This window comes from Salmo trutta, chromosome 39 (genome assembly GCF_901001165.1).
Source record: "Salmo trutta chromosome 39, fSalTru1.1, whole genome shotgun sequence".
Taxonomy (NCBI): Eukaryota; Metazoa; Chordata; class Actinopteri; order Salmoniformes; family Salmonidae; genus Salmo; species Salmo trutta.
Window position 1 is genome coordinate 19,673,467 of NC_042995.1, and position 121,896 is coordinate 19,795,362.

General features: G+C 43.8%; 5 protein-coding genes across 6 annotated transcripts; 2 read left to right on the top strand and 3 right to left on the bottom strand.

Moving 5' to 3' along the window:
• The first annotated feature begins 19,490 nt into the window (after window positions 1-19,490).
• aox6 (aldehyde oxidase 6) lies at window positions 19,491-34,314 on the top strand. Its single transcript, XM_029741613.1, has 31 exons — window positions 19,491-19,791; window positions 20,068-20,125; window positions 20,689-20,785; window positions 21,271-21,379; window positions 21,457-21,645; window positions 21,741-21,821; window positions 22,916-22,999; window positions 23,327-23,564; window positions 23,664-23,815; window positions 24,084-24,177; window positions 24,289-24,398; window positions 24,544-24,728; window positions 24,902-25,064; window positions 25,179-25,268; window positions 26,053-26,222; window positions 28,232-28,358; window positions 29,684-29,903; window positions 30,018-30,142; window positions 30,273-30,406; window positions 30,548-30,635; window positions 30,745-30,831; window positions 30,965-31,156; window positions 31,491-31,718; window positions 31,812-31,907; window positions 32,066-32,194; window positions 32,358-32,432; window positions 32,546-32,598; window positions 32,831-32,945; window positions 33,096-33,350; window positions 33,498-33,665; window positions 33,947-34,314. The coding sequence occupies exons 1-31, from the start codon at window positions 19,738-19,740 to the stop codon at window positions 33,998-34,000; spliced, it is 4,020 nt and encodes a 1,339-aa protein (XP_029597473.1). The 5' UTR covers window positions 19,491-19,737; the 3' UTR covers window positions 34,001-34,314.
• A 1,798-nt stretch (window positions 34,315-36,112) lies between these two features.
• On the bottom strand, window positions 36,113-41,923 carry LOC115179644 (aldehyde oxidase 1-like). The gene is made up of 11 exons (XM_029741291.1): window positions 41,887-41,923; window positions 40,230-40,326; window positions 39,920-40,021; window positions 39,689-39,816; window positions 39,464-39,525; window positions 39,226-39,327; window positions 38,009-38,101; window positions 37,773-37,924; window positions 37,121-37,214; window positions 36,861-36,973; window positions 36,113-36,528 (listed from the first exon to the last, which is right to left on the bottom strand). The coding sequence occupies exons 7-11, from the start codon at window positions 38,091-38,093 to the stop codon at window positions 36,358-36,360; spliced, it is 615 nt and encodes a 204-aa protein (XP_029597151.1). The 5' UTR covers window positions 38,094-38,101; window positions 39,226-39,327; window positions 39,464-39,525; window positions 39,689-39,816; window positions 39,920-40,021; window positions 40,230-40,326; window positions 41,887-41,923; the 3' UTR covers window positions 36,113-36,357.
• Window positions 41,924-45,972: 4,049 nt separating this feature from the next.
• Window positions 45,973-55,893, top strand: LOC115179871 (basic leucine zipper and W2 domain-containing protein 1-A-like). 2 transcript variants are annotated; one of them, XM_029741756.1, is made up of 12 exons: window positions 45,973-46,109; window positions 46,825-46,898; window positions 47,006-47,182; window positions 47,421-47,515; window positions 47,662-47,727; window positions 47,878-48,013; window positions 48,311-48,420; window positions 52,278-52,448; window positions 53,659-53,805; window positions 54,437-54,575; window positions 54,885-55,007; window positions 55,130-55,893. In XM_029741756.1, exons 2-12 carry the CDS (start codon window positions 46,835-46,837, stop codon window positions 55,159-55,161), a joined length of 1,260 nt encoding a protein of 419 aa, XP_029597616.1. In that variant the 5' UTR covers window positions 45,973-46,109; window positions 46,825-46,834; the 3' UTR covers window positions 55,162-55,893. The 2 variants fall into 2 exon arrangements, with proteins under 2 accessions (XP_029597616.1, XP_029597617.1); XM_029741757.1 differs by lacking the exons at window positions 45,973-46,109; window positions 46,825-46,898; window positions 47,421-47,515 and having other exon boundaries at window positions 47,105-47,182.
• A 320-nt stretch (window positions 55,894-56,213) lies between these two features.
• LOC115179872 (transcription factor 15-like) lies at window positions 56,214-58,879 on the bottom strand. The gene is made up of 2 exons (XM_029741758.1): window positions 58,320-58,879; window positions 56,214-58,093 (listed from the first exon to the last, which is right to left on the bottom strand). Exons 1-2 carry the CDS (start codon window positions 58,818-58,820, stop codon window positions 58,061-58,063), a joined length of 534 nt encoding a protein of 177 aa, XP_029597618.1. The 5' UTR covers window positions 58,821-58,879; the 3' UTR covers window positions 56,214-58,060.
• A 7,877-nt stretch (window positions 58,880-66,756) lies between these two features.
• Window positions 66,757-121,132, bottom strand: LOC115179271 (von Willebrand factor D and EGF domain-containing protein-like). Its single transcript, XM_029740649.1, is given in 34 exon segments — window positions 66,757-67,240; window positions 67,458-67,555; window positions 69,256-69,351; window positions 70,488-70,583; window positions 71,109-71,204; window positions 71,449-71,544; window positions 72,708-72,803; window positions 73,430-73,525; window positions 73,868-73,963; window positions 74,645-74,954; window positions 75,037-75,350; window positions 75,465-75,620; window positions 81,032-81,205; window positions 83,199-83,468; window positions 85,575-85,712; window positions 88,785-89,010; window positions 89,664-89,917; window positions 92,029-92,143; window positions 93,101-93,205; window positions 93,925-94,086; window positions 95,496-95,632; window positions 96,706-96,949; window positions 97,217-97,495; window positions 97,620-98,079; window positions 98,353-98,555; window positions 99,149-99,307; window positions 104,287-104,434; window positions 106,217-106,290; window positions 106,943-107,172; window positions 109,558-109,614; window positions 109,717-109,782; window positions 109,985-110,213; window positions 110,800-110,984; window positions 121,024-121,132. Coding segments are annotated over 34 exon segments (5,586 nt in total). The 5' UTR covers window positions 121,124-121,132; the 3' UTR covers window positions 66,757-67,219.
• Between the last annotated feature and the right edge of the window lie 764 nt (window positions 121,133-121,896).

The window sequence follows — 121,896 nt, forward strand, 5'->3', positions numbered from 1 at the left end:
ACCATACTGCAAGGAGGAGGGAAATTGCTCATTCACAGGGACAGCTGGCTCGAAATCATGAAAAGAATGGTCAATCAGGTTGGCTGATGGAATGTGTCGAGATATCGTAATATCTCCATGGATCGGATTTTGTACCAAGAGGTTTCTAAACGTCTTTTTCCCAAGGGGTGCTTTCGACAGATACCCCTCGTGAAGGACTGCGTTGCAGCTAGCGTTAGGGGAAGACAGTGTGGTCAGTGGAGAAGGCACTGTGGCCTGTGACCATACCTGGTTGGTTTTCCAATCCATCAATGGGAGTAACCGATCTATCAAGTCTGCTCCAAGTAGCAGGGTTACAGTTTCGAGGCTGGTAACATACACAGGGTGAACGAGCGATACGTCCTGGAAGTGTAGTTTCAGCATGACTCTCAATGTGAGAGGCGAGGTAGTCTGAGTGACCCCTCGAAGTTTAGTGTCGCATCGTTCCACTTTTAACCAACGTTTAGTTGGCTTCAAAGCCCTTTTGAGATCATCAAACAATGTTTGAGAGATGAGTGATATTGTCGCACCCGAATCCATTAGCGCATGACAAGTTAAGCAGTCCTCCAGGACTGTTTCTAGGTATGGCCGTTTAGATTCGTGGTTGGACATATTCCCCACAAAGTGGAGTGGTCGTTCGCAACGACGTGATGTGCCATGTCTGTTCAAGGTGGAAGCAGATTGACTTTTCCGATTTTGAGTGGGCTTGGCTTTAACGAAGCGTTTGACCTTTTTCTTCGCAACTTTTGTATCAGAGTCTATAGACAAAGCCCGGGGGTTGTTTCTTGATCAAGCGGGCCCTGGATAGGGTCTTGAATGAGAGCGGGAGAAATTTGAACTTTAACGTCCTTGCTATGGGTGTTAATTCCTGCGGACCTGGTGTCCGGTAATTCCCCGTCTAGTCCTTGTGACTTATCTTTTACCCTTTTCTCAAATTGTTCTCGCTTAAGTTCTTCCCGTAGTGGGACTTCTGGAGAACATTGGTCTACGTTTTGGTCGTCCTTCAACCCTTTGTTACCCTTGTGCTCTGACACTTTTTGTGGGTTGGGTGCAGGAACGTAGCGAACGGGTCGATTGTAGCGGTAGTCATGTTGATGGCTACGTACTTTACAGTTATTTAGACCGCGGAGGTTATTGGAATCATGGTTTCGTGGTAGAAACTGTTGTTTTGCGTCATCTCTCGACGCTCCAATACCTGATAATGCACCCTCTAACTGGAGTGAGTGCTCCTGGTTAAACTTCAAAACTGAGTGGTCAGGGCTCTTAGCGTTGTGAACTTTTGATGCCTCAAAAGCTGTGCTTGCAAGCTCTCTGAGTTGTAAGATAGGCAAGCCAACGTGGGCGGCAGGGCCCAAGTAGGTAATGAAGGTGGGATACATGTTCGACAGAAACATTTGTTTGAATGGTAAAAGCTCTTCCATTCCTGTTTCTGTGAGTAGGCCAAAGTAAGCTGAACGAAGCCTATGATAGTAAGCTTGTGGGTGTTCGTTCCGAGCTTGTTTGACGGTGTTAGCCAGTGAGCTATCGTGTTTGCGAGTCGCAGAACCACTGAATTCTAATTTCAAAGCTGTGGCAAGTTTAGCGTAGTCATTTAGCACGTGTTGCTGTTGTAGACGAATGAACCTTGTCACGTGTCTATTTGACGTTCGCTTCAACAGGTAAACCCTGTCAGAACCCGTAGCGTTCGGGTAGCCATCCAACGCGTCCTCTATGTCAGCTAGGAACGTCTCAGTATCGTTTGGCTGACCTGGAACGGGGTCAAAGGTGGGGAAATTCTTGACGAGTTTGTCAAGGTATTCCGCGCCAAGCGGGCGGAGAGGGTTGGCTTCATCCTGTGGAGAGATTGGGGCCGAAAGGCCAAGAGAGGAAGCCAAGCCTTGTTGTTGTTGGCCAAGAGGCGCCATATTACTCAGTGCCGAAGGGCCAAGAGGAGAAGACTGAGGGACACATGAGGGAGGCAAGGTCTGAAACCTATTGTCTTCACTCCTGTGAGTACAGGGCTCTGGTTGCTTGGATGGGTAGTCGCGCTGTAGAGCGTGACCATTCTGGATTTCCTCCAGATGGTACCTAATGGTGGAATTCTGCTGCATTGCAGAGTCCACTTGAGCGCTTAGAGTACCGATTTTGGACACGTGAGTGTCACACCTGCTCCTTTCGGTCTCAAACTTATCTGTCATGGTTTGCAGATAGAGGTCTTGAGTACGGAGCGAGAGATTCAGTGATGAGATTTCCTCTGCTTGCTTAGAAATTAATATTTCCATCCTCATCACCTGAATTCTCTCATCATTCATTTGGTCAGCGACTTCAATAAGTTCTGCTGATTTATCATCCAACTTTGTCATTGTGTTCATTAACTGATCGTCTTTGGTCTGCAGCGCTTTGAGGAGCACCGTGTTATTTTGAGTAACATTCAACAAAACAGCATGCGTGTTGTCAAGTTGAGCGCTCCTGTTTGTAGATAACTCTTCAGATTTATCTAGTTTGGCGTGGAGATCATCGTATTTAGTTTTGGCTAAATCGAGTTGTTCCTGTAGCATATGATTTTGTTCCTGTAGAAAACGATTTTGTTGAAGAGCTTGTGCTTGTTCATCGTCATACGTTTTTGCAATTACATTTAATTGTTCAGTTTTCGAACGCAGTTCCATAGCTAGCAGAATTTTTCCCTTGTCTGCCTTGGTCATTGGTTTCCCGGTTCTCTCCACCTGTCCCTTTATGTCTACCGTTACCTGCTCGTGCTTCAGCTGTGCACTGCGGTATTGGACAGATGGCAATCTCGGATGGCAAGACATCAGAGCTAGACTGGAGAGAACCTTTATGAGGCCTGCGCCCGATGGTTGATTTTGGAAAACATTGTTGTCTGCTTTTCCACTAATGGCATAATTAGGGTTGTTATCGCTGCTGAGGTCAGAGATCAATCCATTTACGGGTGGAGGTTCACTAATTAGCGGGCGAGTGGGGACCACCCCCTCTGATAGCCTGCACATTATTAGAACATTTGAAAGGAAAAAATGTTTTTCCTAATTTTCCAACATTTTGGAATGTGGGGTGTGGGGAGCTGCAAAGACAATTTTAATCTATTTATAGACGTTAATGAACCATCAGTACTGTACAGTACTGTGGAAGTTGGGCGTGAATGAATTTGCAAAAGCAAATTGAATTAATCAATGCCAACGATTAGTCCTACCTGGGTAGGCTATCTGGGTATTAAACTTGAATTACCTGAGAGGTTGCTTCATCCAGGTTAATATGCAAAGTTTAAGTTGTCTCATTTAATTGGAAGAACCTAGAAAGGTATGTTCGACAATTTAACTTATTAAATTGAATGAGACGATAATCCATACAATCTCCATTGATTGGATATCATAAGTGTAAACCGTAGGTCAAATGTTGGGACCCTTCACCACTAGGGTACGCTCCTCCCTGGGGCTGAGCGTCAGTAAAGGGGTTTTACTGACTGTGCTTTGCTAAAGCAGATTTTACTGATTAATCTATTTATGATATATCAAACCTGTATAGGCTATCTGGGAATTAACTTTCAATTAACCTGAGAGCCTTGCTTCATCTAAGTTAAGTTTGGAAAAAGTTAATCATGTCTCATTATGGACGCCCAATCAATTTTGGATATTTTTAAAAAGATCCACTTGAAAAGGTAAATCTGGCAATTTCACTTGTTAGTTAAATTGAATGAGACGTCATATCCAGTCAATTGCGATTGTCTGGATATGTTACCGTGCTCCACGTTTGAATTTCACAAAGGATTGGTAGCGTAATGTGCCCTAATGGGCTAACAGGCAGGGTGGCCTGTTGAACAATGGATCATAAAAGTCAGCTGAGGATGCACACCTACAGAGTTCATTAATATTACAATTGACAATTGAACGCTCACTCATTCGGGAACAATTGCAATCAATATATATTTACGCTCAGTGTCGTCGGGATCCTTGTTGAAGAGTTCTGTTCTGATGGAGAGTTCTCTCTCTCTCTCTCGGTTAGAATGGATCTTTCAGAGCGACATTCATTAATGTCGTTATAGAATGGATGTTTCGTTGGTCTTCGCGTTCGATGATATAATTTACTTAGCTGCAGACTAATAATTAATATCAAAGACTTGTTCTTATTCTGTCGATATCGATAGTCTAAAAGTTAACCACGTGGTATGGTTCACTTTCAGTAGAGTACTTGGATGGTAAAACCTACTGGCCATGGAGTGCAGGCCTGGTCTTAAGAAAGTAAATCAGGGTGGGGTTTTTTATAGTGACCCTTGAACAGGCTTGTCAAATGACGCCTGGTCCTGTCTGTGTCCCTTGGGGGGCGTGCCGACGGCTGAGTGAAGCTTGGTACAGAAATCCAATTCTATCACATTAACATCAGTACATAGCATATCAATGTATTACAAATAGCTTTATCCTTATTAATACATTTTATACAACCATTATGATGCAAGTCTCATCGCTGAGGCTATTATATAAACAGTTTTATGGTAATATGGCTATATTGTCTCTTCTGAGTATCACAAAATTGTACCAAGCGGACCAGTTCGTAGCTGGACTTTTCACCAATCTTCCATACCTTCTCCAGAACATAAAATGTTGTTCGGTTTTCCAATTCTATGAGTTGGAAGAATTTCCTTTGTCTCTCTATGAAACATGTGGTAGGAGATTCTCCTCTTAGAATTTTTACAACCCTTTCACACAGGGCCTGGGTGGGGGTGCAAGGTTGGGGGATGGTACAAAGGGGAGGGGGTCAACTGTCCTCCCTGTACTCAGAGGCCAACGTCATGACAGGTTCATAGAGGGTCATAGAGGTGAGCATTACTGGACAAACAATAACTGAGACTTCCTCCTTCATAAACAATTACATGACAATAGACAGCCATTTGATGAAGCATATTTCGAAGGGGGACAGAAGCATGATATAATTATATTCCAAAACACTTTTACGAGTTTTAACATAGTACACAAGCTGTAACAACTGAAGTCTGAGAGAAGGAGTATGATCTATGGCCAGTTCTGTGTCGAATTCCCCACAACAACTCAACAGATTATGAAGAGCAGAGGGAGAGAGAGAGGGGGGGGGAGACTTAATGTCATCTGTCTGTGGAGGCTCAGTCAGACTGAATCCAAACCCTTGCTGTCTCTCTGGAGTGTGGGTTAACACAAAGAGAAGAAAGACCACTTTTATGTGGAGCTACTGTCTGCTTTGACAGCCACGGTAGGTTACATATGCAAGAGAAGTGAGGAAAGACTGTTAAAGTGAGGAAAGACAAAGACTCTCACGGCTTTCTGACGAAGCCTGATCTTGCCCGTGCACTTCAGAGCAAACTATGGCATAACAGTGTTCCACGTGCAGAAACAAAAAAATCACTAAAGAGGTCACACTCATGTTTATTTATTTTATTTTGATTTAACCTTCATTTAACTAGGCAAGTCAGTTAAGAACAAATTCTTATTTTACAATGACGGCCTACCAGGGCCAACCCCTCCCCTAACCCTGAAGACGCTGGGCCAATTGTGTGCCGCTCTATGGGACTTCCGATCACGGCCGATTGTGATACAGCCCCGGATCGAACCAGGATCTGTTGAACATCACAGTAGGCTCTGGTGGTAATCACTCTTATTAATATTCTCATCTATAATTCTGTTGAAGACAAGATGAATGGGCATTGTTCCGAATCAGAGTTCAGACGCAGGGTAAATCGCTGCTGGTGTATTTCTTGTTTCTCTGTTGATCCTCTCTGAGAAGCAGCAGTTGTGGGGAGTTTAGTTTGCTGGGGAGATGGAGTAGCATCGTTTGCGTCAGAGAGACAGACAGACAGACAGACAGACAGACAGACAGACAGACAGACAGACAGACAGACAGACAGACAGACAGACAGACAGACAGATAGTATGAGAGAGAGAGAGAGAGAGAGAGAGAGCGAAACAGCCAGAGAGAGAGAGATTGACAGAGAAAGAGAGAGAGAGAGAGAGAGAGAGCGTGAGACAGCCAGAGAGAGAGAGGGACAGAGAGAGACAGCCAGGAAGAGAGAGAGAGAGACAGGGCCTCATTTGCATGCTATCCGGAGCTATAAAAATTTCGCATTATCATTTTCATTATTAGCGTAGCAGAGACAGAGATGGGAATGGAGACGGGGACGATCCTTCACAGAGCCTTTAATTAGGTGGTAGTGGTGAAGGCTGCAAATCCTCTTCTCAGAGGCAACAAATAAAGACATGTGAGACGGGAGAGCGAGAAAAACAAGCTTAAAAGTGACTGAAGAATCAGTGATGAAGTCCATGTGATCTCCAAGTCAATGTGTACTCTTCTCTGTTGTGACAGTTTTGTCTTGTGATGTATCAGATATACAATTGCACATGCTTTACAGACCTGACCCAACAAGTATCTTAGCATGAGTTCTATTGTCAGATTTATCGTCTAAGGGGTGTCAAACTCAATTCCAGGAAGACCGTGTGTATGCTGTTTTTTATTATTTGCTTTCAGTTTGGGTCCAATTAAGACCTACACAACCAGGTGAGGGGAGTTCCTAATTAATCAATTACCTTAGCTGATCAATCATATACAAGGGAGGAGCGAAAACCCTCAGACACACAGCCCTTGAGGACTGGAGTTTGACATGTGTTCTAGGCCAATGTCATCTGGTTGAAATGTGCTGATACCACATTTCATGTTTTTGTAGTATGGCCCCTTTAGCCATATGTGACTGGTGCATTTTAGAGGTTTTAGTTATGCAGGATCTGCCGTTTTACAGAAAACGGAAACAAGAGAGACCTCGTTTGAGTACCAAATGGCACCCTATTCCCTATATAGTGAGACTGTGCCCCATTGGGCTCTGGACAAAAGTGGGAATAGGGTGCCATATGGGACTCAGTCCTCCTCTGCAGCTGTTATTCTCTGACATCTAGGTATTCCCTGGTTAGTGTCAGTTCAGGTTATCATTTTCCTATGTAGCCACTACATTTAAGCAGTATGAGCAGCACCAAGGTCTAATAGCACAAGGCAACATTCATGAATCTGACTCAAACTGATGCCATGCTGCCTCAAGACACTCATTTTGTGCATACATGTATCGTGATATGCATAGTAGTTTCTGATCTTTGATTCACTGCCACAAATTCACCCATCAATCTTGCTGCATATGGGAGTAGATGCAGTAAGAGTCCTGAGGAGAGGAGAGTCTCTTAACTCTACTTCACAAGATGCCATCAATCTTCTCACAACACAGGCATTACTAAGTCATTTCAGGACCCATTCTGTAAAGGGCAGGCTGAGTTAAATAAGGTAAGAGAGAGAGAGAGGGAGATCCGTTGTCAACACTTTCTCTTTCCCCCCCAACAGTCCTGTCACGTCATGAGTGTATATCATGTGATGATTGTTTGGGATTGGGTTGATTTTTCCCTGAGCTCAGCTGAAATCATGCAGAAAAACTCTAACTCAATCTCCTAGTTTGTTTTATGCTTGATGAGTTACAGAACACGGTAGTAGTGTTTCATAATTGCTTTTGTGTACAAGATATGTGGTCCAAATGGTATCCAATATCAAGGCACAAGGCGAGACCCAATTGCAGACACAGGAGGCAGATGGTTGGAGTCTTACAACGTTTATGAATCCAAGAGAATGGTTGTGGACAGGCAAAAAGGTCAAACCCAGATCAGAGTACAGGAGGTACAGCGTGACAGACAGGCCCGTGGTCAAGGCAGGCAGAATGGTCAGGCAGGCAGGTACAAAGTCCAGAAACAGGCAGAATGCAAAAAGCAGGAGAACGGGAAAACCACTGGTTGACTTGGAAACATACAAGACAAACTGGCACTGAGAGACAGGAAACACGGGATAATTACACTGGGGAAAACAAGCGACACCTGGAGGGGGTGGAGATAATAACGAGGACAGGTGAAACTGATCAGGGTGTGACAATCCAATATCTGTCTAGGTCAGCTGTTGGGTGAGTGTATTGTAAATGGAATGGGCCAGAGGAAAGCTTTCTCTCAGAACGTCCCCGGTCATGAAAGTTCATATCCTAAAAAGCTCTCTTTTTCTCCTCTTACGGATATCATGTTTAGAGGCAGGTGGATCATACTTCGCAATGAGAGCAGGAAGGCGTCAGTACAATGCCCCTTCTCAGTCTCAGTGCTCCCAGCATTAACTAGTCATTTGGCAGGAATGTGAGATGTGAGCGTAGAGCAGAGCTATCTCCTTGGCTCCCTGTCAACAGCAGGGATAGACCAATCCCACCACACACACACACACAATCCAGGTGGAGCCTGGTGAAAGCACTGTCTGTTCTGTACCCTCCAGAGGAATTCACTGCATGGGTAAAAGAGATAAAAAGAGATACACTGATACTCAGAATCCTACAGTGGTTTACGGGGCTTTGTACTTCATCAAAGGGGTATACTACAAAGCAGGATCAATGAGGAATAATCAGGAATAACTATAGATTTTCTGGTTCATTAAGAAAGCTACGTTTAGATATGTTGAGTCAATTAGACCATGCCCATTTCAAGCTTATTTTTTTTTTTAAATCAAAGTTATTTCAGAATATTTAGTTAACAGGCTAATTCATTGATCCTGCATTGGTGTATACCTCACCGGTTGTTTCACTTCATCCACCGCAGACATATTGTAATATTGCAATGATCTGACCCTTGAGTTAGTTATACCTCAGGTGTTTAAGTGTTCAACTCTTCCCAGTTTAGACAATACAGTGTCCTGAGCTGTTTTGGTTCTGCACATTCTAAGGAATGGTAATCATGGGTTGATTATTGAGCTCATCTCTTTAATGTTTTTTTTAACAGAATGATAGAGCAGTTTGTTCATCTAGGTCTAGGTCAGCTGTTGGGTGAGCGCATTGTAAATGGAATGGGCCGGAGGAAAGCCTTCTCTCATATCCTAGACCTAGATCCATGCCCACCATAATGCAGCTGCACTTGCAAAAGCTCTCTACTGTCACAAGTGTAGAGAGGAGTAGGCAGGAGGCAGTCGCAGGTTTAGAACTACTGAATTTATTAAAGCGCTATATAAAAGCGGGACAAAACCCAAAGTGCAAAATAACAAAGTACTCAGGAAATAGTAGGATAGATTCCTCTCAGGAAAACAAGCAACATTTACAATGACCGACAAAGACAAATGAGAGAGGGAGTGTATATAGTGATAGAGTGGGGATTGGAACCAGGTGTGTGTAATGATGACGAGACAAGTCCAGGGTTGATGAGTGAAGGACGTTTGCCAGCAGCAGGTTCGGCAGCAGCTAGAATGCCTGAACTGGCCAGGAGGGGGAGCGAAGGCTGGTGTGACAGTACCTTGCCCAAGGCAGAAACGCAGCCCACTCCCCCGGCTGGTCCTGACCTTTAACTACGAAGGTACCTACCCAGTTCCTGATTTACCCTTTCCACCTGCCCATTAGATTGGGGACGGTACCCGGAGGTGAGGCTGACTGTCGCCCCCAGTCGTTCCATGAAGGCCTTCCAGACACGGGAGGTGAACTAAGGACTACGGTCAGACACGATGTCCTCTGGGATCCCGTAGTGCCAGAAGATGTGAGAGAAGAGAGCCTCCACGGTCTGCATGGCCTTAGGGAGACCAGGCAGAGGAATCAAACGACAGGCTTTGGAAAACCGGTCCACAACAACTAGGATGGTGGTGTGCCCCTACGAGGGGGGAAGGTTTGTGACAAAGTCCACGGAGAGATAGGACCAGGGTCATTGTGGAACCGGCAGCGGGTGGAATTTGCCATAGGGGAGGTGTCTCTGTGTCTTGCTCTGTGCGCAGGTGGAGCAGGAAGAGATGTAAACCCGGACATCTTGGGCCAAGGTGGGCCACCAGTACTTGGCAGAGAGACATTCGATAGTATGGCCTATACCCAGGTGCCCTGACACAGGTGCTGTGTGTGCCCAGGCGAGGAGACGGTCCTGCACATCAGAGGGGACGTAGGTACGCCCCTCGGGACAGTGAGCAGCCACAATGCAGAACAGGGGAACAATGGGTGTCACTTTCTCCCTCCGATCCTCTGTGTCATACACCCGGGACAACACATCAGCCTTGACGTTCTTAGATCCCGACCGGTAGGAGAGGGTACAATCAAACCAGGCAAAGAATAGAGCCCACCTGGCCTGATGCGGGTTCAGCCTCCTCGCTGCTCGAATATACTCTAGGTTCCGGTGGTCTGTCCAAACAAGGAATGGGTGTTGAGCACCCTCCAGCCAGTGCTGCCATGTTTTCAGCTCCTTCTTGACGGCCAGCAACTCACGATCCCCCACGTCATAATTCCGCTCCACGGGAGACAGCTTCCATGAGTAGAAGGCGCATGGATGGAGTTTAGGTGGCGATCCAGTGCATTGGGAGAGAACAGTCCCTACTCCAACCTTGGAGGCATCCACCTCCATGATGAAGGGCAGAGACAGGTCAGGATGAGCTAGAACAGGTGTGTTTGTAAAACGTTCCTTGAGCGCATGGAAGGCTTCGTTGGCCTCATCAGTCCAACACAGCTGTCTGGAACCTCCCTTCAGGAGGGAGGTGAGAGGGCCCACCCCTGTGCTGAAACCCCTAATGAAGCACCTGAAATAGTTGACAAAACCTAGGAAGCGAGGCACTGCCTTTATGTTGGATGGAACAGGCCACGACCATACTGCACTGACCCTCTGCCCTTCCATCTCCACTCCCGTGGTGGATATCCGATGGCCCAGGAAGGAGACCTCCCTGTCAGCCTCTCCAAAATGGTGATGCCCTGTCAGACTCTCCAAAACGGACCTGACATGAGAGAAATGTTGCTGGCGTGTAGTGGAGTACACCAAGATGTCGTTTATGTACACCCCTACACAGCGACCCAACATGTCTCTAAACACCTCGTTAATGAAGGATTGAAACACCAAGGGTGCATTTGTCATGCCGTAGGGAATTACCCTGTATTCATAGTGCCCGGTGCTGGAGGCGGTCTTCCATTCGTCCCCCTCTCTGATGCGCACCAGGTTGTAGGCACTGCGTGAATCCAATTTGGTAAAGTACTGAGCACCGTGCATCTGTTCGATCACAGTGGGTATGAGAGGCAGGGGTTAACTGAATTTAACAGTTGCCTTATTCAGTGTCCGGTAATCGATACAGGTGTCCCAGGGGGGGTCTGACTCCATGCAGTAGGAGCAGAGACCCTGTTGATGGCGGCATTGACATTCCTCTGGGGGAAGTTGCGTCGTGCCCACCTCCATGGGCTCAGTCTTGCTGGAGGTTCCTAGGAGAGACCCGAACCCCCGGGATGGGTGACGACGGGCACGCAGGAGATTATCCAGGTGGATGGCCGTGGCAATGAGCTGGTCCAGTGTGAGGTCCTCATCGCGACAGGCCAGCTCGGTCTGGACGTCAGCATGTAGCCTGCTGCGGAAAATCGTCAACAGGACCCTGGTCGTTCCAGCCAGTGGACGCAGCCATCGTCCAGAAATCCAGAGCGTACTCAGATCCTGTCCTGGACCCCTGACGTAGACGTAAGAGACGCTCACCTCCCTCTCAGGAGAGGAGGAGAGGAGGAAGGTGTCAATACAATACCCCTCTCAGTCTCAGTGGTCCCAGCATTAACTAGTCATTTGGCAGGAATGTAAGATGTGAGCGCAGAGCAGAGCTACCCCCTTGGCTCCCTGTCAACAGCAGGGATGATTGTTGAGCTTAGGTCAATCTTTTTTAATATATTTTTCTACATAATGAGAGCAGTTCGTTCCTCATGAAAGAGTTCCAACCCCTTTTGTCCTCAGAACAACCTGAATTCGTGGGGGCATGGACTTCACAAGGTGTCGAAAGCGTTCCACAGGGATGCTGGCCCATGTTGACCGCATTGCTTCCCACAGTTGTGTCAAATTGACTGGATGTCCTTTGGGTGGTGGACAAGTCTTGATACACACTGGAAACTGTTGAGCGTGAAAAGCCCAGTAGCGTTGCAGTTCTTGACACACTCAAACCGGTGCACCTGGGACCTACTACCATATCCTGTTCAAAGGTAGTTAAATCTTTTGTCTTTCCCATTTACCCTCTGAATGGCACACATAAACAATCCATTTCTCAATTGTCTGAAGGCTTCTTTAACCTGTCTCCTCCCCTCCATCTACACTGATTGAAGTGGATTTAACAAGTGACCTCAATAATGGATCATAGCTTCCACCTAGATTCACCTGGTCAGTCTGTCATGGAAAGAGCAGGTGTTTCTAATATTTTGTACACTCAGTGTAATATACTGTCTGGTCCATATGTATTTGGACAGTGACACAATTTGCATCATTTTGCTCTGTGGTGGCGTTCAATTCTTGGGCCAACTCTTTTCTCTGTATACATAAATGATGTCGCTCTTGCTGCTGGTGAATCTCTGATCCACCTCTACGCAGACGACACCATTCTGTATACTTCTGGCCCTTCTTTGGACACTGTGTTAACAACCCTCCAGACGAGCTTCAATGCCATTCAACTCTCCTTCCGTGGTCTCCAACTGCTCCTAAACACAAGTAAAACTAAATGCATGCTCTTCAACCGATCGCTGCCTGCACCTGCCCGCCCATCCAGCATAACTTCTCTGGACGGTTCTAACTACAAATACCTAGGTGTCTGGTTAGACAGTAAACTCTCCTTCCAGACTCACATCAATCATCTCCAATCCAAAGTGAAATCTAGAATTGGCTTCCTATTTCGCAACAAAGCATCCTTCACTCATGCTGCCAAACATACCCTCGTAAAACTGACCATCCTACCAATCCTCGACTTCGGCGATGTCATTTACAAAATAGCCTCCAATACCCTACTCAACAAGCTGGATGCAGTCTATCACAGTGCCATCCGTTTTGTCACCAAAGCCCCATATACAACCCACCACTGCGACCTGTATGCTCTCGTTGGCTGGCCTTCACTTCATAATCGTCGCCAAACACATTGGCTCCAGGTCATCTACAAGACCCTGCTAGGTAAAGTCCCCCCTTATCTCCGCTCACTGGTCACCATAGCAGCACCCACCTGTAGCACGCGCTCCAGCAGGTATATCTCTCTGGTCACCCCTAAAGCCAACTCCTCCTTTGGTCGTCTCTCCTTCCAGTTCTCAGCTGCCAATGACTGGAACGAACTACAAAAATCTCTAAAACTGGAAACACTTATCTCCCTCACTAGCTTTAAGCACCAGCTGTCAGAGCAGCTCACAGATCTCTGCACCTGTACATAGCCCATCTTTAATTTAGCCCAAACTACTACCTCTTCCCCTACTGTATTTATTTATTTTATTTATTTTGCTCCTTTGCACCATATTATTTATATTTTAACTTTTAACTTTCTTCAAACTACAAATCTACCATTCCAGTGTTTTTCTTGCCATACTTTATTTACTTTGCCACCATGGCATTTTTTTGCCTTTACCTCCCTTATCTCACATCATTTGCTCACATTGTATATAGTCTTATTTTTTTCTACTGCATCATTGATTGTATGTTGTTTTACTCCATGTGTAACTCTGTGTTTTTGTATGTTGTCGAACTGCTTTGCTTTATCTTGGCCAGGTCGCAATTGTAAATGAGAACTTGTTCTCAACTTGCCTACCTGGTTAAACCAAAACCGGGAGGGACTACCTGAACTTGTCCAATAAGAAACGCTTGTTTTCGCTTTCCATTGCAAAGCGTTTTGCTACGGCGTGCCCTAATGAACACGACCCTGGATAGCTACTGTACCTACTGCAGCTGGAGCCAATCCGACCCTGCAGGCCAGCCCTAACCACAGCTCACAGGACCAGGCTGTGCAAGCACCTGCAGCCCCACATCAAACAGCAACACTCATAGGACGGCCCATGAGAAGGACCTGAGAACTGGGAAAGCCTCGGGGCAACGTCTGGACTAGATTACGAGATGACTCTGGTCCTATAGGTCTAATGGGCTTTGCTACTGGTCCCCCCTGTTATTCACTTCACCCTCTGATCATGTAGCTTCCAGGCTTTCCCAAGGTGAGATGTTACTTCTCAAGACCAAAGGCTCGGGTTGGGCAGGTAGAACAAGAGCCGCAGCTCTGTAAAGGGCTCTGAGTAGAACTGCGGTATGTAGCAGTATGATAGGCTTTGTGTGTTCCAAACTTTGTATGTTCCAAATATGATCCAGGAACAGATTGTCAATGTGAAGGAATTGTGTGTACGTACTGTATATCAAAAGTTGTCTCACATGGAACTGATACTGTATGTACAGCTTTAGCAGCTGGGTTCTTCTTGAATGCTTTGATACTCTGGACTGCGAGGTTTATTGAGTTTCTTTGTAGTTTTGATCTTTTCATGGTATATTAAATCTTCAAAGAAATATCCATGCAGGCTTTCCTCTTATTTTTACATCATAAACTCCTGAGCTCTTTGAATAAATCTAGAAAAAGGCCTGTGATTGAGAAATATTTACCAGTCTCTCTCTTTCTCTGTCTTGTCTGATCAGGTTCTCAAAGCACTAGTACATTTTATCTCCATCCTCCTCTCGCTCTCTCTCCGTCTCCGACTGTGTAAGCGGTCTCTTGCCTGCATGTGAGATTACACTGTGTACAGTGCACATCCTCAGGGCACTTCAGTTCTTATTTAACATGCTCGTACACTGGCTGGCTGCTGACATTAAGCTGTTCTCCTCTGATCTAAATTAATTACAAATGGTCCCTGGCAGTGACCGTTTTGCCTCTTGCTACTTTCTCTCACTTTGCAATATCTTCATTCCCTTTCTGACTCAATAACTCAGGGTAGACTTTCTGTTTGCAGCCTTGAATACTAGACTTCATAACTGAGAATACGAGGGACAGTTTGAGAGAACGAGCAAGAGCGAGCGAGTAGTAGAGCACTGCTCAAAGACTCTGTGATTGTAAATGCCACGACTGAGGCCTCTGTTTTGTGTCACTGTTTGCATGTTTTGAAAATAAAGTTAATTCTAACAGCCTTCGCCCCAGCTGAAGCTTTATAAGTTAGATTTGAGTGAGGGCAGGAAAGGGAATGCTCTCTAGTTAGCCACATGCAAGAGCTTTAATTAGTAAGTATTGCAGATCTGAGGTGCCTTCAGTTCGAGTGAATGTTTTCTACGTTACGTAACGATTTGGACTGAATGACACGTTTCCCCAAAATGCTCTTGTCCTTTCTTGAACAGATTTGAGGTACATTTGCTCCATTTGGTGAATGTGGCAGGTGTGGCTTGAAACAATGAGTGATGTCTTTAAAGGGCAGCAGTGCATTTTGAACCCCCAACCCAACACCTCCCTGTTTTTCAACTGGTCACTCAGTACAGCACAGCTTCATTTTTAAAACATGTTCCACTATGTGTTTGCGTACTGAACGCAGCCCAGATCTGTGTCTTGTTGGATGTGCAGCTGTTTCACCCTGGGAGAGAAGCTAAGACCATACATACATAAATATGTGGTGGAATGGGAAGCAGATGGGGATTTGGAAGGAGTGATGAGGTAATGGAAGGAGGAAACAACTATGCCAGGGTGATAGATTGTAACGTTTCCGCGACACTGACCCACAGGGGCATGACTACAGTACAGGGACCTTTTCACGCTATGCCATACACTTGAACAACACTGCCATCCTGAGAGAAAAAGAAACCGTACATATAGCTTTTAAGTTAGAAAAGTAGATGTTTGAACTGAGGTTGAGAGCGACACAATGGACACAGTGGGCATGAGCAGTACTAATCCCAGTATGCCTACAGTGAGGGAAAAAAGTATTTGATCCCATGCTGATTTTGTACGCTTGCCCACTGACAAAGAAATTATCAGTCTATAATTTTAATGGTAGGTTTATTTGAACAGTGAGAGACAGAATAACAACAAAACAATCCAGAAAAACGCATGTCAAAAATGTTATAAATGGATTTGCATTTTAATGAGGGAAATAAGTATTTGACCCCCTCTCAATCAGAAAGATTTCTGGCTCCCAGGTGTCTTTCACACAGGTAACGAGCTGAGATTAGAAGCACACTCTTAAAGGGAGTGCTCCTAATCGCAGCTTGTTACCTGTATAAAAGACACCGTCCACAGAAGCAATCAATCAATCAGATCCCAAACTCTCCACCATTGCCAAGACCAAAGAGCTCTCCAAGGATGTCAGGGACAAGATTGTAGACCTACACAAGGCTGGAATGGGCTACAAGACCATCGCCAAGCAGCTTGGTGAGAAGGTGACAACAGTTGGTGCGATTATTCGCAAATGGAAGAAACACAAAAGAACTGTCAATCTCCCTCGGCCTGGGGCTCCATGCAAGATCTCACCTCGTGGAGTTGCAATGATCATGAGAACGGTGAGGAATCAGCCCAGAACTACATGGGAGGATCTTGTCAATGATCTCAAGGCAGCTGGGACCATAGTCACCAAGAAAACAATTGGTAACACACTACGCCATGAAGGACTGAAATCCTGCAGCGCCCGCAAGGTCCCCCTGCTCACGAAAGCACATACACATGCCCATCTGAAGTTTGCCAATGAACATCTGAACGATTCAGAGGACAACTGGGTGAAAGTGTTGTGGTCAGATGAGACCAAAATGGAGCTCTTTGGCATCAACTCAACTCGCCGTGTTTGGAGGAGGAGGAATGCTGCCTATGACCCCAAGAACACCATCCCCACCATCAAACATGGAGGTGGAAACATTATGCTTTGGGGGTGTTTTTCTGCTAAGGGAACAGGACAACTTCACCGCATCAAAGGGACGATGGACGGGGCCATGTACCGTCAAATCTTGGGTGAGAACCTCCTTCCCTCAGCCAGGGCATTGAAAATGGGTCGTGGATGGGTATTCCAGCATGACAACGACCCAAAACACACGGCCAAGGCAACAAAGGAGTGTCTCAAGAAGAAGCACATTAAGGTCCTGGAGTGGCCTAGACAGTCTCCAGACCTTAATCCCATAGAAAATCTGTGGAGGGGGCTGAAGGTTCGAGTTGCCAAACGTCAGCCTCGAAATCTTAATGACTTGGAGAAGATCTGCAAAGAGGAGTGGGACAAAATCCCTCCTGAGAAGTGTGCAAACCTGGTGGCCAACTACAAGAAACGTCTGACCTCTGTGATTGCCAACAAGGGTTTTGCCACCAAGTACTAAGTCATGTTTTGCAGAGGGGTCAAATACTTATTTCCCTCATTAAAATGCAAATCATTTTATAACATTTTTGACATGCGTTTTTCAGGATTTTTTTGTTGTTATTCTGTCTCTCACTGTTCAAATAAACCTACCATTAAAATTATAGACTGATAATTTCTTTGTCAGTGGGCAAACGTACAAAATCAGCAGGGGATCAAATACTTTTTCCCCTCACTGTATGTATGCTAGGCTAATCCCAGTCATCCCAGAGGAGAGCAGCCTTCCACAGCCTTACAGCGCCATGCATTAGCAGCACTGTGATGAGCGCACCAGGAGGCACGCTGCCCATGTTCATTCCCCAGCAGGGGGCCAGCAGGGAGCCAGTTGCAGTCTGGGGCTCATCCATAAACATGAAGCGTAGTCCCACTGAGTATCCATGGTGGTGCCCCACCACCACTACTCACTCAGCACCCTGAAGTGTCTACCCTGTCCTTCACCACTTAACATTGCTTTAATGGTTATTTTGATCTAAGTCTCCCCTTCATTTAAATCATGTTTCCCCTTCATTTCAATTCCAGAGTTTGGCTGAATAGTAACACCACTGGGTTAAATTCCCGAGTCTGGATTCCTGAGAGGGGTTGCTTCTTAAGTGAGGGAAAGAAATGAAGGAAAGAAGTTTTCAAGTCAAATTCAGAGTCGTGTTCTTCACTCAACCTCTTGGTGAAGTCAGACTGAATTAGAAACAAGCTGTGAACTTCAATCCGTCTGACTGTGCTCTAGTCGTCTGAGCATTATGTAATTGTGTTCTGCAGTCCTGATCCTATCTTCAAAGTTTACTGTTGAAACAGCATGTAAGACACCAAAACCAGCAGCACGGCTGAAATCACTCAGATCTCCTAGCTGAGTAACCAAAGACAGAAGCTAGACTGTACTGTATGTACACTGATGTTGTTTTAGGTAGGGTACACCCAGTATCATAATAAAGGAATAATATCAATGTGAACCCCTTAGGGGAAAAGGGAAAAGCACACTGATGTGGTACCTACCATACCATAACATTATTCTATCTCCCTATTCACACAAACAACCCAGAAGAAGCTCCTATTCAGCTGACATGCTAATTGTATGGTTTGGGGCTTATCTACAGTAACCCCTGGTACACAAAGTCATGAACTCGATGGGGTCACTTTAATGAATTAATAGATTCATTCATTAATACTAATTTCTGTGTCTTGTCATACAGAATTATTAGACACCATTTTCTTGTGAAAGTGCTCTCAGTGCATTCCTCATTCTCAGTCCACTGGGACAGACCTGTCCTACAGAGCAGCAGAGAAGAGAGGGACCTGGCAACGGAACAACAGCCCACAGACAGGAAGCACAGTCTAGGTCAGCCTGTCTGACTGACTGGGAGACAATGTGCTGCTGAAGAGATACAGAGAGACACAGAGAGAGACAGAGAGAGAGAGACAGAGAGAGAGAGACAGAGAGAGAGACAGAGAGAGAGAGAGCCAGAGAGGGAGAGACAGAGAGAGAGAGAGAGAGAGAACAAGGTGACCTGCCAACACCCAAAAAGGCTATCTATCAGTCTTCCTCTGAGAGTGTGGAATTTAGTGCACATGGGCAGAATACATTTAACCCTAACCATGCCTCTATGAAATCAAAACAACCCTCCACAAACATCATGATATTGGAAATGATTTATTCTACTTATTTTACTGCCCATCACATTATGATTTGGCACAGTCTCAGAAAGAAAATTGCTCAAAGGGCAATTGTTGTATATGTATGTTCCCTGTAGCTCAGTTGGTAGAGCATGGCGTTTGCAACACCAGGGTTGTGGGTTCGATTCCCACGGGGGGCCAGCACAGAAAAAAAAAAAAAAAAAAGAAAATGTATGAAATTCTATGAAATGTATGCATTCACTACTGTAAGTCGCTCTGGATAAGAGTGTCTGCTAAATGACTAATGTAAATTATAAATGTCAGCTTTCTATATATATATATACATATGTTATTTCTATTTATTTTACCTTTATTTAACTAGGCAAGTCAGTTAAGAACAAAATCTTATGTGCAATGTCGGCCTAGGAACAGTGGGTTAACTGCCTTGTTCAGGGCCAAACCGACAGATTTGTACCTTGTTAGCTCGATCAATCAATGTGGTAGCCTAACAACTGATTAACAATGATTTCGTTGAGAGGATTTAGGTAGGTTAGGTTGTAGTGCCACCCTCTGGTTAGAAGTGCATAGTTTCATTCTCTTTGGTCGAAATTATGCGAAGAAAACAACATTTAATAGGTTATTTTTCCATTTAGGGCACGTTACGATACCAAGATGTCATTCATTGAAATGTATTAATCCTGTATCGGCATTTTATCGGTTAGTGTTGATTGAAGTAAGAGGGTTCAACTTTGTTGTTACACAACATTGACATTGGGAGGTGGAGTCAATTTACAGTAGGCTATGCACTCCAAATGTACTTTCTCCTCTGACTATCGTATCGATTTCAAATCAGTCATTATCAACTGGTTTAACGGGACTGTTGTATATCAACCACTAGGTGAAAGGTTCTATAAAACGGCAAGGAAAGCAGCTGAATTCGCTTTCGTCAAGGAGGCGTGTGAGGTGTTTGAGTAGTCGCAGAAACCGTTAACACTGGACTCTAATAAGTAAATGAGAGGAAAATGAGCGAGAATAAAGAAACCGACTGCTTGTGTTTCTATGTCAACGGTAAAAAGGTAAATCATTTACTGTGTTATTGTATTGTGCATTAGCTGTACGTTGGTTTAAGTTGTAGCACTTTGCGATTATTTTGCACGTTGCCTAACTTTATCCAACTACGTACTGTTCCTGTACAAAACTGCATGGCTGCTAATGTTGTTGATCAATGATTACTTCCCGTCGTCTGTGTTTGTACCAAATATACTGGATGTAGGCTTCAGGCCTACTGTCTCAGAATGACCGAAAAACTAATGCCATGTGTTTTACACGATTTCTCTCCTGCTTTCAAACAGGTGACCGAAAACAATGCAGACCCAGAGACTATGTTACTGTCTTACCTCCGAGAGAGGTGTATCCTTTCCTTGCTGAAAATGTATAGATGAGAAGTGAAGCGCCCACATCGAATTAATTATTTACATTGAAATGAATAATATAGTGTACTATTTGTGTTGTTGTCATTGTGGTTAGCCAACTGATTGCACAATCAGTAACTTATAAAAGTTCATACTTTATGGGTAGCCTAGGGTGGTGCACTGATTTTCTAAGTGTGTTTTGTTTACCACAGAAGCCAGTCCAGAGTTTGAGGTGTGACAATAATGTTATAAGGCCTATCAGAGAGAGTTCCATGGTGCGTGTCACTGTGAGTGTGCACTTTCCTTACATTAGGATTGTCTGTATAATATATCCGTTGAAATCGTTTAATGTTATGGTATGTGGAAATATGGATACTGATAGATTGTCTAGCCCAAGCAGAGTGTCTCCTCAGCTGGTAACGTTGTGTGGGTTGAATTTCTGCATTGATCACATACTGAAAATGTATCCGTCGATCACTCACTGTACTGTAAATCCCTTTGGATAAAAATGTCTGCTGAGTGGCATATACTATTATATTCCTTGACGGTGCCTGACTCCAGTGAGGTTGACTGGTACCAAGTACGGATGTGGAGGAGGAGGATGTGGAGCCTGTACTGTCATGGTGTCTCGCTACCAGCCTGGCACCAAGACCATCCTGTATCCTTTCATCCCTCAATAAATGATTGACTGATTTTTATGAACTTTACACTGTTGATGAATACTATAATTGGCATACTGAGACAGTAACTTTTAAGTATGCCTTTTCTGTGGGGTGGCAGGGTAGCCTAGTGGCTAGAGCGTTGGGCCAGTAACTGAAAGGTTGCTGGATTGAATCCCCGAGCTGACAAGGTGTAAATCTGTCGTTCTGCCTCTGAACAAGTTAACCCACCCACTGTTCCCTGGTAGGCCGTCATTGTAAATAAGAATTTGTATGAAGTGCATAGCGTGTCTGTATAGTTGTGGCAGAAGGTGCTCTTTGGATACAATTTGCATGAAAAAAAACTGATGCATGGACAAATCCAACATTTATCTTCCAGTGTCTTCAAAGCCCTACTTATGATGTTCTCTATAAAACGTGGACGATATATTACGTTCATTGAAAATGTAAATGCCACTTAGGCCAGTTTACCTTCACCTACTAGCCATTTCTCTGCCAACGCCTGCCTGCTGCCAGTCTGCCAGCTTCAGGGGGCAGCCGTCACCACGGTGGAGGGCATTGGCAACACCAAGACCAGGGTGCACCCAGTACAGGTAGGCCCTACGATGGATGGCTGAAGCTCTCATTCAGTGTGGCTGACTGGATTATATGCTTGTGTGTGTGCTTGCAGGAGCGTATAGCCAAGGCCCACGGGTCTCAGTGTGGGTTCTGTACTCCAGGCATGGTGATGTCCATGTACACTTTACTGAGGAACAAACCGCAGCCCAACATGGAGGACATCACAGTGGCACTTGGAGGCAATTTGTGCCGGTGCACAGGATATCGTCCCATTGTTGATGGCTGCAAGACTTTTAGTCCGGTATAAATTATATTGCACATAACAGACACACGCATTGCATTTGTATTTACTGTCTGTAAAGTGAATGTATAATCCATCCTGTTATCCATCTGTAGGAATCAAACTGTTGTCAAGCCAATGGTAATGGTGCCGGATGTTGTCTGAATGGAGATTCGTCTCCGGAGAGATCAGAGAATGTGAGTGACTCTTTCTATTCAGGCCATACGCATTTTATGAAATGTTTAACAGATTTTCCTTTTTTGAGAAGTGAGGCAACTGAGCGAATAAACATAAATAAAGTACAACCTCTTGTTAAAGTACTATATTAACCTTAGTTCAACACCTAGTGACCTAATCAAGAGATTCTTGCCTGACTTTAAGGCTTAAAGAGGCATGGTTCAGCCATAGCCCGACAGGAAGTATTTTGATCTCTTTACTGGAAGCTTGAGGACATTTTATTTTTGCTCTAAATCGTGCAACTTTAAAAAAATATATAGATATATATTTGTGTGAAGAGGGGCAGCCATTAAAGGGGCAGCCATTAATATGCAGTTGCTACATCCATTTTTGGACTTGAATCATGTGTACCCATTCATTCTTGAAAATATAACTTATAAATGATTCATGGGCTTAGTTCAACTGTCGTACCACATCAGAGCCCAAAATATAAGCTTGTTTTACTCCAATGTTTGTAAACAAAGTAATGTAAAGAAACACTATATACCCTCAACATGGTTAAAAACTATAATTTGGATGGATGGTCAGTCCTTGCATCCATTGCTCTGTCTATGCATTTGAGTGTTTCTCTAGCCCTATCCCTCAGCTTTTTACAGAAATGGGGGAAGCTGCTTTTTAATGTTTCAACTGCTGATTGCTCCTTTAAACACTACATTTAATTTGTATGGCTTAGCTGTATAATATAATTTAGTCATTGTTTTGTCGAGTGGCGCAGCGGTCTTAGGCAGTGCATCTCAGTGCTAGAGGCGTCACTACAGACCCTGGTTCGATTCCAGGCTGTATCACAACCGGCTGTGATTGGGAGGCGCACAATTGGCCCAGCATCGTTAGGGTTTGGCCGGGGTAGGCCGTCATTGTAAATAAGAATTTGTTCTTAACTGACTTGCCTAGTTAAAGGTTCAATATAAACAAATGTTACCACCTCACTAATGACATTGTAAAGTTATAGTTCACAATTCCATGACATTGCTGCATTTAATCCGATTTAACACACTTGTTTTATAAAAAGCGAGACGTGTTTGTTGTCATACATGACATTGACTGTGTCTTCCAGGAGCTTCCACCACAGCTGTTTGACCAGGAGGACCTCCTCCCTCTGGACCCCACCCAAGATCTCATCTTCCCACCAGAACTCATAGTAAGGCAGCGGGACTAGTGGCCACTCAATGTACTAGTGGTCAAATAGTGAATTACACAGTTTGATATGCTCTCATCATATACTGTATGTCACTGTGTAGCAGTCAAAAAGTACCATTCTTCAGTCTAAAATAGTTGAATTAACAACCTTTACACAAGACAGAATTATTAATTGACACCAAATCGGCAAAATACTGTTCTTTTGCTATAAGAGTTGAATGCCTCATAGGTCTTAGTCTTTAATGTCGTTAAAAACTGTCTATATCCTCATTAGTCTATAACCTAGCGATATTTATATCCTGACAATCCTCCGCTATCCTCCACTCAGCTGATGGCAGAGACAGAGCCCCAGGTTAGTCAGCTGTTCCGTGGGGAAAGGATGGTGTGGGTCTCCCCTGTGTCTCTGGAGGAACTGATCCAGCTGAAGACCAGCCACCCTCAGGCACCGCTGGTCATGGGCAACACCAACATCGGCCCAGACATCAAGTTCAAAGGTGCCTGGCATCCCATAATAATATCACCCACCAGAGTCCAGGAGCTGTTCGAGGTTACCAAGACTCCGCAAGGTTAGCTCTCTTGTTCTTATTCTCTCTCTCTCGGTTTCGGTCTCAGTCTCTCTCGGTCTCTCTCTTAGAACTGTTCATGTTTGTCTGTTGTGTCTGTAGGTGTGTGTATCGGGGCTGGCTGCAGTCTGTCTGTGGTTAAGGCCCTGTTGGAGGGGCTGGTCCAGGAGATTCCTGAGGAGAAGACGGAGATATACAGATCCCTCCTACAGCAGCTGGGGAACCTGGGAGGACAGCAGATACGCAACGTTGCCGTGCGTATGAATCATCTGTTTCTGTCATTCACTAACAGCTTTGTAGCTTGGTCCCAGATTGTAGCCTGGTTTGTCCGGTCTTGCCAGCACCTTTGGTCATTGTTGGCTATATAGCACAAACAGGTCTGGAACCAGGATAACAGCTGTGCTGCACATTACTGTCCAAATCTCTACGTCTTAACTACCCTCAGGGGATCACTGGGTAACATGTATTTTTGCATTTGTTTGACTGTTAAACATATTTATGGTGTGTTTCTGTGTGTGTTAGTCCATAGGAGGCAATATTGTCAGTGCATATCCCAATTCAGACCTGAACCCTGTGTTCGCTGCTGGGAACTGCACACTTAATGTGGTGTCAAAGAGTGAGTTGTCAGTAGTGACCATTTTCATTCATTTCATTTATTCTGTGTCTAATTTAACCATGTTTTGTATTGAATTATTACAAATCATTGTGTTAATTGGTTCTATACCAGGGGGAAGACAAGAAATCCTGCTTAATAAAGATTTCTTTGTGGGGTTTGGAAAAACATCTCTAAAACCGGATGAGATTGTCCTGTCTGTGTTCATACCAGTATCTAGACAGGTATAGTAAGAAGCCACTTGGGAATGGAGAACCTCTTGAGAATCTCATGCATTTGACCTCACCAGGAAGAACTCCTGGCCATAAGGTGAGTTGAATCCTGTGACTGCATGAACAACAACGTCTTTCCAATCTAATGTGTTTGCAGGGAGAGTTCATGCGAGCGTTCCGCCAGGCCCCTCGTAAGGAGAACGCCCTGGCCACAGTGACCACTGGGATGAGGGTCATGTTCACAGAGGGTTCCAGTGTGGTCAAGGAGCTTAGTATCTACTACGGCGGTGTAGGGCCATGCACTGTCAGCGCCACCAAAACATGTGCTGCAGTCATCGGAAGGTACAGAGGGAATTTTTAACACAGTTAGCAGGATTTGGTTAATGGGCTAAACTTGTTTGTAATTCATATGTTTCCTTGTTACTCTCCTCAGTAATGTTCTTGTGTTACATTATCTGTGTTTTACATCCTTGCTTGTTTTGTACCCCCCCACGTCCAAACACACACCCCTCCAGGAAGTGGGATGAGCAGACGCTGAGTGAAGCCTACACCCAACTCTTAGATGAGATATCCCTGTCTCCCTCCCACCCCGGTGGGCAGGTTGAGTTCCGCAGGTCCTTAACTCTCAGCCTCCTCTTCAAGTTCAATCTGCAGATGCTGCACAAGCTCTGGGAGATGGTATGGACCGGGTCACTCTTCGCCCAATTGGCAGCCTACTTGGCAAACTTGAAATTTGGAACTTGGATTTGCTAATGTTTCTCGAAATATAGATATGTTTTTGGCATTGTACAGAATGTGATCCAGGAGGACCTATCAGAAGAGATGAGCAGTGGAATACGTCCACTACCTAAACAGCTACAGCCCAGCCTACAAGAGTTCCAGGTCTGTTTGATTTTATTTTAGTCGGTTGAAGACGAATTTAGCGATTTCACCTACCCCAACCAGTGACTATTCCTCATTGTGCAGTACGTGTGATCTGACAACATGAACAAATGCTCCACAAATCATCCTTTTAGAAACGTGATGCAGGTCTTTAAGTGTTGTACACGTGCCATTGTCATTCTGAACGTTATATTCCATTTTGTTTTGCCACTCGAGCAATACCTCGCCGTCCGTTCTAGCGGCAGGCTTCACGGCGAATGGAACAGCTGGATAGGGGAAACGGCTCGAGTCGTACCATTTCATGTGTGCAACACCTAAAGAACCTGCATCATTATACTGGGACATTTCTAAAAGGAAGTTTTTGGTTGTTTTTGGAGCATTTGTTCATGTTTTTTCAGAGCCCCCATACTGCATAACGAGGGTGAGGAAGTGAAGCGCTGGTTGGAGTAAATTGTAAAAAAGAATAAAGAAAATCATAACAAAAAAAGTGTCTGGACCCTAATATAGCATGCAATTTACATTGAAAATGTTCATTTGTTTGTAAAAATGCAAACTTATTTTTTAAGAACAAATTCTTATTAACAATCATGGTTTGATCATGTTACCCCTTCCTTAATCTGTTAACCCAGGACTAAAATCTCACGTCATTTAGTCAGTTCACGAAAGATTACCCCCTGCCTACAAACCAACATTTCCTCTGAGGACAATAAAGTTGGGTTGATTGGTGTGGAAACAAACATGGTTACATTTCAGGCTGTCATAAAAACATGTGTTTTGGTCTCAGGCTGTGGTGAAAGGCCAGAGTGGCGACGACCCAGTAGGTCGGCCGATCATGCACCGTTCAGCCATCAGCCAGGCTACTGGAGAAGCTGTTTACTGTGATGACATCCCCAAGATGGACGGAGAGCTCCACATAGTCCTGGTCACTAGCACCAGACCGCACGCTAAGATCCTGTAAGTCCTGGAGAACATTGCAAAGTATTCATGGATAAGTTTCCTCACAAACCACTTTCTTAGTTCATAACATACTGAGCTCTATTTTAACAAACCTAAAGCAATGGTAAATCTAAGCACTGGCGGAAGCACTATAGGTCGGGGGGGGGGGGGAGGGGTCAGAAATATTTGTGCTATTTTCACAGCCGGAATTGTGAGCGCATTAGCTAGTGGTGGCACGATGAATAAACAAGTTGTAGGTGTGACGAGGGCTTGGCCACTCACTGGCCAATCAAGGGCGTTCCATGGCTTAATACTGCATGCTTTTGTCAAGTTCTGTTGGTTATTGGCGGTCTGTGTGTTATCATCAACTCTAATTCGGCTGGGGGAACGGAATATTCTCATCCTAGTCCCCCTTTTATTAAAAAATAAATACATTTGGAACTCATTCGGGGTCTCAACTTATTGTTGAGAGTTAGAACAATAGAATGAACAAGGTGCAATTAAAAAATTTGGTTGTGCATAAGCAGTTACACAATTAGTCCATGTCAGCTCATTTTTTTTCTTCCAGCAGCCAGCTATCTAAACTTGTAAGCGTGGTCAAATTACCGACCTGTGTGGTCCATTGATCATCAGTTATCATATTAAAAAAAGTAGGCCTTTCCTGTGGGGTGGCAGGTAGCCTAGTGGTTAGAGCGTTGGGCCAGTAACAGAAAGGTTGCTGGATCGAATCCCCGATCTGACAAGGTAAAAATCTGTCGTTCTGCCCCTGAGCAAGGCAGTTAACCCACTGTTCCCCGGGTGCCAAAGATGTGGATATTGATTAAGGCAACCCTCCGCACCTCTCTGATTCAGAGGTTGGGTTAAATGCGGAAGATGCCTTAACTTATCTCATTTGCACTCGCTGTACTTTTTGTTTTCGTTTGTTCTACTGTATTATTGACTGTATGTTTTGTTTATTCCATATGTAACTCTGTTGTGTCGAATTGCTATGCTTTATCTTGGCCAGGTCGCAGTTGCAAATGAGAACTTGTTCTCAACTAGCCTACCTGGTTAAATAAACGTTAAATAAAATAAAAATTCAGTTGTACAACTGACTAGGTATCCTCTTTCCCCTTTAACAGGCCGAAATTGCCAAAGAGCATGTGCTTGACAATTTGCGCTGGCTTAATGCTATCCGAAAATGGAGCCCACTGTGTAGCTCCGGGGTAGCCAAATAGATTCAGCTGCGGGACAGTTTTTTGGGGGTCGGAGTTGGAGGTCAGTGGGGCCGGGATGTAATTATAATAATTTGTACTATGCAAAATGACCACAAGCCAATAAGAGATTGCATTAACTTCATACCTTGATTACATTGAGACACGATCACGTCTCTTTTTATTTGAGGGATTACTAAATCATTTTTCTAAATTAAAATCATTGTTTGTTTTCCTAAACTTTGGAGGGCCAAAAATAATCTCTTGCAGGACGGTTTTGGCCCACGGGCCACCTGTTGTACACCCCTGGTGTAGATCATACAGTGAGCAGAGTCCCAATCATTCATATAATCACCAATACTGCCTCTCATTTAATGAGGAATCTTAAGATGTTCATTTGGCTGCACTGTGCTGAATCAATATCCCTAATAAATATTGAATGATAAAAATCCAATAGAATCATCTATCCACAGCCAACAGTAATAATGGGTTTTATCCAGGTTGTATAGAATACAAAGTATAGACCTTACTCACACATTCACAATTCATTGGACAGGAAGTGGGCTTCATAGACACACCAGTGTAGAGCAACTAGCTATCGTTAACCAGCATGGTGCGTCATGTGGGCCTCAATAGGTTGTTATCCTCATTGTTAAATGGGTATACACCACCATAGATCCTTACCTGAATGTCATTCACTGTAAATGAGTAATGGCCATATAAACACAATGCCATGTATAATCCTAACCTGTATGAAATGAGAGGTAGTATTGGTTAGTATGTGAATGACTGTCTCTCTACACACTGTATTTTTTTTCCTCCCCCTCCTAACAGAGACATAGATATCAGTGAAGCTCTCCAGGTTCCAGGTGTGGTGGATGTCATCACTTCTAAAGACATCCCAGGGAAGAAGTTCAGGACGTTTACAGGCATAGACGAGGACATTCTGGCTCAGAATGAGGTATTGTAGTGCTTTATCGAAGAGACACAACCAGAATCACACGTGTCGTGTCATGTCATATCATATGATATCATCAAAGGCTTGTCCAGTGTGTTGTCACACCGGAACTGAGTAGCCATGCTGTTTATTCACCTCACAATGTAGACTATACTGTGTATATACAAAAGTATGTGGACACCCCTTCAAATTAGTGGATTCTGCTATTTCAGCCACACCCGTTGCTGACAGGTGTGTAAAATCGAGCACACAGCCATGTAATCTCCATAGATTAACATTAGGCAGTAGAATGGCCTTACTGAAGAGCTCAGTGACTTTCAAAGTGGCCCTGTCATAGGATGTCACCTTTCCAACAAGTCAGTTCTTCAAATTTCTGCCCTGCAAGACCTGCCCCGGTCAACTGTTGGTGCTGTTATTGTGAAGTGGAACGTCTAGGAGCAACAATGGCTCAGCCGCGAAGTGTTAGGCCACACAAGCTCACAGAACGGGACCGCCGAGTGCTATAGCGCATATCGTGTAAAAATCATCTGTCCTTGGTTGCAACACTCACTACCGAGTTCCAACTGCCTCTGGAAGCATCGTCGCCAGGAGCTTCATGAAATGGGTTTCCATGGCCGAGTAGCCGCACACAAGCCTAGGATCACCATGCGCAATGCCAAGCGTTGGCTGGAGTGGTGTAAAGCTCGCCGCCATTGGACTCTGGCGCAGTGGAAACACATTCTCTGGAGTGATGAATCACGCTTCACAATTTGACAGTCTGACGGACGAATTTGGGTATGGTGGATGCCAGGAGAATACTACCTGCCCGAAGGCAAAAGTGCTAACTGTAAAGTTTGGTGGAGGAGGAATAACGGCCTTGGGATGTTTTTCATGGTTTGGGCTAAGCCTCTTAGCTACAGCATACAATGACATTCTAAATAATTCTGTGCTTCCAACTTTGTGGCAACCGTTTGGGGAAGGCCCTTTCCTGTTTCAGCATGACAATGCCCCTGTGCACAAAGCAAGGTCTACATGGAAATGGTTTGACTGGCCTGCACAGATCCCTGACCTCATCGAAAACCTTTGGTATAAATTGGAACGCCGACTGCGAGCCAGGCCTAATCGCCCAACATCAGTGCCTGACCTCACTAATGCTCTTTTGGCTAAATGGAAGCAAGTCCCCCAACTCCATATTAATGCCCATGATTTTGGAATGAGATGTTCGACGAGCAGGTGTCCACATACGTTTGGTCATGTATGAAGGCAATTCTTACACAGATGCATGACTGTTAGTTAATACGATGTTCACAAATGTTATTGCCAGGTTTATGTACGTCTCTCTTCCTCAGGTGTCATGCGTGGGTCACATGGTGTGTGCAGTGGTGGCTGACACCAGGAAGCAGGCTAAGAGAGGGGCGGCTCTAGTGAAGATCGGCTATGAGGATCTGCCAGGCCCAGTGTTCACTGTTGAGGAGGCTATTGAGAAACAGTCCTTCTTTCTGCCCCAGAGGATGATCGAGCGAGGCAACGTGGATGAGGCTTTTGATAAGGTTGACCATGTTTATGAAGGTACAGTATGTCTCAGTTTCGTATGCGTACTAGGTGTGTCAACCTGGTTCCTATCTTGAGTGTTTGTACCAGTTAAGTTTATGTACTGAGCTGTGCTGTGCTCTTTCATCTCAGGGGAGATCCGGCTTGGTGGTCAGGAGCATTTCTACATGGAAACACAGAGCATGGTTGTTGTGCCTTCTGGTGAAGAGAGGGAGCTCAAAGTTTATCTCTCCTGTCAACACCCAACCTATACCCAGGTACAGTCAACTCTACTCCCTCAATCTCCATCCCTGAGGATAGGAAAATATCAAATAGATATAAAAATGTTAGTGTAATTAATTACTCCTAATTGCCAAATGAAATGTTTCTTGTCTGTCTTTTCTGTAGGAATCCATCGCAGAGACTCTTGGGATTCCCTCCAACCGAGTGTCCTGCCATGTGAAGAGGGTTGGCGGAGCGTTTGGAGGGAAAGTGACCAAAACGTCTATCATAGCCTGCATCACTTCTGTGGCTGCATGGAAGTAAGTAGAATACTTCTAAAATAACCTACTTGATCCAATGATACATTACATATTTAACCCAAATGCAATGGTAATCTATAAATCCAAAACATAATTGATGTGTTTGTTTGAATCCCGGCCTGTTCTGATCTGTCTACCCAGGACTGGTCGGGCTGTGCGTTGTGTTCTGGAGAGAGGAGAGGACATGCTGATTACTGGGGCCCGCCACCCTGTCCTGGGCAAACACAAGGTGCTTCCCCTCTTAAGGATTTGTGATGTGACTGACTCACAAAGGGAGGCATTAGAGGGATCTCTAAATGGTACTGTAGATTTGACTGATGGTGTGTTAATGTCTCCAGGTGGGCTTTATGAACGATGGGAGAATAATGGCTGCTGATCTACATTATTACGCCAACTCTGGAAACACTGCAGATGAGTCTTTGTTGGTGAGTCACTCTTCCTCTGCCTTTCACCGTTCAATCCTTAACCCCAAGTCGTCCTTGACACCTAATACCAGATGCCGTCTCTATGCTTGTCATAGGCAGTGTCTGAGCTCTTTGCCCCCCTCCCTTTCTCCAGGTAATAGAGAAGATTCTCCTTCACCTGGACAATGCGTACAACGTGCCCAACCTTCGCGGTCGCTCGGTGGCGTGTAAAACCAACCTGCCCTCCAACACGGCGTTCCGAGGCTTCGGTGTGCCCCAGAGCATGTTGGTCACTGAGAATATGATCAATGACGTGGCCATGAAGTTGGGCTGCAACGCTGAAGAGGTCAGGGGTCAAGTGTTAGGGGTCCGGGAGGGTAATGGGGACAGGGAGGAAAGCCATATAAATAGAATCTGGCTAATTAAGTGTCTATAATAATAGTGGGTGGTACCAGAGCCTTCTAGAGGAAAATCGAATTGATATAAACAAAAATCTCTGTGTGTAGTCTCGTGACAGATTTGCATAAATTAAGTCTGTTCAAAAACTGATGACGTCGGAGATTATTAAGATAGCTGAATATGCTATAAAGTCAATATGCAATAAATCCCTTATAGATTTCATAAAGTACTGTATACACTTCATAACACAGTTCTCTTAATAATTTCTCTTTCTTGAGCAGATCCGTGAGATAAACATGTACAAGGAGGTGTCCCTGACACATTACAAGTTTGAGTTTGATCCTAAGAACCTCCTGCGTTGCTGGGACGAATGCAAGGAGAAGTCTGACTACGGCAGCAGACGCAAATCCATCGCCCAGTTTAACCAGCAGAACCGCTGGAAGAAGAGAGGCATGGCCACGATACCCATTAAGTATGGCATCGCATTCTCAGACGGCTTCCTGAACCAGGTTAGCTTTGCCTTTGCACTGTCAAATGAGTCAATCAAATTATACATAATGAATCAATAAAAGAAAGATATTTTCTGTGTGTGTGTCTGACAGGCTGCATCGCTGGTACACATCTACAAGGATGGTTCTGTTCTAGTCAGTCATGGTGGAACCGAGATGGGCCAGGGAATTCACACTAAAATGCAACAGGTACTTACAGTATAGGTACTTACACTTAGCTCGACTAGTTGGAGTGAGACAATGATTGTAGTACACATTCTGTACTAACTATAACTATTCCATAAATGTGTACTGCTTCTACTTGGCTGTATGCATTTTTTACATTCAATCAATGAATCTATCGCCAGGTGGCGAGTAGAGAGCTGCACATCCCCGCTTCTCTCATCCACATCACAGAGACCAACACCAGCGCTGTGCCCAACACCTGCCCCTCCGCCGCCTCCTTTGGCACGGATGCCAATGGCATGGCCGTGAAGGTACAGTATTACCTGGGATCTCCCCGGCTAGCCTGATACCAGATCAGTTGGTGCTCCAACACCTGATGTGGATATTTTCCTGTTGGCGTGTTTAGTATGGATATTCAACCAATCGATCAGTCATATTCAACCGGTCTGTCGTGCGTTTTGTCTTGTACCTTAGGATGCCTGTGAGACCCTGTACCAAAGACTAGAACCTGTCAGGAAACAGAACCCAGAAGGCACATGGCAGACCTGGGTATTTCATATCCACTTCCCATGACAAAATGATTTAAGTACAACAGAGGGATATAAATCAGTTCATGAATAGCGACATGGTTCTAAATGACCTGTTTGTGTTCTGGAAAATAGGTGAAGTCAGCATTCATCCAAAAGATCAGTCTGTCAGCTACTGGATACTACAGGTAATGAGATTCAGCATGCAGACCTAACGCGTAGGAGTGTATAGAAGCCTTTCATATTGTATTTTATTTCACTATTGCAGATACAAACCATTGACCTTTAGGACTGTAGGGCCTATGTGAAAAATATTGCCACTCTTAACTAATGTGGAAAGATACAAACATGTATATATTTACAGTAGATAGCATTGTGGGTATAAATAATGTTTAACATAAACTGCTGACGTTTGCATAGGGGCCATGACCTCCACATGGACTGGGAGAAGCAGGAGGGCCAGCCGTATGCCTACTACACCTACGGTGCCTGCTGCAGTGAGGTGGAGGTCGACTGTCTCACGGGAGACTACAGGGTAAACTCACTTACACAACCAGTATCTCCTACATGCTTTTACTGTTACACACTTTATCTTAGGTACTAGTCAGATGGTCAAATTAAGACATTCACTATTTCATACTATTAAATATGCACAATTTGACATTTGTTTTCTGCCCGTGTCTAGACGGTGAGGACAGACATCGTTATGGATATTGGAAGGAGCATCAACCCCTCCGTAGACATTGGCCAGATTGAGGGCGCTTTCATCCAGGGTTTGGGTCTGTACACCATGGAGGAGCTGAAGTTCTCTCCCTCGGGAGTGTTGTACACACGTGGCCCGTCCCAGTACAAGATCCCTGCTGTCTGTGACATACCACTTCAGTTCAACGTCTACCTGCTTTCAGGCTCTGACAACCCACATGCCATCTACTCATCTAAGGTGAGAGAAGGGGGTGTGTGTGTGACCAGGAAAAACTATAGTTAAACTAGTTATAGCCTTTAAACAAGACCTTTGGCGTCTACAGTAGTCCGTAAAGAATGTTCTGTCGAGTTAATTTGACGATAAAGTAAATATTCTTCTCTACAGGGAATCGGAGAGCCAGTGCTGTTCCTGGGTAGCTCTGTGTTCTTCGCCATTAAAGACGCGGTGGCAGCAGCCCGGGTAGAGGCTGGTATGGTGGGACCCTTTACCCTGGACAGCCCTGCTACCCCAGAGAGGACCTGTCTGGCCTGTAACACCCCCTTTACTCAGAAGGTAAGGCGACGCCACCAGCCAGTCTCAATTCACTCCCTACCCCAACCCATAATGCTTGACCCTAACCCATCAATGTTTGCCAATTTGAATATGGAGTTTTCATACTGCTTCCATCTTACAGATCTGCAAACATAAAGGAGTTAGGAACAGGAAGGGTAGGGAGTGAAATGGAACCGGCAAGTCGCCAGTTCAATGTACTGTACCTTATTCACATGGCAGCCATGACTGTTTGAAATCCAACTTACTGCTCAGGAGTAATGGCAGCCATTGTTCTTTTCCAGATTCCAGCCAGCAAACAAGGATCATTCCAACCATGGGCTTTGAATATTCCCTGAATTAAAATAACATTCTGATTTGTCAGAGGTATTGATCACTGCCATAAGGAATACTACCTAATCATAGAATGTTACTAACATAGAAATTCTATATTTAGCTGAATAAGGATCAATAACACTGTATGATTGCAATACTTTAAATATCAAATTACAGAATAAGCCTATGCTTTTGCTGCCAACCTATACTTTGCTTAAAAAACAAAAGTTTGTCTCAAATTAAATTTGATGTAAAAGGTAGGGTTGTCCAATTGTGAATCCATCCAATGCCATGTATGCCTTTCACTTTCAATAAATTGCATGTTTCTCAACTTGAATACATGCTTCAAAAATGTATACTTTATTAGTCAGACAAAAGAATGCTTTACAGCACAGAATTAAACTAATGCTCAAAGTTCAGTTCTATTTTTAGGTGAATCTGGGTTCTGTATGTTGACTGCTCTTGGCCGTAGGTCACAGATGCAGGATGTTAAAGTTTTAACAAACAGCCCAAAACATACACGACCGAACAACACCAGATGGTGTATTTATCTTAACCTTGGTTCCTAGGACAAAAGTGAAAGTTCAAGCAACAGAGTCAAGCACATATTCTAGATACATTTCCAAGTCATCCAGAAAACACACAATCTGCAAGAAACCCACCAATACCGAACAATACATAAAGATGAGGTGAAGGATTAATAGTTGGAAGCCAAGCCCAGGTCTGACGAGGCTACCAAGTCATATTCAGTTGACTCGTATGTTGATACTCCATGGTTTGAATGTTCCTTTCTTTGGAGATGGAGATGCTGTTAAACGAATGTTGTTGGCGAAAGGGTATTGGAGAGACCAAAACAGTAGACATGGGCCAGTTAGTGGACTCAGAATAAGCCTAGTCCTGAACTAAAAAGCACTTTTTCAATGGAGAATTTCCATCAAACTGCTTTTTAGTCTAGAACTAGACTTGATCTGTGTCTTCCGAAATGAAGTAAAGTTACCATCTTAGTGAACTGGTCCTCACAGGCCATGCGTATCCTCTCAGTAGTAGCAGGGGAGCTTAGAGGGAAGCTGTCCCCTAACCCCCTCTCTCTACGGGCTGCAGCAACTGCCTCCTTTATGGCAAGAAGATGGTGCTGGCCAAGAACACTGGAGGCTCGCCTATACCCTGTAACAACTTGGTCTACCATCAATTACCACTTAGGAAGTGAATCCGCAGGAACCTTGAGTGAAAGCATTTTGTGTTTTACACGATGAACTTGACAATTTGGCATGGTGCAAATCATTGTCCAAAATATTATCTGTATTTAGGCCTAACTGATGCCTTTATTGATGTGTCAAGTGATATGTTTGTCTTGCCTTGGACATGTAGATGGCATGTGGGTTCTGTGCGTTGGCTAGCAGGTGGACATCAGAGGGCAGGAATCTTGTACTGGAATGGACCCCTGGTCATCAGAACCCCCTCAGGAGAGAACTGCAGCTCCTCTATGGTGTACTGACCTATGCCCTGAACATATATACATATTGTACAAATTGCAATCTGTAATATATTGTACAAATTACAATTTGTTACATATCATACAAATTGTCAATTGAAAAAAATCATACCATATGGCCTTCCCTGTGGCTCAGTTGGTAGAGCATGGTGTTTGCAACGCCAGCATGGTGTGTGCAATGCCAGGGTTGTGGGTTCGATTCCCACGGGGGGCCAGTACAAAAAAAAATGCATGAAATGAAATGAAATGGATGCATTCATTACTGTAAGTCGCTCTGGATAAGAGCATCTGCTAAATGACAAAAAAATATATATATATATTATAAAATAAAAATGGATTATGGACATCCACAAATTAATAAATACGAAACGTAACATATCTGTAATGCGTGTATATGGGAGGCGAAGTCAAGTGCAGGAGAGCGAAGTATAATAAACAGGTGCACTTTAATACCGGTACCAAATGACAGCACATAACACATACAAGTGCCAAAACACGGTCTAAAACAAAAGTCCATGTAACAAATAATAATCACTCACAAATACAACATGGGGAACAGAGGGTTAAATAATAAACAAGTGATTGGTGTGATAAGACAAAGACAGAACAAATGCGAAATGAAAAGTGGATCGGCGGTGGCTAGAAAGCCGGTGACGTCGAACGCCGCCCGAACAAGGAGAGGGACTGACTTTGGCGGAAGTCGTGACAATATCATACTAATTTGAGTGTCCCAGATTCACATTTACTATGTTTCGTCTACCCTGGAGTCCAGGTTGAAATTCCAGATGATTCGGGCCACATTATTTGAAAATACTCAAATACACTGAAAATAACTATTTAAATAATCAAATACACATGTATTTGAACCCAGGTCTGTAAAGTGTGTTGTCAGTCTACACACTGTCCAACAAGCTTCTGGCATGTGTGTCCAACCTTGACCAGTGTGGGTCCCACTCCTCCGTAGTAGATGTTGAGAGACTCCACTTTGTTACTGCCCTTCCTGAAGACCACCTTCATCCCAGCGTTGACTATGGAGAAGGCAAACTCCCTCCTCTGGGCCTGACAAAAGGCAGACAAACTCCTAACTCTCAAAGTAAAAAAGAAATACTGTACTACAGTCAACATAATACAGTCAAAAGACAATACAGCCAATAATCAAGTCATCCTCAATACAGTCAACAGACCAGTCAACAGATCATTTCTCCAACCTGAAAACCTCTCAACAGATTATTCATGTTCACTTACCAATTAACCAAATCCTCAGTACCCAAATGCTTTTGTGCTGACATCACATTCACAACAGAAAGAGGTTGGAGTTATGAGTTAAACCAAGGTCATCATCAATATCCAGAGTGGTATTTGTATGAGCGAGTAAAGCAGTTATTCCTCACTGGTTTGGAGTAGGGGATGTCAATGGACAGGAGGACTTCATCTGGTCTAAGCGCTGTCTTGCCAAAGCCAGTGAAGAGTTCTTCATTCAGAGTGATCTCCCTTGTCCCATTTTCTACAGCAAAAAGACAGTTTCATACTATGAATCTAGGCATCACTCAATCAACCATGTCCTTCCCATTTAGGTCATGTGATATTGAATGATCACGAACTTAAAGAAAAAGATCAAATCAAGGAGAATCAATGCTTTGGCCAACAGTACCTTTAGACTGGACCTGTAGCGTGCAGTCCAAGGCAGCTAGAACACTATTGAGATCATACTTTGGGTTGGCACTGAGGATATTGACTCCAATGGTCTGTAGACACGGGACATCATAAAACCGATCAAATAAAACACATCAATAAGGCTTTCAGGCAAGAGTAATGCAGTGGTCTAATGTCATACGACTGGCCTATTGCACGACAGTGGCCCAGCGACACCCTTTTCACACTACATAGCCAAGCCAAGCTGTACTGTCTGTGCTTGCCTGGTTACGCATTGACCATAGTTGCTGGAACCATGCTAAAAGGGTGAGAAGAAATATCTGAGCCACCACAGTTAAGTTTGTTGGGTACATACAGGTGTGCTATCTTAATTTGATCATTCTGTTGTCACAGAGAATTTTCCTGTGCAGAAGGAAATACAAATGTTAGTGTATTCAAGGTTTAAAAAGGCTTCTAAAGTTAGTCATTTAAAATGTCAGACTTGATTTACCCTAACTAAAAATGTATCAGCCAATACAAACATGTCCATTAATTATAATCCACATTATAATTAAAGTGTCCTGTTGCTGCAGGATTACTTTCCTGCTGTGAGAAACTGGTCAAATTATGATAGAACATCTGTATCTGTAGGTAACAGTTATAGGGCTTACAGCCATGTTGCGGATCTGTTTCCCTGCTAGACACTGTAGGGTCTGAAGCAGAGCCTGGTACCCCCTGGTTCTCTCTGCCTCCATCTCCCTCGCAGCCCTTTCCATCTCCTCCTTCAGACTGGACAGGGTGCAGACAGCCCCCACACTCACACCTGCATGGACACGAACACAAGTAGACGACGAAAAGCTGAACAGTTATTTAAATGAACAGACAATAAATACACATCTAAACCTACCATCCTTCCCCCACGTCACAGTATGTAAATCTGAAACGCTCCCGGCGTAGATGACGAGAGAATGATGGACTCCTTTCACTTGCATTTTTGGTCCTGTTCAAAATAAATACATGCATAAAAGATACAATGTGGCTTAGTAGTCATCAGGATGAATATTTTTTGTTCCGTATACAACGTATGGGTCTAAATTCAGCAAAAAAAGAAACGTCCTCTCACTGTCAACTGCGTTTATTTTCAGCAAACTTAAACATGTGTAAATATTTGTATGAACATAACAAGACCCTGGGCATGAGCAGGGACCCTGGGGATCTTTCTTTTGGTGTTTTTCAGAGTCAGTAGAAAGGCCTCTTTTTAGTGTCCTAAGTTTTCATAACTGTGACCTTAATTGAAAAAGCTACTTTGCCCCTTAGAGCCATGTAGTTACATGCTGTGATTACCTTTACATGAAGTAGTGTTAAGGTATTCTTTTGGTTAACCCTATCAGTCCCGAAACCCCAGCAAAAATCTGCTTTTCATTTATCGGACTTTCATTTATCTGCATGTCCAGCCCTTATATTTGGCCTGACAATTAAATGTTTTACCATTTTATCTTTACAACAACCAGGGCTACAAGTAGAGTAGTACACAAAACAATTTGACATAAACAGTTGCATTCATGACTTTTATTGACATAAAATAAGGTCTGCCAAAGCAAAAACCTGATAAAAAATGAATTTATATGAATGCAGAAATTGTTTGCTCACTGGGAAATTAATATCCAACTAATTAGTGACAACTGTTTGGAGTTTGTGACAGCAACTATGTGAGCTTATTACAGTATTTTAGACACTATGTCACAATAGACACAAAACGTGCATATTTGTGAGTCTCAGCTTTTAATAGTTTGTAGCTGAAACCATTCGAACTCCACAGACATTTATGTAAAAGACCCAGTCCAGCGCCCCTTCGGGATCCGTCCTTGTCTCACAAACACCACTCTAGCTCAGCCCCCATTAATCACAAAGACTAACGGATGCACAACAAATATAAAAAGCCAAAGGTTCACCCCAGAAGTCTGTAGCTCAAACACACAATGTTTAAAAGGTGTTAAAAGTCCAAAACACGCCAGCGTTACGGTGGGACTCGTTGGGTTAAGGGGACTATACCATTCCCTAATGCACCTTGCGCAAGTATAAGGTTGGAATTCATTAGGTTAAAATGTAAAGTATTTAACTCACATCCCTATCCATGTGTTGCTTAGTTCCATTCTCTATACAGCACTTTCCCCCTTATTCTCCATTCTGGCCATTCTGGCAACATCCCTCTCCATTCTCTGATACCTAGTGATATGTAACATGCATTTTACAGAACATGTGTCAAAGTAATATAAAGAGAAAACATGTGCATTTTGGTTAAGAGACATGTGCTTTGAATCAAACAACTAGCTTGTGGAAATGGGTTAAAGGCATTACTCACATCACAGAAAGTTTTGAATCCATCAACGATCAGCCTGTAGCCAGTACAGCGGCAGAGGTTTCCTTTGAGAATGTGGTCAAAAAACTGTCAATAGTGTTTGAAAATAGCTAGCTCCTACAACTAATGTTTTTGTAGAAACCTTTGGACTACTCAATATTATAAAAATAACAATAATAGTAAATAGCCTATGTTTTATATTTGATCTATAAAATATATAGAAATTACCTCCTAGAAGCCTCTCTGATGTCATCCATGGTGGGATGCGGTTTGTTCCTCAGCAAAGTGTACATGGACATCACCATGCCTGGAGTACAGAACCCACACTGAGACCCGTGGGCCTTGGCTATACGCTCCTTGAAGAACATAGACATATCAGCTTTCCTTACAATGAATGGAGAGCTCCACTTGTAGGATTTAGGATCACAAAACCCTATATAACCCTATAGTTGCACCTACCTGAACCAGATGCAGTTTGGTTTTGGTGCTGCCGATACCCTCCACTGTTACCACAGCAGCCCCATGCAGATGGGCTGCAGACAGGCGTTAACAGTGTAGTGGCTAGGATCAGAGGTCAAGGATATTACAAGCAGTGCCGTCTCGAATGGAATAGAATAGTGTGACGCAAACTGAAGAAGATTCCAGTCATTTTAAAAAACTGGGTTTCTCAGTCATGATATTTTGTGGCGGTGTTATTTAGTAAAATATTAAATTAAATGGTTTGCTTCCCACATATAGTTGTGAGGGCAGTATTAGAACGAAAGGATACAGAACTCTGTTGTGGAGTTGGTCATATCTGGACACCATGACCGTGCAGGCCCCACAGCCACCCCCTCCACAACCATACTTAGTCCCAGTTAAAAGCACTATATAGAGAAGAGATACATGTAGATGATTTTGGCTAAGCATTTTGAAATGACTCACTGCTACTCAACCCTGCACCTTAGAGGCTGCTGCCCTATATACATAGACATGGCATCACTGGCCACTTTTATAATGGAACACTAGTCACTTTAATAAGGTTTACTTACTGCTTTACTCATCTCATATGTATATACTGTATTCTATTCTACTGTATTTAGTCAATGTCACTCCATCATTGCTCGTCCTAATATTTATAGATTTCTTAATTCCATTCTTTTACTTTTAGATTTGTGTGTATTGTTGTGAATTGTTAGATACTACTGCACTGTTGGACCTAGGAACACAAGCATTTTGCTACACCCGCAATAACATATACTAAATATGTGTATGTGACCAATAAAATTACATTTGATGAACATAGACATTATGTGCTGTTATTTACATAAAAAAGGTGTTGTTATTTTGTTGAGGAAAAGTACCTTTCCTTCTGAGGAATTTGAGGAGCACCTCCTCTGGATTGGCATTCCTCTCTAAGATCTGAAATATGTACATCCGTCAAAACACACACACACACACACACACACACACACACACACACACACACACACACACTCTATTCTAAGACAACCAAGCCTCTGTCTGTGAGAAAACAGTAACAAGGCGTATCTACATCAGGAGACAGGAAAGTCCCTGGAGAGTCAAAATGATATCACGGGTGGCTTGAGAATGTCATACTCTCTGCATCTAATCTATAGTATTATCTGTGACTATAATCAGGATATTGGTGTATCAGTCTGCTGACAATCATGCGCTTTACATAAAAGTGAACATTTTGAGGTGGGAGGACTGGAGGAATATGCATCAATATATTGAATACTGCATAATAAAATATTTCAGATGCAGAAAAACTGTAGATTATACAAAATTATACATTTTAGAAAGCAGCCTTTTGTTTAATATTTTCTTACAGTGTTGAAGTGATATGATTTCCTCATACTAACCATAGAAATAATAGAAAGTATCACAAACACAATATATATTTACCAGACAACTCCATTGCGTAAATGACAATTACTATTCAATTTCAATTCAAATCAAATCAAATTGTATTTGTCACATACACATGGTTAGCAGATGTTAATGCGAGTGTAGCGAAATGCTTGTGCTTCTAGTTCCGACCATGCAGTAATATCTAACAAGTCATCTAACAATTTCACAACAACTACCTTATACACACAAGTGTAAAGGAATGAATAAGAATATGTACATAAAAATAGATGAATGAGCGGCATAGGCAAGATGCAGTAGATGGTATAGAGTACAGTATATACATATGAGATGAGTAATGTAGGGTATGTAAACATTATATAAAGTGGCATTGTTTAAAGTGGCTAGTGATACATTAATTACATCAATTTTTCATTAGTGGCTAGAGATGAGTCAGTATGTTGGCAGCAGCCACTCAAAGTTAGTGATGGCTGTTTAACAGTCTGATGGCCTTGAGATAGAAGCTGTTTTTCAGTCTCTCGGTCCCAGTTTTGATGCACCTGTACTGACCTCACCTTCTGGATGATAGCGGGGTGAACAGGCAGTGGCACGGGTGGTTGTTGTCCTTGATGATCTTTTTGGCCTTCCTGTGACATTGGGTGGTGTAGGTGTCCTGGAGGGCAGGTAGTTTGCCCTCGGTGATGCGTTGTGCAGACCTCACCACCCTCTGGAGAGCCTTACGGTTGTGGGCGGAGCAGTTTCCGTACCAGGCAGTGATATAGCCCGACAGGATGCTCTCGAATGTGCATCTGTAAAAGTTTGTGAGTGTTTTTGGTGACAAGCCAAATTTCTTCAGCCTCCTGAGGTTGAAGAGGCGCTGCTGCTCCTTCTTCACCACCCTGTCTGTGTGGGTGGACCATTTCAGTTTGTCCGTGATGTGTATGCCGAGGAACTTAAAACTTTCCACCTTCTCCACTACTGTCCCGTCGATGTGGATAGGGGGCTGCTCCCTCTGCTGTTTCCTGAAGTCCACAATCATCTCTTTTGTTTTGTTGACATTGAGTGTGAGGTTATTTTCCTGACGCCACACTCCGAGGGCCCTCACCTCCTCCCTGTAGGCCGTCTCGTCGTTGTTGGTAATCAAGGCTACCACTGTAGTGTCATCTGCAAACTTGATGATTGAGTTGGAGGCGTGCATGGCCACGCAGTCATGGGTGAACAGGGAGTACAGGAGAGGGCTGAGAACGCACCCTTGCAGGGCCCCAGTGTTGAGGGGTAGCGGGGTGGAGATGTTGTTTCCTACCCTCACCACCTGGGGGCGGCCCGTCAGGATGTCTAGAACCCAGTTGCACAGGGCGGGGTTGAGACCCAGGGTCTCAAGCTTAATGACGAGTTTGGAGGGTACTATGGTGTTAAATGCTGAGCTGTAGTCGATGAGCAGCTTTCTTACATATGTATTCCTCTTGTCCAGATGGGTTAGGGCAGTGTGCAGTGTGATTGCATCGTCTGTGGACCTATTGGGGCGGTAAGAAAATTGGAGTGGGTCTAGGGTGTCAGGTAGGGTGGAGGTGATATGGTCCTTGACTAGTTTCTCAAAGCACTTCATGATGACGGAAGGGAGTGCTACGGGGCGATAGTCATTTAGCTCAGTTACCTCAGCTTTCTTGGGAACAGGAACAATGGTGGCCCTCTTGAAGCATGTGGGAACAGCAGACTGGGATAAGGATTGATTGAATATGTCCGTAAACACACCAGCCAGCTGGTCTGCGCATGCTCTGAGGACGCGGCTGGGGATGCCGTCTGGGCCAGCAGCCTTGCGATGGTTAACATGTTTAAATGTTTTACTCACGTTAGCTGCGGTGAAGGAGAGCCCACAGGTTTTGATAGCGGGCCGTGTCAGTGGCACTGTATTGTCCTGTCAATTGAGCTGCTTAGCAAAAGGAAAATATACTGTCCTCTGCAGTTTGAAAATGTAGCCTAATGTTATTCCAAAAGACCAGTACAGTATAAATGGTCAAACCAACATCTAATGGAGAGTAAATAAAGTGTTGATCCAATATGATTAAGCAGTCTGGCTTTTTTTTACACAGGCAGCCCCATTCGGATCTTTTGCTCCATTATTGGCAAAAGATCTGATTTAAAAAATATATATATTTAACCTTTATTTAACTAGACAAGTCAGTTAAGAAAAAAAGATTATTTACAATGACGGCTGGTCAAACCCGGACGACGCTGGGCCAATTGGGACTCCCAATCACAGCCAGTTGTGATACAGCCTGTATTCGAACCAGGGTATCTGTAGTGACGCCTCAAGCACTGAGACAGAGTGCCTTAGAACACTGCACCACTCGGGAGCCCATTTCAATAGTCAAAAGGCCAATAATAGGGCAAAATATCAAAATTGGGCTACCTGTGTGAACACAGCCATAGTCACATATTAGATTATTTCTTCTTTGCCCATTTACAATTGTGCTATTTTGTTAGTTGTTTTGTGTGACTTATTTTTTTACTTATTGTGTACATAATGTTGCTGCTATGCTTATGACCAAAAATAACTTCTGGACATCAGAACAGAGATTACTCACCGTGGACTGGAAGAAACTTTTTCCTTTAACAAATCCGACAAGAAGGATATCCTGCTTTCACTGGAACAGGCCCAGATCCACGCCTTTTGTGTGAAGAAAAGACGCAGGAAAAGGGACCGCAGATCGGGCAGCCTTCTGAGAATCCGTAGGCGAGCGAGTAAACTCCCACTGCCATCCGTTCTTCGTGATAACGTGCAATCATTGGAAAATAAAATTGATGATCTATGATTAAGATTATCCTACCAACGGGACATCAAAAACTGTAACATCTTATGTTTCACCGAGACGTGGCTGAACGACGATACAGACAATATAGAGCTAGCAGGGATTTTCCATCCACAGGCAGAACAGAGGGGTGAGGGTGTCTATTTGTCAATAACAGCTGGTGCGCGATGTCTAATATTAAAGAAGTCTCGAGGTATTGCTCGCCTGAGGTAGAGTACCTGTAGACCACACTATCTACCAAGAGAGTTCTCATCGATATTATTCGTAGCAGTCTATTTACCACCACAGAACGAAGCTGGAACTAAGACCGCTCTCAACTAACTCTATAAGGCCATAAGCAAAGAAAACAATGCACCCAGAAGCAGCGCTCCTAGTGGCCGGGGACTTTAATGCAGGCAAACTTAAATCAGTTTTACCACATTTTTACCAGCATGTCACATGTGCAACCAGAGAAAAAAAATCCTAGACCACCTTTACTCCACACACAGAGACGCATACAAAGCTCTCCCCCACCCTCCATTTGGCACATCTGACCATAATTCTAGCCTCCTGATTCCTGCTTACAAGCAAAAACTAAAGCAGGAAATACCAGTGACCCGCTCAATACGGAAGTGGTCAGATGATGCGGATGCTACACTATAGGACTGTTTGGCTAGCACAGACTGGAATATGTTCCGGGATTCATCCAATGGCATTGAGGAGTACACCACCTCAGCCATCGGCTTCATCAATAATGGCATTGACGATGTCGTCCCCACAGTGACTGTACGTACATATCCCAACCAGAAGCCATGGATTACAGGCAACATCCGCATCGAGCTAAAGGCTAGAGCTGCCGCTTTCAAGGAGCGGGAGACTAATCCAGACACTTATAAGAAATCCCACTATGCTCTCAGACGAACCATCAAACAAGCAAAGTGTCAATGCAGGATTAAGATTGAATCCTACTACACTGGCTCTAATGCTTGTCGGACGTGGCAGGGCTTGAAAACTATTACGGACTACAAACAAAACCCAGACGCGAGCTGCCCAGTGACGCGAGCCTACCAGATGAGCTAAATGCCTTTTATGCTCGCTTCGAGGCAAGCAACACTGAAGCATGCACGTGAGCACCAGCTGTTCTCGATGACTGTGTGATAACGCTCTCGGTAACCGATGTGAACAAAACCTTTAAACAGGTCAACATTCACAAATCCGCTGGGCCAGACTGATTACCAGGACGTGTACTCAAAGCATGCGTGGACCAACTGTCAAGTGTCTTCACAAACATTTTCAACCTCTCCCTGACCGAGTCTGTAATACCTACATGTTCCAAGCAGACCACCATAATCCCTCCCTTTTGTACACTGCTGCTACTCGCTGTTTATTATCTATGCATAGTCAATTCACCCCCACCTACATGTACAAATTACCTCAACTAACCTGTACCCCCGCACACTGTGCCCTGTGTATATAGCCTCTTTATTCTTATTGGTTTACTTTTTATTATTACTTTTTTATTTTAGTATACTTGGTAAATATTTTCTTAACTCTTCTTGAACTGCACTGTTGGTTAAGGGCTTGTAAGTAAGCATTTCACGGTAAAGTCTACACTTGTATCCGCGCATGTGACAAATAAAGTTTAATTTGATATGACATAGAAAATCAATTCAGAGCAACTGTTGGGGGAGGACATGATTGACGTTTACTCAAAAGCAGCCATCTGAAACTCGGAACTATCATTTGTGGCAGTTTAAATACCTTTGGAATTGACCAATGTCACATGGCTTGAGCTTGACAATCATTTACACACATTATCAAGAAAGTTATATCATGACAAAGAAACATTACATTTACACTATAGAGCCGTATTTAAACACGCATGCGTACTTGCGAAAACCGGTCACTGGTTGGTTCCGGAAAGAGTATTTTTGTTAGGTCGATAGAACTGAAATCGGGTGTTTGAATTTGTTCTTTCTCTAACCGTTTTTTTATCTGCATAAATTTCGGTAGGTGACCTGCATACTTTGCACATTCGGTTGACAATTTAATCTACACGTGTCTGTTTAAACTAACATTGGCTAGCTAGAGTTCTTTTTCAGGCATTGTTCGCTAGCAAGCACAACTTGGCTAACGTTACCTAGCAAACTAAATAGCTAACAACGTTAGCTATCATGTCGGGAGAACTGACTTTGTTAGATATGGCACGTTGAAACACATGTTTTAAGTAACTACCCACTGTAGAGACACCTAGTTGCCATATCGACGTCCTTTGGTTCAAGTTTTGTTAGCATTACAGGAAAGGGTGGCTTGTTAGCTGCTATGGGAGTTTCGCAGGTGCCACACGAACAAGCAAGGCCTGGCTGAACAGGCGCATGGGGGAAGGTCCCCGTGCTCACAATAAAGCCTACCATCTTGGATGGCAACTAAGCAGGCTAGCAAGCTAACTTAACCTAACTACATTTTGATTGTAACTTAGCTTTGTCATGATGAATATAAAATAATGTCAACTTTGCCAGTTATCGAAATTACCAGGTGTGGCTTGCTGAAAGATATCCAGAACAAGGCATAGCATAGCTCTGACTGGCTCGCATGGGCCTAACGTTACATAAATCCTGTTGGGCAGAGCACGTTTCCAACTAGCTATACATGGCCTGCTAATGTTTACTAGTTATCTTGACCGTGCTCAATCACAGACGTTAATGTTAAACATTTCTCATCCAGAGTGTCTTTTATGAATAATCAAAAGCAGCAAAAGCCAACGCTAACCGGCCAGCGTTTCAAAACGAGGAAAAGAGGTAAGTTGGGCATCTTCATTGTCGACCAATTGACCACTACTTTTTTGGGTTCACCTAGTTATGTCAAAATGCTACCAGTGGTGAAATTCTGGCATGTTTTTCAACAGATGAAAAGGAGAGATTTGACCCTACTCAGTTTCAAGAAAGTATCGTACAAGGCTTGAATCAAACTGGCTCTGATTTGGAAGCTGTTGCAAAATTCCTTGATGCCTCTGGCGCCAAGCTTGACTACCGCCGGTATGCAGAGACACTCTTTGACATCCTGGTGGCTGGCGGAATGCTTGGTGAGTACAGATCTTTAAGTAGTGTTGAAAGTCAGTCACTTTCAGGGATCCCGTGCCTCCTTGCAAAGTCCCACCCATCTGACCTTCTTCTACAATGTGTTTTGAGAAGGAAAGAGGATTCAAGGAAAGTTTGAGGAAGTGGAGTGTTGGAAGTCAGTTTCCATACTGTTTGGAAAGCTGCTGTTGTCCAGATCAGCACACTGACATTTTCTCTTTCTCCCCCTTCACCTGTCTGCAGCCCCAGGAGGTAGTATATCTGACGACCTGACCCGCACAGAGTTCTGCCTCTTCACGGCACAAGAGGACCTTGAGACAATGCAAGCATATGCTCAGGTAAGAGGATGTGGAAATAATTTATTAGGGGAAAGTATCTATATCCAATTATAGATATACATCTGTCAAGAAGCTCTACCCAGCTAATCAATGCTGTATAATGAATTTACCACAATTTCACATCTTCCTTTGTTTTGGACTTGTAGGTTTTTAACAAGCTGATCCGGCGTTACAAGTACCTGGAGAAAGGGTTTGAGGAGGAGATCAAGAAGGTGAGACAGTTGGTTTGAACTCTTGCTTGGCAGTTGGCACTGATGGAAGTTACACATAATGGAACCTGCATGTTGAATGGGATATTTTATTTCCACAACAAAGAACTAAAACATTTATCCTGCAGGCTCATTATTTTATCTACTCCACAGTTGCTGCTGTTTTTAAAAGGGTTCACCGAATCAGAACGCAACAAGCTGGCCATGCTCACTGGCATTCTGTTGGCCAATGGAAACATATCAGCCGCTGTCATTGGAAGTCTCTTCAACGAGAACGTGGTCAAAGAGGGTGAGTATCTGCCAGCCCACCACTGTCTTTACCTGTCCAATAAGAGCTGCTTGTTTTTCATTTTGACAAATGTTTGGTTACGGTGGGCCCTAATGAACATGACCCTATTCACTGGATAGCCACCTTTTTGTTAAATGGTCTCTGAAATGGACACAGTATTCAGTCAAACAACTTAAAACATTTTATGAACCCAATGTCTCTGAAATGAACGTTTTTAGTTCATACAAAATAGTGATTTGAGTGCTGTTCATTGCAGGGTACCTGCTACTTTGACTGTTGCTTTATGACTGTTTGCAGGGGTATCTGCAGCCTTTGCTGTGAAACTGTTCAAGTCCTGGATCTATGAAAGGGACATCAACGCTGTTGCTGTCGCTCTCCGCAAAGTTGGCATGGACAACAGGCTGATGGTAAAGCTACAATTCCTTACTTGATTTTTATTAGATTTTTTTCCCCCCTCCAAGGATACCAATACATATAGAAGAGTATGTGGCGCTTTCCTCAACAGAGATTAAAGGGATGGTTCTCCAAAGTGACATGCGTTTCCTTACAACATTTAATGGAGCCGGAGAGGATGTCTGCTGTTTAATTGGCTCTTAACCAACCGTTTTTTTATTTTTGCGTTTAACTCATTTTGTACATAATGTTGCAACTACCGTCTCTTATGACCGAAATGAGATTCTGGACATCAGAACAGCGATTACTCACCTGGAATTGGACAAATAATTTTTCTTTAATGAGTTGGACGAGAGGGATTTACTCCAGACACCCGAACAGGCCCTGATCCCCGTCGTTCACAACAGGAGAAAGAGAAAGATTTTGCGGAAGGAGATCGGGGGTGCCTTGTGAGGATTAGGCGACGAGTGGCTAATCTGCCTTTGCCATCCGTACTGTTAGCCAACGTACAATCACTGGAAAATAAATGGGACGAACTAAAAGCATGTATATCCTACCAACGGGACATTAACTGTCATCTTATGTTTCACCGAGTCGTGTGGCTGAACGACGACATGAATAACATACAGCTGGCGGGTTATACACTCTATCGGCAGGATAGAACAGCAGTCTGGTAAGACAAGGGGTAGCGGTCTATGTATATTTGTAGGAAGGAAGTCTCAAGGTTTTGCTCGCCTGAGGTAGAGTATTTCATGATAAGCTGTAGACCACACGATCTACCTAGAGTTTTCATGTGTATTTTGTTGATAGCTGTCTACATACCACCACAGATCGATGCTGCACTAAGACCTCACTCAATGAGCTGTATACCACCATAAGCAAACAGGAAACCGCTCATCCAGGGGCGGCGCTCCTAGTGGCCGGGAACTTTAAATGCATGGGAAACTTAAATCAGTTTTACCTAATTTCTATCAGCATATTAAATGTGCAACCAGAGGGGGGGGGACTCTAGACCACCGTTATTCCACAAAGCTCTCCCTCGCCTTCCTTCCTGATTCCTGCTTACAAGCAAAAATTATAGCAGGAAGTACCAGTGACTCGGTCAATAAAAAAAAAAGTGTCAGATGACGCAGATGCTAAACTACAGGACTGTTTTTTTTGTTAGCACAGACTGGAATGTGTTCCGAGATTCTTTCGATGGCATTGAGGAGTACACCACATCAGTCACTGGCTTCATCAATAAGTGCATCGATGACGTCGTCCCCACAGTGATTGTACGTACATACCCCAACTAGAAGCCATGAATTACAGGCAACATCCACACCTGGTTAAAGGGTAGAGCTACCGCTTTCAAGGAGTGGGACTCTAACCCGGAAGCTTATAAGAAATCCCGCTATGCCCTCCGAACCATCAAACAGGCAAAGCGTCAATACAGGATTAAGATCGAATCGTACTACACCGGCTCTGACGCTCGTTGGATGTGGCAGGGCATGCAAACTATTACAGACTACAAAGGGAAGCACAGCTGAGAGGCTTGTCACTGGGCAGGTATCAGATGAGCTAAATAACTTCTATGCTCGCTTCGAGGCAAGTAACACTGAAACATGCATGAGAGCATCAGCTGTTGCGGACGACTGTGTGATCACGCTCTCCGCAGCCGTTGTAAGACTTTTAAACAGGTCAACATTCACAAGGCCGCAGGGCCAGACGGATTACCAGGACGTGTACTCTGAGCATGCGCTGACCAACTCAAGTCTTCACTGACACTTTCAACTTCTCCCTGTCAGTCTGTAGTACCAACATGTTTCAAGCAGGCCACCATTGTCTCTGTGCCCAAGAACACTAAGGTAACTTGCCTAAATGACTAGAGACCCGTAGCACTCACATCTTTAGCCATGAAGTGCTTCGAAAGGCTGGTCATGGCTCACATCAACACCATTATCCCAGAAACCCTAGACCCACTCAAATTTGCATACTGCCCCAACAGATCCACAGATGATGCAATCTCTATTGCACTCCACACTGCCCTTTCACACCTGGACAAAAGGGACACCTATGCGAGAATGCAAATCATTGACTACAGCTCAGCGTTCAACACCGTAGTGCCCTCAAAGCTCATCACTAAGCTAAGGACCCTGGGACTAAACACCTCCCTCTGCAACTGGATCCTGGACTTCCTGACGCGTTTCCCCAGGTGGTAAGGGTAGGTAACAACACGTCCTCCACAATGATCCTCAACACAGGGACCCCTCAGGGATGTGTGCCCAGTCACCTCCTGTACTCCCTGTTCACTCATGATTGCACGACTCCAACACCATTAAGTTTGCCATTGACACAACAGTGGTAGGCCTGAACAGCGACGAGACAGCCTATAGGGAGGTCAGAGACTTGCCTGTGTGGTGCAAGGACAACCTCTCCCTCAGCGTGATCAAGACTAAGGAGATGATTGTGGACTACAGGAAAAGGAGGACTGAGCACACCCCCATTCTCATTGACCGGGCTGTAGTGGAGCAGGTTGAGAGCTTAAAGTTCCTTGGTGTCCATATCACCAACAAACTAACATGGTCCAAGCACACCAAGACAGTCGTGAAGAGGGCACGACAAAACCTATTCCCCCTCAGGAGACTGAAAAGATTTGGCATGGGTGTTCATATCCTCAAAAGGTTCTACAGCTGCACCATCGAGAGCATCCTGACGGTTGCATCACTGCCTGGTATGGCAACTGCCCGGCCTCCGACTGCAAGGCACTACAGAGGGTAGTGCATACGACCCAGGCTTTTAAACAGCTTCTACCCCCAAGCCATAAGACATCTAATCAAATGACTACCCAGACTATTTGCGTTGTGTGTGTGTCCCCTTCTACGCTGCTGCTACTCTCTTATCTATGCATAGTCACTTTAACTCTACCTACATATTACCTCGACTAACAGGTGCCCCTGCACATTGACTCTGTACCGGTACCCCCTGTATATAGCCTAGCTATTGTTATTTTACTGCTGCTCTTTAGTTATTTCAAACTTTAAAAAAAAGTGTTTTACTTATTTTCTTAACTATTGTTGGTTAAGGGCTTGTAAGTAAGCATTTCACTATAAGGTCTACACCTGTTGTATTCGGCGCATGTGACAAATAAAGTTTGATTTGATTACCATGTAAGCCCCGTGTCATACTAATTCCACGGAAGGCCGAGTGTCTGCGGGTTTTCGCTCGTCCCTTGTACTTGATTGACTCAAGCTCACTAATTAGTAAGGCACTCCCCTCACCTGCTTGTCTAGGTCTTAATTGAAAGGAAAAACCAGCAGGCACTAGGCCCTCCATGGAAATAGTTTGATACACCTGCTATAAGCGGTCTATGGACAAGGCATGACAGCAATCCATGCTTTGGTTGTATCCCTGGCACTGTTTCCATATGTTAACATTTTAGCATTTGTGGCACAAATCCCATTAGTCATGTGACCGATATTAACATTTCACACCACTTTCAAATCCTGAGTGACTTTGTTGAGCTTCACAGTCAATTTTAGATGCTTTTGGATGATTTGGACATGACGTGTGAAATGCCCTTCGCTCCCATGACTTTAATGGGATTTGTGCCACAAATGCTGAAATGTTAGCATGTTGAAATTGTGAGAGGGATACTAAACCAAAGCATGGATATCTGTTGTACCTTATCCATAGACTGCTTACAGGGTAAGGAAGCAAGTATAATTTAGTAATTTGGGTGAACTATCCCTTGAAGACTAGTTGTAGTCTAAAAAGCATGTTCAATGGAGATTGTCTGTTGAACCAGCCCTAAGAGTTTTTATATAGGCCTTTTAGATTTAAAACAAAATCTTGAATTGGAACTAATTACTTGTATTAATATCTGTCACAGGAGCTCTTTCCTGCCAACAAGCGGAGCTGTGAGCATTTTTCTAAGTACTTCACCGATGCGGGACTGAAGGAGCTGTCAGACTTCGCCAGGAACCAGGAGGCCATCGGGTCCCGTAAGGAGCTGCAGAAAGAGCTCCAGGAGATGATGGCCCGCGGGGACAACTTCAAAGATGTGAGGGCCGGCTTCTCTATTCTTATACAGTGGGCTCAAAGTATTGGGACAGTGACACATTTGTGTTTTTTGTCTCTACTGCATGCAGAACTTGGTATTTGAAATGATACAATGACCGGTTAAAGTGCAGACTGTCAACTGAGACTGAGGACCAAAAGTATTGGGACAAATTCACTTGTGTATTAAAGTAGTCAACAATTTAGTATTTGGTCCCATATTCCTAGCATGCAATGATTGTAGCGTATTACTCAAGAAGCCTAGAGGCTGTAATCGCTACCAAAGGTGCTTCAACAAAGTACTGAGTAAAGGGTTAAAAGTTTTTGCTTTGTCATTATGGAATGTTGTGTGTAGATGAGGAAAAACGTTTTAAATCCATTTTAGAATAAGGCTGTAATGTAACAAAGTGGAAAAGTCAAGGGGTCCAAATGCACTTTACAGTTCATGTAAGGAAATAAGTCAATTGAAATACATTTTAGGCTTTTTTTATGGATTTCACATGACCATGGGTGGCCCTGGGAGGGCATCAGCCCACCCACTTGGGAGCCAGACCCAGCCAATCAGAATGAGTTTTCTTCCACAAAAGGACTTTATTATAGACAGAAACACTCCGGGTGGCTGGTCTCTACTGATCCTGCAGGCAAAGAACATGGTTGTGGAGGAGGATCTGGGCTCGCGTGGTTACACATGGTCTGCAGTTCTGAGGCTGGAAGTACCTGCAAAATTCTTTAAAATGGCTTATGGTAGAGAAATAAACGTTAAATCCTCTGGCAACAGCTCTGGTGGACATTCCTCTAGTCAGCAGAGGAATTGCACGCTCCCTCAACTTGAGACATCTGTGACATTGTGTTGTGTGACAACTGCACATTTTAGTGGCCTTTTGTCCTCAGCACAAGGTGCACCTGTGTAATAAGCATGCTGTTTAATCAGCTTCTTGATATGCCACACCTGTCGGGTAGATGGATTATGTTGGCAAAGGAGAAATGCTCACTTACAGGGAAGTAAACAAATTAAAATAAACTTTTTGTGCATACAGTATGGAGATTTTTTGTTAAAAAAAATTCCACTCATGAAACATTGGGCCAACACCTTACATGTTGCGTTTTATATTTTTGTTCTGTGTGTGCGTGCGTGCATACATGCGTGCGTGCGTGCATGCATGCATACACGATAGCTGGGCATTGTTCATTGACATATTCCCTGCTGTGTTTAGATAATTGCCTACGTCAGGGAGGAGATGAAGAAGACCAGCATCTCTGAACAACTGATGATCGGCATCGTGTGGTCCAGTGTCATGAGCTGTGTGGAATGGAACAAGAAGGAAGAGCTGGTCTGCGAACAATCTATCAAACACTTGAAGGTAAATGCTTTGTAACTGTAGACTTCTGCGTTCTTGAACAGGTCTCTTGCCAAAGATTTCTCAATGAGACAAACCTAGATGAAGGTTAAATTAGTTGCTGCTAAGTTAACTTCAGATGAGTGTTTTGTGGAACTGTATTGGAAGAGGGTGGGGCGGTACTAATATGGGCCAGATTGGAGTGGGATTAGGTTTTAGTTCAACCACCTTTTGCCCCCCCCCCCCCCCCCCCCCCGTATAGCGGTTAAGAGTGTTGGGCAAGTAACCGAAATGTCGCCGGTTGAAATTCACACGCCGACTAGGTGAAAGTACTGTCAATGTGCCCTTAAGCAAGGCACTTAACCCTAATTGCTGTGGATAAGAGCATCGGTTAAATGACTCAAATGTAAATGTAGGTGCTTATATTGCTGCTGTGCTTGCCCCTAACATCTTGTCATTGCAAATAAGAATCTGTTCTTAATTGACTTGCCTATTTAGTAAATTTTAAGATTGGATACATGGAAACTAATTGGTCCTCTTTCCACCACAGCATTAGTCCTCTCCTGAAGGTGTTCACCTCCCAAGGAGGCGCTGAGATCATCTAGTCTCTAACCCTCCTGTACCCTAACCCTGTGTCTTTCTCTCTTCCCCACAGCAATACAGTCCTCTCCTGAAGGCATTCACCTCCCAGGGAGCCTCTGAGATCATCCTGCTGGTGAAGATCCAGGAGTACTGCTATGACAACATCCACTTCATGAAGGCCTTCCAGAAGATTGTGGTGCTCCTCTACAAAGGTGTGGGCCCTGGTTGAAAGTTGTGCACTCTAAAGGGACTAGGGTGCCATTTGGGACGGACTGTGTGTGGGGGCAGGGCACAATGGCTCTCATGTGACATGTCATTTTTGTACGTTCATTAGGTACCAAACGGAATAAAATAGACTGAAACGGGGACAGACTTCCCCAGACTTGTCTAATAAGAAACATTAAATTTTGTTTTCCATTGAGGCTTTATGGTGTGCCCTAATGAACCCTGGTCCCCTGGCTTTTATGACCTTTGACCTAACATTCTTATGTTCCTTGTTCTCGCCCCCTCTCCCAACACAGCTAATGTTTTGAGTGAAGAGGCCATTCTTAAGTGGTACACAGAGGCCCACGTTGCTAAAGGAAAGAGTGTTTTCCTCGAGCAGATGAAGAAATTTGTTGAGTGGCTGAAGCATGCAGAGGAAGGTAAAGAGAACACGTTTTCATAGTAAATAGTCACCTTTTTGAAAAACACAAGTTCTCTTTAATATTAATGTTGATGTGAATTGTAATGTTCTGATTTGAGTCGACTCTTTTCTGTCTTCCAGAGTCTGAGTCCGAGGAGGAGGAAGAGAACTGAGAACTCAAGCCTCCGGATGTGCATTTTAAACAGCACAGTAGGAGCAGTAGAATGTTACTGAAGTGCTAGTCTCTCCCAGTCCTGTTTTTCTATTTTACCTTCTGGTTTCTTTCACCCCTCTCCAACTTCAACATTTACATTTAATTCAAGAGCTGTGACGTCAACATTACACTCCTTATTAGATTTTATTTGAAACTTACCCTTAATAGTTCACATATAGTGAATTAAAACCTCAATCATAAAATGAACAAATTTAAGTGTTGATTTGTTTGGGAAGATGCAGAAATGAGCCCCCTCTATTAGTATTTCATTCTACTTGATGATTAAGATACTCTATTGATGTTGCTGCATCCAGTCTAAAGTCTGATAAACCATGATATAGCAGGATCTGTTAATATTGCAGAAGTGCGCCGCCTTGCCGTGTGACTTAAAGGCACCCTAAAATGACATGAAGTCATTGCCTTCTCGCCAAAGGATTTACCTGTAGTCCTATCCTCATGTTAGCTCCTTTCCTTACCTTGGCCTTTTGGACAAACCTGTAATGAACAGTTGAATTGGTGATCAGATGAACGTTGTGCAGTGACTGTCATCTTGGTAGAACCACCTTTTGACCTGACTGACATCCTCTCTGGAAGATGAATTGCCAGCTAAGTAATTAATATTGGTTACTACTTTCTTGAATCTGATTAAACCAATTTACTTTTTTTTAAGAAATAAAGATGACTAATTCATATTGTTTTGCTTATTTATGGTATACATTGTATGTTTGGTGTGTAGCAATGCAATCAATTACTATACTTTAACATGGCTGCCTGCTGTGCTAATACATCTCTACCTGAGGTCCCAAATTCAAACACAGCTTAATGTTATTACTGGGTAAACCTCATGAGTGTACTATACAATCCACAGTAAATGGTCTTGTCTTGAGTGATTTAAATAAATATATATATATATATATATATATATATATATATATATATATACACACAAGGCTGTGTTTACACAGGCAGCACAATTCTGATCTTTTGGCTAATTATTGACAAGAGCTGATCTGATTGATCAAGTTAGTTTAAAAAGATCAGAATTGTGCTGCCTGTGTAAACTTGGCCTAAAGGTCTTTTACATGCACATTCAAGCTGTCAGTCCAATATTATTTTGAAAGTAGTTTAATGATTGTTTACAAGTCAAATAATATATATTTTTTACTTATTGTACAAAAATACATTTTTTTTTTTTCTTAAACAGCTTGTCATTGTTTATGTGCAGAGGACAATTGTCTTCCATAAGTTAGGAGAAATTCAAGTATGTTTACAACAATGCTACACATTACAATAGACTTGGAGGTAGGCCTATAATTCTATTAGGTTATATACATTCAGAGGTCTTCATTGAGGTAAAAGTGTATTGCAATCAGTGTGCAACAAGTTATTTGTTTTGGATAATTCATAAATAAGATAAATTTTTTATCTTGCGTGATTTTAAAGTAATTTAATTCATACCCAAATCAATGTGTAAAATAATATTGTGTTAAGCTTCAAGGTGTAGAAGGTCCAGTGCAGTCAATTCTGTTCGTCTTTTAAATTCTATTGTGCTGATGAAACTAACACTGTAAAAGTATGAAAACATTTGATCAGTGTTTTCCTGATAGTTGCTGGTTGAAAATACAATCTACACAGGACCTTCTGATCAGCAGGTTTGCATAGGCGGGAGTTTTGACTTTCCATGGTGATGTCACCATGCGGTTAATTGGCTAATACACCATGACCTATAAGAGTTCCAAACTTCTCTGCCAATAACGGCTAGTTTTCAGTTTACCCTTCCGACTCAGACCACTCCCAGACAGTCCTAGCAAAATTCTAGCTTGAGAAAGTTTTGTGCTAAAAAGCAATTTTTTCCAATTTTAATGGAAATCTATTACAGTAAGGTACTTTGTTAAGTAGAAATGATTTGATGGTGATATAAAAACAGCTGCACTGGGCCTTAAAAGGTGCAACCAGTACTGCACAGACACACATGCAGAACTATTGTGTGTTTGTGAATTGTGAAAAGGCTTGTGCAATACATGCAAGTAAACATTTCTCAACATACGGTATAACATTGAGCTCCCAAAAGCAGTGTTTACATATATGTATGTTATGTTTTCTTCTGTTCCACACCATGTTACATTTGACATGGAATATGATTTGATGTTGTGGTAAAGTTTGTAAATGCCAAGTGGGGTTGCTTCTGCTGTACTAGTGGGTTGAGGCCTACATATAACTTTAATTCATCATATTTGAATTCAAGCACATTTTATATTTGTTTTGCCTCCCCATTTAGATTTCAAGACTCACATGAAAGCAGTGGCTTATACTCATTTGCTAAGTGAACTATCCTGGTTAAAATTAAATACAATTTTACAGCTACCAAAGCATATTTGGGGCTATTGAATTGAGTTTGAATACATAATAATCAAGCAAGGCACCCTCTACTCAGTTGGCAAAAGATGAGTCAGTCAGGAGACAAGCCAACCAGTCCACTACTCTACTGACAGCAGCCGCTGCATGGCCTAGGCTTGGGTTACAACCATGTGACTGGCTGCATGGGGGAGGCGAGACTGCGTTTTTAGGAGCGCGACACTAGGGCTTACTATTTCTGATACCGAAATAGCCCACAGTCAGGTGGAACCTTACACATTGTGCTCGAGTTACAATTTGACCAAAACACAGTGGATAAGACGCACGTGTAAGGAACGGAAAGTGCATTTCAGTGGGGGGTTTTTTTGTCCTAAGATTTAGCAAAAATATGTACAAAGTTATATCGTTTTTTTTTTTTTACACTCGTAGGTACATGTAAACATCTGTGTGACTTGGTATGCTTCCTTGTTGCATCCTTGTCTTGACAGTAGTGCGTGCCCATGTCAAATGGCTGTGGGCTTTTCTCCATCTCTGAGCTGTGAGGGTAGAGAAATTGTAGTAGTTTACATTGAAATAAAACCGTTGAAATACTATTGATTGGGATGGCTGTTATGGAATTGCTCTAATGTTAAATAAAGTACTGGCCCGTTATCTAAATGTAGCCAAATCCCATCCATTTTATTTTGTGGAGATTACGTGCAGTCTTCCATGATAGCCCACAGCCTGTCAACCAATATATACTGATTTATTTTGAGGACTCACCGTTTTCCTCTGGTTACTGAGACAGAAAGTGCATATGGGCCTTAGCGGGGGGCTGCTGCTACTGCTGTTGGTGCTGCTCTGCAGGATGCTGTGGTACCTGAGACAGGGCTGTCCGTCCAAACACTCGTCCCCCAGCAGCAGCACGTTGGCAAGGTGGGAGATGTAGCTGGACGCCAGGCGCAGCGTCTCGATCTTGGACAGTTTCCTGTCTGCCGGTTCTGTGGGGATGAGGGTGCGCAGCGCGGTGAACGCCGTGTTCACGCTGTGGGTCCTGTCCCGTTCCCGCGCGTTGGCTGCCTGTCTCTGTTTGCTAACGCCGGGCAGACGCCTGCTGCACCCCCTCTCCCTCTGCCTGGCTCCCTCCCGGCACCCTCCCTGAGGGCTACAGCCACCGCCCGTCGACTTGTTGTCGGAGCTCTCCTCGCTTCCGCTATCCAGCTCGTCCAGGTCGGAGGGGAAACCGTCCGGCGCGGCACCCTGTTCGCTCCCTGTGGACTTCATGGTGGACCTGACTGGGTGTCTAAGGCGGGGGACTGAGCTGGGGTCTGCAACTGTGTCTTTTTCATGGCGCAGCCGACTGCTGCCAACCACTTTATAAAAGCAGAGTGAAAATAGCACCTGGGACCAGCTGCCGCCGTGTGATCCGGTGACTGGGGGTGGGGGATCCTGCGCTAACTGGGCTCACGCCATTCCCTTGGCAGAGCAGCATGCCATTTCTTGAATAACGGATCCGTTCTGGGCCCGGTCACCATGCATGCGGCCTCTGGAAAAGGAAAGACAGGTGGAGGCTAGAGAGGAGAGGCCACCTGTCGTGGTTCTTTGGGTGCTAGAGGTTTATATATATAACCCCCCCCCCCTCCCCCCACAGAGAGCCAGCACACTCCCACTTTGCTCCTAACCCCTGCCCCTTGACCCCTAACCCTTCCATGTTTGCAGATCTGTAAGGTGGACGCAATATGGTGGAAGCTTGACCATTACACTGCTTATACTTATCCAGCCCCTTCAGGGAGGGGTCAGGGTGTGACAGTGCAGATGCACTACATTAACCTTCTCCCACTCTCAGCCCAGGTAAAGACATGGTCATGCTGTGACTCTCTACTCCCGCCTTCATCACAAACCATCATTTTCTCATCTCCTGTTTCCTGGAAGTCTTTCGTCTTCTCCCGCTGACTCAAACGCCGGTCCCACTACCGGAAGCCTCAACAGCGTACACACATTCGCACAAACTTCTATTGCACGCAAAGGTGCAAAGGTCCCGAAATGATGATAATGCAAATCTGGACATAGTAAAAACATTCATCCGGTTTACGTTAGACCACTGTGTCAGTCAAATGACTGGTATTTAAAACACGTGGCACAGTTTCACGTTCGGATGTGTGTTCCTAGAAATCCTGTCAGTATGATTTGGTGAAGCGTTTCGGGGGAAGTGCTACTTCGTTACAGCATGTCAACAACTCTCAGAACTCAAATTCAAACTCAGTTTAAACCCCAGCGAAGGAATTACTACTTGGTCTTAGAGTCATGACACCAGCTTTAGCGCCCGCCGACCAGGACCGTGAGTGAATAGTCCAGGTGTACCGGTCACCCTCCAGCTGTTCCTCCAACCCATGGCAGTCTCCCCATAACCTGTGCCGTCTTTAGCCTTGATATAAATATCTGTAAATGCACAAGTCACTTATATAGTGTTACTTCAGTAAACTTTAACATCATCATACCAAGATTTTCGTCATGATACCAACAATAGTTTGTGTTCCCGAGAGCAATGTAAGTTGTGTGAAAATAGAATTCTAATCACAGCAATTTCATATCAATACGTTTGAATGATTTCAAAGGGCCAACTGAGCTAATCAATGCAGCCATAAATTGTGGAATTGAAAATATAAAAAATTGGGGGAGTTGATTTGTATGTGTATTGTCAAGTTGTTGTTTTGGTATTTCAGGTCTACACGATGGGTTATATAGCAATAGACTGCATGTCATCACTAGATGGCAATGTAGCACTGGTGTGGAACTACAGTACTACGAGACATTTTGACAGAAGTACTTTTGACAGCCTTTCTTTGTGTAGGTGGGCACGGGCATATATGCACAGGAATGGTGCTGTGTCAGCCGTGTGTGGGCTGTGTGTGTGTGACAGCACATTGGTTGACATACTAGTGACAAGTGCGTGACATGTTTGACGCAGCAGCTCTGTCACTAACACTGTTGACAGAGGGAGAGCTCAGAGGCAAACTGCTCCTGAGAGAGAGAGAGGGGGAACAGAGAGAGGAGAGGGATAGGGGAGAGAACCACAGGAGGTGGGAGAGAGGAGAGCGAGAGAGGAGGAAAGAGGAGAAAGAGAGGGAGAGGAGAGGAGAGGAGGGGGCTGAGAGATTCAAGGAACAAGGTGCAGGCCTACATGGTTGTCTGTCGGTGCTAAAAGAGAAGTGTGGTTAGGTGTAGTTTAGCTTTTTCTTTCATTTAGTAGGGTCATTAGCAACAGCTGCTTCTCCCCTTTGCTTCTGGACCATTATGCAACACTAGGAAACTTTGCACCTCCCAAATCACTTTGATTATTGGTAACTATGAAGGGTTTAGAGAGATCAGACAGTGAGAGGGGGGACTGACAGAGTGAAAAGAGAGAGAATAAAATAAAATACATTTGTATTTGTCACATGCGTCGTAAACAACATGTGCGGACTAACAGTGAAATTGTAATTTACGGATCATTTTCCAACAATGCAGAGTTAAACATAAAAAATAGAAGTAGTGGCACAAGGAATAAATACACATCGAATAACGAATAACAATAACGAGTAAAAATAACATGGCTATTTACAGGCTGTACCAGTACTGAGTCGATGTGAAGGGGTAAGAGGTAATTGAGGTAGCTATGTATATATAGGTATAGTGACTAGGCGGGGTAAAGTGACTAGGCAACAGGATAGATAACAGACAGTAGCAGCAGCGCATGTGTTAAGTGTGAAAGTCTGTGTGTGTGTGTTTGTGTGTGAGTGAGTGTGGTGTCAGTATGCATGTGTGCGCATGTTAAGAGAGAGAGAGTGTGTGTGTGTGTGTGTGTGTGTGTGTGTGTGTGTGTGTGTGTGTGTGTGTGTGTGTGTGTGTGTGTGTGTGTGTGTGTGTGTGTGTGTGTGTGCTTGCTTTGACGGATGTACATATTTCAGATCTTAGAGAGGAATGCTGATCCAGAGGAGGTGCTCCTCAAATTCCTCAGAAGGAAAGGCACTTCTCCTCAACAAAATAACAACACCTTTTTTATGTAAATAACAGCACATAATGTCTATGTTCATCAAATGTAATTTTATTGGTCACATACACATATTTAGCATATGTTATTGCGGGTGTAGCAAAATGCTTGTGTGTGTGTTGGGGTTTCAGTGTAAGTATGTGTGAGTGTGTGGGTAGTCCAGTTTGTGTGCATAGAGTCAGTGCAACAGAGTTAGTGCGAAAAAGGGTCAATGCAGATAGTCCAGGTAGCGATTTGATTAGCTATTTAGCAGTCTTGTTTAGCAGTCTTATGGCTTGGGGTAGAAGCTGTTCACGGTGCTGTTGGTTCCAGACTTGGTGCACTGGTATTGCTTGCTGTGCAGTTGCAGAGCGAACACACTATGGCTGGAGTGGCTGGAGTCTTTGACAATTTTTTGGGGCCTTCCTCTGACACCACCTGGTGTAGAGGTCCTGGATGGCAGGAAGCTTGGCCCCAGTGATGTACTGGGCCGTACGCACCACCCTCTGTAGCGCCTTTGCAGTCGGGTGGCTTGCAGTTGCCGTACCAAGTGGTGATGCAGCCAGTCAAGATGCTCTCAGTGGTGCAGCTGTAGAACTGTTGAGGATCTGACAGAGACAGTCAGACAGAGACAGTCAGATAGACACAGTCAGACAGAGACAGTCAGACAGACACAGTCAGACAGACACAGTCAGACAGACACAGTCAGACAGAGACAGTCAGATAGACACAGTCAGACAGAGACAGTCAGACAGACACAGTCAGACAGAGACAGTCAGACAGACACAGTCAGACAGAGACAGTCAGACAGAGACAATCAGACACAATCAGACAGAGACAGTCAGACAGAGACAGTCAGACAGAGACAGTCAGACAGAGACAGTCAGACAGACACAGTCAGACAGACACAGTCAGACAGAGACAGTCAGACAGAGACAATCAGACACAATCAGACAGAGACAGTCAGACAGAGACAGTCAGACAGACACAGTCAGACAGAGACAGACACAATCAGACAGACAGAGACAGTCAGACAGACACAGTCAGACAGAGACAGTCAGAGAGAGACAGTCAGACAGAGACAGTCAGACAGACAGTCAGAGAGAGACAGTCAGAGAGAGACAGTCAGACAGACACAGTCAGACAGAGACAGTCAGACAGAGACAGTCAGAGAGAGACAGTCAGACAGACACAGTCAGAGAGAGACAGTCAGACAGAGACAGTCAGACAGAGACATTCAGAGAGAGACAGTCAGAGAGAGACAGTCAGAGAGAGACAGTCAGACAGAGACAGTCAGACAGAGACAGTCAGACAGACACAGTCAGACAGAGACAGTCAGACAGACACAGTCAGACAGAGACAGTCAGACAGAGACAGTCAGACAGAGACAGTCAGACAGACACAGTCAGACAGAGACAGTCAGAGAGAGACAGTCAGACAGAGACAGTCAGACAGACACAGTCAGACAGACACAGTCAGACAGAGACAGTCAGACAGAGACAGTCAGACAGAGACAGAAAGGGAAGTTCTGACTAAATTTGTTGGAGAGGAAGATACGTTGTCATTTCTGTGACAAAATGAACAGTGTTTTTATTTAATGCAAGCAATTCTGTTATTCCAAAATAAATACATTTCCATAAACTAATATCTTTCAGGATCTTGTGAGGGATAAACAGCAGAGAATACAACAGTAATTTCCATCACAAAGTTTGTTTCGCTTCTCAAAGTTTTAACTGTGAGAGACCATCGCTGAGGGTGGATCTCAGGCTTTCCCGTGATATTTATCATCCAGGAGTTAGTGAGGTTGCTACAGAATTATTCGGAACACTATTTCAAAAGCAGAGGCTGCTTGTTTGGGTTCAACTAGAATTAGCTGCCAGTATGCAGAGTACGGGGGATTAGAACAAAGATACGCAAACATCAACTGACTTGCAAAAAGACTAATCCTACTGAGCTCAAACAGGGCAACTAAGACTCATTTTAATGAGATTTGAAAACCAACGACAAAAGGCTGCTGGAGCAGAATAGCCTGTCGTAATTGGCTCATAGTTGATGCAGTTTGGTGGTGGTTTTATCTGTTTAATCCCCATTTCCTCCTCATCCTCCACCTCCAGTGACTCACATAGTGAATGTCTGTGGCCCCTGGGCTAGGTGAGGCATCCCTCTAACCCCTGTCCCCCTAACTCCCTCACTGCATCATTACCAGGGGCCTCATTTATAAATGGTTTGGTATGCACAGATTTGATCATAAATTGTTCATGGATATTACAAAAGGTGTACCACAGGGGTCAGTACTGGGACCTGCTCTCTTTACTATTTATGTAAATAATAATGGTATATCTGTTAAAACTTGTATTATTCATCTGTATGCAAACAAGACTGTCATGTACGTCATTGCCCCAACTGTTGACCAGGCTTTGTTAGAGCTGCACAAAGCAAAAGGGGACCATCGCGCTCTTCCAGAAGCGTGGCTGGTGTGTGAAACCCATGAAATCAGACAAACAAAAGGTGTGATGGGACCGCATTCAAAAAGATGTTGCATAAAGCTTACTTAATGTGTAAAAGTAAGCTTTATGGGACATATTTTTGAGTGCGGACCCATCACACCTTTTGTGTGTTAGAGCTGCAATCTGACCTTGTTACCTTACAGAAAGCCTTGGTTGGCTTAAAACTTGTACTTATTGCAGGAAGGACTAAATATATGTTGTTCTCTAGTTCTCACAAGAATGTTTCAGATGGACTACATATTTATTCATTGGACGGTTTGACAAAGACTTAATGCTTAAAAAACATACGGATGACCTAGTTAAAAAGCTAAGATTTAAAGTGGGCTCCTTTTTTATAAATACAATTGAAGACAGAAGTTTACGTACACTTAGGTTGGAGTCATTAAAACTCGTTTTTCAACCACTCGACAAATTTCATGTTAACAAACTATAGTTTTGGCAAGTCGGTTAGGACATCTACTTTGTGCATGACACAAGTAATTTTTCCAACAATTGTTTACAGACAGATTATTTCACTTATTTCATTATTTCACTATATCACAATTCCATTGGGTCAGAAGTTTACATACAGTAAGTTGACTGTGCCTTTAAAAAGCTTGGAAAATTCCAGAAAATTATGTCATGGCTTTAGAAGCTTCTGATAGGCTAATTGACATCATTTGAGTCATTTGGAGGTGTACCTGTGGATGTATTTCAAGGCCTACCTTCAAACTCAGTGCCTCTTTGCTTGACATCATGGGAAAATCAAAAGAAATCAACCAAGACCTCAGAAAACAATTGTAGACCTCCACAAGTCTGGTTCATCCTTGGGAGCAATTTCCAAACGCCTGAAGGTACCACGTTCATCTGTACAAACAATAGGACGCAAGTATAAACACCATGGGACCACGCTGCCATCATACCGCTCAGGAAGGAGACGTGTTCTGTCTCCTAGAGATGAACGTACTTTGGTGCGAAAAGTGCAAATCAATCCCAGAACAACGGCAAAGGACCCTGTGAAGATGCTGGAGGAAACAGGTACAAAAGTATCTATATCCACAGTAAAACGAGTACTATATCGACATAACCTGAAAGGCCGCTCAGCAAGGAAGAAGCCACTGCTCCAAAACCACCATAAAAAGCCAGACAACGGTTTGCCACTGCACATGGGGACAAACATCATACTTTTTGAAGAAATGTCCTCTGGTCTGATGAAACAAAAATAGAACTGTCTGGCCATAATGACCATCGTTATATTTGGAGGAAAAAGGGGGAGGCTTGCAAGCCGAAGAACACCATCCCAACTGTGAAGCACGGGGGTGGCAGCATCATGTTGTGGGGGTGCTTTGCTGCAGGAGGGACAGGTGCACTTCACAAAATAGATGGCATCATGAGGGAGGAAAATGATGTGGATATATTGAAGCAACATCTCAAGGCATCAGTCAGGAAGTTAAAGCTTGGTTGCAAATGGGTCTTCCAAATGGACAATGACCCCAAGCATATTTCAAAATGGCTTAAGGACAACAAAGCCAAGGTATTGGAGTGGCCAACACAAAGCCCTGACCTCAATCCTATAGAAAATTTGTGGGCAGAACTGAAAAAGTGTGTGCGAGCAAGGAGGCCTACAAACCTGACTCAGTTACACCAGCTCTGTCAGGAGGAATGGGCCAAAATTGTGGGAAGCTTGTGGAAGTCTACCCGAAATGTTTGACCCAAGCTAAACAATTTAAAGGCAATGCTAAATACTAATTGAGTGTATGTAAACTTCTGACCCACTGGGAATGTGATGAAAGAAATAAAAGCTGAAATAAATCATTCCCTCTACTATTATTCTGACATTTCACATTCTTAAAATAAAGTGGTGATCCTAACTGACCTAAGACAGGGAATGTTTACTAGGATATAAATATCAGGAATTGTGAAAACTGAGTTTAAATGTATTTGGCTAAGGTGTATGTAAACTTCCGACTTCAACTGTAGATCTTGCCTCTCCCTAAATAGCAGGAAGCAGGATGTATTGTCAACCTTCTTGCTAGTTCTTGATTATGGGGACACCGTTTACCAGATTGCAGCAGTCACTACTCTACTCTCTTTTGGATGCCGTCTACCATAGGGACATTTGTTTTATCACTGGTGACAGTTTTAATACTCATCACTGCATCCTTTATCAAAAGGTTGGCTGGTCCTCATTGAAGTCCCATAGATCAATTCATTACTCCCTATTTGTTCACAAATCCCTACTACACAAGCTTTCAACTTACCTAACTTTGTTGTTAAAGTATAAAAATAAAAAAAACACGAGAGACCAAACCATGGTTGGTTAACTCTTGAGATTTCTCAGGGCTCCACCGAATTAGGTAAATCAGCTTTTAGTTTTAATGCACCTCATTACTGGAACCAACTGCAAAATACACTGGAATTGGATGCTCTGATGCCGCATAGGGAAAATGTAAATATTGATTGGGGAACGATTTGCTGTGGAATATGGCTGTTTTCTTGATTGTTTGTTGTGCTGTATTTTAGTTTGTTTTTCTGATTTCCATTTGATTTGGTCTATTGTATGTGCAGATTGTTTGTGCAGGGCTCCTTTGCGAAAGAGACCCTGATCTCAATGGTGACCTGTTTAAATAAAGCTCAAATGAAAAATATAGACATTACACAAACCACATTTCTTCTCACATTTTAAGAAATGAATTGTATGCAGAATGAGAATCAAGACTATGTATTGTACATAACAAATGGACTTTAATATCATACATTGCCTGGGTTTGATTTGTGAGTAATACAAAACCTATTTGATGATATGTACAACAGCTTAAAATTATAAAACATCAAACAACCAAATAAATAACAATTCCAAGTGAGTTTTTAGTTTGATCGTAAACTGCCAACTTGGTGAGTTTGTTCCACAGTATACAGGACTGTTTTGTGCTTTGTTTTAATCTTGTAAAAAAGCCAGACTTTAATAGATAAAATACAGTATTATTGGTTCTAAGAAAAACAATTATACAAATGTTATACATATATTGGTCATGTACAGATCATAATCTTTGGAATTGTGACTATTATTTTGAAGAAACAAAAGCCATGGGCATTGAGAATCCAAATATTCAGTGTGGTGGTACCATTAGGAGTATCATTGTCTTGTTTCAGCCCAGCATCTTCAGTACATAGTTCACAGTCCTGCATCAGCCTCGTGGAATTGGGAGCTGAAAAAACACCATACATATTTTGGCCACACTTATTCCACCGTGCATTCATACAGTCTTGAAATGGACCAGCCAATGCAAAAGAGTGGAAAAGCCCCCATCAACAAGATATTCCTGACTTTCAAGCCTAAACTTGGTGCTCAGCTTTCAAATTATATCCCCAATTTCCTCTCTTGATTCCAGTCACAGTAAGTGTTGGGGTGATGTATCTACTTACCTTATGGGAACACAGGACCCCTGAATATCCTTTCCTGCAGGCACAGACATTAGGGCGGATACAACGGCTCCCGTAAAGACACGTCTGTTCACAGAGTGCTGTAGAAATGACAGAGAAATCACAACGTGGCATTGAGAGAGAGAAAGAGAGAGAGAGAGAGGCAGCAGGTGAGGGACAAGTCCTATATCAGCCTAGCATCCTAATAATGACATCGTCATAATGACAGAACTGACACTAATCTCTCTCCACTCATATTACCACCCTGAGGATTCTGGGTAAGTCCCAGAGAGGGGCCAAAATGGAGCCATGACAACACAGTTACCATAATCATCCCATCAAACCTCTGAATCATTACCATGCATAACTAAATGCGAATACTGGGACTGAGTCTGCCTTTGAATTTAAGGCAGGAATGACTTTATTATACACTTGAATACCCCTGTGTGGACTGAATTTTATAGATTTTATTACGCCGTATACTTGGGAGATTTACTTACAGCTATTAGTGGTTTGATAGAAAGAAATAAATAGGGCTGAGGCAGTGTAAACAGATAAACAGAAATGATGAATCATCTTTACGGACGGTGACTTCACTATAAAGGGAGTTAAGTACTTCCGTTCCTCTCATGACTCCCGAGTCATTCTTCAAAGTCATGTATTGGCTGCTTAATGCTGGGATGCTGAACAAGCTCATGCAGGAACTACTAGTGAACCTCTGATGAGATGTAGCTGTTAGTGTTTGTGTGTGTAACAAACACACAGCGCATTTGTTTACGTGGTTGTGGTTCTTGTTGTTGCTGCTGCTGCTATGACCAGATGATAAAAGTTGTTAACGGAGAGCTTCTTAAGTAAGCATGGTGGGGGTGAGAGTGAGCTGACGAGGGACGTTTTAGAGACATATGAAACTGGCAATAAACGTCAATAAAAGAGAACTATTGTAAAATATACTGTGTCCATAAAAATGTATATAGTGTGTATAACCTGGAAGTAGAAGCCGAAGGGTTGTTGTCCACTAGTTTACTCCAATTAGGGGAGGGGTGGTAGGGTCAGGGGAACATAATAAAGGAAATAAAATACAATTTAAATAAATATATGGGGGATTGGAAATGATGCAGACAATTACATTGATGGAAGCCACAATCGATCTGCATTATTAAAGCTGATCTACCCCCTTAGAAAAGAAATAAATAAATAAAGATGTTTATCAGCGGTAACTCCGGGGGAATAACCACCGTCTAAATCGGTATCTCATTGGTATCACAAACCAGCCCAGGACTGTCTAGAGCTGGTCTCAGGAGTCACCAGAGGAGGCTGGTGGGAGGAGCTATAGGAGGACGGGCTCATTGTAATGGCTGGAATGGATTAAATGGAACAGTGTCAAACACATCAAACATAAGGAAACCTCAGGTTTGACCTCTAGCCATTAAAATGAGCCTGTCCTCCTATAGCTCCCCCCCACCAGCCTCCTCTGGTCTACACCTAACAATGTAATTGTCGTAGAGACTTGGCCTACGCCAGACACACATAACAGGGGAAGGAGACAGAACATTGATCACAGAGAGAGTTCCACTCTCCACAGAAGAACTAGGGTGGTGGGATGCAATTAACAGATGATTTCAGATAGTTAACCTAAACACACCATTCTCTTCAGAGAGGAAGTAAGTGTGTGTGTGTGTGTGTGTGTGTGTGTGTGTGTGTGTGTGTGTGTGTGTGTGTGTGTGTGTGTGTGTGTGTGTGTGTGTGTGTGTGTGTGCGCGCGTGCGTGCACGAGCAGGCTCGCGTATGTAGGCATACTTACGGACTTGGCATAGCATGCCCTGCCAGCCTGGAGGACAGTGGCAAGCGTTATGGCCAACACACTCTCCTCCATTCAGACACTTCTGTAGACAAGCGGCTGAGGAGCGACAACACAACGTCAATCAATTCACTGCTGATGAATGAGTTAGCTATGGCTTATGAATGTTCTAAATGTATTGTTATGAATGTGTTATGAAGTCCTTATGTAGGAACCATTGAAATAAATAGAGTGTTACCAGAAAATCTTTTGGTATGTTATAATTGTGTCCATATTGTGCTATAAACAGCCTTGTACAAAGCGCTTTACAAGCTGGTAACATTCTATGTGACTACCTGCTGCTATTAAATGCTTGTTTGTGAGGGCATGACACAGCATGCCGTCGGTGAACCACTACACATCCCAAACGCCATGATTAATTGTTTCCGTACGCACATGCCTCCACAGCTAGCGTGGAGGCATCTGTTTACAGGTAGCGGTCCTACGTGAGCCTACTTCTGTTTATCGCACCGCTTTCCTCTCCATCCAGATGGACAGGCACACACATCTGGACCCACGCACCGCCCGCCGTTCACACACATGGGCTCACATACGCCTGCGTAAGGGAGGGAGGGAGGGTGGGATGGAGCGGGAGAGACTAGAACTTACCATCTCAGTCATGCATATTGACCAGGAATAACTATCCACAGTATCTCACACGGCAGAGAGAGATTTTCGACTGACCGATGCATTTACTGTACCTGATAGGCGTCATCAATGCAGTGGAGAGGACAGCCAGTTCTACCATGAGCACATTGCCGAAGCTATCGCGGCACTAATAACCCATTAGCAGCAGGTTGGTAATGTATAGCTAAATTAAAACCTTAACGTAAAAACCCCTGCATGCATCACTACTCTTAGTCAATAGCACTCCATAGCATCAATTTGACTAAACCCAGTCTCCACATGAAGCTCTGAAATGTTGGTTCCTGCTCCCTCGGGCGGAGCCTCTTACTGGGTGCATCCATCAAATGCTCCCCTCATCCATATGGCTCAATTTACCCGCCAATATGCTGTACATTAACAAGGCTCTGGAATTAACTGGCTCCACTGTGTTGAGGGCACTTTGTCAGACTGACACGCATATGGTGGTGGGTAATAGATGACGAGGAGGAGGAGGAGGAGGAGGAGGGGTAGAGGACGAAGAGAGGAGAGGGAGGCCATGGAGGAGAAGGAGGTGGCGTGGCTTTGCTCACTTTTTTCACCGCGCCACCCGGTGTATCCCTCGGCGTAGGAGCAGACGCTGTTCCTCATGCATACGCCCCCGTTCTTACAGGGAGGGCGGCAGACAGCTGGGAAACAGCAAGAGATTGAAAGAGAGGGGAGAGATGGAGAAAGAGAGCGATAAAGAGAGGCGGGGAGCGATGGAGGTAAGAGAGAGTGGGGGGAGAGAGAGAGAGAGAGCGAGAGGCAGGGAGCGATGGAGGGGAGAGAGAGAGAGAGTGGGGGGGAGAGAGAGAGTGGGGGGGAAGAAAGAGAAAGAGAGAGAGAGAGAGAGAGAGAGAGGTGGGAGAGAAAGAGATGTACCTGTCAATCTATTGTCTATTGGATTAGTTTTCCTTTCATCCAACAAGTAAATACACAAGTCAAAACTCCCACAGCAGGCCCATGACTCTGTGCGTCGTCAGGACAGTATGTGGACAAGGACATGGGCAGACTGAATGGTGTGTGTGTGGCTCATCTGGTAAGGGTGTGATGCTAGCAATGCCAAGGTTGTGGAGACCACACACTAAAAATGTATGCAACCACTTTACTGTAAGTCACGTTGGATAAAAGTGTCTCCTAAGTGCAACAATTAAATGAAGAGTGTAATTTACCGTTTTGACACTGGGCGCCGTAGAAGCCCTGGGGACAGCCACAGGTGTTCAGACGAAGACAAGTCCCTCCGTTCAGACACGTAGGGGAGCACACAGCTGGAGGACAGACACTCAGAACGGTCAACCAATCAACTGACCAATCAATCAATCCATCAAATGTGTTTATAAAGGCCTTCATACATCGACAGTTGTCACACAGTGCTTTACAGTAGCCCAACCTAGACCCCAAAGAGCAAGCAGAAGGACAGAAGAACACACCAGGAAGGGTAGCTGCTGCATGCGCAACAGCTAATGGGGAGACTAATAAACTAAAAGAAAGTGCCCAGGACCAGAGCTGTACCTGTCTCACAGGAGGGTCCGGTCCAGCCAGGCAGACAGGAACACTCGTCAGGAGACACACACTCTCCTCATTTGTGACAGTGGTGGTTACACACCACTGCGGAACAGATAGGTGGGATAGCGTGAGCAACACAGAGATACCATATAATTGTAAGGTTCTACCTGGATTTTTGTGAAAACTGAGTTGTTGACGTAGCATTGTTCTGGAATGTTCTACACCTATATAGTATACCCTAATTCATGTTGTTAAGTTACAAAGAATACAAGATCATTTTTTTCTTCTTCACACCATTCAAAACAATGAGGGTTCGGAACTTTACAGCTAATTATCTCAGAATCATATTTTGGCAGATAAAACCATATAATTCCAATGTCTCGATATCACTAGAGTGGTTCATGTCATAAACGTTTCTAACTCTAGCAATACAGTCCCATTTCATTCTGTGGTGAGGAGGGACACAGCCTTGGCAGTAACGCCATTGGTTTGCCAAGTCCAATCCAATTTCAATGTGAGTAACCTGACAAAGATCCATCTTGGAATAAAAGACTAATTAAGGGTTGCAAATCAAATCAAATGTTATTTGTCACGTGCGCCAAATACAACAGGTGTAGACCTTACCGTGAAATGCTTACTTACAAGCCCTTAACCAACAATGCAGTTCAAGAAAGAGTTAAGAAAATATTTACTAAATAAACTAAAGTAATTTTTTTTATAGAAAAGTAACACAATAAAATAACAATAACGAGGCTATATACAGGGGGTACCGGTACTGAGTCAATGTGCGGGGGTACAGGTTAGTTGAGGTAATTTGTAGGTAGGGGTAAAGTGACTATGCATAGATAATAAACAGTGAGTAGCAGCAGTGTAAAAACAAAGGGCGGGGGCTGTCAATGTAAACAGTCCGGGTGGCCACTTCATTAATTGTTCAGCAGTCTTATGGCTTGGGGGTAGAAGCTGTTAAGGAGCCTTTTGGACCTCGACAGTACCGCTTTCCGTGTAGTAGCAGAGGGAACAGTCTATGACTTGGGTGACTGGAGTCTTTTGCAATTTTTTGGGGGCCTTCCTCTGACACCGCCTGGTATATAGGTCATGGATGGCAGGAAGCTTGGCCCCAGTGGTGTACTGGGCTGTACGCACTACCCTCTGTATGTGGTGGAGCAGTCCTACTGCGTGGGTCCTACTTCATTTCAACAATGTGTGAGTGATGGCATATTCAATTTGCATGATGAATGATTTGTGATGATGTGTGTTGAACTCACTGGTCTCACATCTGGGGCCCACAAATCCGTAGGGACAGGAGCAGGTGCCGGGTCCCACGCACGTTCCTCCGTGCTCACAGGGCAGACTGCACAGAGCTGTGGGTGGGGATGTTATGAATGTGTTATGCATGGGTTATGAACGTGTTATGCATAGGTTATGAATGTGCTATGAAGTTCTTATGTAGGTACCCTTCAAATAAAGTGTTCATGGGAAAATAATCATGAAAATAAGCAGCCGGGCTTTGCCCTCACATTTCTACATCCGTCAGCTTGGACTAGGAACCAGTGTCTCACTACAGCTTGGTTTAACCTCATCTCCATTGCATTGGTGGGGTGGACTGTGATTCTGAGCTGTAGGTGGCAGTAGTGTTTCAAGCCTCTGTCAGTAATGTCCCAAACCAGCTCAAGGAGGGAGGCCTTATCAAATGCCCACAACTGCTTCATTAGATCTGCACTCGCTCCACGCAACACACCCAAATGTACAGTACCGGACATGTACCGGACTTCCCTCAGCAGTGCCTCCCCGTCTTTGAGTGATGAGCTTGCGTTCTCTGTGTGACGACAAGCTCCTGTCTGTGGTCTGACACGGAGACAGTTCTGATTGGCCCCTAACGAGAACAGATAAGCCGCGGCCCACGTCACCCTATTCCCTACGTTACGCACTACGTTTGACCGGATCCCTGTGGGCAAATGTGCCATTTGGGACGCAGACGTATAATTACCTGTCTCACACGTCACCCCGTGGTAGCATTTCAGGCACTCACACGCCCCCGGGGCGACGCACTGGCCTCCGTTCCTACACTCAGGTTTACAGATCGCTGAGGAGAAGATTGTAAAGACGTCAAACGATATGGAAGGCCTGTCAGGTTAAGCAATGCACGGGAATCAAAAACAACAATATCAGGATGATGATGTGGTATTTTGAGAGACTAAGAGAGAGAGAGAGAGAGAGAGAGAGAGAGAGAGAGAGAGAGAGAGAGAGAGAGAGAGAGAGAGAGAGAGAGAGAGAGAGAGAGAGAGGGGAGAAGAGGGAGGGAGAAGGGAGAGAGAAAGCAAGAGAGAGAGAGAAAAAGTGATAGGGGAGAAGAGGGAGGGAGAAAGAGAGAGAGAGCGAGAGAGAGAGAGAGAGAGAGAGAGAGAAAGAGAAGAGAGAGTTTTACCTGTTTGACAGTTGGTCCCGGCGAAGCCTGGTTTACAACGGCATGTGTTGGGAGCAGCACACTCAATGTTCCTGCCACACGCATGCCTGCACACAGCTATAGATAACAGGCAGGCAGGCGACACACACACACACACACACACACACACACACACACACACACACACACACACACACACACACACACACACACACACACACACACACACACACACACACACACACACACACAGGCAGCACCATAGGCCAATTACAAGCTGCTTCCATCTATTCCAACTCCAACCTCCCTTACTGCATCTGCACAGAAACATCTATCGACTCAACCCAACCCACGCTGCTCTGGTACAGAGAGCACTCAGCTAGTCAGCTTGAAAAACGACCATCATTAGGAGGCCTTTTGGAGAGGCTAGAGAAAGGCATCACTTTCATTCATAGAAAAGGATTGATGCACAGGTGGTACTCAATACAGCCAGTTAATAGCAATGGTAATGGACCAGTGATAATAGATAATAGATAATAGATAATAGATAGAGTTTCTCAAAGCAGTAGCTCTTTCTCAAGCAGTGATACAGTGATAACAGATAGTGTTTCTCAAAGCAGTAGCTCTTTCTCAAGCAGTGATACAGTGGTACAGTAGCTCTTTCTCCAGAAGAGGAATCAACCTTGGGCCTACTTAACAAGCCTCTTCAATTTTTGCACCTCTCATGTTCCTTTTTGTCTTATAATCACATTGTTCCATAATCTTTTGTTTTTATATGAATAAATACAATAAAAATACCTCTGCATGTTTGTCTGTCTCCGGTGTATCCCAGGGGACACTTTCCACAGTGGAAGCCCCCGTCCCTGGTGGGTTCACAGGGGACCCCTGGGAAATAGGGCATGTCAGCGCAGGTCAGAGGCCGCTCCCGCTCCACTGCCACAGTATCACTGATCCTGGTCCCACGGTGGAAGTGGGGAGACGTGGCCCTGTGGAGGGGGGGAGTAAGGGGGGTGGGTGTGGTGGTACTTTTGGGCAGAAGTGGTGAGGGTGAGGGAGAGCAGGGGTTCCTGTGGGTGGTCAGGTAGGTCAGAGGGGTTCGAGCCAGGCCCCGTCAGTGCTCCGTCGGCGAAGAACTCGGACTCGGAAAGGGAGTAGGTAAGGGAGGATAGGGCTGCGGTCAGCGGGGCCACATCTTTAGGGAGGGTCCAGGGCTTGGTCAGGGTGGGCATCACTACCACATCTATGAGCTTCCCCTGGCTTGTCTGCCTGGACTCTGTGTTGGCTGAGGAATGGGGTGGAGTCACCTTGGATTGGGGTGGTGTAACCTTGGGGTAGGTGGAGTATGGAGGAGTAACCTTGGAAGAGGTGGCACTCCGCACGACAGCTACAAACTCTCTGGTTGTCACCTTGAGTGTGGTAGTGCTGGCATTGGTACCTGTTTTGGCACGAGTCCTAGTGAGGACACTGATGGAATGATGACTGCCTGTGGTAAGGCTGTGGGAACCTTCAGGTGACATAGGGGTGTGTCTAGGAAATTGGGGCGTGGCCGGCTCTCTCCACCCAGTGATTGCCCCTCGGGCGGGCGAGAGGGGAGGGTACGGGGGGCTCTGATAGGCTCACCTGGAGACTGGCGAGGAGAGGGAGGAGAGACGTTTGACTGTGTGCCTGGGGGGCAAGGTGGGAAGGTGGAGTTGGGACACTTTACTGTTGCTGTGGTGGTAGGGTTTGCTGCTCTTGGCTAATGTCAGTTGCTGCTGGGTCAGGTGAGGGTTACCTGAGGAGAGATAATGATGTGACACAAAAAAACTCTATACCTACTGTATAAGGTTACACTCTTAGCAAAAAGGATTCCAAAGGGTTCTTTGCCTGTCCCCATCCAGGTAGAACCCTTTTTGGTTCCAGGTAGAACTTTTTTGGGTTCCATGTAGAACCCTCTGCAGAAAGGGTTCTACATGGAACCAAATGGGTTCTACCTGGTCCTTCAATGGGTTCTCCTTTGGGGAAAGCTGAAGAACCCTTTTAGGTTCTAGATAGCACCTTTTTTTAAGAGTGTAGGGTTAGGGTTGTGGTTGAGGGTTAGGATTGAAGTGGAATGTAGACAAGCTGGACTCTCCAAATAAAAGTATTACAGCAGTATAAAATGTCATTACATCATGAGACACAGTGCAAAACAAAACACAGATGATGATCTGTTCTAATTAACTTCTCTAAGGTAGGGGGCAGTATTCAGAAATTCAGATGAATAACGTGCCCAAATTAAACTGCCTGCTTCTCGGGCCCAGAAGGTAGGATATGCATATTAGTAGATTTGGATAGAAAACACTCTGAAGTTTCTAAAACTGTTTGAATGATGTCTGTGAGTATAACAGAACTCATATGGCAGGCAAAAACCTGAGAAAAAATCCAACCAGGAAGTGACATGTAGTTTTTCTATCTAATCCATATCGAAACTACAGTGTCTGTGGGGTCATTTTGCACTTCCTAAGGCTTCCATTGGCTGTCAACAGTCTTTAGAAACTTGTTTCATGGGTCTCCTGTTACTGGGCAGAGAATAGGAGCTCAGTCAATCAGTGGACTGCCTGGGACCAGTGAGTTGTTTACTGTGCGGGCACGCTGGCGCACCACTCTCCCACTTTTTCCTCTGTAATGAATATGCTATTGTCCGGTTGGAATATTATCAAAATTTTATGTTAAAAAGACCCTAAGGATTGATTGTAAACATCGTTTGACATGTTTCTACGAACGTTACTGGAACTATTTGACTTTTCGTCTCTGGTTTTACGCTCACGCGTTATGCCTTTGGATTAATGATCTGAACGCGCAAACAAAAGGAGGTATTTGGATATAAATATGGAGTTTTTAGAACAAAAAGAACATTTCTTGTGGAAGTGGGAGTCCTGGGAGTGCATTCCGACGAAGATCAGCAAAGGTAAGGGAAGATTTATAATACTAATTCTGAGTTTAGTTGACTCCAGAACTTGGCGGGTAACTGTATAGCTTGCTTTGATGGCTGAGCTCTGTACTCAGCCATCAGCCATAGTTATTGAAAGAATATTGGAAAATGTGCTTTCGCCGTAAAGCTATTTTAAAATCTGGCACAGATGCATTAAGGAGAAGTGTATCTATAATTCTTTCAATAACTGTTGTAAAGTTTATCAACGTTTATGATGAGTATTTTTGTAAATTGATGTGCTCATTCACCGGGAGTTTTGGTGGGAATACATTTTCTGAACATCACGCGCCAAATGTAAAATGGGGTTTATGGATATAAATATGAACTTTATCGAACAAAACATACATGTATTTTGTAACATTGAGTCCTGGGAGTGTCATCTGATGAAGATCAAAGGTGAGTGATTCATTTTAGCTGTATTTCAGTTTTTTGTGACGCCTCTCCTTGCTTGGAAAATGGCTGTGTGGTTTTTCTTTTTTAGGCGCTGTCCTAACATAATCTAATGTTATGCTTTCTCCGTAAAGCCTTTTTGAAATCGGATACTGTGGTTGGATTAAGGAGGATCTTATCTTTAAAATGGTGTATAATACTTGTGTGTTTGAGAAATTTGAATTATGAGATTTGTGTTGTTTTGAATTTGCCGCCCTGCTATTTCACTGGCTGTTGATAGTTTGTACCGCGGGTGGGACGGTCACGTCCCACATACCCAAGAGAGGTTAACAGTTGCTATAAACACTGATGTTGACACAGAACATGGTTGGAACAGAATCAAGACCACCATTGGACACCTCATGGGAACAATAAAGTTATTCAAATTGAAATTGAAATTAATAAAAGTGTTATGGGTGTGGGGTCTAGACAAATATTACCCGACACCAGTTTTAATGACATCTTGAGAGACGCCACCCAACACTTCATTGATTTATTGTCCCCTACTGAGACCTACTGGAAACATCGCCTGTTTTGAAACCTCACAAAAGATGCCCAAATCACTTCATAGAGGAATCTGATACACAGTGAGGGAATTATAAACCACACATGAACGCATGCACACACACGCACATACTGAAGCAGCTGGACTGAAACAGGAACTGACTGTGTAGAAAGTCATGACAGCAGGGGTTGGGTATTAAACACTAATGTGATTTAGAAAGGTGGCGGCACAAATTATGAGATGCACTAAAAGGATTTATTTAGTACAATTAAGAGAAATGTCATCACAGTGGCTGGGTGAAGAAACAAAAGACATAAACACTGCCCAAAAATATTGAAACACTCTAAACTAGTCTGTGCTCTTCAAAACAGCCCGGCATAGGTCCCATCCACTCAATAGTAGGACTGACTATACTTTAACTCAGAATAAATATGTTTTATTTTTTCACATCCTCATGAAAGATGAATCCATGAGAAAAGCATATTCCACTGACATGAATTGATCATCTGGAAGTGCCTGCTGTTGACTTGGACAGTAGACACACAGGGACAGAGAGTCCAAAGAAGAAGGGACAAATACGGAGGATATAAAACAGAACTAAACTGAGAGGAGAAGATGGAGTGCAAAGCTCTCCACATTTCACTGATCTACAAGAAAACGTGATGATTAGCATATTAAGCTTATTAATAGGGCAGCCTGGCCTCAGAGCCATACGAAGCATACTATTTGTATTTTTATGGACCTCCAATACGTATGATATGTTCTAATGGTCTAGTTCAGGGTTCCCCAACTGGCGGCCCGCGGGCCGAATCCAGCTGAATTTGGCCAGCGGGTGGTTTTATTTGGCCCCCCAAGTTTTCTGAGAAAAAAATAATGAAGTTACATTTTATTTATATTTTTATTGCTGGACATACAGTTGAAGTCGGAAGTTTACATACACTTAGGTTGGAGTCATTAAAACTCGTTTTTCAACCACTCCACACATTTCTTGTTAACAAACTGTAGTTTTGGCAAGTCGGTTAGGGGTTGAGGTTGAATCTGTTTACAGACAGATTATTTCACTTATAATTCACTGTATCACAATTCCAGTGGGTCAGAAGTGTAGACCTCCACAAGTCTGGTTCATCCTTGGGAGAAATGTCCAAACTCCTGAAGGTACCACGTTCATCTGTACAAACAATAGTGTGCAAGTATAAACACCATGGGTCCACGCAGCCGTCATACTGCCCAGGAATGAGACGCGTTCCGTCTCCTAGAGATGAATGTACTTTGGTGCAAATCAATCCCAGAACAACAGCAAAGGAAGAAGATGCTAGAGGAAACAGGTACAAAAGTATCTATATCCACAGTAAAACGAGTCCTATATCGACATAACCTGAAAGGCCGCTCAGCAAGGAAGAAGCCACTGCTCCAAAACCACCATAAAAAGCCAGACAACGGTTTGCAACTGCACATGGGGACAAACATCATACTTTTTGAAGAAATGTCCTTTGGTCTGATGAAACAAAAATAGAACTGTTTGGCCATAATGATCATTGTTAAGTTTGGAGGAAAAAGGTGGGAGGCTTGCAAGCCGAAGAACACCATCCCAACCCTGAAGCACGGGGGTGGCAGCATCATGTTGTGGGGGTGCTTTGCTGCAGGAGGGACTGGTGCACTTCACAAAATAGATGGCATCATGAGGAAGAAGAATTATGTGGATATATTGAAGCAACATCTCAAGACATCAGTCAGGAAGTTAAAGCTTGGTCGCAAATGGGTCTTCCAAATGGACAATGACCCCAAGCATACTTCCAAAGTTGTGGCAAAATGGCTTAAGGACAACAAAGTCAAGGTATTGGAGTGGCCATAACAAAGCCCTGACCTCAATCCCTAAAAAAATTGTGGGCAGAACTGAAAAAGTGTGTGTGAGCAAGGAGGCCTACAAACCTGACTCAGTTACACCAGCTCTGTCAGGAGGAATGGGCCAAAATTCACCCAACCCACTTATTGTGGGAAGCCTGTGGAAGGCTACCCAAAACGTTTGACCCAAGTTAAACAATTTAAAGGCAATGCTACAAAATACTAATTGAGTGTATGTAAACTTCTGACCCACTGGGAGTGTGATGAAAGAAACAAAAGCTGAAATAAATCATTCTACTATTATTCTGACATTTCACATTCTTAAAATAAAGTGGTGATCCTAACTGACCTAAGACAGGTGATTGTTAACTAGGATTAAATGTCAGGAATTGTGAAAAACTGAGTTTAAATGTATTTGGCTAAGGTGTATGTAAACTACCGACTTCAACTGTAATAGACTATAAAAACACCACGAAATCAGCTCCAAGTGATTTTAATTTAAGAAATCTGTTCCCAAGTATTCCCACGCATAATAGAGAGAGACGTAATCGTATACAAATATAAGCAAGGCTTGAAATTAAATATTTTTTTGGAACTCTTGTGGTCAATTTGCAGTCTATGTTCCGGCCCCCAACCATCCACTCAAGGAAAAATCGTCCTGCGGCCTAATCTAGTTGATGATCCCTGTTCTAGTTACTTTAGACAGAAACTAAATTAGGGAGGTTGGTCAGGGAAGACGGGTGGGCATATACCGCGACCGTCTAGCAATCCAAAGGTTGCATGTTTGAGTCGTGTCGGGGACAACTGTAGCATTTTAGCTAACAGCAAAAAAGCTGTAAAAACTAAAATATATATTTGTGTCCTCTGAAGGGGGGGTTAATACAAATTTTGTAATTCTCCTTGGTTGCTAGGATGCAACAAGCAAACTGGTCTCAGAAAAATACGTGTAATACTATACGTCCATCAAGAAGTATGATAACTCATCCAATTCGTATGCTATTGTACGACTGGGTAAGACGTTTGATGCTATACGTCCCCTAATTCGTCCGCTATTGTATAACCGCTATTCCATTCACAATGTAACCTAATATAATGAAATATACCACACTAAAAGCATGGATCATGTTTGCATACCAAATCTTACGAATTGCCCTGAGACCAGGTTGAATAGGGAGGTAACAGCACAGAGGCACTTCAGGACCATTCACACCACGTCAGATTGTTTTCAAATAGTTTTCCAACAGTGACAGTAGAATAACTACTAAAAAGCCAATGTGTGATGCATGTACTAACATATTTAGATAGCCTGGTGCCAGATCTGTTTTTTGTCTTGCCGATTCCTATGGTCCTTGGCATAGGTAACAACAGGTATTGGCTGTACAGCACATACAGATCTGGGACCAGGCTAGTAACTACGGCCAGGGAGATGGTGTAACACTTCAAGCCGACGTCTTACCTCGAGCTGTTTTGGTGCAGGTGCGTCCGTTGCCATTGAGGGGCGGTGGGCAGCGCCCGCAGACATAGCCCGCGTAGGGTGGACGTCGGTCGATGCACTGGACCCCCAGGAAGCACGGTCGGCTGGCACACGTACCTGTCACGTTGTTGTTGTTCCCTGCATGGGATGATAGCTCTGGGCCCGGAACACATAATCACTGTTATCAGCCCCAGGACATGTACATATTTATCAATTCATTCCCTTCCCCCTAGCCTTCACATGAACAGCGATGATCACCCTTTGTTTATGCTCAGTGGGATGCTGTAATCAGTTGTCACTGCCTCTGCATCAACCACACCATGCAGTCTTCATCTGCATATTTCATGATTAGTCATAATTCAAATAAACACAGCCCCGTAGATGAAAACAGCTCACAAAAACCACTGACGTACAGTTGCCTACAGGGGTGATATATTCAACACTGCCTGACAAATTTTATGTGGGAGGACCCGCAGTTAAATCCAAAGCTGCTACAGTTGCTAATTGCTCAAATGTCTTTGATTAAAATGCAAAGTCTTGGAAGACCAATTATATAAAGGCACTTTATAACTAAATTAGGGCTGTGGGGAAACTCTTAGTTGGCACTTCGTGTTTTGATGACAGGCGGCTCATTACGGTGCTTCAGGATGAAAGTCTCCTGAGCAATTGATTGATACGCCACCAAGGTCAGAAACCCCTTGGAGCGAGAGGTGTGTGTGAGACCCCGACTGTGTCCCGTCTTCACCTCCAGACCCGCCCTCACCCCCAATCCAGCTGCATCAGCTTCTCTTTACCCATAGGCCTTCACTCCACTCCTGGGCTCCCCTCTAACCCCCACCCACAAAGAAGAGGGATGAAAATGCCAATTGCCCTATTAGTCTTAAACAAAGATATGTCCTTTAGAACTGAAACCGCTGGTATCATTGGCACTTTCTAGGTGGATTCTTTTAAGTTTGTCCCATAACTTTGTCCTTTGTTTCCTCACCTTGCACAGGCACCACATCAAACCACCACATCATCAAAAGTGTATTATGGCTAGACTATGCTGCATTATATTGGTATTGTACATTTATCAGCATATCTCTATTCTATGACAGATCTATGGAAGAGAGCAGACTGAGACCGAATGACTGTCATTGTAGTGCAGTTAGAAGCTTTGAAACGTGACACTGGCAACCCTTCCCTTTTTCCTATTTGCGTGCCACACAGCGATTCTTCTCCTCTCTCTCGCTAATAAAGCGTTTCGTCTTTGCGGTGACAAAAGATGAAAAAGAATGGACCATCTGTCTTTTATTAAGAAGTGATTTATCAGCGTTATGACTCCACATATTAAGGCTTATCGCCTGTGAATTTTGTCTCATTTTCGACTAGGGCAGCAGAATCCACTCAGACAATGGGTGGTTTTATCGGAACTGCAGGGCCGACGGGAGATGACATATGTTGCTGTGTGCCTTTCAATCCCATCTCCAGCCCTTTAGTGTGATGATGATGACAGGCAATTTTGCAAGGCCGCTAACTGGGCTGGCTATAGCTGCCAATGCCAATGAGGTACTCAGTCGTGGAGTAATGTGACACCCCTGATGGTCTATTATAGGAGCCCTGGTGTTAAGCAGCCTTTTGTAGGCGATCTGAAGAGGATTAGACAGAGGCTATGGGAAATACGGGGTATGGTAGTATGTGCCAGGTGCACCTGTTTGTGTCAAGAACTGCAATGCTGCTGGATTTTTCACGCTCAACAGTTTCCCATGTGCATCAAGGATGGTCCACCAACCAAAAAAACTTCCATCCAACTTGACAAACGTGGGAAGGCATTGGAGTCCCTGTGGAACGCTTTCGACACCTTGTAGAGTCCATGCCTTCCCTGTGGCTCAGTTGGTAGAGCATGGTGTTTGCAACGCCAGAATGGTGTGTGCAATGCCAGGGTTGTGGGTTTGATTCCCACAGGGGGCCAGTACAAAAAAAAAATGCATGAAATTGTATGAAATGTATGCATTCACTACTGTAAGTTGCTCTGGATAAGAGTGTCTGCTAAATGACTCAAATGTAATGTATGTCCTGACGAACTGACACTGTTCTGTGGGAAAAAGGGGGGGGTGCAATTGAATATTAGGAAGGTGTTCCTAATATTTGGTATACTCAGAGTACTTGCCAGTTTTTTGTCCTTTCTTAGACGGTGTATGTACAACTGGGGCCTTGGCAGCTGCCCTGTTGGTCTCTGGAAGTCCAGGCATGTTGGTTTGTGGGAGTCCAGGCTTATTGGTCGGTGGGATTCCAGGTCTGCCAGAGTCCATCCTGGGTTGAGTGTGTTGGTCTGGTCTGTTGTTGGGTGAGGTCTTAGAGGTGGTAGTGGTGGTGGTAGTGGTGGTAGGGACAGTGGTGGGTCCAATGCTGGGGACATTGGGGATCGATCGTACAGGTGCTGTTGTGTAGAGACAGATGAGGACACATGGTGAGAGTAAGAGGTGGGCTTCATAGCACCTCAGTGCTTGTATGATGCTGGGAGAGAGATAGATAGACACTTCAGGTTCAGAGCCAGAAGTTTGTCTTATGGTGTCACACAACCAATACTGTTTTTATGATACATTTCATAGAATCTTGAGTTCTCAAACTCTATTCAAGTATGTTGGTCCACAGTTTATCAGCTCTTTTTTTTTTACAACACTTTTCATCCCACACCTACACAGCTAGAAATCACAGCTCCTCAGTAGATCTGCGAGCAGCAGAATCGTAAAAAAAAATAAAAAACGTAGAAAGGAAAGCAGAGCAGGAGGAGAGAGAGAGAGACGGTGTGATTGATGACGGCAGAGCGGAGCAATGGCAAGTGAAATAAACCTGGCAGTGTAACTCCTGCCGAGGCAGCATGGCACTATAATAAACAAAGCAGAGGACCACTCAGCCGAAACTCATTGCTCAGAGGGAGAAAAAGATTAGAGAGAGGGAAAGGCTAAGATGCTTGGAAAAGAAAAGCAGGGAGGTTGGTGGAAACATGGCATGGCTTTTTGGGAGCAAAATGGTGACTAAGTGTGTGTGTGTGTGTGTGTGTGTGTGTGTGTACAGTGGTTCTTCCTTTAAAAGTTGTGGCGTACTGCAGCACAGCTTGCGGGGTCAGTTGAGTGTCAGTCATAGTTGCCAGAATGACGCAATTTATCACAATCTGCCACAATCTACCTCAAACGGTTGCGGCACAAAACTCAACACTTTTAAAGGAAGAAACACTGCATATGTGCAGGTTTGCCTGCACTCCTGCAGAATTCAAGTGGTTTACCCTGGACTACAGAAACAAACGTCTGCTGAATGAAAATTGCATTTCCCCCTAGGTTCAGTTATATGTGTGTTTTATGGATGGTGCTCCAGCTTAGCCTCTGTTCCCACTAGCTCTGTTCCCCTCGCCCTGTGGCCCAGGCGGTAGATCACTCTGTATTCAACTAGGCCGTGCTCCTTCCATGCTCTCCCCCCTCACCGCTCCTCACTTCTCCTCACCTCAGCTTTAGGATCGGGCAGTACTGTTGATCACTCTGTATTTAACCAGGCCATGCTCTGTGCTCCCTGCTCACCCAGGCCCAACACCTCACCTCACCTTACATTACCTTGCCTCACCTCAGCTCTGTGGCCCAGGCGATAGATCACTCTGTATTCCACCAGGTCATGCTCCTCTTCCATCTCCCTGCTGCTAGCCCGGCCCCTTAGCTCATCACTGTGTTCAGCCATGCTCCTTCCTCCCAGCCCTACTCTCTGCTCCCTCCTCTGCACCCTTCCAGGTTCTCACACTTCACCTCTAATGGCCTTTGTCAGTTAGCTGTCAACAGAGAGAGGCACACCTGAGGTGCTGCGGAAGCACTCTGAGCCTGGGGCCAGGTGGCAGGATACACTCTGCTCTGCTCTCCCTCAGAGGGGAAGTGCTTCACCAATTAACTCAGCTCAACACCCCCCTGTAAAACCTCAAAAAATGAAGAAAAGAAAACACACACAAAAATAATTTATGGGGGAGAGAAGGGTCGAGCCATCACCTGCCCTCTGGTTTCCATTGGACATGCATCCCTGTTGGTTATCATGTGAGCGGTTCAAAGTGCAGTGGTCAATTATACCCATTATTGTCTGTGCAATGATATCCAGATATGGGAATTGCGGAATGCTGAGCTGGAATGTCACATTGTTTCCGTTTGTCTTGTCAAAGAGAATAGTGACTGTCTGGTCTTCCCACAGTTACAGGTGCATGCAGCTTTACGTTTCCATCCAGTTCAATATTACAGGTGGGAGAAAGTTGCCTCTGGAACATCTTTCTAACATTTCTTATATTCATATCAAATCAATCCATTTTCTATACTGATAAACAAGGCCCACAGTCTGTTTCTATGGAAGTGAATTGGCTAATTGATACAGTAGTGTAGTAGCACTAGTGATTTGATTGACCATGCCTACCTGTTGATGTGAAAGGTGTTGATAAATACATTTGATTGATTGACCGTGCCTACCTGTTGATGTGAAAGGTGTTGATAAATACATTTGATTGATTGACCATGCCTACCTGTGCAGGTGGTCCCATCTCTCAGCATGCCATGGGGGCAGCCTCCACACCTGTAGGAGCCGAAGCTGTTGAAGCACTGGACTCCGGGCATGCAGGTCGTCCTCTCACACTCATTCACATCTTCCTGACAGGTAGCGCCTACACAGAGTCCCAGAGACAGACAGACATTATTATAACAGACAACACAAAGACAGACAGCCGAAGTCCATTACTACAACAGGTAGCCCTTACACCCACAAAGACAGAAAGACAAGGTATGAGCCAAGCTCACAGACACACAGACATAAAGCCAAGGTATGAGCCAAGCTCACAGACACACAGACAGAAAGCCAAGGTCTGAGCCAAGCTCACAGACACACAGACAGAAAGCCAAGGTCTGAGCCAAGCTCACAGACACACAGACAGAAAGCCAAGGTCTGAGCCAAGCTCACAGACACACAGACAGAAAGACAAGGTCTGAGCCAAGCTCACAGACAAAGATGCAAAAAGCCAAGGTTTGAGCCAAGCTCACAGACACAGAGGCATAGAGCCAAGGAAGCCCATTACAACAACAAACAGAGAGTTCATGTATTTTCAGCCAGTGACGTGCGGGTAGGCACAATGAATGAAAAAAGAACTGCAATGAAAAAGAAATATACATTTGATCAATAATCATTTTGTCATCCTCATGTTTTTTCTGCACGATAAAATTCGATTTCTGAACTAGCACTTTCCAAATTTGCAGTGATCTGGTAGAAAACGCACAAGGAGGCCAGGGGAAAGGCAGTCTCGCCCTGCGCCTTTCTCCTGCCTCTCAAACTCCAAACAGGCATTGACATGACTTGTGCATGCATGTTTCTACCTTATACTGCCAGCTAATGGACGCCAAAATGCAGGCAGAGAGCTTCACTGCTTTTCAAGTGTCAATATGTCCCATTCATTTTCCATGCACTCAATTAATACATGCCCATGCATAACGGTGTGAAAAAATGTATGGGATAGGCAGGAGGACAGCCAGCTCCCGCCTATGGACGTCACACATCATCTGCCAGTTACGCTCGTTTTACAGCTAGATAAAGTAAGCTGATCAGGATGCCTAACATATTGCATCTGAAACAGTATTCAAAGTTGGATTTTCTAGCGAAACAGCAGGTGATAAGGGATGGAAGACCAACACCTAAGCTTAGGGACATACATCAAAGGAAGGGACAGAAAAGAACACAATCATTTCAAAATGAGTGGTATCAACAGAAAGACTGGCTCTGTGGCTGCGTTGCTAACAGCCAACTCTACTACTTCCCCTGCCTGCTTCTTCACCAGTGACAGCGTGTAGACAAGAGCCGGTTACTGCGAAAAACTTGCATACAGCACTCAACAAGCATGAGAAATCATGAGTGTCTCATATCCAAAGCCAGAAAGTTCTTAAAACATTTGGCAATGAACGAACAACGGAGAGATTTTGAAACACCTAGCTAAATAATGCTACGTCATGCTACCTAGTTAGGAGTTGGCATTCCGTGGCAACGATGAGAGTGCCAGGTCATCAAACAGGCCCAGGGCCAACTATGTGGAATGATGAAACAGTTAGCAACCCATTTAGAGACCGCCAAACTGTTCGCTTTTTACTCATAGCCTATGATGGAATTCTCTATGTAAAATTGTTTCTTCCGTGTTCTGCAGAACAAAGTGACGGATATGGGTTTCTGCTTCACCAGTATCAGAATCACAATGAAAGCACTGGAAAGGCAGCGACAAACCTATGATAGTTTCTAGGAGCGATTCAAGGAGAGATGCAATGAACTGGGCCTGGCAGAAAGCGAAAACTCATAGTAAACAGTCGATCAGAGTAGAGAGGGGGCTAATCTACTATAACATAACGGACAATATCAATGTTCAGATGAGAGCTAGTGTAACACACGGGATACAAACCCAGGTCTCCCACGGGAGTAACCTATGTCTTAGACCATTAGACCAATAGGAAATTCCCTACTGGCCTGAGGGTAGACACTGGTTTTGAAGTTCGCAGGCAGGGTTCCCTCATCACATCACAATGATCGACTCATGTCTGCAACACCAGGTTTGACCCCTTTGCTGAACTTCATTTCCTTGGCTTAGTGGTCTGCAAAAAAAGTGGAAACAATGTCACGAGACAAATCACCTGGACAGCTCCTCAGCTTTTTGTTCCAGCGTGACCTGAAACAGACCGTCCCCGAGGCGGACAAAGTTACCGCAGCTGGTCCTCACTATACCAGCCACAACAGCAGCCGTTGAGAGGCCATTTTCTATGCTGAAACGGATAAAGACATACAGTCGAAACCGAACCGCCAAGGACGACTCTCATCCCTTGCCGTCACCTCCGCTGCACCGAGAACGACTCGTAAAACTGACGGCCAACAGGGACGAGTGCTACAGCTCAGTCACTGATGTCTTTACCCAGAAGGATAGACGGATGGACTATGTATACGAGCGCAAGTGTTTATTTACAGTAGTGCCGTCTACTATGATTACATCGCATGTCTACTGTGTAAGTACAGTATATCTCTCAATCAGTAGCACTGACTACTAGGCCTGTTGTGTTTGTAGCATTGTCACAAGTAGGCCTTTTCGCTGGCATTTCGGTTGCTGTCCGTGGTGCTGAAAGTCGCCTGTTCGTGCAGGGCAGTGGCTGAGAGGGGCACAACCTATTAGGGCCTGTGAATGTACGAGTGTCTGATGGTTAAGCCGCCTACCTGACGCTGTTTGATGGTGGTTGTTTGATGGTTGTCTTTGTGATCGTGCCACACCGATAAACACTGTAGCAGAAATCCGCTTTATGAGTGCGCGTGCATGTGTGAGTGAGTGACGGGGGACCTCAATAGAAAGTGCCTGCACGCCGTCAGACCGCAACGCGCGTCACCGTTTTCAGCTCTTAGCTACTCCCGACCCCCACCTCACCTCACCTCACCCCTGACCTTTCAACACTTACTAGCTACACACACAGCCTAGAGGCAGTGATCAGGATGTTTGGATCTAGCCCGCCACTGTTCGTTAACCCACGAGAGCACAGATCTGTGTTTTCAGCAGGGGTTATGAATACAGTGCAAACACCACTAAGACTCTGGGCTCTTTGTTTCTGCTAGCGGTGAACGGGGAGGGGAAAATGTATCGGATCTCTGGCAGTGTCAATACACACTTCTGGGTTTCTCTGTCTTGGTGTGTGTGCATGCGCCCGCGCGTGTTCCTGCAGCCTACCTCTCAGGCCCGCAGGGCATTCACAGAGGAAGCCATCGACGGTACCAGCACACACCCCGGCGCCACACGGACCCGACGGACACGCGTCAATGTCCTCCTGACACAGGCCCCCTCCTATCCCCCGGGGACACACACACACACACAGGTACTCGCCGCTGCCCGCCGGGAAAGCCACGTTGGTCACACACGTCCCGCCGTTCAAACACCCGCAAGGCTTCACAGCCACCTGAAGAGAAGAGACAGACGGACGGACAGACAAACAGCTGTTACATTCATAACTTCCCACATAGCCAATTAAATGTCACCATACTCAGCCTGTTATAGGAACAGAATAGCTTCATATGGTCTGCTTAATCACAGCGTATGGCTGTTTTCACTTTCCCTAGATCCTCAACTCCTCTCAACGCTAATAAAGAGATAAATACTCACTCTGACTCAACAATACCCTCAGATAGAAAACCACCATCTGCTTCCAGAGATCTTTGTATTACTGTTTAATACCATGGGAGTTGAGGGTGATTATCAGCATCATATCGATGTCTTCTTTATTACTGTCCGTACCAAGCCAGACGTGGGCTCACAGGGTAAGGTGCAGCTACTCTCACAGCTTTTGGGGGCAAACTGTTTTATTACCACATAACCAACTATGGGCATGAGCCTGGGAATGTGAAAACCTTGGGTTGTCAACTTGTCACACACATCCCCATAGTAACCAGTGTCCTCTCCAGCTCTAAGCAGACAGACATCTCGTCAACAGAGGATAAGCATGTTCGAGGTCTGTTTTCAGGCTTTGGGGGCTAAACTGTGGTGCGCCACCCACCAAGGGAGGGAGGGAATGAGGGAGGTAGGAATAAACTGTCACCCCCCCTCTTCTCTCACCTCGACGGTGTAGCTGCTCTGGGCATTGCACTCGTCAGACAGCGTGAACTCGAAGCTCTGCCGAGTCTTCCCCTTCATCTCCACCGGATGGACTTTCCAGATGAGGAGGAGCGTGGAGTCAGGAGGGCCCTGCTCCAGGAGGAAGAGGAGCGCCGAGCCTTCGGGGTCCGCCGCCGTGAACTGGAACACAAAGTTCTCCCCCGCGAAGGTGCTGAGGCCCCCCTGAGGCTGGTGCAGGTTGGGGGGCTGGTGGACTGGGGGTAGGGGGGAGAGGGAAAGAGAGTGAGAGAGAGACAGAGAGAAAGACGGAGAGATAGAGATAGAGGTAGAGACAAAAGATAAAACAGTATAAAGTGTTCTCTTTTTATCAACTGTGGTTGATAGACGGTATTCATTATTGTGCTCCAGCTGTTTGAGAGGGTAGTACCTGGCACACAGGGGAATTGAGGGGGAGCTGGTGTACTGTAGTCTACTGCAGACAGCATCACTGACACTGTGAAGCCCCCAAAAGGCTGTCACAACACGTTAGTGTCAGGGGTGGGACGCAGGGAGGGAAGGAGAAAGGGAGAGAGAGGGTTGGAATGGCGGGAGAGGAGAGGAGAGGAAGATGAAGGGCGGGAGGAAGAAGGAGGGTTACAGTCTCTCTACAGGGACACAGAGACATGTGAAGACAGGCTCCTCTGTTGCAGAGTGCTGTTAGACAGGTCCTGACAGGTATAGAAACAGAGCCCCTGCAGATGGCCTGCTCTCCTTTGATCTAACACTGGGATCGAGACTGATGACACAGCTAATGAGACCAGGCATCTTCCTCAAAGCTGAGACCGAATGACATAGACAGTAACACAGGGACAGGCTGCTTCAGAAACACACAGCCCTTGAGAAGTGAGAAAGACAGGGCCTGTTCAAGGCCTACTAAGAGACTATTTTCTCATTTGCGTGTGTGTGTGTGTGTGTGTGCATGGGTGTGTGTGTGTGTGTGTGTGTGTGTGTGTGTGTGTGTGTGTGTGTGTGTGTGTGTGTGTGTGTGTGTGTGTGTGTGTGTGTGTGTGTGTGTGTGTGTGTGTGTGTGTGTGCATGGGTGTGTTTGCAACTATAATCCAACAACATAACCTTCAAAGGGAAAGCTGTTCAAAGCCCAGAAAGGAAACTTCCTGACCTATAACTCAACTAAAAGAGATTCACTTCGTCTGTCATAAAACTCATAAAACTCCAAAGTTCTTCACTCCATCAAAAGTGCCCTGCGCCAATCATGATCAATCTTGTCTGACTGTCCATTATTAATCCCTATTAAATGGTGTTAAGGAAGTGAACCATGCAGCGTAAAGATATGGGAAGCATCTGTTGCCCTCGGTGGGTGGGTGTGCTGCAGGCCGGGAGTCAGACTGTAAATATACCTGAGGAGGGGTAGAAAGGTGGGGGGAGGGATAGAGGGAGAGAGGGAGAGAGGGAGAGAGACACTGTATATACACATAATATGACATTTGTAATGTCTTTATTCTTTTAGAACTTCTGTGAGTGTAATGTTTACAGTTCATTTTTATTGTTTATTTCACTTTTGTATATTATCTACTTTACTTGCTTAGGCAATGTTAACATATGTTTCCCATGCCAATAAAGCCCCTGAATTGAATTGAATTGAGAGATATAGAGAGAGAGGGGGAGGGAGAAAGAGTGAGAGAGTGAGTGAGTGAGAGAGTGAGTGAGTGAGTGAGTGAGTGAGTGAATGAGTGAGTGAGTGAGAGTGGGAGAGAGAGAGAGAGAGAGGGAGAAAGAGTGAGAGTGAGTGAGTGAGAGTGAGAGAGAGAGAGGGGGAGGGAGGGAGGGAGAGAAAAGGGAGGGAGAGAAAAGGGAGAGAGAGAAGGAAGGAGAGAAAAGGGAGAGAGGGAGAGATTGTCTCCCCTCTCTATACCAGTGTGTCAGCCCCCCTCCAAGTGAAAATGAATGACCGTGGCAAGAGCACCGCTATCTATCGTTTCCTTCTCTCATTCCTCAAGACGATCACCTTCCCACTTTAGTCTTGCGGAGAATCTGAATTGCATTTCTTTGATCCTTCGCGTCCTCCCTCCTGGCCTCCTTCTCAAAACCCATTGGATGAGAAGGTCAGAGGGGAGGGATATCTGACCTTCTCATCGAATGGTTTTTGAAAAAGAGGAGAGAGGACGAAAGGAATCAAGGATATGCAATTGATATTCTCCGATTGTCAAGATGTTGATCCTTTTTCAAACCTTACATGCCGATCACGATTACCATAGCTGTTTGCAGTCTGTTGTATCAGTGTGGAGTTTGAGACTTTTCAAGCATATTTTGTTCCACAATATTCAGCAGTCATTTCCAATTGAGTATGCATTAGACTGATTTTATTTACCTTCATTTATGGACCATGTGAATTTGGATGTGTTAGGATTACAGAGGAGGCAGGGGCTGGCAGGATTGGAGTCTCCTTTAGCAAAACACATTCCATCTATATTACATGTCCTCTCCTGACAGAGACAGAGACAGAGAGAGACAGCGAGAGCGAGAGAGACAGCGAGAGAGAGAGAGACAGAGAGAGAGAGACAAACACAGAGAGAGAGTGAGACACAGACAGAGAGAGAGAAAGACATTCACTTTTACTACATTTACTGAGATAATAAATAGGAATGAAAAGGTTCAAGGAAGAGTGTGTGACAGACATGAACTAGTACACATTTATGAAGCAACAATTTTTTTATAGAGTGTCATGCAATGTGATCTTCTCAATTTTTTTTGCACTAGGACATGTCTGAGCCTCTCTCTGGAGACCCTAGAATAAAATCACAGCAGGAAATGAACAGAAAACAAACACTAACAAATCCATCTCTTCCCAATGTAACTCAATTTGATTAAAACATAATTGGCAGGAGTAGCTACAGTAGTCCTCTGTGTGTGTGTGTGTGTGTGTGTGTGTGTGTGTGTGTGTGTGTGTGTGTGTGTGTGTGTGTGTGTGTGTGTGTGTGTGTGTGTGTGTGTGTGTGTGTGTGTGTACTGTATGCTGTGTGTGGCGAGGACATTCATAACGTCTGTGGTTTAGAACAAACATCCATGGACGCAGGGAGCTCTGAAAGTGACGTTGTGTGTCTGTTTTAGTCATCCCATAGACAACTGGTATTCCAGAGCTCGGTTCCCACTGTACACTAAACCCAAGAGTAAAGATGTACAACAATACTTCACGAAACATGTTGGGACAACACGTTCAACAACAACTACCCTGCAGACATTACGAGACGGCCTGGTTTTCACTTCTCTTTATACCAATATCTTATGTCTTTCTCGGTGGTGAAGTTCTCCTAATACTGCATGGTTTTTGCGGAGATGCACTGCGTCTTTTAGGGGAAATATGAATGTGTGTGTGTGAGCATATGTGTGTGTGTAGTCGTGCGTGCATGTGTGCGTGTGTTTGTGTGGTGTATAGTAGTTACCTTTAACTTACAGAGTCCGGAGTGGGTTGGTTCACACAGCTGGCACACGCCATCGAAGATTGTTAGCATCTTAGGCTCACTGTACTGAGAGCCGTCATTGGTCACCTGAGACAGGAAGGAACAACACCGTAAACAACCAATACTCAACACACACTAGTGCTAACCAGTTCAAGACATTCATATCATACAGGAGGGCTTCCTTGTCTTGAGCTTGGTTTGGATGGTCAAATTGTTAGGTGGTTTAGCTAAGTAAATCATTTAATATGATTTCAGAAGTTTGAAGCTCACATACTGTAAAAACAATTTGAAACTCACGCTTATGTACACTTGGACATTTTCACGGCATCCAATACAAATATACCTCACATTCCTAAGGGACGGGTGACTCAAACTCCCCTAAACCTTGTAGATTAATGGCAGAGCCTGGGCTAAGGTAGGTAATATTGGGCTCAGGCTTACCCAGGCTCACATAATCCAGACAGACCTGACTTTGGGCTAACCTTGGGGGTGAGGAGAGAGGCCCCACGGCTCTGTCTCCTACATTGAGATTTATGCTAATGTCTTCTAATACAGCAGTAAACAAACAGCGATCCCAAACCACTCAGGGACATGCTGGAACATGATATATAGGCTGTATACGAGGAGGAGGAGAAGGTCAGGAACAGGGCAAAGCGGAAAGACTTCAAGTTGACTTTGAAAAAGTGAGCCATAATCCCGGGTTCTTGCAAGGAAATGAGGTGACTTTCCATGTGCTTTAGTAAAACAAATTAGTTCACTTTATTGACGGAGCTTCCCCAGATGGGAAATACTGTACATAACTTTACCTTGACTTCCCAGCGAGCGTAGGGTTGGTCATCCACCATAAAGTCTACAGCGTTGACAGTCATGCTGTTCAGTGAGGGGACGGAACGGTCTAAAGCCTTGGAGCTCAGGAAGGTAGCTCTGGTCCTCTGCTTCTCTCCTGGAACCCGTTCACCATTCAGGTTCTAGAGGAGATAGATTAGATAGATAAGATAGATTAGATAGATAGATAGATAGATAGATAGATAGATAGATAGATAGATAGATAGATAGATAGATAGATAGAGAGAGAGATAGAGAGATAGATAGATAGAGAGAGAGAGAGAGAGAGAGAGAGAGAGAGAGAGAGAGAGAGATAGATAGATAGATAGATAGATAGATAGATAGATAGATAGATAGATAGATAGATAGATAGATAGATAGATAGATAGATAGATAGATAGATAGATAGATAGATAGATAGATAGATAGATAGATAGAGGTATAGAGAGATAGAGAGAGAGATAGATAGATTAGATAGATTAGATAGATAGATAGATATAGATATAGATAGATAGATCACCATCAGAGCATGTGAATATTGTGTGTCTAACGTGTAATTACCCGTTGATAACGACTGAACCCCAGTCCTGTAGAGCGGTAGTTTGTTAGACCAACACACTATCACAGCTTACTGTGAAATAGACACAAATTACTCATTCGAAATACGTGACAGGCACACGGAAACATTTTTCAAGTGTATCACACAATTTTCATTACAACGCATTTCGTGTGTATTACACAATTTTCTTTCTTGATAACGCATTGGTGTACATTAAACAAATTCCATTTTTTGTGTGGCTAATGTTAGGTAGTCTAGCTAGGTGGCTAATGTTAGCTAGGCTAGGGGTTAAAGGTTAGGGGTTAAGGTTAGGGTTAGGTTTAGGGGTTAAGGTTAGTTAACATGTTAAGTAGTTAACAGGTTAGGTTTAGGAGTCAGGATAAAGGGTTAAGGTTAGGGGAAGGGTTAGGGGTTAAGGTTAGTTAGCATGTTAAGTAGTTAACAGGTTAGGTTTAGGAGTCAGGATAAAGGGTTAAGGTTAGGGGAAGGGTTAGCTAACATACTAAGTAGTTGCAAAGTAGCTAATTTTCAAAAATGCTAAAGTTATCCGCGATCAGATTTGAACACACAACCTTTGGGTTGCGAGACATTCACGTTATATGCCAACCCATCCTCCCTCCTATTGTTTCTGTCTTAAGTAACCTACTGTCTTTATCTGTGATTGAAATGCACTGAATACAAAATCGTACACTGCACACGAAAAAATATACTTTTGGATATTGAAGTCCTGTTGTGAACTAGCAGTTTACCAGTCTGTCTGAGGGATGATTATAAGGCCTACAGCAATGAGCCCTCCTCCTATGATCGGAAAAGGGAATCTAGAGCATCATAGTTTTGCTGAACTCTTTCAATTAAAAAATACTGGTTTGAATCCTCAGAGAGATTTCAGCATCTTGTCTGTTTTTTTCTGTGTTCCCCACTCTGTTTAACACGGCAACACTTTGGGGTATGTCCTTGTATGACCGTGACCATTGTCTGAGTTATTTCTCTCACCATCAGTCGTGTGAGGTGGCAGCCCAGGTTGGGAGAGTCGATGAAGCAGAGGCCAAAGACCCGGACGCTGCGACAGTCGAACGCTCTGATGTCACACAGACCACTGTTCTCCAGGTCTGTCAACTCCACATGCTGACCTGAGGATGGACGAGAGAGGGATGAGAGGGGAGAGGAGAGATAGATCATCAGACAGGAGGAAACAAGGAGTGGAATATGGTTTAGGAGAGGAAGCTCCAAACAGAAAGAGTCAATATGCAAGTCTAGTGCAATACAAGCCCACTCGCTGACAAACCAAAATGGAAGATTCATGAATTCGAGGGTACTCATGTATACATAACGTATGACGTGACAAAATGGCACGTTGTCCTTGACTACAACACAGTTAGTAAATTCACAGAGACGGTCGCAATAAATACATCACCAGCCAGACACAAAGTCATAGCATTGGGAGGTCATGTTCAAGTACATTGTCATGAAGCAGCGAACTGTTTTATAACTGCCAGAATGAGTTTAACACTTGGAAAAAGTCACTTTGACTCTGTCTGCATAAAGTACAGTACTAGTATGTCTGCCTTCTTTGATTCTAGTTTGATTCTACGTTCTACATATTAAACTTGGTGGCATTTGCTTGAATAACATACATAACAACAAACAATCAACACAAAAGAGGAGACAATGCCTCTTCAATGTCCCCTCCCTGATCTGTGCTGTGGCCCAGGGGGAGACTTGATGTTCGCCTGTGATCAGTTGAGCTATTAGCTGGATTTATTGGCGTGCCCTGCCGTGTTCCCCAAGGACCCTGATCCCAGATCAGCTACTATAAATCACACAACACACAGGGAGAGGTCACGGATGGATGCCCGGACCTCTTCCTGGTAATAAACCGCATCCTACTATCTCCCATCTCTCAATCAGGGTATGTGTTCACAAAGCATACCAGAGTAGGAGTACTGATCTAGGGCCAGTTTTGTCTTTTACATTATAATTATATGGACCATAGGGACCTGATCCTAAATCAGCACTCCTTTGTGGATGTGGATTAGGTTTACTCACTGTATCCAATATCAAAAATAAATTGAGAGTGCAGTAGTCTAATGTTGTAGACTTAACAACAAAATGACCAATAAGCTGATTAAATCCAATTTCAAGATAAGCTGTTTTGACGCCAAATGATGCCCAACCTCTGAGCAGCTTGCAAGTGAACACTCACTGATAGCCAGACTGCAGTCATAGAAGCTGTGGCCAGGATAGCATTGACAACCCCACTCAGTGCACTGGCCGTTCCCGTTGCAGAAGTTGGGGCAGCGCAGTGCGGTGAGTATCGTCCCAGCGATCCCCTCAACCCCCTCCATCCCGGCCCTGGCCATGGACTCCCCCAGCTCCAGGGCCCTCTGGGTCCTGTCCTCCAATAGCCTCCTCTCACACTCGTTCTCCAGGTAGGGCACCAGAGCATCCTCCCAGGCCAGGTCATCTTACATCAAGTTCAAGAAGTTCAAGTTTAACTGCACTCACATTGCAGTCAATGGAAACTGAAATCCATGAGAACACTGTAGAACTGGCTTGACAAAAGGGCAGACAAGACCTATACTAACAAGTTACAAAATCAACAACGGTAGTGTCCGAAATGGCACCATATTTCCTAGCCCTATGGGCTCTGGTCAAAAGTCGTGAACTATATAGGGAATAGGGCGTCATTCAGACGCAGACATAAACAGAAATACCTTGAGCTGCAGGTCCAGCATGCACAGGTCCACTGCCTTATCCAGCCTCCAGCCCAGCAGCCCTCTACACACTGTTCCCACCATGGAGTTACCCAGGGCTAGCTGGCACACCTCCAGGGCCTTGACCGAGGTGAGCCCGCTCGGGGTGGGCCACACAGGCTGGGCCGCTGGTCGCTCTGCAGACAAGTGGTGGTCCTCAGGGAAGAAATAGGCTAAGCTCTCCAGGTCCGCTTGGTTAAGGGACTGAGAGGTGAAGATGGGCTGGAACTCATACAGCGCCTAATAATGACAATAATAACAATAGAAAAATGCTTAAATAATATCAAGGGTCATTCAAATAAACTCAAGGACACTATACAACAAGAAAAACAAAAAGAGAAGATAAAATCCAAAGGAAGAACACCTGTCTCTTTGTCTTGGGCCTGTTGTCGTCTACGGCAACCAGGAAGTCTCTTCTCTGCTCCCTGTCAATCTCTCTCTCATTCTTATCCCCGTGGTCCCCAAACCCACCATAGTCCACCATCTGGGAACTAGGCTGTTTGTGTATCTCCATAGGTAGAGCTGGGACGTTCAGGATGGACACTCCCTGGTGGCCACTTTGTTCTGGGTCAGCGCTCCTAATGTACTCAGAGGTAGTGTCCACCCAGGGGAAGACGGAGGTGTCATCCACGTTGTCGTGAGACTGGCACTGGGCCTGGTGCTGGGGCGACAAGGGGTTAAAGTTATAGTGGCTATCTCCGGTGTGGCCCGTGGCGAAATGCAGAGACATGCTGTAGCCCTCCCGACACCGACAGAAAGGCCGTAGTTCCTCCACCTCCATTACAGGGGGCATGGTGTCAAATACGCTCTCCCCCGCGGCTAGCCTGACACAAAGAAGAAACAGAGGGATATGGATCAGACAATGAGCTATCTCATCAGACTCTGACTTAGAGTAAGCCTTGGGGATAACACAGAATTTGATAAAGGCTTTCTTTTCTCATGCCAGACAAAATAGAAAAGGTAACCCAAGGTTATTACGGAACAACAATTCACTTACAAACTAAATGACCAAAAGGAAAGGGGTGTGGGAATGTACACTGAACAGCTACAAGCTCAGGGGAACTCTCTCAGATCTATATAGAATCATTAATAGTTACCTCCATTCCTGCACAAAGCGTTCTTGTTCAGTGCTCCCATAGGTGGTCCCATCAGGTCCATGGAAGTCGTTGTGACCGTTCCGGTTAAACGTCCCACAGAGTCCTGTAGTACTGCTGTAGTCCACACTAGGAGCTCTGATTGACAGGCTCATCCCCCAATCACTGACGTCCGCCCTCACAAAGGCCCCAGATGGAAAGATCAACTACAAAAGGAATAAAAAGGGATAAAAGCATCTGCTAAATGGAATATATTATTATATATTATAAAAGTAAGAGTTAACCTTTATTTCACCCAGATGCCAATTCTAACAGATCTTAATGCAAACTGCATATTACAGAATGAGTTCACTCATAGTTTTCTTGTGTGGATCAGTGTAGTACATAGAGGAACCCATCAAAACAACAACACCAATCTCCAGATCTTTCTATCTGGAGAACTAGTGTTGGACATTACATTACATCAATCGTACAGTGTTGCAGATTTTCCATAGCAGAAAGGTGTTTTTCCATGACTGGTAAAAGTTGTTTCATTCAATATTGGGCTCAGTGGGCTCACAAAGTCACACATCCCCAAACCTGTCTAGACAGTGAGGGAGGTAACAGCCCATAAAAGTGGTGGTAATGACTTTAGCAAAAAGCATGAGCTGACGCATACCCAAAAATGCTTGTAGAGGTGCTGACTACCCGAGAAAAAAACTGTACAAAAAGAAAGTCACACAAGCTATATATGCTCCCAACAATTGAATGGGTAAACATACTTGGTAAAAGTAATCACTTTAAATGAACCAATACCTACTGTGATTTTTTTCCCCTGATGAGATTCATGGATCTTGATCCGATACTGACTGGAGCCGCTGGTCCCTCTGGACCCACTGTTATATCCTCCCAGGTTCTTCAGAGAGAGCTGGGGCCTGGTCTCCTGAAGCTGACCGTTACACATGTCCAGCATGACCACCTTAAGGACCACAAAATAAAAATAGGTAATTGACTGTATTGTGTTATCCTTATAGTTTTCTACTGTTTTTACAAGCTGTATATATATATGCAGAACCAGGTGTGTAGGAAAACAAGACAAAACAAATGGAAAATAAAAAGTGGATCAACGATGGCTAGAAGACCGGTGACGCCGACCGCCGAATGCCGCCCGAACAAGGAGAGGAACCGACTTCGGTGGAAGTCGTGACATAAATGGTTTAAATTCTCCACAATAAGCATATATCAAAAAATTGTCATACATTTACAGTCAAATATAATATTTCAAAATATAAGTCTGTATATTTTAAGAGATATTTTGATCAATTTCATCCATTGCCACTTGTTATGAACATTTGCTTGTTATTCATTCAAAGTGTTATGTTTCTGTGGTACTCAAAGGCTGACAAATTGGCGATTGAGCCACCAAAATGGGTGATATAGGCGACTTGCCATCAGACTTTTAGCTCTATGGGCAATCAACTCAGTTTAATTTGCATATCAAAGATGAGACTCAAATTGGTATAGAGATATTGAATGAAAGCTAATTTATGTTTTATTTATGCTGGCTGCCACGCCCTCCCAGGATCCAAATCTGGGGTGGCTCCATATCTATATCTTTTAGGGGTACATACATCTACCTCTGTGCCAAATTTGGTGCTTTTATCAGAAAGTTTACTATTGAGTCGACATTTACATTTGATTTTGTAAATAGGGATCTTTTAGCCTATAGTTTGTTAAAGACAGAGGTTGATGGGAAATTTTATCAAGCAATCCAGTCTCTTTACAAAGTGCCAATTGCTTGTGTGCGTGTTAATGAATATCGTACAGATTGGTTTCCCACACCCTCGGGTATAAAACAAGGAGACGCCTTATCACCGACTTTGTTTGCTTTGTTTATAAATGATTTGGCAAATGAAATTTAACAGTTAAATATTGGAGTAAGATATGAGGAAATGCTTAGTATCCTTTTATATGCTGATGATACTATTTTGATGGCAGAAACTGGAAAAGTCCTTCAGAACATGTTATTATGTGCAGTCTGTTGGTGTAAAAGATGGAGACTCATGATCAACCAGACAAAAACACAGATAATTACTTTTAGAAAACCAGTTACTAAGAAATATGTTTTTCAGTTTTGTTTTGGTGAAGACATTCTGGAGTTTACTAGCATCTATAAATATCTGGGTCTTTTTATTGATGAACATATTACCTTTCTATATGGAACATCTGCCCTGGCCGACTCAGCAAGTAGAGCTCTTGGGGGAGTTCTAGGAAAAACCAAAACACTCAAAGATATTGGTTATGCCACGTATTCCGGACTGTATCAGACGTGTGTGTGTCCTGTTCTGGACTACTCAGCAGGAGTGTGGGTTGCTAAGAGGTATTTAAAAGAAAGAACATGTTCATAAGAGAGCAGTACCTTACTTTTTAGATGTCCACAAGTTTGCACCTCTGCTTGCAATAACTAAGGACATGGGCTGGGACCCCTGTGAGGTGAGATGGAAGGCGCGTACGGTGATACTTCGGAATAGACTGTTTGATATGTCAACTGCCATGAATAGCTAATAAAGTTCTTTAATGGGATCTATCCATAGGGGGAGCATGGGCAACTGAAATGTCTGACCTTCTTCAACAGTCTGACTGTGAACGTCTGTATGAAAACCAAATTAAGGGAGACATTAAAAAAAACAACTGTTGATGCAATATGAAAACAATTGGGTGGAGGAGATTACTCATAAACCCAAACTGAGAAACTTTTGTTTGAGTGAGGGTTAATTGGTGTGTGAGAGATATATTATGTATAACCTACCTAAAAACAAGAGATCGGTATGTGCACAGGTAAAATTGCCTCTGCGTATTGAAACAGGTCAGATCAGGGATATTGCCTCTGCGTATTGAAACAGGTCAGATCAGGGATATTGCCTCTGCGTATTGAAACAGGTCAGATCAGGGATATTGCCTCTGCGTATTGAAACAGGTCAGATCAGGGATATTGCCTCTGCGTATTGAAACAGGTCAGATCAGGGATATTGCCTCTGCGTATTGAAACAGGTCAGATCAGGGATATTGCCTCTGCGTATTGAAACAGGTCAGATCAGGGATATTGCCTCTGCGTATTGAAACAGGTCAGATCAGGGATATTGCCTCTGCGTATTGAAACAGGTCAGATCAGGGATATTGCCTCTGCGTATTGAAACAGGTAAGATCAGGGATATTGTCTCTGCGTATTGAAACAGGTAAGAACAGGGATATTGTCTCTGCGTATTGAAACAGGTCAGTATTATGGTGAAATGGAAGAGGAAAGACTATGTAATTATTGTGACCTCAGTGAAATAGAGAATAAAACTCATTTTATCCTCTATTGCCCTTTCTACCACGATATAGGCTTGCTCTTATTCCAGAAAGCACATCAGGTATACCCTGGCATTATGTGGCTGAGTGATGAGGAGAAATTGAAATGTTTTTTTGTCCATTGTGTATTTCCGTTTGCAGAATAATTACATATAGCATGGAATAAAAGAAAACGGCTACCGATAATTAAATAGTAAAAATATTTATCTTCTATGTGGTTAATGATGCGTGTATATATATTGTGTATAGGCTTGTCTACCATATGAATCTTCTCTTTGTGTCAGACTGTTTCTTTTCTGTATTTATTTGTCTGTATGTACAGTTGAAGTCGGAAGTTTACATACACCTTAGCCAAATACATTTAAACTCAGTTTTTCACAATTCCTGACATTTAATCCTAGTAAAAATTCCCTGTCTTAAGCCAGTTAGGATCAGCACTTTATTTTAAGAATGTGAAATGTCAGAATAATAGTAGAGAGAATTATTAATTTCAGCTTTTATTTCTTTCATCACATTCCCAGTGGGTCAGAAGTTTACATACACTCAATTAGTATTTGGTAGCTTTGCACTTAAATTGTTTAACTTGGGTCAAACTTTCGGGTAGCCTTCCACAAGCTTCCCACAATGAGTTAGGTGAGTTTTGGCCCATTCCTCCTGACAGAGCTGGTGTAACTGAATCAGGTTTGTAGGCCTCCTTGCTCGAACACGCTTTTTCAGTTCTGCCCACACATTTTCAATAGGATTGAGGTTAGGGCTTTGTGATGGCCACTCAAATACCTTGACTTTGTTGTCCTTAAGCCATTTTGCCACAACTTTGGAAGTATGCTTGGGGTCATTGTCCATTTGGAAGACCCATTTGCGACCAAGCTTTAACTTCCTGACTGATGTCTTGAGATGTTGCTTCAATATATCCACATAATTCTTCTTCCTCATGATGCCATCTATTTTGTGAAGTGCACCAGTCCCTCCTGCAGCAAAGCACCCCCACAACATGATGCTGCCACCCCGTGCTTCATGGTTGGGATGGTGTTCTTCAGCTTGCAAGCCTCCCCCTTTTTCCTCCAAACATAACGATGGTCATTATGGCCAAACAGTTCTATTTTTGTTTCATCAGACCAGAGGACATTTCTCAAAAAGTACGAACTTTGTCCCCATGTGCAGTGGCAAACCGTAGTCTGGCTTTTTTATGGCGGTTTTGGAGCAGTGGCTTTTTCCTTGCTGAGGGCCTTTCAGGTTATGTCGATATAGGACTCGTTTTACTGTGGATATAGATACTTTTGTACCTATTTCCTCCAGCATCTTCACAAGGTCCTTTAATGTTGTTCTGGGATTGATTTGCACTTTTCGCACGAAAGTACGTTTATCTCTAGGAGACAGAACGCGTCTCCTTCCTGAGCGGTATGACGGCAGCGTGGTGTTTATACTTGAGTACTATTGTTTGTACAGATGAACGTGGTACCTTCAGGCGTTTGGAAATTGCTCCCAAGGATGAACTAGACTTGTGGAGGGCTACAATATTTTTTTCTGAGGTCTTGGCTAATTTCTTTTGATTTTCCCATGCTGTCAAGCAAAGAGGCACTGAGTTTGAAGGTAGGTATTGAAATACATCCACAGGTAGGTCCTGTGTGGCTCAGTTGGTAGAGCATGTTTGCAACGCCAGGGTTGTGGGTTTGATTCCCACAGGGGACCAGTACGGAGAAAGAAATGTATGAAATGCATGGCATCCTTTCCTGGAATTGTCCAAGCTGTTTAAAGACACAGTCAACTTAGTGTATGTAAACTTCTGACCCACTGGAATTGTGATACAGTGAATTATAAGTTAAATAATCTGTCTGTAAATAATTGTTGGAAAAATTAATTGTGTCATGCACAAAGTAGATGTCCTAACCGACTTGCCAAAACTATAGTTTGTTAACAATACATTTGTGGAGTAGTTGAAAAACGAGTTTTAATGACTCCAACCTAAGTGTATGTAAACTTCTGACTTCAACTGTATGTTTGTATGTGTATATATGCAGTGTGTATGGATGTATGTATATTATTGTACTGCTCTAGGGATGTAATTATTGTTTGGATAACCTTAGACTATTATGTATTGATGTATTGTATTTTTTTCACTCTGATGCACAATGCAGAGAACGCCGGAAGTATTATCATTTAATTACCATCGTGAATTATTGTAATGTTTGTTAATGTGTCAATTAATCCCATATGGGATGAGTTGCCAATTGACGATTTGACCTGAAAATAAAATTTCATTAATTCATTCATACAGCTTAGCCATGCACACCTAGTATACAAAAGAGTGATTACGTTTCATTCCTCCATTTGACCTCTTGTTAGCACTTTTAGGGTTAATTTTCAAATAAATTAAATCAATCTATAATTCATTCAATCAATTAGTGATTTCCCCAAAGCATCTTGCCTGCTCAATGTGTAAATTGATGTGTTAAACTGTAGCGCTTTGTGTTTTATGTTGTAAATGTGTCTTTGTATTAAACTTTTTGTGCTGCTGTTTTGGCCAGGTCTCTCTTGTAAAATCGATGTTTAATCTCAATGAGACGAACTTGGTAAAATAAAGGTAAAATAAAAATGTCATCAATCAACTTCGTTTCCCTCCCTGGCCGCCATTCCACAGTTACAGGACACAGCGTAATGGCGGCTGCCACAGTCCCACTGACGAGCCTGGACCTCGAACGCTCGGTGAAGGCTCTTGTAGAGGATGAAGGTACCCGTCTGCTGGTTCTCATAGCGTCTGGTGGGGAGAAACAGGTCTTAAAACAGTGATGATAAATTGGGCTGATATCATAGCTGTGATGTTCTTACTTAAAATACCAAAACAACATTTATGTATTGTGCATCTTGCTCGTGAAAACGTTTGCGACAATTTCTTAGAATTGAACATGTGCATCAAATAAGTTATTTTAAAGTTATTTTACTGGTAAGTTCAAATAAATGGTAAGACCTAGTTTCCAATAATTGTCACGTTGGTATGAATGAGTCGGGAGACAGGTGCAGGAATACGTAATAGGGTTTTTATTTCACACAAATTACAGCGTGCCATGTAATCGGGGACGAAGACCAAAAACGTATACAACACACAGGGTTGAAACCCAAACAAAAGAGCGATGAGTACCTTGAATAAATAACACACGCGCACAATGATTAACACACAGGATGAGACCCGTAATCATCTGCGCAATCCACAATGGTACGAAAGCCCAAAACACACAGCACAGGTACTCACACGCACCAATGGACATTGTAACAATAATCAACAGCCCAATGGAAACCAAAGGGCACATATATACAAATGCAATCAGTGGGAATAGGGGACAGGTGTGCGTAATGAAAGTTCCGGAGGGATCCGTGACAATAATTAGCATATAAAAAACACTTTTCCATCTAATCAAGCAAAAAATGTATTTTGATTATGGAATCTAGAGATTGCATAAGCACAATGAAGGTGAAGCAATTATTTAAAAAAAAATAGGCTTTAAAATGTTCTATCCATTTAGAAAGTTATGGACTGGTCCCCTTCGGTCTGAAAAACACTTAACATATTGTAACGGTTGTCGTCGGGAATAGAGGACCAAAACGCAGCAGGAATGTGGATGCTCATCTTGTATTTATTTTAAATAAAGAGAACACCAAAATAACAAAACGAAGAACGCACGAACAACAAAACAGTCTTGTCATGCTCACACAGGCAAAACAAGAAACAATCTCCCACCAACACTTAACCAAACACATACCCATATATAGGACTCTCAATCAGAGGCAACTAGAAAACACCTGCCTCCAATTGAGAGTCCAACCCCAATAAACTAGACATAGAAATACAAAAGACTAGAGACCACATAGAAATACAAACCTAGAACATAACCCCAAAAACCCGGAACTAACTAAACCAACACCCTACTAAATAAATCACCACCCCGAACCACATAAACAAAATACCCTCTGCCACGTCCTGACCAAACTACAATAACAAATAACCCTTATACTGGTCAGGACGTGACACATATTTATCTCTGAGTATTGGGTGTTTTTTGCAATGTTTTCAAGTACCAGCATTGACCAAACTCTCACGTAGTGAGCTGTGATAGGATAGTTAATAATAATAATTACAGTAAAGAACTTAATCAGTTAGCAGGAGGTGGAGTGGTGATTTAAATAGCTCTTCTTGATCATTAAAATCGCCCAAAACAAGTCATGTGGGGGGGGGGGGAAGTTATGCATAGTAAATGAGACATTTTTTGAAACACACTGTATTTCAATGTACATGAAGGCCTATTGGAGGAAAGAATGGGGATGTGAAATGTGAAGTGGGTACTCGTCTCCAAGTCTGTGTGTAACACTAATATATAATAATAATATAGGCCATTTAGCAGATGCTTTTATCCAAAGTTACATAAATCGTAAATCCAAAGTGATTTACATATGCATGGTCCTGGGAATCTAACAAGCGACAAGCTCTACCAACTGAGCAACAGAGTACACAGCATGCTACAACCACAATGCCCCAGTTACCTACCTGCCATCCGATGTAATGATGTTTGGATCAGTCAGAGAGTAGCAGCTTGCAGTGGGAACATCTTGAACTGTGACCTGTAGAGGTATGAGGAACAAAGCTTAGCGTGACCCACTCTGGTCGTGCTGATTAAAGTGTCGGCAACAGCACAGGGCTTTCGTGTGTGTGTGTGTGTGTGTGTGTGTGTGTGTGTGTGTGTGTGTGTGTGTGTGTGTGTGTGTGTGTGTGTGTGTGCGTGTGTTTGTGTGTGTGTGTGTGTGAAAAACAGGCGAAATGCTTTCATGTCTAAAACACTAAACACAGATGTGGCTAGCCTGATTGCATGACTGAGTGATGACACAACAAAGGGGAAGTCAGAAGTTTAGGAGGACACAACGGTTTTGCTTCATGAGTAATGTTCAGACTTAGTTTAAAGGAAAGAGTGGAAGCTCACGTAGAAAAGCAGTGTGAGGGATTTGTCGTTGGTTCATAACAGTCTTCTCTTGAACCATGTAAACACTGTGGTGCTATGTCATGCAGACAGTTACTGCAGTTCTGTTAGTGTCATAAGCAGCTGTTCTGAGGCTGACAGCTACCTTATCTCTCTCTCGGACCTTGAGTGGGGTGGGGCTATAGACCATCCAGAGGCGTGGTTTCGTAGAAAAGAGAAGTAGAATATTCTAAAGTTCTAATTCCATTCTGGTGTTCTAATGTGTTGTAATTACATTTCTATGGGTCTCCAGGTCAGACCTTGAGGGGTGTAGGGGTGTATCCCCTCCAGAGGCGCGGTGCGTCAGAGTGTGGCGTGGCGCTGAGGAGGCTGGGGCGGTTGCCGTCGCGGGTGAAGTCTGTGACGGCGGTGAGGGTGATACTGGCAAAGGCACACCCCTGGCTGCGGCTGCAGGCTGCAGTAGGCTGCAGCTCCACCTGGCAGGTAGACAGGGCCATGTTGGGGGCCTCCACGCTTGGATCCAGGCTGTCTGGGAGGGTAACAGGACACATAACAGTGTCTGCTTAGTAAATACCCCCACAGAGCTGCAAGACAAGACAAGCCTGCATATGAAATCAACCCCTAGCCCCTAGATCTGAGAAAGGATTGGATGGTTGTAAACAAACAGGAAGTAATCGCATGTTGAGTCTCTTGGTTTTAAACCTCTCTGACACTAGTACAGTAAGCACTGGCTCACACAGTGGGGCTCCCGAGGGGTCTAAGGCACTGCATCTCAGTGCTAGAAGCGTCACTACAGGTGCACAATTGGCCCAGCGTCGACCGGGTTAGGGTTTGGGTGGGACATTAAAATGCAAATCATTTTCTAACATTGTTGACATGCGTTTTTCTGGATTTTTTTGTTGTTATTCTGTCTCTCACTGTTCAAATATACCTACCATTATAATTATAGACTGATAATTTCTTTGTCAGTGGGGAAACGTACAAAATCAGCAGGGGATGAAATTATTTTGTTCCCTCACTGTATGTGTAATTCATCCAAACATTTCACTGAGTCATATGGCGTGTAGGCTACATGAGCAATGTGCTAGGGCTGGAGCCGTGGTGTGTTTAACTCAACCCTCAGTAAAGTAGTGACCCCGATCTAGCCCAGCTGTGGCATCAGCATGTGTGGAACAAATCCTAATGAGTGAGTCCAAGCCTGCCTTGTACTGCACAGGTTGTCATGGATACACACTAGTACCAATAGTATCCGTCCACACATGGTTTCACATGGCAGGGATGTACGGTAATTTAGCAGACAAACCACTAATACAGTAATTGCTCTCTCAAGTTTCAAGTTTTCTTAGTCGTATACAGGATACACATGGTATACACGGTCCAACCAAATGCTTACTTGCAGGTTCCTTCTAGACAATGCAACAGCAATAAGAAATTAGAAAATATAAGAATACGAACGTAAAGTAAATGGCTCAGTAGAAAAGAATAAACATTTTAGCATAAGTATAATTCAGGAAGGCACAATTTATAGTCCAATATCTAGACGTGTATTGGGGAATGGGGTGGATTGGGGGGCGACTGTTTAAATTGTGCAGTATTAACAACAGTCTGGTAGCAGCAGTTGTGATGTGTGTGTAGCAAAACAGTTGGAGGCCAGGAGTCTGAACCCTTTGGAGTTGGCACTGATGTGAGGCAAAGGTGTGTGCTTGAAGTGGTCCTATTCAATGTCTTCCTCCTGTGTGTCCACATTTCTGACTCATCGTTGTTGGTTACAGAATACAACCGTGGTGTCATCAGCAAACGTAATGATGGAATTGGGATCATGCAAAGCCATGCAGTCATGGGTGAACAGGGAGTGCAGCAGAGGGCTGAGGACACACCCTTGGGGGGCCCCTGTGTTAAGAGTCAGTGTGGAGGAAGTGTTGTTGCAAATCCTCACAGCCTGTGGTCAGCCCTTCAGGAAGTCCAGGATCCAGTTGCAGAGGGTAGTTTCCAGACCAAGTGCTCTGAGCTTGGTGACAAACTTGGAGGGAACAACAGTGTTGAATGCTGAACTGTAGTCAATGAACAGCATTCTCACATACTGTAGGTGTTCCTCTAGTCCAGATGTCTTAGGGACGTGTGAATAGCGATGGAATTAGCATCTTCCGTGGATCTGTTGGAGCGGTAGGCAAATTGGAGTGGGTCCAGTGTGCCTAGCATGCTGACCTTTACGTGGGCCAAGACCTGTCTTTCGAAGCACTTCACGATTACAGGGGTGGGTGTGACAGGGCGATAGTCATTTGGGCATGTCACCTTGGTTTTCTTGGGCACTGGGACTATGGTGGTCTCCTTGAAGCAAGTGGGGACTACAGCCTGGGACAGGGACAGGTTGAAGAAGACTAATGTCTAATATCTGTGTTAGAAGAAGAGCCTCAATGCCACGTACCAATTGCAAAGAAAGCATTTGATGGGAATCATGTGAAAGAGTCTTCCCAGCAATTAAAAGTAAGAAAGACCAACCCTAAACTGAGTCTGATGTATTCCTCTACCCTTCCTGCCCTCCTTTCTCTTCCCTAACAATCTGACACACTTTCTTCTATTCTTTAATTGAACCCAGTCATAAAGGTCAAGAGGTCAACAGGATCCATCCATTGGTTAAGCCGCCACAAACACACGCACGCAAGCTCACACACAAGCACACAAACACACACGTACACACACACATCCACATCCACATGTCTGGTAGGCATTATTACCGTCTCCCCCAGTCTGAAGTAGACTCCGTCCATTTCCACCAATGAGAAGGTCTCCATGATAGAATCTTTCCTGATCTCCACCTTCATATTGGATGCCAGGTGTCGGGCCCAGACCACCAGGTAGCCCAAGGGGAGTCCCGAGGTCGTCACCCCACTGAAGGTGCATCACAGGTGGACACTGCTGCCCACCAGTTCTGGGGCGATCACAGGCTTGTAGGATAATGCAGGGAGACTTGCTGAGCAAGGGAAAGATGAGGGATGAACAAGAAGTTGATATCAAGGACCAACCAGACATGATTAAATAATACTATTTATTTGAGCTTGTTGTAGTTGTTTACCTTTGCATCGCCCATTGACTTCCACCTCACCCGTGGGGCATAATTCAGGTCCAAATTCTGATATGGCTAAAAACAAGAAAAATACAGTTAGACCTTTATTTTTGGTATTTCCTTAATTCCACTGTGTACTTGAAGGCTTTAGATCAGAGCGAACGAGTAGAGCAGCAGACATATCTTAAGGCTAATAACAAATTCCAAATTCCAGCGAAGCAGTCACCCATACATCCCATCACACCAAACTGACAGTGATTCTGTAATCCTAATTCACCTTTGGCACAATATCCCATACACCCCTGGGTGGGCTGCAGGTAGTACAGGAGAAACTCTCCACAGTTGCGCAATGAGATGGGGATGCGGAAGAGGCAGCAGTCCTTGGTGCTCCCGTGGAAAAACTGCCAGGTGGCACACGCCGAGAGCTGGCGGACCTTCCCTGGGTGGGGCAACGAGCTATCAGTCAGAGACAGCCACACAGGCGCCTGGGTGCCACATCTGTTCATCTGGAGAGAAGATAATGACCCGTATTCACAAAGCATCTCAGAGTAAGTGCTGATCCAGGATCAGTTTTGCCTTTTAAATTGTAATGGATATGAGGGGGGACTTGATCCTAGATCAGCACACCTACTCTGAGACACTTTGGGAAAAAGCTTCCACCTGTCTTGTTGCTACTCATTATACAGTTTACACTCAACTTTTCACGATCAACAAAAAGCAAATTCAAGAAGCAAAAACTAAACACAGCTGTATTGAATGAGGTCAGTTGTATGGACTCATTTACATGGAAATTAATCATGTAATTCATGCCTTGCAGTTTGGATGTTTATAAAGAATAATCCTTATAATTCTCATAATACACCACACTTTAAATATTGGATGCACAACATGTTTCCTCATGAAAACCACTTGATTAAATACAGTATCTTCAAGTAAATTCAAGAAAATCCCCCCCACTGTGAAGAGTTAATCATAGCTTTGCCTGTATCGATGGTTCTAAATGGTAAATAAAACAGGCCCTAAAATGGAGCCTTGTGGAACCCCTTTACACACTAGGTGCAAGATGGCTAAGGTTTAACAGCTTTAGCTTACTTCCACACAGCTGGTGGGCATCTCTGCAGGCTTGTTATTAATGCTGAAGCGGTACCATCCTGGAGAGAGGGAGTGATCACAGATCAGGTCCTGTATAGCAGTGTTCTGCAGATCACTGGAGTCAAAGTCCACGCTGTGATACGGGTTCCTCAACATGCGGTAACCTCCCAGGTAGCACTCTGGGGCTGGGGGAGACAGAATGACAAGGTTAGAAAGAAAACACGTTACATTCACAGGATACATTTTATTTTTAAGATGAACGTATTTGGAACATAAAAGTCTTTCTGGGTAGTTACTGAGATGTCAACCTGGACTGTGGAGGAAGGGAGGGTTGGAGGGAGTGAGGGAGTGAGGGAGTGAGTGGGGCATGGTAGCAAAACAAAGTAGCAAAATATGTCATTCCAGTGGCTCTATATCTTCAGTCAGATCATTAAAGGGTGGAACTAGAGTTAATTTACTGTAACCTTCAGAGGGAGAGATGAGGAGGGTATATTCAAACAGGTAAAAATAACACTCATTCATTTACCTAACTCCCCTCCTTTCTAAACTCAACCCTGGAGGGTTAGACAATAAAGCCAGCGATCCATGACAAGGTCTGAACATAGCTCGCAGCTGAAGGCTAAAAATGGAGAGAAAAGGACTTTAAAGTCAGATTTCTCACATCCCATGTCTATTCAAGTGTCAAAGAACCTGCACCAATATCACACTCTGTCTACAATAAAGCAATGCTCTGCCTTCTTAACAACATTATACATGACATTTTAGTCATTCAGCAGACACTCTTATCCAGAGCGACTTACACTAGTGAATGCATTCATAAATTTTTTTTTCTTCTTTTTGTACTGGCCCCCCATGGGAATCAAACCCACACACCATGCTAGTGTTGCACACACCATGCTAGTGTTGCACACACCAGGTGCACACACCATGCTAGTGTTGCACACACCATGCTAGTGTTGCACACACCATGCTAGTGTTGCACACACCATGCTAGTGTTGCACACACCATGCTTTACCAACTGAGCCACAGGGAAAACGAGGCAGGTCCTACAGATTATCAACCAGGCAGGTCCTATAGGCCCTAGTTTTGTTGCACCTTGACTGCTGTTCAGTTGTGTGGTCAGGTGCCACAGAAAAGGACTTAGAAAAATTGCAATTGGCTCAGAACAGGGCAGCACGGCTGGCCCTTGGATGTACACAGAGAGCTAATATTAATAATATGCATGTCAATCTCTCCTGGCTGAAAGTGGAGGAGAGATTGACTTCATCACTACTTTTATTTATGAGAGGTATTGACATGTTGAATGCACCAAGCTGTCTGTCTAAACTACTGGCACACAGCTCGGACACCTATGCATACCCCACAAGACATGCCACAAGAGGTCTCTTCACAGTCCCCAAGTCCAGAACAGACTATGAGAGGCACACAGTACTAGATAGAGCCATGACTACATAGAACTCTATTCCACATCGAGTAACTGACGCAAGCAGTAAAATTAGATTTAAAAACAGATAAAAAAAACACCTTATGGAACAGCGGGGACTGTGAAGCAATACAAACATTGCATGCACACACACACACACACACACACACACACACACACACACACACACACACACACACACACACACACACACACACACACACACACACACACACACACACACACACACACACACACATACACACACACACACACGGATTTAGTACTGTAGATATGTGGTAGTGGTGGAGTAGGGGCCTGAGGGCACACAGTGTGTTGTGAAATCTGTCAATGTATTGTAATGTTTTAAAATTGTATAAACTGCCTTCATTTTGCTGGACCCCAGGAAGAGTAGCTTTGGCAGCAGCTAATAGGGATCCATAATAAATACAAATACAAATACACTTGTAGCGTCGTGTGTGTAGGTGGCAGGGAAGTCAGGCGCAGGAGAATCGAACTTGGTATAAAATGGAGTAGTTTAATAGCGTTTAACAAAACTCCAAAACCAAGGTACACAATAAATACAGTGTTTTCCAACTGCTTACACACAAAATCTTTTCATGTCACACGATTTTTGAAACCTCTCACTCAAAGTGCAAAACTACACACCAAATATCCAAAACCATAAGCTATTTCTCAGCCTTTGACTCAGTTGTCAATTGCATAAAACACTTTTTTCAAAACACTACACACAATTCTCGACCTAAAACACAAAAATCTATCAGGAAGTGACTTGCTTTCCTTTTCCAAACACAACCAATCAAAATGCTACACTTATTCACCAGGTCACACACACACTCCTCACATGTGCAAACACTAATTGCTTAACTGATCACTAACCAATCACTGCTTTACTGTAGTATAGGCCTATAAATAGGTCAAAGGGCAGATTACCTGTTTTGAACAATGGATGCCAACAATGGACAGAGAGCCAGAGGAGTAGGAGGGAGAGGCAGGGGACAACAATGAGGACAAATTCAAAGACGAAGAGTTGGAATAGGAAGAAGCGGACGAGGGCAAAGAGAAGGAAGGAGAGCCATCTCTGATGAGATTAGGGCAACACTTGTTGATCATGTGATCAACCACAGTTTGACCATGAGAGGCTGGACTGCGAGTCCAGCCCAACTTGAGTCGATTTACAGTGGCGTCCATAATTCAAACCTTCAGAAATGAGAACAGGTATGCAACTATCTAATGACTATTTTAGCATTACAGTAATGTACTGTAAAATACATATGGCCTTCCCTGTAGCTCAGTTGGTAGAGCATGGTGTTTGCAACGCCAGGGTTGTGGGTTTGATTCCCACGGGGGGCCAGCACAGGAAAAAAAAATGTATGAAATGTATGCATTCACTACTGTAAGTTACTCTGGATAAGAGTGTCTGCTAAATGACTAAAATGTAAAAAAAAATTATAGTATTGCGTAAACATTTGTAACTCTAAGCCATCCATTTACTGCACTGCATTGAATGAATGAAGTTGGTTATGCTGTACTACCTTTTTTTGTACATTGTTTACAGTTCCTTTGCTGAACACATACTGTGTTTGAATTCTGTACAGAGTGGAAAGGCAAAGACATCATGGAGGACGCTTGTTTACAGCTGTACAAGAGACTGCAATTATAAATGTGGTTTTGGCCAACAATGCAATTAGGATTCGAGAGATAAGAGAGCATATCTTGAATAATGACACCATATTTAACAACATCAATGCTGTAAGCCTGTCGACCATACAACGCATCCTCCAACGGCACCGAGTGACGATGAAACAACTTTACAAGGTGCCATTTGAGAGAAACTCTGACAGAGTCAAGAATATGCGACATGACTTTGTAGAGGTATGTATACTTCCAGTACTTCAGACATACCATATTTACTCATCTGTATATCCTTTTGTCTGTTACAGAGTATTGGAGCTGGATGCCCATGTAATTCGCCATTCATTTATTTATGTGGATGAGGTTGGCTTCAACCTCACCAAAACCACGCGCCGCGGAAGAAATGTAATAGGACAGAGGGCAATTACCAATGTCCCTGGGTGTGCTGCCATCACTCAAAATGGGGTCCTCCATCACAATGCCACACTGTGTCCTTACAACACCGGCCATATGCTCACTTTTCTGGATGCAATTTACACAATGCTTGTCCCTGATCCAGATCAGGAGCCTACTAGATTTGTGGTTTTATGGGACATTGTTAGTTTTCACCGGGCTGTTCTGGTCCAAAACTGGTTTGCCACCCATCCACAATTTGTAGTTTTGCACCTACCCCCATATTCACTTTTTCTAAATCCCATAGAGGAATTATTCTCAGCCTGGCGCTGGAAAGTGTATGATCGCCAACCCTATGCCCGCATGCCGCTTCTCCAGGCAATGGAGGACGCATGTGGGGACATAGAGGTTGCCTCTGTCCAAGGTTGGATACGCCATGCTAGGAGATACTTCCCTTGATGTTTGGCAAGAGAAAACGTATCTTGTGATGTGGACGAAGTATTGTGACCAGACCCAGCCCGGAGAAGAGATGAAGCGTAGCTTAGCACTGGTGACTACCAGTGCTACGTGTTCACTATGGTGTTGAATGATCAATTACAAAACATAGCATGTTACACATTTTGTTACAGTACCCCCAAATGATGTTACATATTTCGTATCATTTGGATGCAGCAACAGTCTGCCCCCCTTGGCTAATGAAGGTTTGTCTTGGGCTGAGAGTTCCCTAGAGACTATTTATGACATTACCTCATGACAGTGCTGTAAACTCTGTTAAAGGCCAATTTGACTAGGTTAACCAAACAGCAACAGCCCAGTCTCACCTCTGTCATCCTCTCCTATGGAAAACATGGCTGTTTGGAAAACCTTTGACCTTCGTGCTTGGAGATAATTAGTTCCCAGACACAGACATGGCGTATGTATGCAGAGAGAGGATTTGTAAATACAACACATGCTCTCAAATTTGGACGGCAAGGAAATATAAATCATTTTCAGTGTTGCCCTCCAGACCTTGTTGAAGACTGAATGTGGCCTCTGGGGCAAAATGAGTTAGATACTCCTGCTGTATGAAGTAACTTGATTGGATGGAATTTGGTATTTTATTAGGATCAACATTGTTTCAAAAGCAGCAGCTACTCCTCCTGGGGTCCACACAAAACATGACATAAAGAACATCAATAGACAAGAACAGCTCAAGGACAGAACTACATAAAAAAAATACATATCAATGCATACACACAAACTATCTAGGTCAAATAGGGGAGAGGCGTTGGTTTGCTGTTTATTTGAGCAATATGAGATGGAAGGAAGTTCCATGCAATAAGGGCTCTATATAATACTGTACGCTTTCTTGAATTTGTTCTGGATTTGGGGACTGTGAAAAGACCCCTGGTGGCATGTCTGGTGGGGTAAGTGTGTGTGTCAGAGCTGTGTGTAAGTTGACTATGCAAACAATTTGGGATTTTCAACACATGAATGTTTCTTATAAAAAGAAGTGATGCAGTCAGTCACTCAACTCTTAGCCAAGAGAAACTGGCATGCATATTATTTATATCAGCCCTCTGATTACAATGAAGAGCAAAATGTACTGCTCTGTTCTGGGCCATCTGCAACTTAACTAGGTCTTTCCTTGCAGTACTGTACCACACGACTGGACAATAATCAAGATTAGACAAAACTAGAGCCTGCAGAACTTTTTGGAGTATTGTATCAAAAAAGCAGAGCATCTCTTTATTACGGACAGACCTCTCCCCATCTTTACAACCATTGAATCTATATGTTTTGACCATGACAGTTTACAATCTAAGGTACCGGCAACTAATTTAGTCTCCTTAACTTGTTCAACAGCCACACCATTCATTACCAGATTCAGCTGAGGTCTAGAACTTAAGGAATGATTTGTACCAAATACAATGCTCTTAGTTTTAGGGATGTTCAGGACCAGTTTATTACTGGCCACCCATTCCAAAACAGACTGCAACTCTTTAAGGGTTTCATGACTTTATTAGCTGTGGTTGCTGATGCGTACATGGTTGAATCATCAGCATACATGGACACACATGCTTTGTTTAATGCAAGTGGCAGGTCATTGGTAAAAATAGAAAAGAGTAGCGGGCCTAGAGAGCTGCCCTGCGGTACACCACACTTTACATATTTGACATTACAGAATCTTCCATTAAAGAAAACCCTTTGAGTTCTATTACATAGGCAGCTCTGAATCCACGATATGGCAGAGGTTGAAAAGGCATAACACATAAGCTAAGACTTCATCCAAAATGTTACCCTTCTCCCTACATAGTGCAATACTTTTGACCAGAGCCCTAAAGACACAAGCATTATATAGGGAATAGGGGTGCCATTTGAGACACAGACTAGGTGACACACAACAACAGGCTCCCCAGCAGGAGTGTGGCATCATGATCTGACCTATGACCCCAACCATGGTGCTGCTAGTGTAAGAATGCTTTGTTGTCTCATGAGGAGATGGTCATCAGAGTCCATTCTCAGGGCAGTTGTTTAGTGGTTTAATTGAGACTCTCTGACTACACACACACATGCACAAACGCACACACGCTCGCACGCACGCGCACACACACACACACACACACACACACACACGTGCGCACTCACCCACACACACAACATGCTGTGGTGAACTAAAGGGTCAGGGCCCATTCTTTGATTTATTTGTTGTGACAACTCTGCTGAAGTAGCAAATGACCCGCTGATTCGATGTGGGAGAGGATAGAAGAAACACCAAGGAACTAGTGCTTACTCTCCCTAATGGTATAACTACTAGTCCCCTGCACTGTAAACCCCAATGTGCTGCCATTACTCAAAACCTTTGAGGAAACCCGTTGCACTTAAAGGGATAATTCGGGATTTTGGAAATTAGGCCCTTTATCTACTTCCCCAGAGTCAGATGAACTCGTGGATACCATTTTTATGGCAGTTTGAAGGAAGTTGTTAACTAGCGGTAGCGCAATTGCTAACTAGCGTTAGCATAATTACTGGAAATCTATGGTATCTGCTAGCATTCTAGCAGATACACATAGACTTCCAGTCATTGCGCTCACTCTAGTTAACTTTGGCTTGCAAAACTACATCTAACTTCCTTCATACTTGACACAGAGACAATAAAATGGTATTCACAAGTTCATCTAACTCTGGGGAAGTATATAAAGGGCCTCATTGCCAAAATCCTGAAGTATTCCTTTAATATATATGAATACGGTCACCAAAAGGGATTTTGTAGTCATTACTCAAACTGACAGTAGTGGTGTGTGGGTAAAACCACACACCAAGCCAGTAAAAAAGCCATATCACAACCTATGTTATGATATTTGCGTAGTTTGCTCTATAACCTATTTCTTCATATGCCACTGTGGTATACAATAAAGACGTGACAAAAAAAAGACAACAGTCAGTTAGTGGCGGAATAAGTTTTACTAAACATATATTTGTTTCTTCACAAAACCGGAGAGCAACATCTGTCCGGTCAAGTCCACACCCTACTTGTAGACTACCGTAATTTCCGGACTATAAGCCGCAACTTTTTTCCCACGCTTTGAACCTCGCGGCTTAAACAATGACGCGGCTAATATATGGATTTTTCCCGCTTTCAATTTTTTTTGAAAGGAGATGACTTCAGTGGTTTCAGTGCACAGGAGGAGGAAGATAGTGACCAATGTCTTTCTTGGTAGGCTACTGTTTACTGCAAATTGTTTATTTTTTGTTACAAGCCGTGTTTCGTTAAAGCCTATTTATTTTTGTTACAAGCCGTGTTTCGTTAAATCCTATTTATTTTTGTTACAAGCCGTGTTTCATTAAAGCCTTTTTATTTTTGTTACAAGCCGTGTTTCGTTAAAGCCTGTTAAAGTTAATTTGTTTCAATGTACCAGTAGGCACCTGCGGCTTATAGACATGTGCGGCTTATTTATGTTCAAAATAATATATTTTTTTTAATTCAGTGGGTGCGGCTTATATTCAGGTGCGCTCAATAGTCCGGAAATTACGGTAGTTGAAAGCTAATGCCATCCTCCTCTCTTTCATGTTGGCAAAACGGTCTAAGGCTCTGTATGCTTTTAGTTTTAGTTTTCATAGGCTACCTAGCTAAAATGCTTGCTAGCCTAATTACCTCGCATGGACAACAATGAACCATCTAAGTTAGCTAGCTTGTTAACGTGAGACTACTAGGCTACATCTAGGCTACATATTGAACCTCAGTTGTCTCAGGCCAGTGGCACAATATATTAATTTATGGTTAGATCAGAATCGGCGTCATAATCATTGGCCTGTACAGAGAATTAAGTCAAAATCACAAGTCCAAATTGGTGTGAAGCAAAATCCAAATGGGCCTCCCTTGAGGGCATTTTGCTGCACCAGGACAACCCATAGTTGAGCTCAGCTTAACGCTGATTGGCCAATTATTTTTTATTTTTTTTTATCAAGGGAGGATTCTCAAATGGGATCAATCAATGAATGCTACGGTGGTAACATGTCATGCTCTTTTGTTCCACAAAGCATCAGATACATGGGCTACACATACTGAGACAGAGGGCCTCACTCGGAGGATTTCTCTGGTGAGACTCAGCCACTTGCGAATTGATGGAAAATTCTGATAATACAGAGACTAAATATAAATCATTTTTATTTGTCAAACATTTGGGGAAGCCTGGCTTCCCTTGGTATCCATGAATACATGCCATTGCAAATGGATAGAGTCCCTGTGACCCTGGAAGGGGCCCAGATTTGAGTTGTATCAGCTTGAACATTTCGAGTAATGTCCCCACTAAGCCACTCCTCGAATATAATTTCCCAGTGTGCCTTGCCTTTTTGAGTGAATTGTAAAGTTACCACCCATGACTGTATTTGTTAGTGACAGAGACATGGTTGTTGAATTCATTCATTTTCAGTCCTGTGGCCTTCACTAAGTGAGTTCCTAGGTGAATGTTATCATTATAATTAAACTCTTTATGACTATACAGTACATATCTCATAAGGCCTTATTTTTTACACTAATACAGTGGCCTGAAACTCATGGTTTATAGGCCACATCAGGCCTGCAAGTAGGGTTGCAAAATTTCAGTAACTTTCCAAAAAATTCCCTGATTTTCTACAAATCCTTGAAGGATTTCCAGGAATCTCCCAACCGAAAGTTCTGGAAAACCTCGGAAATTTACCAGAATTTTGCAACCATACCTGCAAGTCACATTATGCTGGCTTGCAAAGTGATATGTAAATCCTACTGGAATCCAGCCAGAGTTAAGATTTCCAACAGTTGAAATATTTATTCACCCACAAACTGCATTCATAATGACTGCCAGTGATAGGACACAGTGTGAGGAGACTACCTAAGCCATTTAAACTGGAACAACCATTTCAGTAACGGGTGCAAAAAATCTAACTAAATAGCATGTGTAGCATAACATTAATTAATTAATCACTTAATGTACATGCAAAAACACAGATATTAAATACAATTTTAAAAAATCTACCTGCAATAGCACATGCTAGGAACAAAAGTTAATTTGTTATCATAACTTAAAATATAGTTGATGTGACTTCTCATTTCGTTTTGAGTCAGTACCACAGAAACAATTTAAGCGATAATGACTTTTAATTTACTTTGGGTTCAATTTACTAGAAGTATTTGAGTTAAAAATGCCTTGGGGCTTACATTGTAGGGGAGAAAAGGTCCAACTCCGAGTCTACAATGGTCATAGTTTAAGATGCCATTCATTACTTGATTCATAATCTAACAGTGGCATACATGTACTGTACTGTCCCACATAGGCTATATTTATAATGCTGTATTGAAATTGTTTTAATGTTGTATTACTGGTAACATAGTTACAATCCTGTAAAGCTGCCCCCAACAAAACTCCTTAAAGCATATCTACTTATCTACTTGTTGGCTGGTGGTGAGCGACAGGTATGCAAGGCTTTAGAACTAGACACCAAATTACACAGCAGCACAGCCTCTTATTGTGTTCTCAGCAACTGGCTACAGTGCCAAGTTCTCCAGCAGCTTGCATGTCTAAAACACTTAGGCCTACAATATTACGCATTATATACAACTTATATTATAGCCCTACTGTAAGGTGTTGAGAAAGAGACCTTAGCTACACAGCGCCAATTTCTCCAGCTGTTTGGATTTCTAGAACAGTTAGAATAATAGAGAGTCCGGTGCATTATTACTTAAGGTGTCAAAGCGTAACAATAGCCACAGAGCTATACCATACTATACTATGATTGTTTAACAGTATTTCATTTAGAAGTAGAACAACAAAAGGCTGGTTTAGATACCAAGGGAGACATTCGTTCCACCTCCCCCAAAAGCAACCCAGACTGTAACTGTATGTAAGGCTATAATGATTTTCAGCACTGCTATATTGTCTGCGGGTGTGTCCAATAAACTGATGCTTTCTTACCATATGGTCCATACCGCCATATCACACTGTCTTAAATCTGATGCAGCTGTCTGACAATGGAAAAGTTTGAGAAAATGTTCTGATCCTCTCAAGTTTTATCTATAAATTGTTATGAAAAAGTATCTGGAGGAGTGAAAGAACACTGAAAATACACTTTATATTATTCCCTGGACCATAATAAGTAATCAAACTGCAAAGCTCTCATCAGTCAACAATTGTACGCTAAACTACATTTTGTTATCTTCCTTTTTTATCAAGGGCAATAGTCGAGGCATTCACGTCTTACTGTACCTTTTTAAAACATGATTTATTCGACTTACCTAACTGGGCGAGCGCTCTCAACTGCATCAAATAGAGAAACACAATGCGCAGATATCCCGGGAATGACGCATGTGAGAGGCTGCAAACCGCGCAATCCATAGTAGCGGTTCACAATTTCACCGAAGGAAAAGGTGGCACAAATTTTCACAGAGGTTAAATCCCATTTGAGAATCCTCGAAAGTTTTCAAAATGTTCTTGAGTGACAAAATAGTACTCGTTTAGTTGTTTCAGAGCCGTGGTTCCTCAGATTGTATTAACGGTTGAATCCGTGGGAAGTTTTAGAGCGTTCTTTTCTTTTCAACCAACTTTTCTAATCAAGACACAAGTTGCTCAGTCTTACAAGGAGGAGAGAGGACAGCACATCCCGCTTTCAAGTCCACATACTAACCCTCGGGGTGTAGGTGGACCCTCTTGAAGAATCCATACTGTGACAATAGTCTTTGGCAAATTCAACTGGGACAAAGCCTCAAATATTTTTGTGGGAAATCGAAACTTTTTTTGTGAATAGAAATGTTATTACAATATACAAAAAATATAATTGACCAATTTATGATATTAGCTTAATTATAATTTAGATCATGTTGATTGAATCCAGGTTGTTGGTGTAATCTCAAAACTGATTTAGCCCACTGAGCTAAAGCCTAGACATTCATTCTGGGAACTAACATGAATATTGGGAACTATTCCCCACATGCTCCTTTTTCCATCTGATTTAGAAATGCTGCAGCTATGTTGTTTATTCTCACACTGACTGACCAGCCAATAACACCGTAATCCCCTAAATGTATGTGAGCAGAATAGAGAGAGAGAGTCATCCCACTGTCGATGCTGTGCCATAGAATGTGGATCTGTTGTAATGTATAGTCATTGCT

What these genes read in the sequence shown, in the direction of transcription:
- LOC115179872 (XM_029741758.1), bottom strand. Translation starts at nt 58,820, where the DNA reads ATGAAGTCCACAGGGAGCGAACAGGGTGCCGCGCCGGACGGTTTCCCC. An exon ending in TCAGTAACCAGAGGAAAACG is followed by an intron (nt 58,094 to 58,319) that starts GTGAGTCCTCAA and finishes CTACCCTCACAG; the next exon opens with CTCAGAGATGGAGAAAAGCC.
- aox6 (XM_029741613.1), top strand. Translation starts at nt 19,738, where the DNA reads ATGAGCGAGAATAAAGAAACCGACTGCTTGTGTTTCTATGTCAACGGT. An exon ending in AGCAGATACGCAACGTTGCC is followed by an intron (nt 23,816 to 24,083) that starts GTGCGTATGAAT and finishes TGTGTGTGTTAG; the next exon opens with TCCATAGGAGGCAATATTGT. An exon ending in TTCACACTAAAATGCAACAG is followed by an intron (nt 31,908 to 32,065) that starts GTACTTACAGTA and finishes ATCTATCGCCAG; the next exon opens with GTGGCGAGTAGAGAGCTGCA.
- LOC115179644 (XM_029741291.1), bottom strand. Translation starts at nt 38,093, where the DNA reads ATGCAAGTGAAAGGAGTCCATCATTCTCTCGTCATCTACGCCGGGAGC. An exon ending in AACAGATCCGCAACATGGCT is followed by an intron (nt 37,215 to 37,772) that starts GTAAGCCCTATA and finishes CCGTGTCTACAG; the next exon opens with ACCATTGGAGTCAATATCCT. An exon ending in ACATCCCCTACTCCAAACCA is followed by an intron (nt 36,529 to 36,860) that starts GTGAGGAATAAC and finishes GCCTTTTGTCAG; the next exon opens with GCCCAGAGGAGGGAGTTTGC.
- LOC115179871 (XM_029741756.1), top strand. Translation starts at nt 46,835, where the DNA reads ATGAATAATCAAAAGCAGCAAAAGCCAACGCTAACCGGCCAGCGTTTC. An exon ending in GCGGGGACAACTTCAAAGAT is followed by an intron (nt 52,449 to 53,658) that starts GTGAGGGCCGGC and finishes TGCTGTGTTTAG; the next exon opens with ATAATTGCCTACGTCAGGGA. An exon ending in AATCTATCAAACACTTGAAG is followed by an intron (nt 53,806 to 54,436) that starts GTAAATGCTTTG and finishes TCTTCCCCACAG; the next exon opens with CAATACAGTCCTCTCCTGAA.